Below are 122,851 nucleotides of genomic sequence, written 5' to 3'. Positions count from 1 at the left end.
TGGTTAGAGCATCGGCCCATACACGGAAGGGTCGAGGGTTCGATTTCCAGTCCAGGGCAAGTGGCTGGGTAGCAGGTTCGCTCCCCAGCCCAGTAGGGGCATATGTGGGAGGTAACCAACCGATGTGCCTCTTTCGCATTGATGTCTCTCTCTCTCTCTCTCTCAATCTGTCTCTTTTTCCTCCCTCTCCCTCCCTCCCTTCCACTCTCTAAAAATCAATGGAAAAAATATATCCTCGAGTAAAGATTAACAAACAAACAAAAATATCAGAAATAAAGTTAAGTCTGAGATCCATTCAATGTTCACTGTGGAACGTAAAGTGTAAGTCACTTTAAGAGGCGCTGTGGCCCTGGCCTGTGTTGTAGCTGTCAGTTGTACCGTCATCCCATATACCAAGTGGTGGCGGGTTCAATTCCCGGTCGGGGCACATATCCCGGTTGCAGGTTTGATCCCTGGTTGTGGTGTGTACCAGAGGTAACCAATTGATGTTCTCTCTCTCCCGTCTTCTTTCTAAAAAAATCAATAAAAAGTTTAAAAAGAAAAAAAAAAACCCACAAATTTAAAAAAGAAGCTTTAAGAGATGCTGTGAAGATACTCTATTTTAGGCAGATAGAATCTTGGAAAGTTTATTGCAGAGAATATACAGAACTGAAAATTTCAGGTGAACAGGGCATGATAAGCCATCAGTATGGTAGTTTGAAAATATTTCTGATGAAATTTAGGTTTGCTACTCAGAACAATGAAAACTCACTCTTATTTGACTTTAATTTAAAAAATGTTTTTGGCCCTAGCAGGTTTTGCTCAGGGGTTAGAGCGTCAGCCTGTGGACTGAAGGGTCCCAGGTTCGATTCCGGTCAAGGGCACATGCCCAGGTTATGGGCTCGATCCCCAGTAGGGAGCGTGCAGGAGGCAGCTGATCAATGATTCTCTCTCATCATTGATGTTTATCTCTCTCTCTCTCTCTCTCCTCTCTCTTCCTCTCTGACATCAATTTTTTAAAAAAATGTTTTTGGAAGTTGGCCCTTGTGGGAGAAGTTCCCCTGAATTCTTATATTTGGCTCTCACATGTCCCCTCAGCAAATGGAAACCTAAGCCCTTCATTGTCGGGGTTTTTTTTTTTACCTTGGCAGTTTCCTGTATAACATTACAGCTCTCTGTGACAGCTCTCACATTTATCTTCAGAAGGAAGCGGCCACCTCCACCATCATCCTGTAGTTCCACCCAGCATCAGGCTCTGAAGGAACTTCAGAGGAAAGGCACAGAATCAGTAAAAGTAACATTTATGCTCACTACATGTCAGTGTCTCATACACCATATTGCCCTTTTTTTTTTTTTTTTTTTTTTTTTTTTTTTTTTTTAATATTTTTATTGAGGTATTATATGTGTACATATCTTACTATTACCCCCCACCCCACTCCCACACATGCCCTCCCCCCCCAGAGTTTTGCGTCCATTGTTTATGCTTATATGCATGCATACAAGTCCTTCGTTTGATTTCATAACTCCCCCACCTTTCCCAAACTTTCCCCCTGTACTTTGAAAGTCTGTTTGATGCTTTACTGTCTCTGTATCTATCTTTTTGTTCACCACTTTATAATGTTCTTTACTATCCCTAAATGAGTGAGATCATGTGGTATTTTTCTTTCATTGACTGGCTTATTTCACTTAGCATAATGTTCTCCAATTCCATCCAGGTTGCTGCAAATGATGAGAATTCCTTCTTTTTTATGGCAGCATAGTATTCCATTGTGTAGATGTACCACAGTTTTCCGATCCACTCATCTGCTGACGGGCACCTAGGCTGTTTCCAAATCTTAGCTATTGTAAATTGTGCTGCTATGAACATAGTGGTGCATATATCCTTTCTGATTGGTGTTTCTAGTTTCTTCGGATATATTCCCAGGAGTGGGATTACTGGATCAAATGGGAGTTCCATTTTCAGTTTTTTGAGGAAACTCCATACTGTTCTCCACAGTGGCTGCACCAGTCTGCATTCCCACCAGCAGTGCACGAGGGTTCCTTTTTCTCCGCATCCTCGCCAACACTTGTTGTTTGTTGATTTGTTGATGATAGCCATTCTGACAGGTGTGAGATGGTACCTCATTGTTGTTTTGATTTGCATCTCTCGGATAATAAGTGACTTTGAACATGTTTTCATGTGTCTCTTGGCCTTCCTTCTGTCTTCTTTTGAAAATATTCTGTTTAGGTCTGTTGCCCATTTTTTTATTGGATCATTTATCTTCCTCTTATTAAGTTGCATAAGCTGCCTGTAGATGTTGGAGATTAAACCTTTATCAGTGATAGCATTTGCAAATATGTTTTCCCATGCGGTGGGCTTTCTTGTTGTTTTGTTGATGGTTTCTTTTGCTGTAAAAAAGCTTTTTATTTTGATGTAGTCCCATTTGTTAATTTTCTCTTTAGCTTCCATTGCCCTAGGGGCAGTGTCAGTGAAGAAGTTCTTTTGGCATATGTCTGAGATTTTGTTGCCTGTGGAGTCCTCTAGTATTTTTATGGTTTCCCGTCTTATGTTTAAGTCCTGTATCCATTTTGAGTTTATTTTTGTGTATGGTGTAAGTTGGTGATCTAGTTTCATTTTTTTGCATGTATCTGTCCAGTTTACCCAACACCATTTATTGAAGAGACTGTCTTGACTCCATTGTATGTTCATGCCTCCTTTGTCAAATATTAATTGAGCATAGTGGTTTGGGTCGATATCTGGGTTCTCTATTCTGTTCCATTGATCAATATGTCTGTTCTTGTGCCAGTACCAGGCTGTTTTGAGAACAGTGGCTTTGTAATACAGCTTGAAATCTGGTATTGAGATCCCACCTACTTTATTCTTCTTTCTGAGGATTGCTGAGGCTAGTCGGGGTCTTTTTTTATTCCAGATGAATTTTTGGAGAGTTCTTTCTAGGTCTGTGAAATATGCTGTTGGTATTTTGATGGGGAGTGCATTGAATCTGTAGATTGCTTTGGGTAGTATGGACATTTTAATGATGTTGATTCTACCAATCCAGGAACATGGTATGTTCTTCCATCTGTTTACGTCTTCCTCTATCTCTTTTTTCAGTGTCCTGTAGTTTTCTGCGTATAGGTCTTTTACCTCCTTAGTTAAGTTTATTCCTAGGTATCTTAATTTTTTTGGTGCGATGGTAAATGGGATTGCTTTTTTAGTCTCTCTTTCTGTAAGTTCATTATTGGTGTATAGAAAAGCCATAGATTTCCTGGCGTTAATTTTATATCCCGCTACATTGCCGAATTCATTTATTAAGTCTATTAGTTTTTTGATGGAATCTTTTGGGTTTTTTATGTACAGTATCATGTCATCTGCAAATAAGGACAGCTTCACTTCTTCTTTTCCAATTTGGATGCCTCTTATTTCTTCTTCTTGCCTAATTGCGATAGCTAATACTTCCAGTACTATGTCAAACAGGAGTGGTGAGAGTGGGCATCCCTGTCTTGTTCCTGTTCTTAGGGGAAATGGTTTTAGTTTTTGCCCATTGAGTATGATGTTTGCTGTGGGTTTATCATAAATAGCTTTTATTATGTTGAGGTACGAGCCTTCTATTCCCACCTTGTTGAGAGTTTTTATCAAGAAAGGGTGTTGGATTTTGTCAAATGCTTTTTCTGCATCTATTGATATGACTATGTGATTTTTATCTCTCAATTTGTTTATGTGATGTATCACGTTTATTGATTTGCGGATATTGTACCATCCTTGCATTCCTGGAATAAATCCTACTTGGTCATGGTGTATGATCTTTCTGATGTATTGCTGGAGCCGATTTGCTAGAATTTTGTTGAGGATTTTGGCATCAATGTTCATGAGGGATATTGGCCTGTAATTCTCTTTCATTGAGTTGTCTTTATCTGGTTTTGGTATTAGGGTGATGCTGGCTTCATAGAAGGAGCCTGGAAGTGTTCCTTCCTCTTGAATTTTTTGGAATAGTCTGAGGAGGATAGGTTTTAGTTCTTCCTTGAAAGTTTGATAAAACTCTCCTGTGAAGCCATCTGGCCCCGGGCTTTTGTTTGCCGGAAGCTTTTTGATGACTGCTTCAATTTCTTCCATAGTTACTGGCATGTTGAGCTGTTTAGAATCTTCCTGATTAAGTTTTGGAAGGTTGTATTTTTCTAGGAATATGTCGATTTCCTCTAGGTTGTCCAGTTTGTTGGAATAGAGTTGTTCGTAGTATTTTGTAACAATCCTTTGTATTTCGTCGGGATCTGTTGTTATTTCACCTCTTTCATTTCTGATTTTGTTTATTTGGGTCCTCTCTCTTTGCTTCTTGGTGAGCCTGGCTAGAGGTCCATCAATCTTGTTTATCCTTTCAAAGAACCAGCTCTTGGTTTTGTTGATCTTTTGTATTGTTTCTTTGGTCTCTATGTCGTTTATCTCCGCTCTGATCTTTATTATTTCTTTCCTTCTGCTTACACTAGGCTTATCTTGTTGCTCTCTCTCTAACTCTTTGAGTTGTTGGGTTAGGTAATTTATTACCATTGTTTCTTGTTTTTTGAAGTAGGCTTGTAGAGCTATGAACTTCCCTCTCAGGACTGCTTTCATTGTGTCCCATAGATTTTGGATTGTTGTGTTTTCATTGTCGTTTGTTGCCATGATGTTTTTTATTTCTTCCTTGATGTCTTTGGTAACCCAGTCATGGTTTAATAACATGCTGTTTAGTCTCCAAGTATTTGATTTCTTTGGGTTGTTTTTATTGTAGTTGATTTCCAGTTTTATGCCACTGTGATCTGAGAAGATACTTGATATGATTTCTATCTTCTTGAATTTGTAGAGACTTTGCCTATGTCCTAACATATGGTCTATCTTTGAAAATGACCCATGTGCACTTGAGAAGAATGTATATTCTGTGGCTTTGGGGTGAAATGTTCTGAAGATGTCGATTAATTCCATCTGTTCTAGTGAGTCATTTAGGTTTGATGTTTCTTTGCTGATTTTTTGTTTAGAGGATTTGTCCAATGGTGATAGTGGGGTATTGAAGTCTCCTACTATGATTGTATTACTGTCAATCTCTCCTTTGATATCTTCCAGGAGTTTTTTAATGTATCTTGGTGCTCCTGTATTGGGTGCATATATGTTTACCAGAGTTATTTCTTCTTGTTGGATTTCTCCCTTTAGTATTATGAAGTGGCCTTCATTATCTCTTGTTATATCCTTCACTTTGAGATCTAATTTGTCAGATATAAGTATTGCAACCCCAGCTTTTTTTTCATTTCCATTTGCCTGGAAAACCTTTTTCCATCCCTTTACTCTCAGTCTGTATGCATCCTTTTTTTTGAGGTGGGTTTCCTGTAGACAGCAGATATCTGGGTTTTGTTTTCTTATCCAGTCTGTTACCCTGTGTCTTTTGATTGGGGCATTCAATCCATTTACATTTAAAGTTATTATTGATAGGTACTTATTTGACGCCATTTTTATTCTATACCCCTGTGTACCTTCTTTGCTTCCTATTTCTTTCTTTTTTTTTTTTTTTTTTTACAGCAGACCCTTTAGCATTTCTTTCATTGCTGGTTTGGTGGTGATAAACTCCCTTAGTCCTTTTTTGTCTGTGAAGCTCCTGATTTCACCTTCAATTTTGATTGATAGCCTTGCTGGGTACAGTATTCTTGGATTTAGACCCTTCCTTTGCATGACTTGGTATATTTCATTCCATTCCCTTCTGGCCTGATGAGTTTCTGTTGAGAAATCAGTTGCTAGTCTGATGGGGGTTCCTTTGTATGTAACTGTCTGTCTCTCTCTGGCCGCTTGTAAGATTCTTACTTTGTCGTTGGTGTTTGCCAACTTAACTATAATGTGCCTTGGCGTCGGTCTTTTGGGGTTCATTTTGCTTGGAACTCTGTGAGCTTCTTGGATTTGTGTGGGTTTTTTCTTCCCTATATCAGGGAAGTTTTCTGTTATTATTTCTTCAAACAGGTTTTCTATTCCTTGCTCAGTTTCCTTTCCTTCTGGCACCCCTATTATCCTGATGTTGTTTTGTTTTGTATTGTCCCGAAGTTCCCTTACGCTCTCCTCAATCTTTCTAATTTTTGTTTCTAGAAGCTGTTGTAATTGGGTATTTTTTTCCATCTTGTCTTCTAGCTCACTTATGCGGTCCTCTGCTTCATCTAGTCTACTCTTGATGCTTTCTATTGAGTTCTTTACAGCAGCGATGTCATTTTTCATTTCTTCTTGGTTCTTCTTCATTTCTTCTTGGTTCTTACTCATATTGTCGAATTTGTCTTCCATCCTTTTCAGCCACCCTATGACCATTTCTCTGAATTCTTTCTCTGATAGGTTGTTTGCCTCTAAATCGTTTACTTCCTTTTCTGGTGATGCCTGTTTCTCTTTCCTGTGGGGGCTGTTTCTTTGTCTCCCCATGGTCTCTCTTCTCCGGATGTCTGGTTATATAGATTTCTCTCTCTGGCATTGATTTAAAGGTATAAAATACAACACAACCAGGCACAACAGACAAGGCACTGAACAGAATTGTATTCACGATATTAATAACCTCCAATAAAGGTAACCACCAGAGAAAGACAAATTAGGGAATAGGAGTGGAAGAGGGAGAGTAAAAAGAAAGAACAACAACGAAAAAAAACAAAACAAAACAAAACAAAAAAAACAACGAGTGTGAATCTGAACTTGGGAAAAGAGCAGAAAGAAAGAAAAGAAAAAGAAATAACAGAAAAGAAAAATAAAAGAAAAAAAAAGTAAGAGAGACAAGAATGATACTAAGAGAGAAAAGGGGAACAAACTATATATATGGGGAGTAAATTCCACTAGAACAACCACTGTTCCCAGCAAATTCCAGCAACACGAGCCTGGAGATTAATACAAACTGCAACAGCAGATAATATCAAGTGAGGCAAGGGAAAACAAAAGTAAAAAACAAACAAAAACAAAGCAAACAAAAGAACCAACCAAACCAACAAAAAGAATAATCAAAACTATCTCATAAAGAATCATAAAAATTCAATCTAATCAACATTCAAGCAAACAACAACAAAAGGCCCGAGAGAAAAATAATTTTTTTAAGGTAGCGTAGAGAGAGGTTTGTATGGATTTGGAGCAGGGGGTTGGGAATTAGATATATAAGTAGGGTGAAGTTTTAGCAGGGAGTAAACTGAAAAAGTAGGGAAAATCTAAAGCCAGAAAGGGTTAAGATAAACTGGGGATCAAAATGGGAAAGGTTAGGAGGAGAGTGATGGCATAATGTTAGCTTTGAGATAGGGTAAAGCGATTGTAAGGGAAAGATGCAAATCGAATGTAGGACACTAATCCACAAAAAAAAGAAAGAGAAAATCAAATGACATTAAAAAAAAAAAAAAAAAAAAAGTAAAATAATAGTAATAATAGTGTTGATTGAAAATAAAAATGTAATAATTAAAAAGGTGAAAATCGAGTGAGGAAAAAGAAAAAAAATTAGTTTCTTAAGTAAAAGATGCAAAAAATGAAAATAAAAAAATATGAGAATAAAAAATTTTAAAAATTGAAAAAAGAATTGAAAATTAAAAAATAGGAAGACTAAAATGTGCAGTAGCGGCTGTCATTCACTTCCTCTATTATTCTGTTTGGTACGCCTTTTTCCCAGTCTGGGCGGTATTTCAGTTCAGCTTCATTCCAGGGCTCCTCAGTGTTGGAAGCCAGTCCTGCTTTTTAAGCCAGCCGTGTCTTAATTTCTCGTATTTATTTTTAATTACACCAGAGACAATTAGCGTTTCAGCCCCTGGGTGGCAGTGTTTCTGAATTGACTTCCGGGCCTCTCTAGCTCTTTTTTCTTTTTTTTTTTTTTCCCCTCTATGGCACTCACTACCGGTTTGTGGAGGTATGCGCCTCAGAGCTGCCTCTCTGATGGTCACACGCAGCTCTGGTCCCCAGGTTCCGAAAAAACACCTTCCCCCTGCAGTCTTTCAGGGTTTCCACCTGGGTTTTTCTATGTGTTGGGCTTAGCAATCAGAGTCGGAAAGAGCCCAGGTGTGCGGACCGTGGGTCTGTGCCCCAGACTAAGGAGCCTGCACTCCTTTGAAAATTCTTAGTCTGACCCTCCTCGTCAGATTAAAATGAGTTGCTTTCAAGAGGTCACTTCTGTTAGCAGCTCAGAAGACCCCCCTCCTCATTCACGGATCAGGGCAGTTCCAACTGCCGCAGATTTTTCTAGGCACAGACCTCCCGGCTCCTGCCGGTCCTGCGGTCCTGCGGCTGCCGCGCTTCCCTCACCCAGCGCCTCCCTCACCCACCGCGGGGATTAGAAACCACCCCTCATTTCAGGCGAAATCTGACCTTTCCGTGGTGCAGTGAAGAGTTTCTTTGAGTCCGACTGTTTGCGCTGATAGGGGACCGGTGGTCTGGTGCTCCCCGCAGCTCAGTGTTTGCAGTTGTCGCGGAAAGTCAGGTTTCCATTAAAATCCTCCTTTCCTTGCAAGATGGCGAGGCGCCCGGCGAGCCCGCAGCTCCAGGAGGGGACCCAGCCCCTGTGGGTGCTGCGCGGTCAGAGGAACACTGCCCAGCACTCCCCCGCCTTCTCCTGGAGTTTAGCTGTCCCTTGGCTTGCCCACATACACTCCCTCTGCGAGCCTCTGCTGCTCCGACTCTCCGCCCCAGGAACAGACTCCAAACCCGACTCTATTCCGTCGCCATTTTTCAGGGAATCCCATATTGCCCTTTTTACTGCGTTCACCGCACAGGTTCATCAACTTGCCCAACACCAATGGCAGGCAGACCTAGGAAGGGGCAGCTCTGGGCCATTGGTCCCCTGCAGTCCACCCGAGAGCCAGTGACCACAGCCATAGTGGAGGGAAGGGAGGACAAAGGCCCAGAGCCCCTGCTTATGTTCCTAGCATGGGTGCGATACAGTCCCGTCCAGAAAAGACGGCATGGGGCAGAATAAGCAAAACACAAGACCGAGAGCTTGCTCTCTCTCTTTTTTCCTGAGGACACCCCCCCCCCATTCCCCTCCCTTTCATCCCTCAAGGCACATGCTGCTCTCCCTCTTTCTCCGAAGTTTTAAGGGCCCTTCTGCTACCTCTGTAACTTTCTATAAACTTTCCCTTACTAAAAATAAAAAAAAATAAAAAATGGCTCAGTTGAAAAACTCCCCAGGTTAATTTAAACTTACCACTTGGGCCGGGATCGGTTAGGCTCAGTGGATAGAGCGTCGGTCTGCGGACTGAGGGGTCCCGGGTTCGATTCCGGTCAAGGGCATGTACATTGGTTGCGGGCACATTCCCCGGTGGGGGGTGTGCAGGAGGCGGCTGGTCGATGTTTCTCTCTCATCGATGTTTCTGGCTCTCTGTCCCTCTTCCTTCCTCTCTGTGGAAAATCAATAAAATATATTTAGAAGAAAAATATTTAAACTTACCACTTGGGTCAAAATATTCCAAGTTACGAAAAGAAACTCATGATATATTGTAATGGCTTTAAGCAGCATATACAGCATATTCCCAATTTTGTGTCTTTAAAGAAATATAAATAAGAAGTACTAAAAACATATACACACTAAAGGCTAAAAGAAATGGACAAAAATGTTAGCAGTGACTATCTCCTGTTGAAGGAATAATGATTTTCATTTGAGCCTGTTTATCAAAATGCTCAAAATTTACCACAGTGGACATATTTTAAATTTATAATAAAGTATAATTTTTTTAACATTAGTCCTTAAACCAAAAAACCAAAAACAAGAGGCAAGCAGAGCAGTTTGTTTAGCATTAGATGATTGAAACAAAGCAAGCAACAAATAATTATAAAGTATTTTTTAAATATTTTTATTGATTTCAGAGAGGAAGAGAGAAACATCAAAGATGAGAGAGAATCATTGGTTGCCTCCTGCACGCCCCCTACTGGGGATCAAGCCCAAAACCCAGGCATGTGCCCTTGACCGGAACCGAACCTGGGACCCTTCAGTCCACAGGCAGACGCTCTATCCACTGAGCTAAACCAGCCTGGGCATAAAGTATGTTTTAATGACAGCAAAAAGCATGGAAACTGGGCGGGAAAAGATCACTTCTTTCCACTTCCTCATTTTCATAGGAAAACCGTGAGACCCAGAAATCTTCGGTGAAGACTTAAGGACTTCAGGCCAATGGTGATGTCCCTGCCCCGCCAGCACCGGCCTCGAGTGTGTGTGTGTGTGTGTGTGTGTGTGTTTTCGGGGAATGCGGCAGGGGGGGGGGTGCCTTTTCATTTCTTTCTTTTTTTATTTTATTTTAGGAGAGAAACGCTTTTAAAAACTGTTGATTAAAGTAAAGCTGAGCTGGGTGAAGTCAGGTTGGGGGGGTAACAGGCCCAGCAATCACGTCACCCTTCCCGCGGGACCGCACTGGGGATCAGCCCTCACACATCCACTCTCTCTGTGGCCCTGGAGGCCCAGCCCTTCCTTCCACCGGACCGGACCGGACCGGACCGGGCCGGGCTCCCAGCCCAGCTCCTCCAGGGATGCCACGTGCGGGAGGCGCCGGTTGAACAAATCCGCCTGCGAGTCCAGGGGGAAAGGGGGTGAAGCCCCGGGAGAAAGGGCCCTTCTCCCCGCACGCGGAGCCCCGTCCGGACACCTCCGAGAGCCCGCTACCTGTGCGCGCAGGCCGGACCTGACCCCGTCCGGCCAGGCCCCTCGGCTCCGGCGGCACCCCACCTGACACCCCGGACTCAGCGCCGGCAGAAGCGCCACGCCTACCAGCCAAGAAGTCTGCAGCCCAGCGACCCCCAGATCTCCCACCCGGGGCTCCCCGACCCCGGAAGCCCACACGCCCGAGCCGCCAACCCAAGGTCCGAACCCGCAACAACGCCAACACCGCCTCCACTCCCCAAGTCTCTGACCTCGGACGCGCCGGCCCCGGAACCACGTGACCCGATCGCCGCCCCCAGGCTCGCCGCCCCCGCCCCCCCCACACACACCCGCGCCCCGGGCCAGCACAGCGCCTGCGGCCCGTGGGCCTCGGTGCGCCCCGGCGCGTCCGCGGGATCGGGACCGGCTGCAGCGGAGACGGTGTTCGCGCGCACTCGCCTCTCACGCGGCGCCGCAGGACAAAGAAAAGGGGCGCTACCTGCAAGCGTCGGTGGCCATGGGAACGCGCGTGCTCGTACCCGAGAAGAAGGCACCTTCGGACTACATTTCCCAGAAGGCCCGGCGGCCCGGCGTCCTAGGAGCGCTGGTTGCCTGGAGACGCGGGAGGGCGGCGGGCCCTGCAGCGAGCTCCGTGAGGACGCTTTCGGGAGAGACGGAAAGGCTAGGATTTTATTTTATTTATTTTTATTTTTATTTATTTTTTTTTTTAAGGCTAGGATTTTAAAAGATTAGGAGTTGAAACCCGAAAGTAGGTTTCTTAAAAAAGACAATTGGCTTAAGCCTTCCATTGAGGGAAACGGAAATTTTTGAAAATACTTTTATGGAAAGCAGATAGGAGTTAATCAGTGGGAAAAGGTAAAGCTGGTCCGTAATTCCAATGCTGTGCGGGAAAGTTATAAATATATTAGCAACTATTCTCATAAAGAAAGGGTAGGAGGAAAAAAGGATAAATAACCAGACACAGCACACTGAATGGGAATCTTCTCAGTGCTAATAAATTTGAAGAATTTTAATGCCACAAATAGATATATCAAATTTGACCCAATAAATGAGAAAACCTAATCATGGATGAAAACGAAGACAATTTCAGAGATTCTCTGTCGAATTGCATCCGTCATGGAACCCTGGCGAGTTGCTCAGTTGGCTAGAGCGTGGGCCTTATTCCCCAAGGTTTCTCTCTCTCTTTTTCCCTTTCTCTCTCTAAAAATCAATAGATTTTAAAAGTAAATAAAAATACAGAGAAAAGAAGGAAAAGCATCCGTCATTGAGTTTCTGGTGAATTCTTTCAGACATCCAGCAGAGAATTATTAGGTTTAAATAGTTCCTGAGGAATTAGGAGGAACCTTTTATATTTATTAAATAGCATTAGGACACCAAAATCAACAAATGTAATGATTTAAAAAGGAAGCGCAGACAAAACTTAATTACTACTATCCATGCAAAAATACTGGGAAGTTATTAACAAAAGAAGCTGGCAATACCTTACAAAAATATGCTATAACCAAGTGGATTCTATTCTAGAAATGCAAAGATGATCTGGCTATTCATTAATATTACCTTATCAATAAGTCAAAGGAAAAATATAATCACCTCAATAAGATGAAAAGAAAATTTTTAATTTAAATGTGCATTCCAGCCCGGCCGACGTTGCTCATAGATGAGCATCTGAACATATCTTTCAATTTTTCTTTTCAGTTCCTTTATGAACTTTAATAGCATTTTAACATTTTATTAATAAATTCTCAGTTTATATAAATTTTTAAAAGATTTATTCCTGGGTCTGATTTTAAATTCAACATTACGTAAGATGTATTATTCCTAAGTGGTTTATCATGCCTGCTGATATTATGGCCAGTTTTTTCCCCTTGTGTATTTTCTTATTGGCTATTGTGCTATGAACTGAATGTGTACCTCCAAAATTCATATATTGAAATCCTAACCACCAGTGTGCCTCTATTTGAAAATGGGGCATTTAAGAAAATTAAGGTTAAATGTGGTCATAAAGTTGGGGCCCTGATCCTGTAAGATTAGTGTCCTTATAAGAGAGAAACCAGGGAGGGAGCTCACTCTCTCTAGACACACACCCAAGGAAAGGCCATGTGAAGACAGTGAGAAGGTGGCTGTCTGCAAGCCGGGAAGAGAGTTCTCACCAGAAACTGACCCTGCTGACATCTTGATCTTGGACTTCTAGCCTCCAGAACTGTGAGAAAATAAACTAATTTCTGTGTTTAAGGCAAGCAGTGAGTGGTATTTTATTACATAGGCCAGAGCAGACTAAGACAGATGGCATATAGGTGTACCTAACAACATTGCTAAAATCACTTTTCAGATCTTGCTCTAATGACAATAATTCTTGGCCTAGCTCAGTGGTCGGCAAACCGCGGCTCACGAGCCACATGCCGCTCTTTGGCCCCTTGAGTGTGGCTCTTCCACAAAATACCACGGCCTGGGCGAGTCTATTTTGAAGAAGTGGCGTTAGAAGAAGTTTAAGTTTAAAAATTTGGCTCTCAAAATAAATTTCAATCGTTATACTGCTGATATTTGGCTCTGTGGACGAATGAGTTTGCCGACCACTGCCTAGCTGCTTTGGCTCAGTGGATAGAGCATTGGCCTGCGGACTGAAGGGTCCCGGGCTCGATCCCCAGTAGGGGCTGTGCAGGAGGCAGCCAATCAATAATTCTCTCTCATCATTGGTGTTTCTGTCTTGCTCTCCCTCTCCCTTCCTCTCTGAAATAAAGATATTCTTTAAAAAATAAAATGAAGTAACAATAATTCTTTTTTCTTTCTAGTCCATATAATTGTTCATCTTTTTTTGTCCTATTGCATTGAATAGGATGCCAGTTCAATGCTTAATAGTATGAGAAATAGAATCAGTAGGTCCTGACTTAATTTATGTTTCTATTTATAAAGTTTTACTTTAATTATGATGTTTGCTGTGGGGTTGGCAGTTGTCTTTTATTATCTTAAAATGAAGTTACCTTTCATTCTGAGTTTGTTAAGAATTTTATCAAGAAGAATTGCTGAAATGTATTGAATATTTTCCTTAAGCTATCTGGGTACTAATTTTTTTATATTAACCTATTTCTACATTAACTGGTTAATATGATTATTGGCCTTAAAAATAAAAGTCAGTTACGTTGCCAGCAAAAATGGGTTAATTCAGGACAAACACGCTATAGCAAAAGCCATAGGCAAGTTCAACAGACAAAAGAAAGGAATGTTATTTTATGGAGGAAAAGGAAGAAGTTGGGAGGAAGAGTTTTGAACAGAAGTTCTTTGGGAGAAGCAAGAGTGCAGGGGGAGGGTGGTCTCATTGGCTGAGTGCAGGGGTGTTCGGTTTCTCGACTTCTTGTAAGAGACGCAATATATATCTTTTCTGTTGGGATCTGTAATTGGCAATTCTTCCTGTAAATGACATCAAGTAGTACTGTGTGAGAGCTCCCCCTCTGGCCTCCTGACTCGATTTTATTGAATATTCCCTTTACTAATTTTCACAAGATGAATATATTAATAAACTCTAATATTGAGTTATCTTGGACATATTATATATTTATAAGGTTGAACAATATAAAGTTGTCCTTTGGGTTTGAGTCAAGTTGAAGAAAGTAACATAAATGCAGTACTATTTATCTAATACATAGAACTTATACAATTTCCATCAATTGTCCTGATAATGTCTCAGAAACAAAATCTGGGGTTGGTATCCAATGTCAAATATCTTTAGTTACATTACACTGGAGCAGACTTTGTCTCATGACCTCAACATTTTTTTAAAAAGTGTATCCCATTTTCATGCCGAATGGATCTGAACTTGTGTTTGCTAGCTATTTCCTCACAATTTAGGTTCAGATTATGCATTTTTGGCAGGAATTCTACAGAAGTGATGTTGTACTCTCAGAGAATCATATCAGGAATTTCATAATATTATGTTGGTACCAGTAATGACAAGATTAATTCTGATAGCTTAAGGTGCTAAGTGCCATATTTGTCTTTTGTAAGGTTACTATTTTTCCAATTATAATTAATAAATATTCTGTGGGAGATGTGTTGAGACTAATGAAATATTCTCTCATAAACTTTCACCCACCTAGTATTAGCATTCATGATTCTTGCCTTTCCTTTGGTATTTATAAAGTGAAATGCCACTGTAAGGAAGAGCTTTCCCTTCTTCCCTACTTGTTTATACATTTATATCAATATAAATATACTAGAGGCCCAGTGCACGAAAATTCGTGCGCTGCGGGGGGTCGGGGAGAGGAGAGAGTCTCTCAGCCCGGCCTGTGCCCTCTCTCCTTACCGCTTGGTTTGCTGATCCTTAGTGCTGCCTCGGAGTCAGGAGAGGCTCCTGCCACCGCTGCTGCACTAGCCTGGCTTCTGGCTGGCAATGCTCCCCCGGTGGGAGCACACTGATCACCAGGGGTCAGCTTTTGCATTGAGCATCTGCCCCCTGGTGGTCAGTGTGCATCATAGCGATCGGTTGTTCCACTGTTCAGTCGATTTGCATATTACCCTTTTATTATATAGGATGGGTTCTTATTCTTTGGGTTATAACCTGTTATGATTTATTTGGATGCTCTAACTATCCCAGATTTGGCTCATTTTCTGGCTGGTTGCAGTTTCCTTTTCATAAGACCCCAGTATTAAATTTTAAGGCTTGTTCTATGGCCTAGCCCAGGGGTCCTCAAACTTTTTAAACAGGGGGCCAGTTCACTGTCCCTCAGACCGTTGGAGGGCCGGACTATAGTTTAAAAAAAAACTATGAACAAATTCCTATGCACACTGCACATATCTTATTCTGAAGTAAAAAAACAAAACGGCAAAAACACCCGCATGTGGCCCGCAGGCCGTAGTTTGAGGACACCTGGCCTAGCCTTTGGTCTATACCAGTGGTTGGCAAACCACGGCTCGCGAGCCACATGCGGCTCTTTGGCCCCTTGAGTGTGGCTCTTCCACAAAATACCACAGCCTGGGCAAGCCCATTTTGAAGAAGTGGTGTTAGAAGAAGTTTAAGTTTAAAAAATTTGACTCTCAAAAGAAATTTCAATCGTTGTCCTGTTGATATTTGGCTCTGTTGACTAATGAGTTTGCCAACCACTGGTTTATACTGTGTAACATTCCACGTGCACTTGAGAATGTCCATTCTGGTGTGGTTGGGTAGAGTGCTCATGCATGTCCGTCAGGTCTAGTTGGTTTATAGTGTTCAAGTTGTCTATTCCCTTTGATTGTTATGGGTTGAGTTGTATCCCCCAAAAGACAGGGTAGAGTCCTAACCCCTACACCTCAGAATGTGACCCTATGTATACACAGGATCTTTACAGAGATTATCATGTTAAAATGAGGTCATTAGGAGAGCCCTAAGCCAATATGACTGGTAACCTTATAAAAAGGAGGAATTTGGATTAAAAATATATACACCTAAGGAGAAAATGATGTAAAGAGACAAAGGGAGAAGATGGGTATCTACAAGCCAAAGAGAGGTCTGGAACTGACTCTTCCCTCACAAGCCTCAGAAGGAATCAAACCCGCTGGCACCTTGATTTCAGGCTTCCAGCCTCCAGAGACGAGACTCGAAGCAAACACTCATTTTGTGGCACTTTGGGTTACAGAAGCCCTAGCAAATGAACAAAGATTTTGGGACTAGAAAATAGGGTGCTGCTATAGCAAATGCCTAAAAATGTGGAAATGGCTTGGAATTGGTATCAGATGGTAGAGTTTTGAGGCATTTGATAGAGAAAGCCCAGATTGCCTTGAGACAACTTGGTAGAAATACTAATGTTAAAGGTGTACAAATGTTACTTTTGGTAAGGTGTTGGGATAAAAATGAGTAACATTATTGGAGATTGGAGAAAAAGGAGATCTTTGTACTAAAGTGAGAGAGAACTTGGTTAAATTGTGTTCTATTTTGTAAAAAGTAGAACTTACAGGGAACTGGGATATTTAGCTGAAGAGATTCCCAAGCGCTCTTTGGCTAAATGCTGTCCTCTAAGCCCACTCGGGTGGTGGCCCTGCTCTCTCCTCCCTGCAGGGTAGACCAGTTGTCTGGGATTTAAATAGCTGTCACCTTCTAGAACCGAGGTGGTGGTGCTGCGTTGAGGTCATTCCCCTTCCCCCTTTTTAAGATTAACTCATGTTTACAGCTAGATAGCTCTATCAGCTTGTTTCCTGCCTGTAGAATTTCAGTCCCACGGCATTCCTTCATTTCAACCCGTCTCTGTCCCCTTCGGTCCAAGTTGGTAGTATTTCTGCTGAGATAACTAATTGGATTTACAAGTCACACACCTAACATCTTTAACAAACAGTTGTTGTCCAGCCACATCCTAGGTGTTCTCTCCACAGTATGCTTTCTCATGGAATCTTTATAATTCCTTCCTGCGTACCAATCCATTATTCAATTTATCTCTGTACTCTTGCTATTAGCAGCAAACTGCAGCTGGCCCGTGGGCTGTAGTTTGCCAACATGTAGTCTTTGTTATCAGAGCTTGCTCGGCTGTTCTGATTCCTAAGATATCTCTACTTGAATTATCAGACTTTTTCTAGACCAATACATGTTTACATAAGAGATTAATGAGCATTTGAAATTGTTTTTAAATCCAGCAAGCCAAATATACATATATTTGCCTTCCACTATCTGAACCCTACAGCTATGAGTAAGCAATTATTTCATTAATGTCACAAGAGTTGCTTTGAGGTGAAATTTCAGGGCTTCAAGTCTGTCACTGTTGAATTTAAGAGCTGATATGACCAGAAGTATCCATCTCATCTCCTGTCCCATATTTCCTCATAAATTTAAAGTTCTTCTATGGAAATAGCTCCTCAGAGTTCCCAGAATCATATCAGGGGCCACAAACTTTTTGGTGTACACAAACAATACCACCATTTCATATTATGGGATAAAAATTTTCTCTAACATTTTGTTATATAAACACTACTCTGGAGCAACAATTTATCAATTAAAGCCCTGCAGTTATAAGAAAGATAAACTCATTCTCCTTAATTTTAACTGAAAAATATATTTTTTATTAAAAAGATACGAAGAAGCACCCATAACGCCAGAAAACCAGGTTCAAAAAGGGACAGTATTCAGAGTTAGTCTAGGACAGTGGTCGGCAAACTCATGAGTCAGCAGAGCCAAATATCAACAGGACAACGATTGAAATTTCTTTTGAGAGCCAAATTTTTTAAACTTAAACTTCTTCTAACGCCACTTCTTTAAAATAGACTCGCCCAGGCTGTGGTATTTTGTGGAAGAGCCACACTCAAGGGGCCAAAGAGCCGCATGTGGCTTGCGAGCCACAGTTTGCCGACCACGGGTCTAGGATATCAGTACAGCAGGAATCGATTACTTGAATAGAATTCTGGGAGAAGAACATAGGAGTTCCCACATTTCCTTTATGGTTCATGTGAGACTGAATTAAATTAAAATTCCTGGAAAAGAGGCTACTATTACCCAACAATGGGAATAATGCCTCCCTGTTGCTAGTGGAAAAGACACCACAGGATGCACACACAGAGGTACTTCTGCAGAGAAAACTAGAGTGCTCTTATCAGTCAAGGGGAATGGACACTGAACTGCTAAACTATACGCAATGTTCATTACAATGAATTCTCTTCAGCAGCCCTGTAATCATTGCCAGACCCACTTACGTAGACTCCTGAACAAGTGAACTCATTTGGAGTGAGAACCGTACCTTTTCACTTATTAAAAGCCACATTATATTAGCTATATTCCTAGAAAGAGAGATAATACTGATAGTTATCATTTAACAGGAAGAATACTGGGGGATCTTATTCCACAAACTACTGAGTATAATAAGTTACATTGAAAAATAAAAGAACAACATTTTAAAAAGTGCTGTTGAGGACCTGCCAGCATGGCTGTTGGCTGGGCGTTGTCTTGTGCACTGAAAGGCTGCTGGCACACGCCTGGGTCGTGGGCTCAGTCCCTGCTAAGGAACATGCCGGAGGCGGCTGATCAACGTCTTTCTCTCTCCCTCTTTCTAAAAGTCAATAAAAATAGTTTTAGAAACGCTATTCAGTGTTCATGAAAGTCACCTTAAATATTCCTTAACCTACAGAATATGTCCCTTATCTTGACATTTTATTTACATATCAAAATAAAAACTTTCATACTCCACCATGTAAAAGTCTACCATTTATAATTATTTTCTTCACTCTAAAACATAGCTTCAAATTTGGAATGTGACTCTCCATTTAACACATTTTCTATGAGAAAATGCTTTCCCAGTTTAATAAATTTATTAAATGTTCTCAATATGAATTCTCAAAATTACATCTTCATAATGATGCCAGCACATTTGATATAGTTCCTGCTCAATTTCTTCAGTTATTCTCATCTATCAAGTTTGTATGTGACTTATTTCTAAAATCTTTTGCAGTCATTACAAATATGACTGTTTTCTCTCCTACATGACTTATTTGATATGAGTGAATTTTGGGGACTGCCTGCTTCTGTATCCTGTCTATATTATCATCTGAAGTCTCCAAAGGACCAAGTTTTATTAGAATATTTCTACCCTCTCCTTCATTCTAATTTCACTTGTGAGTTTTTCTATGTATACGGAGCCCTGAATTCCAACAGAAGGATTTCCCGCATTCAGAACATTTCCATGGTTTCTCTCCCGTGTGAACTCGTTGATGTTCACTGAGAGATGACTTCTGAGTGAAGGCTTTCCCACACTCACTGCATTTGAAAGGTTTCTCTCCTGAGTGAGTTTTCTGGTGTATCTGGAGTGATGCCTTCCTAGGATAGGCTTTCTCACACTCACTGCATTCGTAGGGCTTCTCTGTTGAGTGAGTTCTTTGATGTATAATTAGCTGTGACTTCCCACAAAAGGCTCTCTCACAGAAACTGCATCCATAGGGCCTCTCTCCTGTGTGTGTTCTCCTGTGAATGACGAGGTACGACTTGCTGCTGAAAGCCTTCCCACACTCACTGCATCCATAGGGCTTCTCTCCTGCGTGAGCTCTCAGGTGTGCAGTGAGCTGTTCCTTCCTCCCGAAGGCCTTCCCACACTCACTGCATTGGTAAGGATTATTTCCTGTGTGAACTCCCTGATGGACAATGAGCTGTGTCTTCATATTGAAGGCTTTCCCACAATCACTGCATTGGTAAGGTTTCTCTCCTGTATGCATTCTGATGTGAACGAGGAGGTATGACTTACTCCTAAAGGCTTTCCCACATTCGTTGCATTTATGGGGTTTCACTCCTGTGTGAGTTCTCTGGTGTACAACAAATGGTGACTTCAAACTAAAGGCTTTCCCACACTCACTGCATTCATAGGGTTTCACTCCTGTATGACTTCTCTGGTGTAAAATAAGCTGTGACTTCCAGCTATAGGCTTTTCCACATTCACTGCAACCATAAGGTTTCCCTCCTGTGTGAATTTCCTGATGGACGATGAGCTGTGACCTGAAAGAGAAGACTTTACCACATTCACTACATGAGTAGGGTTTTTCTCCTGTATGAACTCTCTGATGAGCATTAAGGTTTGACTTGGCACTGAAGGCTCTTTCACACTTAGTGCATTCATAAGGTCTCTCCCCTGTGTGAATTCTGAGATGAACAATGAGCTGTGATTTACAACGAAAAGCTTTCCCACATTCACCACATACACAGTTTTTTTCTGTACTGTGAGCTCTTTGATGCTTAAGAAAATATGATTGTTCATATCCATGAAACTTATCAGGACTCTTTCTTAGATAGCTTCTGGTTAAACCTGAATTTTGTGTCAAACTTTTCCCAAGTGTGTTACACGTATGGAGTCTTTGTCTTGAAGAAGCCTGGGTTTTGCTCAGATGAAGTTTTCCAAATGTGTTATAAGCATAGTTTCTCTCAAGACTTTCAAGTTCATCTTGATTCTTCTGGTACCACTCCTTCCAATCTTCTAGAAAGAAAAATATTTTTAAATCATAACATGAACTTAATATAGAATGTAAGTTTTAGAACTGCCATGTAGTGAGTTTCTTCCTCTGGGTAACAGGCCTCTGACACTGGTTCAAAGAAATATTGGCCAAATGCACCCGCGCCAGAGATCTAAGCATGGGGGTGAAGGAAACTGAATCAAACAAAACCAAACCCCATTGTGGAAATGGAGAGCAAATTAGCAGTGACAAAGGGGAGATAGTTGGAACATTGATCCCTGACATCATCAAGCTTCTGAATTAAGCCACTGTGGAGCTATTGCCCTATGGCAGACAACTTGTCATTTGAGACTATAAATTCTTATTGTTTACTTTGGTTGAACCAGAGTTTTAAGATACTTGTTTAAATTCTCAGACTAGTGATAGGATGCTTATGAAAATAAATCTAGCAGCAACAGCTAAGGGGAATATTCAAGTTCTCAAATACAGCTAAGATGTTGAGTTATCCAAGTATGAGAGAATACAGATCTAAGCAGCTGAGGAGGCTCAGTGGTTGTGCGTCGACATATGAACCAGTCGGTCACAGTTGGATTCCCAGTCAGGGTATATGCCCAGGTGGCAAGCTCGATCCCCGATCAGGCAGAAGGTAGCTGATCAATGATTCTTTCTCATCATCAATGTTTCTATCTCTCTCTCCCACTCCATTCCTCTAAGGATTAAATGCCAGCAGAAATAAAAGCAGTACCTAGATTAGCAAAGGAGACCAGGATTCCCAAGGTGAGCCCCAGAGCAAGGATACCAGACTAGAAGTGCAAGAACAATAATCATAACAACAGGAAAACTAAGGGAGAACAGTGATTTCAGAAGAAATTATTTCCCACTTCCGACACTGAGAATGAAGAGTGGAAAGTACAGGGGAACTCTCTTGTAAGCATGTCAGACCTGGGACTAGACTACAGAAGAAAAAGAGGATGAAAAGGTCAATTTTGATGTTATAACACTGAGAGAGAAAAAAGCTTAAAATTTCAGAATGGAAGAGCCTTTCAATAGTTATAGCAGTAAACAGCCAAATTTGGGAAATAAACCCCTTTGGATAACTCAAAAGGGAAAAGGGGCCATGGAATTATTATTATGGTGAAAAAATCACTTAAAAATACAGTGGAGACCAGGTTAGGCTTCAGAATTCTAAGAAAAGTGCCTGCCAGGCCGGAGTGGCTCAGATGGTTGAGTGTCGTCATGTGCACAGAAAGGTTGCTGGTTCAATTCCCAGTCAAGGGCATGTGTGGAAGGCAATTGATCAATGTTTTTCTCTCACATTGATGTTTCTCTCTCTCTCTTTCTCTCCCTTACTCTAAGTGTGTCCTTGAGTGAGAATTTAAAAAGAAAAGAAAAGTGCCCAAGAAAGAAACAGTTATAATTTCAAAGTGATCAGTGAAAAGAGAGAAGAAGGCAATAAAATCTCCGAAGACAGTCAAGGCAAGAGAAGGAAGTAAAAGACTGTGGGGAAAGTCTAAGGCAGTGGTCGGCAAACTCATTAGTCAACAGAGCCATATACCAACAGAACAACGATTGAAATTTCTTTTGAGAGCCAAATTTTTCAAACTTAAACTTCTTCTAATGCCACTTCTTCAAAATAGACTCGCCCAGGCCATGGTATTTTGTGGAAGAGCCACACTCAAGGTGCCAAAGAGCCGCATGTGGCTCGCGAGCCACAGTTTGCTGACCACGGGTCTAAGGGATTCAACTGTGACCACAAAGGAGAAAAGAGATGTTAGGGAAGTGGAGGCATGAGTAACACCAAGTGAGAGGCCTGGAAGCATGAGACGGTCCATGACCATGAGAAGGCAGGCTGAGAAAGAAGGTGCCAGAAGGAAGAAAACGAACACAGAAAACGGTATTTGAGCAGAGTGTACAAAAGGAGGGCACGCCTTCCTCACAGAGCCAGGGGTCTAAAGCCCCAACATGGGTAGAACGGCAACCATTTTCTCACCTGAGGAACTAGCAGGATCCCCCCGACCCGCTGCCCCATGGTTCAGGGACTTTAGACAAAAGTGTCTGCACCCAGTGCTGCCTGAGTGGCACCCTGTGTTCTCCCACACCTCCTGTCTTCCTGGTTCCCACTCACCCACCTGGACAGCTCTGATGAGAAATTTTGGCATTTCTTATCCATGGCTCTTCTCCTTGCTCCAACTTGAAGATTAGATCAGGTTTGGTACCATGATACCCTGTTAATGGAAAATCACAGAGGATGTGAGCTAAACTGATAGGGGTCGAGACATCAGGAGCCACAACGTGACACTGCTCATGTGTACTTGGGAGGTGATAGCCAAACAGGGATGAACACGAGACCTCTAAAGTTCATGGCCATAATCATCAGGTACTTCAGAGGTCCCAGGGTAAATCAACAAAAGAAAAGGGATGGCAGCTTATGACCCAGAGTCTGAGTTAACAGAGAAGCTGTACTCACCTACAGACACCAGGTTGCGATAGTTTTCCAGTATCACATCCCTGTACAGGTACTTCTGCGCAGAATCCAGTAATTGCCATTCTTCCCGGGTGAAGTCCATAGATATATCCTTGAATGACAATAATTCCTGTAATAACACATACCCCATTCAATCTGATGCAGTTACCCTAGGTCAGTGGTCGGCAAACTCATTAGTCAACAGAGCCAAATATCAACAGTACAATGATTGAAATTTCTTTTGAGAGCCAAATTTTTTAAACTTAAACTTCTTCTAACGCCACTTCTTGAAAATAGACCTGCGCAGGCTGTGGTATTTTGTGGAAGAGCCACACTCAAGGGGCCAAAGAGCCACAGTTTGCCAACCACGGCCCTAGGTGACGTAGGAGTAGCAGTTTTACACATATTTCATAGTTAAGTACATAAATGCTACGATAAATATGGCACTTTACCTTGAAAAAGACCTGATGTCCGGGCGTCAGAGGGGCTGCAGCTTATTGTAAAGTGGTGGAAAGAAGTTGTCTAAAATCAGAAAGCTCCCACTGTTCGCTAAGATACCAACTATGTCGAAACAAATTCACATTTTAAAATCAAACATGAGCCCTAGCCAGTGTTGCTGAGTTGATTGAGCGTCATCCTGTGACCAAAAGGTGACCAGTTTGATTCCCAGTCAGGGTTTCCGTGCAGCAGGCAGCCGATCCATGTATGTATATCTATATCTATATCTATATCTATATCTATATCTATATCTATATATCTCCAATTAAAAAATAAATAAATAAAAAATAAAGGTAACATGATGGCAGAACCGACTGTATTTACGAATTTATTCCCATGAATTTGAAAACTTAGAAGGAATGGAAAAGTTTCCAGGAAAATAAAACTAACCAAAATTGGCCCAGAAATAATTAGGAAAGCCAGACCAACTAGTCAATGATCATACAACACACTGAAATAGTACCAAAGGTATAGCAACTCCAAAAGGTAATGGTCTCAGACTATATTTACAAGTCAGGCCTATCCCTGACCCAAGGAACAGCAAATTCCCATCACATCTGACATGATGCAGAGCCAGGAAGTGATGGGTACAGAGCATCATACAAATGTGCACAATCCCACAGACAATGCCAGGCAAGAAGAGCACAAACTGTAATCTAATCTCATTTATTATGAACTCTGGTCAGTATTCCTAGAGAAAAATACTAGGAAAGTAAGAGGAATCCTATACATACACACATAGTAAACTGAGACAAGGAAGTTTATCCAAAAAAAAATTATAGGGCAGTCCACTGTATTAAGTACTCTTTTCTCGAATTACAGGGAGAGAAACACAAACACATTCTCCAAGCTTTCACGTCTGCTGCGCTCACTCCAGTCCTTCATAGCCATCCTGTCCCGGTCACTGCTCTGAGTCCTCTGCCGGATCCCTTCCAGGGCCCTGTTCAGTCATATCCTGAGCTACCGCGATCATAGGTGCCTTTCATCTGTTTATTTCCAGTTGAGAATTCCCACTGAGCTACAGACCGAACGACAGGCAGTGCATATTAAATACCACAAAACCACACCGGTGCCTGGATGCGTCTCCTCACAGGGCTCCCCGGGCTGGAACACACCTCGGTGCTGTCCTGGCCTGGTTCTTGTCTGTGGGGTTAGGCGAGTTTGTAAGCATCATTTCCTGGCTCTGTGTCAGTTCAGCAATGGCGGGAGTCGCCCCTCTTGCTCACTCCGTCAGTCCAGGTGGTCCACCCCCGCTCCCCTCCTCCAAACCTGCTTCGTTCTGCTTGGCACCCCAAACTCCTGTCCCTACCCATGAACCTGCCTCTATGCCCAGTGTTCCCTTGATGACCCTCCCCGCCCCGCGCCAGACCACAGCTCCTCTAAAACAAGAACCCTGCAGAACTCATCTTGGCACCGCCAGCCCCGGCCCCAGGGACCCTCATTTCCCTCGGAGTTCAGGGTCCGCAACTGGCAATCAAGTGCAACCGCTGAAGGAGAGGGCCCCGGACACAAAATGCCAGAAGACAATGTTTCCGGAGATCCAGAGCCGGGGCAGCCCGTGAGTCCAGGCCCTGGATGTGACCGTGCAGGGATGACCGTGTCCGCGCCCGGCGCCGTCAGCTCTGAAAAGGAGAAAGTCCCTACTTACCCAACACGCAGCTGCCCGCATCTGGGTGGCCATCCCGTGCGGTTCCGTGCAGGCTGCGGGGGAGAGCACCGGACCGTGAAGGGCTCGCTGCTGCTTCCACCCGCGCCCCCCGAGGAGGGACCTCGCGCCCCCACAGAGCGAGGTTTCGGGGCTGAGTCCCTCCCGGGGAGGCGACCTCCGAGCCTGGATAGAGGAACCGGAGAGAGGAGTTCGTACCGTCCCGCGGCCCTCATGCGTGAGGACCGAGGCCGGGCTGGATCCGTCCACGATGGGACCGACCGTGGAGGGCTCCGCTGGACAAGAGCCGGGTCAGCGATGGCCGAATCCGCGGCCACAGACGCTCAGAACGCCCCCCGCCCGCTGGTGCACACTGACAACAAGCCAGCAACAGCACCGCAGGCGCGTACCGGTCACGGCCGCGGGGCGGCGCACGCGGAAGTACGTCATGCGTCCAAGAGCCGGGCGGGACAGGCCGGGATGAAAACTACATCTCCCAGAATCCTCTGCGGAGCGTCCAACTAACTGGACCGGCTACCAGGAGGCAGGAAGGGACAGAGATTTGGAACCTAACGGGAAAGGCAGACCACGGGCGGGCCTCCGCGAGAGTCCGGGCCCGTCAGTCCAGGGCACCCTTACGTCCCAGCTTCCGCACAGCCCACGCAGCCCCGGGAGAAGGCTGGCACCGCTGGAGCCGCAGGCGTGCTCAGGTCTTGATGTCAAAACAAGATAGAGGTAGACCCCAAGGCAAAGCAGAGAGGGGCACTGTGAGGCTGCAAGCTGCAGTTCCCGGGGTTATAAAACAGTTTGATTATCAGTGCACCAAGTAATACAGTTACCAACCTCATAAAGGGGGAAGTACAGTAGGCGAAGAGAGAGATAAATAGAAGTGCCCCCATAATAGGAGACATTAACATACTTCTCTTGGTCCGACACAGATCAAGCGACCCACTCTCATAACAATGCAATGAAACTATAATAGCATAATTTTAACAGACCTTTCTGTCCGAAAATATTTTTTAAAAAGCTATCTACTCAACAAACAGTGAATGGAAATGCAGACAAAATGTAAACAACACTATGTAAAAATTTATGGGAGAAACTTAAAGCAGTGTTGACAAATTTCATAATGCTGAGTAATTATAACAGTAAAAAAAAATTAAATGTATTTAATTCTCAAAAAGTCATTAAAGAACAACAGAGTAAGCCAAAGCAAAGGAAATTTAAAAATAAAAGCAGACAACTAAGCAAAATTAGCAAGAACAAAAAAGATTCAAATAATAGTATAAATCCACTCAAAGCAATTGACAGAGAACACTACTAAAAGACTTAAAAATGCATAATTTTTATGTATACATGGAACATTCTCCAGGATAAATTCTATGGTGGACCACAGTAAATTTAAAAGGATTGAAATCATACCTTTTCTTACAACAGTGACATAAGAAACCAACCCCAGAAAAAATGGAGTAAGTTTCCAGATTTTTGGAAATTAAAAAACACACTTTTAAGTAAGCCCCTAAACTCAAAGAAGAAATCACAAGGGAAATTAGAAAATACTTTGAATTGAATTAAAATGAAAATGCATATATAAGAGATCATACACTATTTGTCTTTCTCTGCCTGACTCATTTCACTTAGCATAATGTCTCATTCTCCCTTTTTTGGATAAAAATTTATAGTATTTTAAATTTTATTTTTAAAAGCTGAATTTATCAAGGTAAGCTTTTCCTATTTTAATTCCTTAATTCCTGCTTTTATAATCATTGTTTTCTCTTTCCATAATTGCATTTAATTTTTCCCTAAATTCCTCATTTTATTTATTTTCATTCCTTTTATTAGTACTGTTGGATTAGGTAAATTCTCTTCTGGGGACACATCTGTGTTGGCTCATACACTTTTTTAAAATATCTTTTTTATTTTTAAAAAACATATATTTTTATTGATTTCAGAGAGGAAGGGAGAGGGAGAGATAGAAACACCAATGATGAGAAAGAATCATTGGTTGGCTGCCTCCTGCACACCTAACACTGGGGATAGAGCCTGGAACCTGGGCTTGTGCCCTCACGGGGAATCCAACAGTGACCTCCTGCTTCATAGGTTGACGCTTAACCACTGAGCCACACTGACCAGACAGTATGGTTATTTTTAACTTAATTTTTTTTTTCTTTTACAGAGAGGGTAAGGAATAGAGAGGGAGAGAAAGATCCATCGGTTGCCTCTCGTTACCTCCCCTATGCACTCCGACTACGGGCAGAACCCACAACAAGGACCGGGAAGAGTTCTCGGGCGAACGCTCAGCCAACTGAACCAAACTGACTAGGGCCGCTCACACGTTTCAATCCGCAGCACCGGCTCCACCCAGCTCTGAACCACGCACCCGGGCAGCTACCAAGGGGCTTCAAACCCCGAACCTGTCAATCCTGCAAGCAGGTCGCAGAGCCCTCTGGGAAGTGTAGTTCTGAAGCGAGCGGAATTCCGGGAAATGTAGTTCTGCGCAGACACTTCCGCCTTCGGGAGGTGTCAGTGGGGTGCTGAGGCCTCAAGGGGCGAGGCTTTGTGAGGCGGCGACGGGACCGGGAGGTTGTGGCCTGGGGCGGCCTCCGTGACCGCCCCGTCCCTCGGCGACCCTGGCCCGCGCACGAACGGCCCCGGAGCCGGTGCTGGGCAGGCCCGGAGAACGGCCCTGCGGCGCGGCGGTTCCCATCCAGGTGGGTGGGGACCGCGGGGCTGCGGGAAGGGAGGGAGCGGGGTGCGGCGCGTTAGGGGACCGGGTCTGTAGGAGTGGGTTCGGGGCGGCGAGAGTGTGCGGCCGGACGGAGACGTGGGGCTCAACGGGGCCCGCCTGCGGCGGCGGGTGCTGAGGGACTGGGAGGAGACCGGGGAGTGGTTAACCGGGGACATTTGAGGATTAAATCCGTGAATGTCAGTAACTTGAGCTTGGCCGGGGTGCGTGGTTGTGAGGCCACCGCAGGGAATTAACTGGCTGACGGTGCCTCTGGGGTGAATCTCTGGGAGCGGCTCTGTGGGAGTCCTTAGACGGGGTGGCAGTTGTCGGGGCTCCGAGGCAGCAGGGGGTGAGGGAGGGGGACGGAGGGGGAGGGGCCCTCCCTGTACCGAGCAGCTTGGAGGGTCTCCCTGGGCATCTTGGGAAGAGGTGCTTTTGCATGTTGCTGTCAGCTCTCCCAGGACTTTTGTCCAGGAGAGACCCGCCTTCCAGCCCCACACCCTTCACACTGGACTGAAAAGAGCCCAGCTTCCGCCCTAAACGGTTTGGCTCAGTGGATGGAGCGTCAGCCTGCGGACTGAAAGGTCCCGTGTTCGATTCCGGTCAAGGACATGTACATTGGTTGCAGGCACATCCCCAGTAGGAGGTGTGCCGGAGGCAACTAATCAATGTTTCTCTCTCATCGATGTTTCCAACTCTTTATCCCTCTCTCTTCCTCTCTGTAAAAAGTCAATAATTTTTTTTTTAAAGAGTCCAGCTTCCCTGGGCGAAGCCTGGGCTTCCGCAGGTGTAACAGTCTCCTTGCTCCCTTTATTTGCTGGAAAGAGGCCCACTGGCCTGCCCACTGTTTTCAGTCTGCCTGTGGCAGGTTTGCTAGGAAAGGTGGAAATTGTCCCCCCTGTATCCGAGTTTACCAGGCCCTGAATTTACTGGACATTTCCCTCCAGGTGTATTCTTAGGAAGGACATAGCCCTGTGCCACCCGTGCCATGCAGTCCTTCTCTGATCCCAGATCTGGCTGGATGGAAGTGACTTGGTCCAGACAGTGAAGAAAGTTACAGTGTAAGTGTTTTGATGCATCAAAATGTATATTTTTGTTTATCATGCTTTTTTAAAGTCTTGGTTTGTCCCAATAATTCCCTCTAAGGTGATATATGTTATGTAGTTTGTGATCTTTCAAAAGTGTTAAAAATAGTGGTTGCATCCAGTTATCTGGTTGGCATGTTAGGGAAATAATTAAAATCATCACCTGCCAACCCAGAAAAGTCTCCAAAAAAGTAGAAGAGAAAGAAAAGTTTTATTATTGAATAACAGTTAAACCAGAATGCAATGAGCATTGCAAGCAGTCTGCTGAAGAGATCGTAGAGAAGGGGAGAGAGCTCACCCTTTTTTGTACAACCCATCACACACACACACACACACACACACACACACACACACGTTCTCTAGAAAAAGATCATTTGTCACACACAGTCCATCCTAGATTTACCTGGCGACTGGAATGGCCATCATTGGTAGCTAGCTGCCTTTATCCAAAGAAAAAACTAAACTTTTCATATCTTTATGACATTCCCCTTGGAGCCCGGTGTGGAAGTCCGCCATTTAGGCTCCTGCCCTCCCCAGAGACTGGGAGATGGCCACCCTTCCTGGAGGGTTTCAAAGAGATGGCCTTCCAGGTCCTTACGAAACACATTCTTGGGTTGTTAAACTGGGCAAAGCTTATTTAGCTTTAGAAAGATTAACATACATCTCACAGGGGCAGAGAAAGAATCTACAATGACAGGTTTTCTAAAGTAAATGCTCTCTGAAGAGGGGTTGGGAAGTCTCCCTTTTTTACATGCGGGAGAATTAGTTTTTCATTTTTAACTTAAATTTGCTCTTACAGATGTTTAAGCCCATATTCCCCTAGAGGTGTTAGCTACTCTCCGTACAAGCTCTGGTAATTTGCAGCAGGGGAGAGCTGAGGCCAGGCCTTTGCAGAGAGGGGAGGGACCCTGTAGAACCACTGGTCATCTGAGTCCCATCAACTCTCCAAGCAGCTCCTCGGGTCAGGGTCAGGGGCCCTTAGAAAGAAGCCCTGGGGAACTGAGAGGAGGTCAGAGATGAGTAAACCCCCAAGGGCAGCTGAGCAGCCCTTGCCATTTGCATGGTTTTTTGTTCACCTGGAGTTTGATCTGCCTCGATGACGCCTAGAAACCTGTCGGGCTGTTCCTGAGGGAACAGGTGGGCCGTATCTGCCCCAGTGTGCGCCCAGAAAGAAGCAACATTACAGGTTTCCTTCGGCCTCTTGCTGCCTTCTGCTCTAGGCGGTCACACATACTGTGTGCCGTCAGCTTCACCTCCGCCTGTCTCCCCCGTGGTCTCTCTTCCTGTTGCTGTTTCTGTTGGTTCCTCTGATCTATGCATTCCTCTTGTTCCATGGCTGAATTTGGAGTAGAGAGCCAGCACCCCAGGCTGCTTCACCATCTTGATCTAAAAGCCAGTTCTGTTTAACAACCTGCCCAGAAATGAGTTGCATTTTACACTGTGGCACCTGTGCAAGTAATTTGATTTAAGTGCCCCTAGGAAATGTTGCAGAAGGAGGAGCCAAGATTGTATGTTCAGGCTTTGCTGAGGTCTCTGCAGAGAGTTCTGGGGTGTATGTGTGTGATGGGGAAGGGGAAGTGGGGGGGGGGTGTCCAGGTGTGTATGGTTGAACCAGGCGAGTGGCTTCCATCTGGCATTTCCAGGTGGGAGCCAGGGCTGCAAAGGGCAGTGCCAGGCTCAGCTGAGACCTGCCAGTGGCTCACATTCCGTCCTGCTTCTGATTCGAGTGCAGCAAACACTTGTCTGAGATCCCAGTGAGAGAGAACCGAGATTCAGGTTCCCAAATTAATTACACCATTTAAAATAAAATTCCCACTGCAGCTCCAGGCCATGGCTCTCAGGAACAAGATGACTCGGGTGAGGTAAGGAAGGAGAGGCCTCGGGACTGCAGGTGCCGTTTTCAGCTCTTGACCAGAGGCTGTTTCCAGAGCGTCAGGACAGAGAGAAGGCCCAGAACAGCAGAATTCCCCAAAGCAGCAGAAAATGATCATGTCACAGGTGAGTTATGTGTTTATTCTCCAGAAGTGTTTTCTGTGGGTGTGATGGGCTTAGAGGAATCTTTACAAGCAATAGGACAGGTATACATACATTTAGATCCTAACCATAGAAAACAGTATAAACTTGGGAAGGATGTTGTTATGCAAAGAGCTGAGGTTCAAGAAGGCCTCAGTGTATTGCTTGCTGGTTCCAAAGAAATAACCCAGAGGACTGGCTGTGAAAGACACGAGTTTATTAGGACGTATGAGCGCCCCGGTGAAGTCCCTCAGCACAGGCTTTTTCAGTACAGGGTTCTGCACGGTACAGAAAACAAAGCAAACAGGGTAACAAGTCCTGCAGGCAGGATGGACGTGCTTGCGTGCTCGCATGCAAGCGGTGTGAGATCAAAACGCCAGCTGTTAAAATCCAGGCTCACATCCGAGAAGCTTCTTTCTGGTCGTTCCTTGACTGCGGAGCTGGCCAGGCTCTCCCAGGGTCCTACAATGCACTTACAAACGGCCCTCGTTGCATTTCCACGGCGGGTAGGAGCCTGCATACCACACAGATGTCAAAGAAGCACAAGTGGGTGTAGAATCATACAAAAGTCTTCAAGTTGGAACAAGATGTACAAGAAATAGGTCCCTCACGGTTAGAGATGAGCTGCAAGCTTTCCTCAGCCGTTCCCAGAAGCCGGGCAGACAGGGCAGCAGGAACAGTTACAAAAGGCAAAGCACTTACTGGGTAGGAGCAAGCGTTCCCTGAGGATTACATGTGGAGGAAACGCGTCGACAGCTGTTTATGTCGCTGATATGAGTCCCTAGTTGCGAGCGAAGGTGCAGAACACAGGCATTTAGAGGACGGCAGCAGCGGGCCTGGAGGACAGGCTGCCTGCCTGTCTTCTACGTTTAGCACAGAACCTGAACCACGGGCAGAAGTGGCCCTTCATTAGGAAACCTTCAGGTGGCCCCACAATAATCGCTCATCGGAAACGTTTTTGCTTCTGTTGGCGAAAGCTGGGCACGAGGGTGTCCGCCTTCAGCCCTGTTTCCTCAGTTTCTTGACTCGAGAAGCAGACTGTCATGTCCCTTCGCTTTTCAAAGCCACTCCTACCCACTGAGCAAACTTCCCTCTTTCTCTTTCCCTCCTTTCATTCCTTTCTTTTAAAAATTCTGTTGTTTAAACTAATGTACAGTTACACTGACTTTTCTCCTTTTTTTTTTTTCATACATGTTTGTTGATTTCAGAGAGGGAGAGAGAGAGAAACATCGTGAGAGAGAATCATTGATTGACTCCTCCTGCACGCCCCTCCTGGGGATCAAGCCCACAACCTAGGCATGTGCCCCGACTGGGAATCGAACTATGACCTCCTGGTTCATAGGTTGACTCTCCACATCTGAGCCACACCAGTCAGGCTCCCCTTTCTTGATGTAGTTATGTCAGGAGCTCAGCTGAGCTGAGGGAGCCCAGCTGCCAGGCATCAGAGTAGCCAGTTAAAGCAACTGCCAAGCCTTAGCCTGTATTACTCAGTGGTTAGAGCATCAGCCCTCGGTTAGATTCTGGTCAAGGGCATGTACTTTGGTTGCAGGCTTGATCCCCAGCCCTGGTTGGGATGTGTGCGAAGGTAACCAATCAATGTGTTTCACATCGATGTTTCTCTCTCTCTCTCTCTCTCTCTCTCTCTCTCTCTCTCTCGTCTCTCCCCCTCCCTCTCACTCTCTCTAAAAATCAATAAAAGAGCCCTAACCAGTTTGGCTCAGTGGATAGAACGCTGGCCTGTGGACTGAAGGGTCCCAGGTTTGATTCCGGTCAAGGGCATGTACCTTGGTTGCGGGCACATCCCCAGTGGGGGGTGTGCAGGAGGCGGCTGATCAATGTTTCTCTCTCATCGGTGTTTCTAACTCTCTATCCTCGGTGAGGATAAACAAACCAACAAATAAATGAATAAAAATAAAGTAACGGCCAAAATGAAAGTAACTGAGCCTCTAGTCATATACTGCGATGGTGCAGCCAGAATCACCGAGAAGACACCTGCCCCCCATCCATTCCTACAGCACACAGGTGAGTCAGCACAAACCTGGGGTTGTCCCTCTTCTCCCGGAGCCTAGAACAAGCTCCAGCAGTTTTGTGGTCTGGGGTCAGGAGGAGAGGGAAGTGAAAGGGCTGGGAGTAAGACAGTACTGGGTACTGAACCTCCTAGTTCAGCGGTCGGCAAACTGCGGCTCACGAGCCACATGCGGCTCTTTGGCCCCTTGAGTGTGGCTCTTCCACAAAATACCACGGCCTGGCGAGTCTATTTTGAAGAAGTGGCGTTAGAAGAAGTTTTAAGTTTAAAAAATTTGGCTCTCAAAAGAAATTTCAATCATTGTACTGTTGATATTTGGCTCTGTTGACTAATGAGTTTGCCCACCACTGGTCTAGTTCATAGGTCGACACTCAAACCATTGAGCCACGCCAGCTGGGTGAGGAGGTCATGGTTTGATTCCCAGGTTTCGGGCTCAATCCCTAGTGGGGGCCATGCAGGAGGCAGATGCTTTCTCAGATAAGTGATTTGCAAATATTTTCTCCCTGTTTTTGCTGCGTTTTTCTTTTTCTTTTTTTTTTTTTTACCAGTCTTTCACAGAGAAAAAGTAATTTAAATTTTGAAAAAAACAACAATTTAGTAAATTTTTTCTTAAATTGATTGTGTGTTTGGTGTGTACATAAAAACTCCTTGCCAAACCCAAGTCACACAGGTTTTCTCCTGTGTTATCCCTAGAAGCTTTATGGTTTTAGGTTTTACCTTTAGGTCTGTGATCCATGTTGAGTTAATTTTTAAATACAGCATGAGGTATGTGTTGAGGTTTATTCTTTTGCTTACAGGTATACAGTTGTTCTAGCTCCGTTTATTGAAAAGACTTCTTTCTCTGTGGAAATGCTTTAGGACCTTTTCCAAAAATCTATTGAAAATAATTAGGTGTATGCTCCACAAGTTAAGTACAAGGATGATCATCCCAGCATTATTAATAATAGCAAAAAACAAACAAACCCAGAAATAAACTAAATATCCAACAAAAAAATCAATTGAGCATATTTGTCGGTGTCCATCTCACGGCTCTCTATTCTGTTCCATTCATCCACGCATGTACTCTTTCACGGTACTACCTTGTTCTAGCTACTGTGGCTTTAAGAGGAAGTCTTAAAATCAGGTCATGTGAGTCCTGCACCATTTTCTTTTTCCAATTCCTTTTTGCTGCACTAGTTCCTTTGCCTTTTGTCCGAATGCCCTGTATATCCTTGTTTCATGGCCTCTGTAACACCTTACTACCTGTGACCCAAAAAGACAAAATATCTGAGAATATGATTTTTTTTCTTACTCATCTTTATGTTTCTGACACCTGTTACAGTTCTGGGAACCTTAAGTGCTCAATATCTGTGTTCTAGACGATATCTAAAGAGCTAGCTAGGTGTTCCTACTGGGGAGCAGAATCACCCCAGGGGAAGGAGAGTATTTCAGATACGCAGATGGGATTTGTGTTTGAGTGACTGAGAAATGGTCCTGTCATTTAGCAGATAGCGGCCAGGCTTGCTGAAGGGCTCCCACTGTGTGGGGCATTTGCACTCAGCTAAGAATTGTTCCCAAGTACCAGTGGCACCTTCTTTGAGAAACATAGCACTTATTTAAATACAACCTATTTCAGTTTCTTATTCAGTGGATAGATGAATGCGTTCATAATGATAGATATTTTAATAACATTTTTATCTCTCTCTCAGGGTATAATGCAAGATTAGGGTATTATATTAGTTGACCATTGCTCTGTAACAAATTACCCCCAAACCTTATTGGCTGAAAACACAAGATTTTAACTCACAGTTTCTGTGGGTTAGGAATCTACCAGCTGCTGACCCATTGGATTCTGTAATCAAGATGTTGAGAAGGGCTGTGGTCCTCTCCAGGTGCAATAGGGGGATGATCCCCTTTCACACTCACTCACGTGGGTGTGAGCAGGCCTCAGCCTCATGGGCTTCTGCACAGGAATGCCTCTCAGCATGGCAGCTGCATTCTGCCCAAGAGAGCCAGAGAGGGTTTCCAAGATGGAAGTGCATTCTTCTATAAGCTGATCTTGGAGGTGACATCCTGTCACTTCTGCCCTGTTCTATTCAGTGGCAGTGCGTCAGTAAGCCCAGCCCGTGTTCAAGAGGAGAGGACTACCCAGATGCATGAATACCAGGAGTTAGAGGTCAGTGGGGCCCACTGAGAGGCTGCCTACCTCTATAGAGAAGCCTGTATTCTATATGAGAATCAGTTCAGCTTTAACAGGGATTATGCTTTTCTAGGTATCATTTGAGGATGTGGCTGTGGATTTCACGTTGGAGGAGTGGCAGCTACTAAATCATATCCAAAAGAACTTGTACAGAGACGTGATGTTGGAGAACTACAGCAATCTAGTGTTCTTGGGTAAGAACATTCTTATGTAATACAGTGTGTGCCCAATAACGGTAGGGCCTCTAACATTTTACTGATTTTGGGTTTAAGTTCCAGACGTCAATGATTCTTTGATTTCTATACCCAACTGGAATATTTTTATTCACTTGCTTTTTTATTTTTTTGTAGCCTTTGTAGTAAAATATTCTTCACATTTAAGAGTCCCTTAGCTCAAGCAACTGTGTCCAAGTCCTCTGTGTTTCCAACTAATAGGTCATGAAATTATCAAACCTGATGCAGTTTTGAAGCTGGAGCAAGAAGAGCCCTGGAAAATAAATGAAGAAATTCTAAATCACAACTTCTCAGGTGAGAGATAATCCAGTGTATGGCATATGGTGAAGGTTACATCTCAGGTTTTTGAAGAAAGTTTGCTACTCTTGAAATGTTATGTATAAAACTGTTTAAAGTCCTTAGGTCTTTAGAGTTGACTCAGAACTGTTGACATAGTTCTGCATGACTTTTAACGTGCCCTAGATTCTGGTCTCCACGTCAGGATGTGTCCTCTTTGGGTGGAGTTGATGATGAAATACACCTATCTTACCCACATTCGTAGCCAGTCATTTCGGCCCTTGCTTCCATGGATAAGGCTCTTCCAGCCTCCTCGTTCTCCATTTCCTTCTCTCCTGCACCAGAGGCAGGTTTCTCTCTTCCTCTTTAGGAATTTGTAGGTTTTCCTCATTTTAGGTGACATTGATTACATTTGAGTTTCCTTTATTATTTTTCTTTTCTTGCACGGAAGGGTTGCAGGTTCCAATTCCTGGTAAAGGGCATGTACTTGGGTTGCAGGTTTGATCCCTGACCCTAGTCACGGGGTGTATGGGAGGCAACCACATCAATCTCTCTCTCTCTCTCTCTCTCTCTCTCTCTCTCTCTCTCTCTCCCTTTTGACCCCCCACCCCCTCATTCCCTCCCTTTCACTATCTCTAAAAATAAAATGGGAAAAATATCCTCAGGTAAGGATTAACAAAACAAAAAAAAATTTTTTAACCACTCCAGTATTTGATTAGAAGTTGCTTGTCTTTTTTATCTCATGATCACTGTTCCTTGAGTATATGTCATCTTTTCTTATTTAAAAGTTTGTGTTTATATAAAGGTAGTTTTTAAAGTCTGTTTTCATTTTTGTTAAAAATTTTAATGCCTAATAAGTAGACAATGTATTTGGGAAATTTTTTTTTTTTTTACTAGGATCCTAGGCTCCATTTCAGAAGTTTTAATTAATAAACATAATCATTGGGGGATTTACACAGTATGGTTCACTTTTTCATTTTTAGAAGAACTCTGGTTAGATAATAATCTCAAAATGTGGCACCACAATAATCAAGACAAGCTTAAAAATATGGAGAAAGGCCATCAATATGTTTTGGGGAAAATATTTCATTCAAACATTAACTTTGTTCATTTAGGAATGAGACTCCATAAATGTGGCACAAGTGAAAAAAGTTTGAATCATCCTTTTGATTTTCTTATTCAAAAAAATAACTGTGGAAGAAAGAAACTTGAGCTTAATAAGAAATTGTTATTCTATATCAAAACTGACAGAACCTTTGGTGGAATAAAATACTGTGACTGCAATAAATGTAGAAAGGCCTGCAACCAAGAGTCATGGTTCATTACAAACCAGACAACACACAGAGGAGTCTATTTATGCATGGAATGTGGTAAAGTTTTTAACAAGAAGTCACAGCTTATTATACATCAAAGAACTCACACGGGAGAGAAGCCCTATGGATGCAGTGAATGTGGGAAAGCCTTCTCTCAAAAGTCACTGCTCACTATTCATCAAAGGACTCATTCAGGAGAAAAACCATATGGATGTGGTGAATGTCCAAAAGCTTTCAGTAGGAAGTCACTGCTCATTTTACATCAAAGAACTCATACAGGAGAGAAGCCCTATGGATGCAGCGAGTGTGGAAAAGCCTTCAGCAGGAAGTCACAGCTTAAAAGACATCAAGTAACCCATACAATAGAGAAACCCTACAGCTGTAGTGACTGCGGGAAATCTTTCTCCCAGAAATTAAAGCTCATTACACATCAGAGAACACACACGGGAGAGAAACCCTATAAATGTGGCGACTGTGGCAAAGCCTTCTTTTGGAAGTCACAGCTCATTACTCATCAAAGGACTCACACAGGGAAGAAACCTTATGCGTGTAGTGAGTGTAAAAAAGCATTCAGCAGGAACTCACTCCTGATCAGGCATCAGAGGATTCACACAGGAGAGAAGCCCTATGAATGCAGTGAATGTGGTGAAGCCTTCATCAGAAAACCACAGCTTATCAGACACCAAATAACTCACACAGGAGAGAAGAACTGTCCGTGTAGCCACTGTGGAGAAGCCTTCTTTAAGAAGTCAGAGTTACTAAGACATCAAAAGCTCCATTTGGGAGAGAAACCCTATGGGTGTGTTGAATGTGGGAAAACCTTCTTCGGGAAGTCACAGCTTCTCACACATCAGCGGACTCACACTGGAGAGAAACCTTTTGAATGCAGTGAATGTGGGAAAGCCTTCACCCAGAAGTCAAGCCTGATATCCCATCAGAGAACTCATACAGGCGAGAAACCCTATGAATGCAGTGAATGTGGGAAAACCTTCAGTGAGAAATCAAGTCTCATTCATCATCAGAGAACCCATACTGGGGAAAAGCCCTTTGAATGTAGTGAATGTAGGAAAGCCTTTGCCTGGAAGCCACAGCTTCTTCGGCATCAAAGAATCCATACAGGGGAGAAACCCTATGCATGCAATGAATGTGGGAAAGCCTTTGTTCAGAAAGTACAACTCATTAAACATCAGAGAAATCATACAGGAGAGAAAACGTATGTATGCAGTGATTGTGCAAAAGCTTTCTTTGAGAAGGCACAGCTAATTATACATCAGAGAATTCATACAGGAGAGAGGCCCTATAAATGTGGTGAATGTGGAAAGTCTTTCACTAGAAAGTCACACCTTATGAGGCATCAGAGAATTCACACAGGTGATAAATACTATGGGTGCAACGAATGTGAGACTACCTTCAAGAGGAAGTCACAGCTCATGATCCATCAGAGGAATCATGTAATATAGAAACCACGTGAGAGCAGTGAGTGTGTAAAGGCTGCTAGCAGGTGTCATGCCTCTTAATACTTCTGAGGATACACACAGGAAAGAAACCCTGTCATTGCAGTGACTGTTGGGAAAAAAATTTTATTGTGAAGGCATGTGTCACGAAGAAGAATTCAGAAAGAGATTTTTTAAAAAGTAGACAACGTAAGAAAGTCTTCTCCCAGAATACACAACTTATTACACATTGATATCTCATCTATCAATAACAGAAACTTTTGGTCAAAAGTGAAAGCTTGTTAAATATTTAGAAGTCCTAAATAGGTCATAACGAGTGAGAGGAAGATTTCATTCAGGGTAACATACGTACTAGAGAATGTGTACATAAGGGAAATACTGAGTATTAGAGATTTCATAGGCAGAAGTAGTCCTAATAGTTTGAAGAATTTTATAAGCATCATACTATTGAAATAATTCAGTAATGAAGTAGAACTCAGTGCAGAGCTGACAACAGTTCCCACCGGCCAGAGTGGAAACAACTTTTAACACATGGGCTTCAGGTCGAATTCCTGGAAGACTGTTGCCTTAGTAGTGGTGGTAATTAACCTAGATTAAAAGCTACTTTGGACCCACAATGTCTGGCATGCAGAAAGGCAGGAAACTGTGACTTGTAACCAATAGAAAAATAATCAGTAGAGACATAGAAAAGACTGTGGTTAGAAGTGGTTAGAATCAGTAGACATGGATGTTTATATAGCTATTATAAAGCAGAGGAAAACACGAATTTGATGAAACTTGAAGTGGAAGATATATTTTTAAAAGCCGGATGGTGCTTCGCAGGGTGAGGATTTCTTAAAAATATATATATATGTGGGTGGAATTAAGAACAGATTAGACATAGAAGAAGAAAATAATGAACTTGAATAGTAAGAATAAAAACTACCCAAATGATGCACACAGAGAAAAAAGAGAGAAGGGAATGGGGGGTCCATTACAGTGGTATGAAATACATATAATTGGAGTTTCAGAAGGAAAGAGAGAAGAGGCAAAAGAGTATTTGAATAAGTAATGGCTGAAAAATTTCCACATATGCTGAAAAGTGTAACTCCACATATTCAAGAAGCTCAAAGAACACAAAACAGAAGAAACAAAGAAAATCATGCCAATGGACATCATGTCACCTTGATGAAAACCAGTGAGAACAACAGTAAAGCAAGTGAAGAAAAAAAGCCAAAGAATGACAGCACACTTCCGACTAAAGACAGTGGAGAACCATTTGTAAATTACTGAGAGGGGATAAAAATCCTGCAACCTAGAGTTTACCTATTAAAAGCATCTTTCAAAAATGAAAGCAAAAAGCTTTTTCAGGAAAGCAAAAAGAGAATTCATCACCAGCACACCTGCCTTCAGGAAACATTAAAGTTATTTTGGGGCAGCAGGAAAATAACAGTACGTGGAAATTTGGATCTCCAGGATGAGAGGAGGAGTTCTAGAAATGGCAAATATATAGGTAAATATAAAAGATATTTTTCTCATTTAAAAAATAATAATAGCCCTGCTTACAGCAAAGCAATGACAATGTGTTTTGCGTTGTGATCTACTTAGAAGTAAAGTGTATGGACAGACTGCATCGTCTGAGTCAGAAACCCGTTTCCTCCAGGCCCAGGACGGTTGTGTTTGTTGCAGCTGCACAGAAGATGCATGGTGACGTTCCGGTGATGGTTTCTCTGTCGCAGTGCTGTGTGATCTATGTATGATAATAAAGTGATTTCCACCGTCAGGATTCTCTCTGCCCCCTTACTTGCCATAGAGCGGAGGGAAAGGCCATGTTTGGGCATGAGCGAGTTCCATACATTTATCCTCTTGTGCACTGTGTGTGTGTGAAGCAGACTGTGTCAAGCGGTGTCTGAGATCTGGGACCAGCCGTGCTCTCCGTGTGAGAATGGGGTAAACAGCTGAAATGGGGTCAGGCTGCTGTTCCCTGCAGCAGAGGCACAGTCTCTGCTCCCACTGACAGCGCACCTGGGGGCGGGGCTACACCGGCTCAGACCTGTTGCTGACACTTGTCTCCGTGCTGTATTTGAAGAGAAAACCTCTGTGCCCATATGTTTACTGAGTACACTGTTTGGTAAGTCGATACCAGTGCGATCAATAGGAACAATAAAGTCTGCCTTCCATTCCAGCTCGATTTCCCAAACCTAATCTGAACTCCCACCAGTTCCCAAAACATTATGATCAGCTACACCTAAAACATCAAGTGAAAAGCACATCTCAATTCAGGTGTTGTTGGCTGTGTTGAGTTAATGAGCCACCTAGTCCTTTGCTCACCTGGTTGGGGTCTGATGTCTGCACAGAGGGAAAAAGGCTGCTTTTCTGCAAACTAAACATCACGGGGGGTGGGGGGGGCCTAATCCTCTGAGGCTTAACAGAGTAAAAAACTCAGCTTAGCCATTCCAAGAACATAGTTTCCAAAAAAAGTAGAGCGGAGACACAGTGTGTTAAGGTTTACCCACATCTACCCTGTGCTTCTGCAGAAGAGGGTCTGGTAGGACTGTGGACAGTTGCAAGTTGGAAATGCCAACGATGTCACCAAACCAAATCCTTGTTACACAGACTGGCAATGTCTTGCCAAAGATCACATAGTGGCAGTGCCAGGCCTGATTCCACGTCGGCGTATCCAGTGCTCTGCCCAAGGGACACACCGGTACCCTTGGCTTCCTTTCCCATCTCACTGCCTCCCAGCCCACTACCTACCGCAAGCACAGCGAGGCTCCTGCTTTCATTAGTGCCTGAGTGAGGGTGTTCAATGGCACGCTTTTGCATTGTTGAGGGTTTCCCATGGAAGGAACGAGAAATCACTAACTCTGCCATTCGATATGCAGTGGCACCTCTGGGAGGGGAGGGGCGCTTGTGCTACGTGAGCTCTGTGCTTCGTGCTTTTTTGTGTGTTTAGCTCATCACTAACTACAAGGTATTTTGATATACCAAGGTCACTCAGCTCCCAGGTGGCGGAGTTGGCTTGGAACCCCTCTATCTCCCTAGAAATGAAGACAGATATTTACGATACTATTCATTATTCTGTGTTCATCCCTGTTTAAAACAGCCCAGGTAGCCCAAAATCCCTACATTTACGTTATTTCACCGACTAAAGTCAACAATGGCTGAGGGTTTGAAAACGTCAGGAGCACAAGAGGTATACCTCACGTGCACTCCTAGCTATCCTACTGCTGTGTAGTTTTTGACACAGTAAGCTTTTCGGGGCTCCCATTTCCCGATAAAACTGAAGTGGGACTGTGGTGGTCCTAAGGTGTCCGATCCATCCGTGCTGTGAGGAGGGCTGGGCCGTGATCCCCAGGCCCTGGTGATGTCATCTGAGATATGATCCATCTGTCCATTTTTCAGGATTGTCCACTGACTAGGGAAGGTATTTATTCCAGTAGCTGTTTTCTGATTTTCATAAAATATCAGATACAGAACAAGACTTCCTGTCCATTAAACAAATAGATTATATTTTAGACAAATTTGGTTGCACGTGAAATACAGCCTGAATAACACCAAGGAAAAGAATGTAGCACATTTGCTGCACTGCTGTGAGGTCGTATTTCTACTCCCCCTGCATCTCCCTTCCTTTGTGGCTGCAGTTTCAATAGTCGTTTGAGCCATTTGCCTCTCGGCAATGGGATTTTATTTTTGCTTACATTTAACAAAAATATGTTCCCTTAGCTCAGCTGGCATGAGACAAAATGAGACTCATGTAAATATATATTCAAGATTAGTTATTTTTTAAATATACATTTTTATTGTTGATAGTATTACAGGTGTCTCCCATCCCCCTCTTGACCCCCCTCGATTAATTATTAAGTGCAGACGGCTTGGTTATGGTAACATAAATGAAACAAACCTATATTTTATTTAAAGGTGGTGGTGTGTTAACTTAAGTGGATGTATCTGTGGGCTCATAAATGAAGTTTTCCCCTAAAGCTCTTCTAAAATCGTTCATTACATTTAAGACAATTCACCACGGGGAGTATTTTTTTCTCCTTATTATAGAAATCACAAACCCAACAGCATGCAGAATAACATCATCAGTGCTCAGTTACCCACTAATTATGGCTGTAACAACAGTCTCTAGTTCACCTTGTCTGGTCATTTTATTCTTTTGCTAAAGCATTTTAAAGAAAATTATAACGATGACACTTCATCCCCAAATACTTTAGTACTGTTATCTAAAAATGGCATTTTCCAACATAACCAAGATCTTGTAACAACCACATCCAAGACAATCAACAATGACCTCATACTGTCCAATAACCCCAGAGAAAGCATTTCTCAAGAAGAACTTCCTCTTGTAAAGGGGGAATCACTGTACCTGGGACACAAGCTGGGTGTGTGTTACATTTAAGTACCTCGGTCATCTAACATAGTTTCCTTGTGAGATACAGCAAAAGGAAGGGCTCGTTTCCCTGTGAAAGTAAGACGTTTTTGTCCCCATTACACCGTGAGAGTAGATAATACCGGCCTGAAATAACAGCAATGGGGTAGAAACGTTCCTCACGTCTTAACGCGACTCTTCCTCCCGGGCATCGGACCTGCAGAATCTCGCGGGCATCCCTGCGCTTCCTACTCGGCTCGGAGAATTCCTGTAGGTGCTCCAGGGGCAAGTCACTCCGCCCTTCTGCCCTGACTTAACATGGCGCGGGCGGCTGCTACAGCCGAGATCCGCGAAGGCGCAGACCTCCCGGCCAGCACCAAAGATGGCGTCCAGGCCCGCAGCCTCCCAGGTGCGCATGCGCCGCCGGCCCCCCGCGTCCACTCTAGCCGTCGCGCTCTGTGGTGGGGTCGGCCAGCCAATGGCAGCCGCGGGCCCCGCCCAGCGGATCAGCTGAGGAATCCGCGATGTCTGTTGACAGCGGCGGCGGCGGCGGCGGCGGCGCGGCCGGTTCCGGGTTCGGCGCGGGGCGGGGGCTAAGCCGGGCGGGTGGCTCGCGGGAGGCGGCGCGGCGGAGGCGCTGAGGCCCGGAGGCCACGGGGCGGAGCCGCGGGCAGCCGCCCGTCCCGACGTTTCCGGGTCCGAGTCTCGACAGATGTGAATCCGATGGAGCAGCCCGGGGACGGCGAGCAGCCGCCTCCGCAGCAGCCGTGGGGGCGGCTCCTCCGCCTGGGCGCCGAGGAGGGCGAGCCGCCCGTTCTCCTGCGGAAACGGGAGTGGACCTTCGGGCGGAAGAGAGGTGCTGGCCGGGGCCGGGCACCGGGGTGGGGACGGGAGACCGGGGTGGGGACGGGAGACCGGGGTGGGGACCGGGGGCCGGGGGCTGTGGTGGGGACCGGGGTGGGGTCGGAGGGCGGGGATGGGAGCCGGGGTTGGGGCGAGGGGCCGGGGTGCGGTCGGGAACGGGGACCCGGGTCCGGTCCGGCGTGGGGCCGGGGGCCGGGATCGGGAGCCGGGAGGCCCTGGGCGGGGCGCCGTGCGGACCGGTTTTTCCCGTGAGAGCGGCCATTTATTTACTCAGTGGGGTGCGCCCAGCCACTTCCGAGTGCCTCCCGCAGATTGCTTAACCCTGGGGACGGCTTGGAGGAGGCGCATGGATTGGTCCCCAGCGTGCGGTTGCTCGGCTCCATTCCTGCACGGGGCACCTCTGACCTCAGGGCGATGAGGAGGAAGGGGGCTGGGAATGCGCAGCTCTGTGGGCATTTAAATGGCGCGCTCTTCACCATCCCGGGGTCACGGAAGTCACAGGGAAGTTGGGAGAGCCCCGGTGAGGAAAGTGAAAACGTGCCGAGACGGACGAGATGCGGCGACAGCAGTGCCTACGGGGCAGTGTACAGCTGCGGGCCTCCTCTTTAAGGACATCTCGAGCCCCGGCTCCCGTAGCCATTGAAGGATGTGTTGGTCTGGGGACCTGGGGAGCCGAGGGCCCGCAGCTGCCGAGAGAAGGTGCCCGGTCCTGGGCACTTCCTGCCTTGCAGGCCTCAGCCACCATCCATCGCCTCATGGACTCCCTTGCAGCTTTCCTGCAGGGGGAGAAGTGCACTGATCAGGCAAAAAACAAAACACCAAAACCCAGTTTGTCTGAAAATAAATGATCACTCTGTATACTTTTAAAAAGAGAGAATGAGGAAGATTACTGTTTAAAAACATATGTTTTTGGTTTCATTTTCTCCCTTATGATGGACGTGCAGCTGTTTTTGTTTTGGGTCGTTTTGTGGGTTTGTTTGTGGTTTTTTTTAGTCGTCTTAAATCCCAGTATCAAGTTAATTTTTTTGACAACTTTGGAAGTGCATACATATCATTAGAAACTTCTGAAAAACAAACTAATTGTCTTTAATTGATGTTATTGGAAGTTTGGGGAAGACCAGAGAGCCCTGGAGAGAAACGGCTGAGGTTCGAACACCTGGCGTCACCGCCTAATTTGCTTTGCCCTAACGCACCTTTCTGTGCCTTCCTGCCTACTTCACAGTCACCGCAGAGGTTAGATGAGACCGCCAGCATGAAGCGCTTTGGAGAGGCCTGGCTTCAAGTTAGCACTTAATGTTAGCCATTGTTATTATAACACAGTATCCCAGTGTCATTTCACATGGTAATGCAAGGAGCAGAAACGTGTTGTTGAGTTAATCTGCTTCCTAATAGGAGTCCTTCTAGTGACTGTATTAACCTTTCCGGCAAAACCTAAAGTTGCTGTACTGGAAGCTTTTATTCTTTAGATTTAAGGACAGAACAAAGCATTTGAGGATTTTTCTCCTTGCATTTAATGAGGAGAGAGGGGTTGTGTTTAGCTATAGCTGCATCTCCCTTCTGTTTTTAATTTCCTTTTTTTAATATATATTTTTTTATTTCAGAAAGGAAGGGAGAAGGAGAGTGTTAGAATCATTGGTCGGCTGCCTCCTGCATGCCCCCTAGTGGGCATGAGTCTGCAACCCGGGCATGTGCCCTTGACTGGAATCGAACTCGGAACCCTTCAGTTTGCAGGCTCTATCCACTGAGCAACACTAGCTAGGGCTGTTTTTAATTTCCTTAAACATGTATGTGTGCCTATGGTCATTTTCTCAGTCATATTTTATGTGACTCTTTTCCATTGCTTCACTTTTGTATGGTTTGTGAAACTTAGGTTACGCGGAGGAGAAATTAAAGACTGAGTTAGAATACTGAAGAATTACATAACCCCCTTGGTATCTTTTAATATTTATCAGGCCAGCTGCATATGTGTGCGTGTTGTAAAACTCTCACCCAGAAGCTGTTGCTGTTTTGCGGGAGGTGTTGATAGGGTGTCCTACCCCCTAATGGGCAATCGGTCCCTGACCCTCTGCATTGGGGAATTAACACTTCAATCCTTTGGAACTTTTTCTTTGCAACTTCTTGATTAGGCGTTGTCTCCTGAAGTGCGCAGCACACCGTGGGCCCTGATTTCCACTCACATGCAAACCTGCTCTCTGTGGTTCAGCAAAGCGCAGGATTGCATGGTACCCACAGTCATATTGAGGGGGGCCCCCTTCTGTGTTTTAGGTTGCGACCTTTCGTTTCCGGGCAATAAGCTGGTCTCTGGAGATCACTGTAAAATCATTTGGGATGAGAAATCTGGGCAGGTGCTGCTGGAAGATACCAGGTAAGCTCTTCCTGAGCTGCTCTTCCTTTTCCTGGCGTAGCTTCCGGGACCTGACGAAGCCAGTGACCGGAGAGGCAGCGAGGGTTGGTGTTCTTCACCGGGGTGGTTGGCCAGGCCTCAGGGTCTCGGGAAGTGCGCGCTCTGCTCTCCGGGGTGGGATGCTCGGTGACACGCGGGTGTCTGTGATCCTTCTTGGATGTACTCCAATTATAGCAAAAATATCCCAGAAATAAGACTTAAAAGTCAGGGACAAATTTTGGGTTCTCACAAACCTACGTAAGTTAGACTTCTTCCCCCGAAATTTAAGAAGATAAAAATTGTTATTTTATGAATTCTTATACAACGTAAATAGCACGTAAAAGAGCTCCCCCACGGAAAGCATGTAAGTACTTCGCACTGATGAAGTCTGTGGCCTTTGCTCTGAGTCCATCCACGTTGTTGCAAATGGCAATGCTTCATTCCATTTTACAGCCAAGTCACCTTCCATTGTCTATGACAGCCCGTCGTCTGTCCATGGGCACTTAGGGTACTTGCACACCTTGGCTGTTGTGAATGCTGCTGCCGTGTGCATGGCGGTGCACGTATCCGAGGCGTAGGATGGACCTGCTTCCTGATGGTGGTGGAACAAGACGTGTTTAGGTAGGGTAAGGTGCGATGTTCGGTAGGGTAAGGTGCCCCTTCGTTGTCTCCGCAGCACCAACGGCACGGTGATTAACATGCTGAAGGTTGTGAAGAAGCAGACTTGTCCTTTGCGGACGGGCGATGTCATCTACGTGGTGTACAGGAAGAACGAGCCAGAGCACAGTAAGAGGGGGCCCGCTGGGTGGACACCTGCGTGCTGTGCGGTGGGGACGTCCTGCCGTAGCCGGGGTGCTTCGTGGAAAGAGTCTGTTGAAGCAGCCTCTTCCTGTAGGAACGTTCGTGTTAGCTCTTTACTGTTTATGGAGGTTCTTGGTGAGGGTAGTGTCTGTTCAAGATTGGGGGAGTTGACCTTGCCCTCTGAGCCTCAGGCCTTCTTCCATACAGACCACCGGGGTCGTGACCGTGAACCTCCGTGGCAGCCACGGAGAAGGGAACGGGGCTGGGTTGGGTGCAGAATAAAGGAAATCTGCGTTGGGGGAGTAAGACCAAGAGCAGGGGTGGAGGCCCCGAGACTGGACAGGAGAGAGCAGCACGCCGACGGGGCTCCGCTAGGCCTTTTCAGCCCGGAGTGTCTGCGTCTGCGGAAGAAGCAGGATATTGGGCAAGGAGAGCGGAGGAATCTTTCGAAGGTTCCTCCCGAAACAGAAAGAAGGGGCGGGCGTCCCCTCCGTTTCTGCACCTGAATCCCAGCCGGGCCTGGCCACACAGAAGGGACAGGAAGCGAAGGCTCTTTGCTCGGCAGGTGCCGTGCCTCCCTTTGTCGGCCTCCTGACTCCAGACATGTTCTCTTGAGGCTTAACGTTGGTTCAGATGTTTTGGGCCATTTGTTCTATAATCCCTGTAACTGGTGAACGTTGTTAGTGGCTGAATAGACAAGGTAGTCAGCAGGACAAACTGGCTGGAGGGAAGAGAAGAGGAAAATGAGTTTGGCTTGGTGCACAGGCCGACACTGCTCTGACCGCGTTAATTCCTTTTAGACGTGGCGTACCGCTACGAGGCGTTAAGTGAAAAGCCAGGCGTGGCACAGGACTCCTTTGGTAAGTGCGATCACAGCAGGGACTGTCGTGTGAGGAGCCGCTCCACCTGCTGGCGTGCACAGCCCTGACGGCTCCTGCTGCTGCTCTTGTGCTCACAGAAGCCACAAAGGAAAACGTGTTCCATGCGACCAAAGATACCTCAGGTGCAGGGCGAGGGGACCAGCCCCAGGGCCTGCCGTCGTCGCCCACCACTCAGGCGTGCTTTGAGGAACCACAGCCATCGACGTCCACGTCGGACCTCTTCCCCACGGCCTTTGCCTCTTCCATGGACCCCCCCGCAGGGCGAGTGCCACCCTCCGGCTCTGGTGAGAGGGGGGTTTGGGGAGGTGGCTCCGATCGTTTCTGTTTACCCATCGTGGCTGATGTTGTTCTGAGACAGATGCAGCCACGGAGGAGCTCTGAGGGGCCAGCGGGCACCAGGCTCTCGGTAGTAAGATTTCTGGGCAAGAAGTATTCTTGTTCCCGCCCCAGGAGAAATGCTGAAGGTCAGAGACGGTGGTGCCGTGGTGCTTTGTGCAGTTCTGTCGGGATAGGATCCACATCACCTGGCAACTACTCGTCTGCAGCGGTCTCTGGGTTTGCCCCTGGACATTTCACGTAAACGGGATCCTACATTATGTGCCTTTGTGTCTGGTTCCTTTCAGTGAGCATCATGCTTTAAGACTCATCTAGAGCAGCGTGTTATTTCAAACCAGTTTTACTTATTTTGGTCCTAACACATGAATTCTTTACCTCCCTGGTTTCTAGAGAAAATGCAGACTATCTAGCTGCAGTGTGATGTGTTATTACAACGTACAGTGCTTCTGAGCACTTACTTCCTACATTGCATCACACTGTACGTACTAATATCTGCAGCGATTCTTCCGTGTTTTTCTTCCACATTATCTTTAGAATTAGCTTTTCTGTAAGCAAATTGTTCAGATGGAATTGTGAAAACTTGGGGAAATTTTCCTGCTTGTGTGCCTAAGCATTGTATCAGCAAAACAACTGCAGTGACTACCTCCAAGGCTCATGCTCAATGTGGGGCAGGTGCCAAGCACTTCTGTTAATTCTCACCATGAGCAGCATCGTGGTCTTCGTCCTTGAGGGAGAAGCCCGACGGAACATAGAGGCCCGACTGAGAGTCGGAGCCAGGACCCGGCCCAGGGAGCTGCCCCTTTCCTTCTCTTGGTTTACGGGATAATTGGTTCCCAAAACAATTCTAACTTTTTTCTTTCAGCTGCAGTAGGCCAATTTCCCCCCCAAAATAACCACACTTAATCATTTGAATGTTACAGACTAGATATGTATTATAATATAATGCCATAAACGAGGTCTTGACTAGATAAAGGTTGTTGGAAAGGTTTTTCGCCGTTCTGTCAAATTCATTTCAGTGTATGACTCTGCTTCTGCTTTTGAAGACGGTGCTTTCCCCAGGAGGTAGCTTTCTCCCTGTTTTCTTTGTCGCCTTGGGAAACAGTTCGCACTCTCCATCCCTACTTTTTTTTTTTTTTAATATGTTTTTATTGATTTCAGAGAGGAAGGGAGAGGGAGAGAGATAGAAACATAAATTATGGGAGAGAAATCATTGATTGGCTGCCTCCTGCATGCCCCCTACTGGGGATCGAGCCTGCAACATGGGCATGTGCCCTTGACCGGAATTGAACCTGGGACCCAGGACCCTTCAGTCCACAGGCCCTTCAGACCATTGAGCCAAACCGGCGAGGCCTCTCCATCCCTGCTTGTCTGTCTTCCTACTACACCTCTTCCGAAAGGTCTCTGTGTGAACTTCTGGGTCCACGGTGTGGGTGACACGGCGACAAGCGGGAGGAGTGGCCTCGGGGAGACGAAACGCCCGACTGATCCCCGTCACAGATGTCTGCGTTTCTCCCTGCGGATGTGCTGTGCGCCCAGCTCCACGAGCGCAGTGACGGGCACAAGGCACACAGCCCGTGCCGAGGGCGTGGAGCAGAACTCCTCCTGCTTGTCTCTCCACAGCTGCCGGAGGTGCCAGCGTCTCCCCGGAAGGGTGCGGTGCACCCGTGACCAGTGATGAGCCCTCCAGCATCCCGTCAGCTGTCCCCAGAGAAGGAGCATCCCCTCCTCCATCGGAACCGCAGGATCAGGAGGGCCTGGAGCCCATTACGAAGAGAATGAGAGGAGGTCAGAGTCTCACGGTTTCTTTACATAGAAATGTTACTGGACACAGCTGCTGCCGGACAGCTGGGCCTTCGCTCTCAGCCATGTCTCCTGAACATCTTTCTCACGTCTTGAACTTCTTCTGAAACAAAACTTGAGCGTCCTGCAACGTGAAACATCAGGGCCTTGTTAAAAAGGCCCTTCAAACGCCGGCGAGGACGGTTCTGTCTGCAGCTTAAAACTCGTCAAACAAAAAGAGCACGCCTCTGTTCCCTCCGTGGCTGTGATGGTCACACTGTGTCCCTTTCTCTTGCAGATGAGGAGCCCAACCTGAAACTGCCTTTGCTGGTCGCAGACCAGGGTCGGGACACCCATGGCACCCTCGAGGAGGTCAGAGCTGCCGCCGAGAAGCCTGACAAGATGGAGGAGACGCTCACGTGCATCATCTGCCAGGACCTGCTGCACGACTGCGTGAGGTGCGCGCTCGCGGGGGCCGGGCCGAGGAGGAAGCCAGCTCCGGGTGGCGTTTGGGGTCGGGTCCACTGACGTAACCGTTGAGTGGCCAACAAGCCGAAAACCTGGCCCCAGTGGCCAAGGCTGTTGTGGCGGTGGCCTTGGCTGACACGGTCGTGGTTACCGAAGTGGTTGGTCCACTTCAGATGGAGACCAGGTGAACTGTCCCTGGCGAAGGAAACGTAGTAGCTCACACAGAATGAAGGTCCCAGGAGCGGCTTCCGGAGAGCCTCGCTCCTTGCTTTGCTTAGGGGAAGAGTTAGCTTGTCCGTTTCCGCTTGAACGCAGACCTTGGTGCCTGGTGTCTCCGAGCCTCCGGTTCATGAAGTCACAGTGTGCTCTCGGAACCTTCTGGACCAGAATGCCACACGGCCTCTCGTTTCTTTTCGTTAACAAGGACCCAGTGAGAGTAGCTTAGGTTGCACACTATGTTTTCACGTGGGGGCCGTTTCCCAGGTGGTGTGTGGGAGTCGGGCGCAGTCCCGGTCACTAACAGAGGATGCAGACCTGCCAGCTGTGGGCAGCACACAGCACAGGCTCCAGGCCCTGCTGAGGCGAGAGCTCGGGAGCCGGGGGTGTGCTCGCTCTTCTGTCCTGTTACGGACCCTCAGCCTGAGCAAGGCCCCCTCCTCCTCTGGCGAAAGAGGCAGCGTGCGTGACCGGGCACCCGAGCTTCTGATGCTCCAGGCAGGCCGTGCCCTGGGGACGGGGCCGCTGTGGCGGGTGGGCAGGCGCTCCACCTGCAAGTGCTCTGCAGGGGCGTCTGAAGGCCTGTCCTCGTGCTCAGCCTGCAGCCCTGCATGCACACCTTCTGCGCGGCCTGCTACTCGGGCTGGATGGAGCGCTCCACGCTGTGCCCCACGTGCCGCTGCCCCGTCGAGCGGATCTGTAAAAACCACATCCTCAACAACCTGGTGGAGGCGTACCTGCTCCAGCACCCAGGCAAGTGGGGCGGCCGCCGGCTCCCGGAGACCAGGGTGTGTGTCCCCAGGGCCGCCCGCCAGCAGAGCTGTGTCCTTTGAATTCCAGACAAGAGTCGCAGCGAGGAAGACGTGCGGAGCATGGCCACCAGGAACAAGATCACTCAGGACATGCTGCAGCCCAAAGTCAGGAGGTCTTTCTCGGACGAGGAGGGCAGTTCGGAGGACCTGCTGGACCTGTCCGATGTGGACAGCGAGTCCTCGGATGTTAGGTGAGCCTGCGCCTGGCAGGGAGCGGGGCGGGCTCTGCCCCGAGCGGCCATCTCCCTGCTGTGCCTGTGACTGGACAGTGATTCCCCGGCTGGAGGGAGAGCAGTTCCCGGCTCCGAGACGGGGAGGGCCGTTGGCTTGTTTACCCATCCGGCCATCCATATATGTGTCATGAACACTTCTCTCTTAGCAAAGTAGGATGGCTGCACTTAGACGTGACTTGACCGTGCACACGGCTCTGGTCTCCCGATGATCTGACTCGGGAGCAGCGCTGCAGTGGTTCCTGCCCTTGCAGCTTCGAGCTCGTGTCCAGTCATTTCCCGGCGAGGAGCAGGTGGAAGGGGGCCGGTTAGGCTAGAGTCTGAGCGGGAGGGGCCTCGCTGGCCTCTGACACGGGCGTCCTCGGTGCCCCGCAGAGGGGTCCTGGGGGTGGTGCGCCCGGTGAGCGGGGCTGAGCCTCTTCTCAGGGCTTGTGTTTCTTCTGGTCAGGCCTGACCCATTCTTCCCTCACGGGTTCCCGCCCCTGGTGCAGGCCCAGGGAGGCGTTTTCAGGCTGCGATCAGGGTCCCTGTGCGTCATCCGTGGGTGGTTCTCACTGCCCGCCGTGGGAAAGCTCAGCTGCACTGCATCGTCAGGTGGTGCAGGGCTCCTGATGGCCACTGGGAAGGCTCCTGAGGACACAGTGCTCGCCCAGAGTGCCTCTGCTCTGACTGTAACGCTGTGCAGACATTTCCTGGGTGGCCAGGGTGACAGTCCTACGTACCCTGGGGGCCTGAGAGCGCTTCTGAATGCGGTACCCAGCTCGCCCAGCATCGAACCTTGGAGAGCGCGTCCTGTACCCTGTGGGGACCGAGTGGCCGTGCCCCTGAGACATCGTGCAAAGCGAGGGGTGGGCAAAAGATGCCTCAGAACCCCAGGAGCAGCCGAGGGGCAAGGGCTCTGGAAACCGAACAGGAAAGGGAGCTGGGAGGTGGCAGAGAGCAGAGCCTTCTGATTCCTGCTGCCGCCTCGGGGTGAGCAAGGACAGTGGGGTGCCCACCCTAGAGCACTCGCTGGGCCACAGCAGGTGCTACAGGGCTGAGCCGGAGGTGGTGACGCGGTCCACGAGCAGGGAGGGCACTGCCAGGCTCGGGGATCGGCCCTGTCCCTCACCACCTCCCACACCCCTGAGAGCGGCTGTCCCCGAGCCCAGGTTCAGGTCTGTGTGCTCCCCTTGCAGCCAGCCGTACATCGTGTGCAGACAGTGCCCTGAGTACCGAAGGCAGGTGGGGCCGCCCCTGCTCTGCTCGGGGCCAGGCAGCGAGCAGGGGCCACCGCAGGCCTCTGGCGACACACCGTCGACATCTGCCAGCACCACGACAGGTGAGACAGCCGTGCCCTCTGTGCTGTGGCTCTGCTACGACCACTCGGGCTGCGGCCGGCGTTTCTGCTGATCCCTCTCTGCTCTCCTGTCCTCTGCCTCTAGTGGTCCCACCCCCTCATAGCTTGCTGCTTCTCATATCTGTTTTGGGCCTCTGCTCCTGGACACTCCTGGGGATTCAGTCCTAATTCTCACCCTCGGCCCCCATAGCCCACTGCTCGGGCAGCTGGTGTTCCCAGTGTTGTCTGCCAAAGCCAAATGGCCGTCACACATGGGCCCCTCCACTGCCTGTTTCCAGGGGGCCCCAGGGCGTCCAGAAAGGGATCGTGGACACAAGGAATCTGGGTTGTCTCCCCACAAGGACCCAGCCTCGTGGCCACTGTCCACCTAAGCCCATCATGAGGTCACTGACCAAAGCCACTTTCCTTTTTGTTATTGTTGGTCCTCACTCGATATTTTTCCATTGATTTTCAGAGTGGAAGGAAGGGGAAGGAGGGGCGAGAGAAACATCAATGTGAGAGAGACACCGATTGGTTGCCTCCCACACGCACCCTGACCAGGGCCAGGGATTGAACCTGCAACCCAGGTACATGCCCCTGATCAGGAATTGAACCTGCAACCCTCTGGTGAGCAGGCTGACGCTCTAACAACTGAACAACACCAGCCAGGGCCAGAGCCACATTTTTTTTTTTTTAAAGTATATTTTACTGATTTTTTTACAGAGAGGAAGGGAGAGGGATAGAGAATTAGAAACATCGATGAGAGAGAAACATCAATCAGCTGCCTCCTGCGCACCTCCTACTGGGGATGTGCCCGCAGCCAAGGTGCATGCCCTTGACCAGAATCGAACCTGGGACCCTTCAGTCCGCAGGCCGACGCTCTATCCACTGAGCCAAACCAGTTAGGGCCAGAGCCACATTCTTAACCAGATGCCACAATGCCATGCCGTGGCTCTCGGTGACTTCCTGTAGGCCACGTGCACAGGGATGGACAGTGCAGTGCTCGGTCACCTGCTGACTGCCACTCAGCAGGTGACAAAATGAAGATGGCAGTCCCCATCGGGACAGGGCCTGGAGCAAGTGTGCGTGCTCAGCGCCCAAGGGTGCTGCGTCACCGCGGGGGCACGTGCACACAGTGTCTGGTGCGGGTCCACAGTCTTGCTGCCAGGCCTGTTGTTTGTTTATTTGGAGGATGCTGAGATTAAATATAAAACCCACTTTATTGTTTCGTGGTGTGTGCTCTGTAGGTTGGCCTATCTTTATAGGAAGTGGCAGAAAACCTTCATGATCGTTGAAATCTTGGTTGTTTTTAATCTGTTCAGACTCCTTCGTTTCAATGGTAGACTGTCAGTTGCCCTTGAGAATAGGTCTGACTTCTCCCTGGGTGTTCGTGTAGGTCTGTCTGTCCTCTGTGCACTTTGTAGCCACCCCAATAGACGTTGTCTGATCGGCTCCCTCTGCCTGTGTCCCGACACCCCGCTTTGAGCATCCTGTCTGTTCTGCAGCCCAGGATTACGTGTGCACCCTGCAAGGAAGCCACGCCATATGCACCTGCTGCTTCCAGCCCATGCCCGACCGGAGGGCAGAGCGTGAGCAGGACCCCCGCATCGCCCCCCAGCAGTGTGAGTACGGGGGGCGGGGGGCGTGTTTGCCTGGGTGACCTCCCACCGCAAAGCCTCGCCTGTGTGTCCTTCAGGCTCAGGATTCCAAGCACGGTTGACGCTTGTGTGTGGTGGGAAGTGAGCACGCAGTTCTGTGTTCCATCGCAAAGTCCTGTCCCCGTGTGGCCTCTCCCACACGGTGAGGCTGTTCCCACCACACACGTGTTTCCGTGTTTGGTTCTCTTTCTGGAGTCTGCGTCATACCTCTGTCCCCACATCGGGGCCACAGTCGTTCTGTCAGGTCACTTGCATCTGGTAGATGAATGCGATGCTTTGATGCAGAGTTTGGGGGTCGCTGTGCCATCGAGTTTGTCGTTTACTTGATGGCCCTTTGCCTCGTTCCTCCCTGAGGTGTCCCGCCTGGTGACCGTGCTGTCCCCACAGGTGCCGTCTGCCTGCAGCCCTTCTGTCACCTGTACTGGGGCTGCGCCCGGACCGGCTGCCTCGGCTGCCTGGCCCCCTTCTGTGGTAACGCTGCTCTCAGCTGGTCGCTTGAGCCCCGCATGTTCTCTTGGTGCACTTGAGGGCGGGACAGGGTGGCGTGGCCTACTGTGTGCCAGAGGGGGAGAAAGCCACTGTAGGTCAACACAAATCAATTGCCTTTTCCTGAACACTGCGTGGGTTTGCCATTAAAAAGTGTTAGCGTAGCACCAAGCAATGACAGGAGGATTCGAAGGACCCTGAGTTCAGAGCCAGGAAGCTTGTGTACACACAAGGATCCCCACCCCTGAAGAGGCACAGCCTGGCTGCAGCCTTCAGACCTGGGACGGCAGCCCGGCGCTGAGGGACGTGGAGAGTGGGCATGTCCGGAGGGAGGGAACGGAAGTCATTGCACGTGTTCCCGGCGTAAAGTGGTATTTTGTTGTGAAGCTTTTTGTTCCCTGTAGACTCTGTGGTGAAGGAAATGTGGTTATCTTAGCTGTCGGGTGAGACATCTATAAAAGGGGTAACATTGCTTCCCTCCACTTGACAGAACTCCACCTGGGCGACAGGTGTCTGGACGGGGTGCTGAACAACAACAACTACGAGTCCGACATCCTGAAGGTGCGTGGGTCAGGCCAGGGCCGAGGAGGCCTCCCCAGAACTTTCTCAATTACCCCAATGACTGCGTTTTCTGACTCACACCATCACTGCCTGTCAGCACCCTGTTGGTCTATGTCTGTTTTCCCCGTATTCCAAACACCACGTGTGTCCGTATTCCAAACACCATGCAGAGGGTCTGTGGGCTGGGCCCGCACCGCCGGACCTGGTGGAGCTGGGCCTTCTTTCTGGCTCTCTTCCTTTCCGACCGCTCCTTCCCCGTGTCAGGAGGCGAGCCCGGCTCTTAGAATTTCAGTGTGCACGTCAGTCCCTCGCCAAGGACTTAGCTTCACCCCATTCCGTGCAGCGTCACCCATAGGACTGCGACCTTCTCACCTGCACGCACGCCCCTGAGCACCTCTGTCCTGGGTGGATGAGCACATGGCCCTTCCTGTGGGTTTGCATGGCAGGAGCCAAGAAGCTCCGTGTGTGAAGGGCAGAGTGCAGACCCAGACCCTCAGCTTCCTGGTCCCATGCTCACGGGCCGGTTGCTACACTGTGGTGGCTCCGGCCAAGGTCGGTGGCTCACACTGCTGTGCTGGGCACGCCCTGCAGAGGTGTTGAGTATGCGTGACTGCACTGGCGGGTTGGAAGCCAGCTGCCTGCTGACGCTTTGAAGGGGCATCTGGACACGCATCCTGTGCACTGGTTTGTGTACGTGATGCCCTGTTGGGCCGTGGCCTGGTGCCCGGCTCTCCTGGCTGGTCTAAGCCATGGTCATGGGAGCAGGCCCCATAAAGGCGGCAGCTGCCCTCTGCAAACACCTGCCACGGTTTCGGGCCTTTTACAACCATTTACCCTCTTGTCCACGCTCGTGTTTTCCCCGTTCCCCTCGTTTCCCCATCACAGAACTACCTGGCGGCCAGGGGTTTGACGTGGAAGAACGTGCTGACTGAGAGCCTGGTGGCTCTGCAGAGGGGAGTGTTCCTACTGTCTGGTAAGCTCCTCTCGAGAACCTTGGCGCTGTCCATGGTCCCTGGCTCTCACCTTCCTTGCCCGGTTTCCTTTGTGTGACGTTTGCTGTGGGCACTCAAAATTACAGGCCCTTTCTTATATGCGTTTGGTTTTTGCGACATACTTGGAAGTAGCTCAAGAGAAAAATTATGTTTATTCTTCTAGGTACTTTGTTGGATTTTAAAAAATATTTAAGTTTTTAATCCCGGTGGACTTGTTCTGCAGTAAGGAAATAAATTGGCGTCTGGACTGGTTTTGTTCTTATTTCCCAAACGTCTAGCTCACTGTCTCCCCTTTTATGGGTCAGCGTGGTAGTTCCCCACTGGTTTGCATGGCCACGTATGTCCCGCTGTTCTGGACACTGATGCTCCTGACGTCTGGCCGTGCCCGCATGAGGCTGTGTTCTTCCAGATGACAGAGTCACGGGCGGCACCGTGCTGTGCTACTGCTGCGGCCTGCGAAGCTTCCGGGAGCTGGCCTACCAGTATCGGCAGAACATTCCGGCCTCTGAGTTGCCAGGTGAGGGACCCCCTCCCCACCCATCTCACTTCTGTTTTCTGTGGCTTCTATGCTCCGGCATAATAGGTAGGAACTCGCCCTGGCTTTGTTGGTGTTCTTGGCAGAGGCTGCCTGAGTGCCGTGCTGTGTCAGGGCCCTCGCCCGCCTGGTGTCAGTCAGGCCCCGGGTGTTGGCTGTGGCGTGGGTTTCTAACACAAGATGCACGAAACACCCTCAGAGACAGCTGGAGCCACCTCCTTTCCTGAGTGGGTGTTCAGTGAGCTTTTTGCCCTTTCCTGGAACGGGGAGACGGAATGTGCAACACAGTGCTGCCTCTCAGCCACAGCGTCTCTTTGGGGCTCCAGGTGAGCTCCCCGAGCGGCGTGTGATGTGGGGTGTACCTGTGATACCTTGTGGGCTCTTTCTCTCCTAGTGGCTGTGACTTCCCGTCCCGACTGCTATTGGGGTCGCAACTGCCGCACTCAGGTGAAGGCCCACCATGCGATGTGAGTGCCGCTGTGCTGCTGGGCGGGGCCTCACGGCTGGAGGGGGCTGACTTTGTTCTCCTAACTGAAGTTTTCAAGTGTTTGGACAAGTTGATATCTCAGCTTTTAGGGATGTTTGTGAACTAGCCAACTAGTATTCTATGTAATAAAAGGCTAATATGCAAATTATCCCCTTAACCGGGAGTTCGACCGGGAATTCAACCAGGGGTTGGGGCCAGCCGGACACCGCAGCCCCACCCCCCGGCTTGCCTGGCCTGATTGGCCCCAGTCAGCCCCGATCAGGGCAGGCTGGACCCCACCCATGCACGAATTGGTGCACCAGGCCTCTAGTCTCCTTATAAACATACTGCTTTAGTCACGTAGTATATATACAAAGTAGGGTCAGCGGGAACTGTCATGGGGAACTGTGCTCTCCTGTTACCTCTTATTTAGTGAAACTTTTCTTATTTAGTGAAACACTTTGTTTGCATCGGAATGTTCTCCACATTGCACCCCCGTAAGCACAGCCTCATTCCCAGCCGACTCATTTCCAGATCAGTGGCCATGGTCACTGGGACCATCCTTCCCAAGCCCCAGGCTCATGTGCGTACCATTGCACACTGGGTCTGTTGCTGGTGCTGTGAACGGGTGACTATGTTTGCACTAAATTTGCATCGGAATGTTCACTAGATGTCACTCACTAGATGTTTCCTACAAAGCTCTTAAAGGAGTAAGCTCACCTCCGCTTTTTTCTTTTTTAATATATATATTTTTTAATTTCAGAGAGGAAGGGAGAGGAGAGAAAGATAGAAACATCAACGATGAGAGAGACTCACTGATCAGCTGCCTCTCGCATGCCCCACACTGGGGATTGAGCCTGGGATCCTTCAGTCCGCTAGCCAACGCTCTCCACTGAGCCAAACCAGCTAGGGCTAAGCTCACCTCCACTTTTAAACCGGAGGTGTGTCCATCAGTGTCATGGGGATGCTGAGGACACGCAGCTTTGAGTCTCTTCTCCAAGAAAATTACCTAAAATTTGCCATTTCTATTTTGAAGTTTAAAAAGGAGAAAAGAAAGCTTCCTCTGGTTGTTTCTGTGATAGTGTTAAACGTATGCTGCTGTGAGCCCCCATGCACACCATTTCTCGTGTGGTCGTCCAGTGGGCAGTTTCGGAATTGGCTTACTTGAACGATTCTCTGGTGCTCTGGTGTGTAATTGACTGCTTTCCCTCCACAGGAAATTCAATCATATCTGTGAACAGACGAGGTTCAAGAACTAAGCGCTTGAGGATGCACCAAGATGGCTTGGAAGTGCAGGGGTCAATGACAGCGTGTTTCAGGAAATACTAAATATGAACATTTTAAGGGCATTTTACACTTCCCTCAGGGCATGCTGGGGGTCTGTGCATCCAGCACTCGGGTGTGACTTTTTCTGTGGAGGAGACCCTCTCAGTGAGGCGCAGCAGCCGCCTGGGGCACACAACTGTCCGCTGAGCTTGGGGCCGCCCGAAGTGCTTCAGCCAGAATAGCCACCAGCCGCCCCCCTCCTGAGATGGTGGTGAGCAGGTTTGCTCTGTACCTTCCCCACACTATGGTTAAAACGCACATCTCTCTTCAGGAAAAGTTCCATGGCAGAGAGAGGACAGTTGGTCAGAAACATTCTGTTGTTTAAGGAAAAGGTTTACAGGCTGTGCAGTGCCCCATGGGAAACCAGTAGTTTCTTATATGCTTTTTGTTTTAATAGGGTTGATGCTTATCTTCTAGTAAGATTTAAAATGCCACAAACTATAGCACAAGTAATATAATTTATATAATTTACAAGTTGACAAAAATTGGGGTAGTATGGTATTGAAAGCATAAACGTGTTTCTCTGTATTAATAAAAACGTCGCCAGGTGTCCAGAACTGCTAACCCTGGACCCTGACAGTGCACGGCCCCTCCCAGGCGTGGGCGAGCTGGGTTGCCACCACGCTGAGCCCACAAGGAAGCAAAGTGCTGGCCCTGCTGCTCCTCCCTCAGCATAGCTGCGGGCCCCACCCAGTGTCCCCATGTTCCTCATTCCTTCCTGTGGGGCCGTGGCCATGGGCGGCCAAAGTGCCAGTTGCAGGTCAGCCCTGGTGGCACCACGACCTCCCTGGAGCAGTCTCTTCCTTCCCACCAGGAGCACGAGGGGCCTTTTTTCCCACTGGTCCTTGCCCTGTCCTCCAGCGTTGGGTTTGCTGTCATCTGGAATAATACTTGAAGTTTTGTTATTTGTAAAAGAAAAAATGTTTTTTATTTTTTGTTAAGATCACCTGTTATGTTTGTTTGCAAAATTGTAACCTTCTTGCTTCTCAGGAATACAACGGTTGTCTTGCTCTTGATACAGACTGAGAAGCAGCAGTGTGTGTGAGAGAAGGCTGCCTTCCCACATCCAATAAACAAGCCGCATCTGTTTCTCTCTCCGCATGTTTGTTCTCTGGTGTTAGTCAGGACGTGCCTCTTACCATCACGGGGGCAGGTGGCTGTAGACTCACTAGTTACTACTTTCTAGTAAGGAGATTCCACCAAGCTGGCTCTCAGGCCCAGGTCTGAACACCCCAAAGGCACAGGGTTTCTTAGGTCCCTCAACCTGAAGGAGCCACAGGCTGGTGATTCACATTGAAGCCACAGGCTACGTTATGTCTTTGTTGCAGGTGTGCGCCCTTTGCAGCAGAGGTAAGTGCTTTTGGTATCATCCCTAAAACAAAGAAGACCTAATATGGAGAGGCATACCATGTTCATGGACTGAAAGACTCAGCATAGTAAAGCTAACAATTCTTACCAAGTTGTTCTATAGTTTTGTTCTAATGCCTATCAAAATCCCAGGAAGGATTTTTATAGGCAAGTTCATTCTAAAATTTATATGATGGGCATGAGTCCCAGAATAGCTAGAACAATGAGGAAAAATGACAGAATATACTTCGGGTATTTCAGCTCTCTGCAAAGCTCCTGGGATAGGCTCGGAGATCCCGGAACAGGGCAGAGACCCCGGAAACACCCACACAAGCAGCCAGCCGGTTTTTGACAAATGTGTCAAAGCAAGTGAGTGGAGGAAGGATAGATTCGAGAGTGCAGGGACAATTGATATCCATAGGCAAAGAAAAGACCTAACCTGCCATCTGACAACAATGGTGTGTTTAAAACGTTGCTAGGCTCTGAAGCAGGATTCATTTTCTTGGCGCGCTGGGAGGTTTGGGGAACCTAGGAGCCCGCGGTCTCGCCGCCGCCCTTGCTAGCCACGCCCCCAGCGGGCCCCGCCGCGGGAGGGTGACCGCGCCCACAGTCTGACAGGTTGGGCGGGGCCAAAGCTTTGGACACGCCACTTCCACCGGAAGCTCAGCTACCATGCTTCCGGTCGGAGTTGGTCCTGCAAATCGGAACGCTGCGTTTCTATGCGGGGAAGAGCCGCAAACTCATATTCTGAAATCCGCTTCGGGCCCCTGGTGACTGGGCTCGATGCCGGCCCTGCAGCCGGGGGAGCGGCTGCCGACGAGAAGAGGTGGTTCTCTCTTCCGGAACGAAGGCAGCGCGCACAGGCTGTTTCCGGGGGGGCCGAAGCCGTCGCCGCGCCCGACCCCGCCTCTGGCGCGGCCACGTCTCCGCTAGAGCAGCCGGGCTGGGCTGCTGCCGCGGTTCCTCAGCTCTGGGGTGAGGGTCGCGGAAAACTTCCAGGCCGGGACTCCGCCGGGGAGGGCGCGGGGCTTCCGTGCGTCACGGCGTGGTCGGAACGGAGGACGGGCGAGGGGTGGCGGGGCCTGGGCGGACCCCCGAGGGCGGGCCGCGTCTCCTCTGGAGGTGGCGACGCCCCGCGCCAGCCCCGCTCGCACCGTTGGTAGCCCGGGGGCACGGAAGCTTCTTGTGCAGGTGCCGGGGCAGCTGGCCTCGTGAATGGCCCTTCGTCCAGGCCCTCGGAACGCTGTCTGCGCGTGACGGGGCGTGATTTGGGGCAAAGGTGTCCGCAGTTGCTGTGGGCGCTGCCCAGGAACCTCGGGCAGCGCTTGGGCCCTTGTGCAGACAGACGTGCTGTCAGGGTGACAGGCGTCACGTGGTGTCGCGCGGTGAGTGTGAGGCCGGGTGTCCAGAATCCGCGTGTCTCTCTGCCTCTCCCTCCACCTGGATGCCATCTCGTTCCCCGGGGCGGTGAAACTTTGCAGAGCCAGTGGGCCAGGCATTGTCACTCGTATGGAGCAGGTGGACAGCTCAGACCTCCGCCGCAGGTGTTTGGTGAGTGTCAGTCGTGCGCCGGGCGCTGTTCCCCGCCCTCACCGAGCTCACGTTGTCTTGGAGGGATAGGGACAGTCAGTGAGGTGATTGCGGGGAGTATCGGCTGGTGCTTGGGTGGGTCTGGGAGGCCTGGGTGGGGAGGTGACTTTGGAGCCAACGTCTCTGTGACGGGAAACTAGCCTTGCAAAGCTGTGGAATAAGAGCGTTTCGGGCAGAGTGAACAGCAAGTGGGAGGACCGAGGGAGGAGTCAGTTTGGTGTCCTGAGGTGGAGAAGGGGGCAAAGGCGTCATGAGAAAGGAGGAAAAAGATGACTTGGGAGGAGAGGCCAGAGAGGGTGCAGCTCCGGCGTTTATGGTGGGAGGCCTGGATTTTATGGTCAGTGTGATTTATGGGACATAGTAAGCCATATGCAGGTGACTCATGGATTTTTTTAAAAATTCTGACTTGTCGCCTTGTCCAGGTGGCTAAGTTGGTTGGAGTGTCGTCTCGTACACTGGAAGTTGCGGGTTTGATTCCAGGACAGGGCACATCCCTGGATTGTATTTTTTTTTTCCTAAAAACTATTTTTATTGATTTCAGAGAGGAAGGGAGAGAAAAAGAGAGATAGAAACATCAGTGATGAGAGAATCATCATTGGGCTGCCTCCTGTTCACCCCACACTGCAGACTGACCCGCATTCACTGAGCCACGGATTGGATTGCATGTGAGATCCCCAGTCCTGGTGTGTGCAGGAGGCAACCGATCAGTGTTTCTCTCTCTCTCTCTCTCTCTCTCTCTCTGCATAAAAGTTTTTTTTTTAATTATTCCTTTAATATTACAAACATAACCCTTTACAGGAACGAGAGCTCTTTCTATCTTGAATAGTGAGAAAACGAAATAAAAATCATGACGTCACTTAGATTCAAAGTGGCCCCGCTTTTTTGGCTGGTTGCCTTAAGTAGCAATATGCTTTAGGTGAGAATATATTCCGTTGGTTTGTACCTATCAGTTTTGACAAGCAACAATTGAAAGGAAATAACACTAATGATAATAGCCATTTTTGAGGGCATGGGACAGACCCTGTGCCTTATTGCATTTAATCCTGGCAAAATGTTGTGTTATTTCTCTCTCCCTCTTCCTGGTGAGAGTGGTTAAGCAATGTGCCCATGCTCTCTCTGCTGAGGTGGTGGGGTCGTGCCTGAGCCTGTGCATTCTGCCGGAGCCTGTCCAGGAGGCTTCCCGGGACTCAGTCTGTGTATTGTCTCTGTACTCCCATCACTAGCCATTCTGCATGGGTAGAGCAGGCGATGCCAGCCCCCGTGGGCGCCTGTTCACAGGACAGGGTAAGGAGATGTTCAGAGTACATGGCCCTGGAGAAGCAGGCACACCTGTGTCCGCTTTCCTTGTGAGGACCACAGCTGACTCATCCCAATGTCTGTGGGATTTGTAAGCTGGAGAGAAATCGAGCCCACACCCCAGGCATGTGCCCTTGACCAGAATCGAACCCGGGACCCTTCAGTCCACAGGCCAACCCTCTGTCCACTGAGCCAAACCAGCCAGGGCTGAAACATATTCTAAAGGAAGTAAATGCCAACGTTCTCACGGAATGCGGAACAACTAACACCGTATCTGTTGACGAGGAAAGTCGGCAGTCATATCCTCAGCCGTGTCCTAGCTGGCATCGTTCAGTGGTTGGAGCATCAGCCCTCATACCAAAGGGTTTTGGGTTCGATTCCCGGCCCCTGTAGGGCATCTGTGGGAGGGGGCCAGTCAGTGTTTTTCTCTCTCAGTCTCCTTCCTCCCTTCCTTCCATTCTCTCTAGAAATAAATGGCAAAAAACATCCTCAGGTGAGGATTCACAAAGAACATCCTCGGCCACTTTACAAGCGACAACCAGTTGCCAAACTGGGCAAAGTTTGTTCTCTTAAACTTAGTCTCACAGGATGGGCTAAAGCAGGTCGGCAAACTGCGGCTCGCGAGCCACATGCGGCTCTTTGGCCCCTCGAGTGTGGCTCTTCCACAAAATACCACGTGCGGGCACGCACATACAGTGCGATTGAAACTTCGTGGCCCATGTGCAGAAGTCGGTTTTCGGCTCTCAAAAGAAATTTCAGTCGTTGTACTGTTGGTATTTGGCTCTGTTGACTAATGAGCTAAAGGATGCTGGTCTCCTGTGAGATGCTCTCTGTCCCCATTCCACAGTGGCTGCCTCTCCTTGTCCTTGACCCCTGTGCTTCCCCACACAGAGGACAGTGACCGCGTTCCCACAGCCGGCTCTCGGCACGGCCTTGGCACCGTCACGCCAGGTCTGGGGGGGGAAGTCCTCTGAGCGCTTAGGCTTGTGTTCTGCACAGAAGTACTTGTCCACATGTGGCTGCTTACACCGAATTAGTTAAATTTATAGGTAATAAGTAGTAAGTAAAATTAATAAGTGAAAACTCAGTTCCTCACCCCCCCCCCACCACCCACCCCCAGCTCAGTGGCCACCTGTGGTAGTTATAGAGCCATTATGACTCTTCTCTGTCCCAGCAGACGGTCTGGGGCCAGCACCAGTAATGACAGTAAGCGCCTTCAGGAGCAGGCCCGGTGTGGCTGGTTCCGCGTTGTGTTCTCAAAACCTAGGATATTGTAGGCACTCGGGATTTTTGGTGAATGAATGAATTTGTCTTTGTTTCTTATACATATGCAAATTGGGAAGCAAATCTTAATCTTGGAATTGTTACTTCAAATCTGACAACGAAGTTTCATAATATGTTGTTCCTATTTCCCCTCTTAGGTATCATATTACTTGGTTTGATTTCAAGTCATTTATAAGACTTTAAATCTCTTGAAAATGGAAAACCTAGTGCCGTCCTTCCCGGGGGATCCTGATGGTTGGTGATGGCAGAACCAAGCCTGCCAGCAGCTCCCGTGCAGCTCCCGAGTGTCAGCCCAGTGTGAGTCGTCCTGACCATGGATGGAGGGTCGGCCGTGCAGGGTGGCCTCTTGGAAGATGGATCCTGCAGTGGCACCTCAGCCTGTCCTGACGGTCTCCCGCAGCCCCTGGGCCCTCCGGCACCACCCGACCAGTGGGATGAAGCCCAGCGTAAGTTCCCCGTGTGCTGCCGACCCTGCCTTTACACAGAAGATGTGGATCAGCTTGCGTTGTAGAGGAAGACTGTGGTGTTTAAGACGATAGTGAACTTTTCATTTAAAATGTGTTTTTAGTATCCGATGAGTGTCTTTTCTTAGTTGATGCTATCTTTTTTTAAAATATATTTTATTGATTTTTTACAGAGAGGAAGAGAGAGGGATAGAGAGTTAGAAACATCGAAGAGAGAGAAACATCGATCAGCTGCCTCCTGCACACCCCCTACTGGGGATGTGCCCACAACCAAGGTACATGCCCTTGACCAGAATCGAACCTGGGACCCTTGAGTCCACAGGCCGACGCTCTATCCACTGAGCCAAACCGGTTTCGGCAGTTGATGCCATCCTTAAATCAAGTACCATGCTTGTAAAACAGAACAGAAACTGCCCCGCATTCTGCCCCAGCGAGGAGGGGCTGCAGTGGCTTCTGTTAAAGTTTCTGTGGGTCTTTCTCACACATCGTTATTCCCAACCTAGTATTCTGCCTTTTTGTTTGGTTGGCTGCCAGAATTTTACTACAGATCCAGAGCAGTCCAGTAGTGATCTAAGGATTATGGCACCACATTTGCATGTTAGCTGGTGGGTTATTTGTTCCTCAGAAGTACAGGGGTGAATTATTCACTGAGTCTTCATACCCCATTCGGGTCCGGATGCTCAGTGCAGTGTGTGCTTGAAAAATTATAGAGTACTGATTTAGTAGCAGCAGAAATTGCACTATGGTTCTGGAAAACCATGTTCGAGCCCTAAAGTGGCTTTGCTGGTTACTGCTCCTAAGTGCTGAGTGAGGCTGGTGACAGCGTGGGCCCAAGACCGAGGATCCCACGGGGGGCAACGGGGGAACCAGCCCTTGGATCCGCCACGAGGTGCAGCAAGCCCTCCAGAGGGTCCATAATTTATCTCGGCCTCGTGTCCTCTCATGTGAAAGGGAAGATGAGTGGAAGCAACCTCTCAGGGTCGTCGTGGGGCGGGAGGAAGTGGCCCACGTAAAACAGGCATAAGCAGGTGGGACAGTGACGTCGCCATTGCTGTTTGTCCAGTGAGGCCTGTGTTTGGGCCTTCTCACTGCTAGATATTTCCAGAAGTACAGTATGATGCTCAAGGGTTACTTTTTTTCTCTCAATTCTGCGAACTCATCGGAAAGTGGCATTAACCCGCTTGACTTGTACCTGAAATGCAGGACCCCCACCCCCACATACACACAGGGAAGCCGACGGGGTCTTTGAGGAAGCAGACACCGGTTCGTTGGTGTCAGGGCTGTGGATGGGTCCCCTCGCTCTGCTTTGTGTTTGAGGCACCGTTTGTGTTCTGATTTTACTTTTAGGGAGCATGACTGTAAGTAGCTGTATTGTTGGGACTCACATTTTAAGTGACAGAAACCCATTTTAAATTCACTTGGACCAAAGGGATGCCATAGGCCCCTCCCTCCCTCCACACACCACATTGGTTCTTGAACCTCCCGCTGGCTGGCCCACCAGGATAAGGGGCAGGGAAAAGAAAGACTAACAGTCATTTAATTGTAAGAAGTTTCTTCCTCTTTTCCTTCGACTAAGGAAATAGGTGTAAGTGAATGTGTAAACAAGTGTATGTGTGATACTGTCTGTGGGAGAAACAGTTGGATACGTGGGTGAATCGTCATCTTTGGATAAACTCGGGCTCCCGCCTTCACAGGTGCTCGTTGAGCAGAAGCACAGATTTGGGACTCAACTTTGCCGAAGTCATTCCGATCAGCTAATCCACCTCTTGCTTTAGATTTCTCATTTTGGTGGGTGAACTTGTACTTTGAAGTGACTGTGAGGCTGTGGCTCTGATTAGCACTGCGGTTCCTGAGCCTTAGTAGAAGAAACATGGTCAGCGATGTTTTAAGCATTTGTTTTCATTGCTGTCTTGTGAACACAGACTCACAAGATTTCTCATTGGTCTTGTTTAAATGAAAAGGAAATGATACTTATGTTCTTCAAAGTGTGAGGGTGAGGGCATTCCACAGGTGAGGGTGGTGGGCTCTGAGTGGTGGGGCGACCGATCCCACATCCCCGCCCATGCAGGCAGCCAGGGCCTGCTTTCCTCCCACAGTGAACGGATGCAGGGTGTTGAGGTTACTCATGCCCATGCCGCTAGGTTCTCCTTCGTCTTTTTAGCTGCGTATCTGCAGAATGACCTGGTTGTGTTGTTGTCATCGGATGGCCCAGCATGCCTTCTCTTCCAGGTGCCAGCGTCGAGGCGGACAGAGCTATGGATGAAGGAGAAAGCCCAGATGGGCCCAGCGAGGGGGACGCCTGTCAGAATGGGCCGATGCCACAGCTCCCAGGCCCGCCGTCGGCTCTCAGTCCCACCAAGAGCGCAGTGGGTCCTGATGCGCCTCCAGGTGTGGCTGGTTTCCATGACAACCTAAGGAAGTCTCAGGGGACTAGTGCTGAGGGCAGTGTTAGAAAAGAAGCTTTGCAGTCTCTCAGACGCAGTCTTCCTATGCAAGAAACGCAACTGTGTAAGCATCCGACCCGCCTCCTCCCCCTCTCCCCCCTCCCCAGCGCCCGTCAGTCACCACCTCCAGAGGCGTTCTGTTTTGTCACAATGGACTGTGCGTTTATTGCATGGCTCCATTTCAGAGAGAGAGGACACATCTTCATGGTCCGATATTCGTGGTGGGACTCCAGGTCCAGATTTAAAGGGCCTGTGTGTGCCTTTTGTCATCTGGGTGGTGGGCAGGCAGCCTGTGGGGAATTAGTCTCAACAGTTAACACTTTGAAAGCTTTCTTTGATGCCTTATTTTAGTCAACATTGGTTTTGTGCTGATCCCTGGGGGTTTTGGGGTGAACAAGTCACAAACTGGCAGCCTGTGAGGCCAAGAAACCTCCAGGCCGTTGTCTAACACTTCTTTCTCATACCCAGACATGTAATTTCACACTGTGGGTCATATACCCCTGTGCTCACATGACCCTACATAGGTCTCTGTAAACAGCCAGGGTTGGGATCATTACTTTTTTTTTTTTTTAACAAATGAATAATTTTTAAAAAAATATATTTTATTGATTTTTTACAGAGAGGAAGAGAGAGGGATAGAGAGCTAGAAACATAGATGAGAGAGAAACATCGATCAGCTGCCTCTTGCACACCCCCTACTAGGGATGTGCCTGCAACCAAGGTATATGCCCTTGACCGGAATCAAACCTGGGACCTTTCAGTCTGCAGACCAACGCTCTATCCACTGAGCCAAACCGGTTTCGGCTGGGATCATTGCTTTTTTAAACATGACTGTGTAGCTCACTCAGCACTGCCACGTGGCTTACCCGGGTCGTCTGTGCAGTGCGTGTCTTGTGTTCACTTCTAGGGCTGTATCCCAAGAGCAGGCTTCTTGGTCCAAAGCAACGGGCGTTTTTACGTATTCCCATCACGAGTGGTCTTATAGCTGCGCCACTAACGACCGTGAGAGCTCACTGTCCCCCACCCTCTTGCGCCCAGACACGTTCTCCGTTTCCACTGGTCTGATGGGTGCGCTCTGGTGACTTGATTGTGAGCCTTGCACTTGCCTGATTACGGGAGGGTCTGTTGGCCATTTGGTCATTCCTTCCTGTGAACTGTCAGTTGATGTGTTCAGCCCACTTTTATTTTGGGTTGTTTGCCTTTTTCTTCACAGGCCTTATTTTATTAAGGCTGTAGTATATTCTTAACATTTCTGGAAACTCATTGGCAACATTTAAACCAAGAGACATGTAAAAGCCTGGATTCCTGCTCGAAGGGATGTGTGAGCTCCGGTGCCCACGTGGCAGCGACCTGCGGCACCCGCTTCCCTTCCTGGGGAGTGTTCACTCATGACCTGCCTTTCAGGCTGTGTCCCTGGTGCTGAGTTTCAGGTTTGGGTTCCCTGCCTGCAGCCATAGGCCTCCGGGTTTCTGCCATCCGGACCACTTAGCCTTGAAAAGTACCAGACGTCTGATAAACGCACAAATCAGTAACGACGGTGGTGAATCCGAAGTGGAGTCATTGGAATTCCATTGCCCAGCTCTTTGGGGTTATTTAAAACGAGAGCTGCTTATCTTCTGCATCTGAAGGTGGTGTTGTCTATGAAGGGGTTAAGCTAGGACATTTATCTGCTCTCATCAGTGTATTCCCCTCCGTGTCCAACATACCTGTCTGCTGTATGTGGCAGAAACCTGTGACTTGTACCATTGCACTCGCTCTTTACCCTTTATTACCAAGTAAGACATTTAGGTTTAGAGAGTTTAAATCTTGTTATTGGCCAAAAATATAACATGATTCGTTATTGCAGGGATTTAGGAAAGCTGTGGGTAAAGTTCTATCTCCAGATGTAACTGCATGAAGAAAGCGCATTTGGTGTGACACGCTCACGTGACTGGGTGTCACTCCATCACGACTGCTCTTCACTGGTTCCTCTAACCTCAGAGGTCAGAGTTACAGCTCCATGAGGGCCACCATGGGCACCGACTTTTGAGTTCAGTTCTTCTGTTACTAAGGGGCAAGTTTGCCCGTGTCCTGTTGTACCCTCTGGATGCTGTAGGGACCCCAGCCCTGGGCATAGCCAGAGCATCTTTTATCAGACAGGTCCTGTTGGCCACCAGTGTCCAGGGCTCACTTTTTTTTTTTCATCTGGAAGTAGGCTTTCAAACTAGACGGTGTGCATTGTTTAGAAGCTAAATCCTGTTGTTAATTAAAATGACAGCCACGCTGCCATTCTGTCCTTTGTGCCCTGTGCTTTCTGAGTTTCTGAGCGGCTGTTTCCCCACCCAGGCTCAGCAGAGGCCCCGCTGCCGCTGGAGAAGGAGGAGCAGGTCCGGCTTCAGGCTCGGCGGCGGCTGGAGGAGCAGCTCACGCAGTACAGGGCGAAGCGCCAGCAGGAGCGCGTGAGTCCTGCTCTCGAGCAAACGAATGGGGAACTTGTGTGTAACAGGCCATGATCAGTCAGACCGAGTTCCAGGACCTGCCTTTACTTCTCTGTGCTTCTCGGGAAGGTCTTTCTCTCATTGGTTCCCACCCTGGGGGAATTTCCAGCAGCGCCCTGGCTCCCGCCCCGCTGGTTCTTCTTCCCTTGAAACAAGCACATTTCCGCCTTCAGTCTGCCGTTTGGAGAGACAGCCCTTGGGTGGGCAGCATTGCTGTCTGTGCTTGAACAGCCAGCCAGTCCTGGGCCTCCAGGAGAAATGGTGTTTACACTGCTGGGGATGCCTCGGGGAACTCTAGAGCAGGGGTGGGAACTTCTCTCTGCCCGGGGCCATGTGGGTATTTATAACATCGTTCCTGGGCCATACAACATTATCACCTTAAACATGAGCCTGCTGTCTTTGGTCAGCCATTTAATTACGTAACTCACCCCTAATGCCTGGGCAGGGCCAGAACAAACGATTTCACGGCAGACATTCCCCACCCGTGCTCTAGAGGATGAGCTAAAAATAATAAATTTATAAAAATATGTAATTATTAAAGCAATTAGGGTTCAGGAATTTGGTTTAAAAGTATGAGTATTAAAAATCAAGCCCTAGCCAGATTTAGTCAGTGGATAGAGCATCAGCCTGTGGACTGAAGGGTCCCGGGTTTGATTCCGGTCAAAGGCACATGCCCAGGTTGTGGCTTGATTTCCAGTAGGGGGGCGTGCAGGAGGCAGCCGATCAGTGAGTCTCTCTCATCATTGATGTTTCTATCTCTCCCACTCCTGTCCTCTCTGAAAGCAATAAAAATATATATATTTTTAAAAAATCAGTAATTATCCTAATAAAACCAATTATAATATTAGTGGGAAAAGATAATATTTATAACGGAAAAGATAAAGTATCTAAGCATTAGATTAAAATGGCAGAAAAGTGGTTTAGAATCTAGATGAACACTACGTAACTTCCTTTGAAAGCAGTTACGAATAAGTGGAGGGAAATAGCTCATTATCCTCAAAGTAATTATACTTGTAAGGTAGTTCTCATTCAACAGGACTGCTTTTTATAACTCGAAGAAAGTGTAAGGCTTATCTCAAAGTACAAGCATGGGAGTGTAGCCAGGGAAGTGCTGTAAGGAGGAGTGAGGAGGAAGGACTTGCTGATAGCTGTTTTTAATTGTAAAGAAGTCACAGTCGTTGAAGGCATGTGCTTGGGCGGTCGCTGGTGACGCGGGACAGTGAGGCTGCAGAGCACAGCGGGCTGGGGTGGAGGGGGCACACGCGGGGTGCTTGTTTGTCCAGGGGGAAACGTCGTCCTTGCATCCTTTCTGGGTGGCACATCTTGAATGCCGTTGTCAATTTCAAACATAATCATCGTGCCTTCCTTTCCTTCTCAGTCCAGCCAGCCTGCAACTAAAACGAGACCTTTCAGCACACTTGATCCTGAGCTTATGTTGAACCCAGACACCTTACCAAGGGCCAGCACCGTGGCGATGACGAAGGAGTACTCCTTCTTGCGCACCAGTGTGCCTCGGGGCCCGAAGGTGGGCAGCCTAAGGCACCTAGCACATTCTAAGGAGAAGAAAAGTTCCAAATCAAGCAAAATTCGGTCCCTGGCTGATTACAGAACTGAAGACTCAGATGCTGGGAATTCGGGTGGGAATGTTCTGGCCACAGACTCCGCTGGGGGCTCCCTGAAGCAGAACCGAAGCAGCGTGACGTCAGTGGTGTCGGAGGTCAGCCTGTGCCCTGAAGCCGATGACCTGGAGAACTCATCCCTTCCCGGAGACATGTCTGAGGCTGATGGGAATGAGAGCGACAGCTCTTCCTATAGTGGCGTCTCCACCCGGGGAGTGCGCGGCCTTCTGGTGAACAGCGCGGGCACGCGTGAAGCATCCTATGTGATCAACGGCCAGGAGATTGCCTCCAGTTCTCTGGGCCAGTTCCCGTCCATCACGGATGTCCTCCAGGCCGCTGCAGCTGAGCACCGAGACCGGGGCCCAGAGGTCAATGGGGAGACACGGAGCCGGACGGACAGCATCTGCAGCAGGTGGGCGCTGTGCACACAGGGCCCGCTCACCAGTGCAGTGGCCACACCTAACTCATCCTTAGTCCTTCACATGTTAAGTCTGTCTTTGTAAAAACGGAATTAGAGCTGCTCTGCCATCGTCTGCAATGCTAGGACATCCTGTCTTCCAGCGTTTATTTACTTAGACCTGCCTCTAGACGGGCTCAGGTGCTTGGCTCACCTCTCCACACGGAGCTCCAGCGATGTGGGGCTGAACATGCCCGACTGCGGGCGAGTGTTTCCTGGCAGCTCTCCACTGGGATCCTTGTACTTGTTTATTTTAACCCTTCGGGGAGAATAGCAAGGGTGTGTGAGGTTTGGAGAGTATGGACACATGTAAAGGTAGTGGTCACTCGTGTCCCCACCACCTGATCAGAGTTTGTGCTTTTTCCTCCAGCGTGTCCATGGAAGGGTCTGTGGCTGAAACGCATGATGAGATGCTGCAGGTTCTTAAAGAAAAAATGAGACTTGAAGGACAGCTGGAAGCCTTAACCCAAGAGGCTAGTCAGGTAAGGGGGGGTTTGGTGAACACGTGGTGTGCCGTGTGCTTCCTGATCGTGGGTGGAGTTCACTCATCTTTATGAATAAGTTGCAGTTCCGCCTTCTCTGGGGTGATTGTCATGTCAGACCCCTGGATAGTTGGGGAAACGTGGCACTGTCGTGGAGAGCTCACCTGTCGACACCTGCCTTTGCCTCACTAGTTGGTGTGGCCGCCTTCTGAATGCACAGGGTGGAAGGGACTTAATTTCCTGACAGTCAGTATGGCTGTTTGACGATCTTTCCAGGCACTTAAGGAAAAGGCGGAGCTGCAGGCGCAGCTGGCCGCCCTGAACACGCGGCTGCAGGCGCAGGAGGAGCACAGCCACAGCAGCCAGCGGAAGCAGGACGCGCTCAGTTCGGAGGTGGACACCTTGAAGCAGTCCTGCTGGGACCTGGAGCAGGCAATGAGCGACCTGCAGAACACGCTGGAGGCCAAGAACGCCAGCCTTTCGTCCTCCCACCACGACCTGCAGGTGGCAGAGGAGCAGTACCAGCGCCTCCTGGCCAAGGTGGAGGAGATGCGGAGCAGCATGCTCAGCAAGGACAGCACAGGTGCGTGTGGGGCCCGGGGCTGCGGGGCTGGCCGGCGGCGGGTGCACCTCGGAAACCTGCCCTGAGGACCGACCTGCTGTCATGTGAACGTGCTGTGGGTTGTGTTCCCTTCTGATTTGCACACAAGGTGCCCACTTTTCTGCATGCGCATGGGGGTGCCGAGGTCTTAGGGGTTGGCCTTTCCACTCACGCTGCCTGTAGAGTCCATCGTGGTGGGGCTGGAGCCGCCTGCTTGTTCCACAGAATTGCGGGTCTGATTTAAAATACGTAAAAACCTACCTTACGTTCAGCGGTGGTTCGGCCTGGATCCCTGTGGGGATCGATCACCGTGGAACGAGATGTGGAATAGTGGATCCAGGGAACCTGGGTGGCAGGCCATACACATAGCACCTGGGGGTGCTTCACAGGACACCCAGTTCCCAGACGCCCACTCAGGGCGCCTCGGCCTCGGCCGGATGTCAGACCCTCCCGTGCAGGCTGCTAGATGAGCTTCTGCTGGCAGAGCAGCCGCCTGGGAACTGGGAGCGGCCGGTGGGGCTGCTGGAAGGGCCATGTCTCAGCGTGTGATACTAGGTGTTAGGGCTGATGGCATCAAAGGAAAAGGGACAGACCGCTGTCACAAGGGCTCTGTCCTGATGCTGAAACGCACCAGCTGAGAAACAGCACAGTAGACTTTTCTAGTTTCAGGCATTCTGTGATACTCAGTCCCTCAAGAAATTTACAAAATCCAGAAAGTTCTGGAAACAAAAATAATCTTATAATTCTGGGTTGCAAGGCTTAACCTGACTAGAGCTCATTGGGCAGCGAACAGACCTACACTCACATGAGGCTCAATGACATGTTTTTGCATTTTTTGCTTTTTTGTGTGATTTGCTATTTTAAAAGAACCTGACACGCTGTGGTGTTCCTAAGTGTGAGGGGGCTGCGATGTGTTCAGTGGAGAAAAGGTGTGTGAGGGGAGCTTCGTTCCACCATGAGTCGTGGTGCTCATGGGTCATGTAGGCGACAGACACGCACGACAAGGACCAGTTGACGAAATGTCATGGCCAGAGCCTAGCCCTGTACCCCCAGGAGCCGTAGCTTAGCACCCAGGCTGGGATGGGCTGGGTCCCTGCTCTTCAGCGAAGCCGAACGGACCTGGACGTCCGCGCGGAGCTGCAGGCTCCTGCTGTGGGTGCTCTGAGCACGGTGCTTTCTTGCTTCCAGTGCACGACCTGCGGCAGCAGATGACAGCCTTGCAGAGCCAGCTGCGGCAAGTGCAGCTGGAGCGCACGACGCTCACCAGCAGGCTGAAGACGTCCCAGGCGGAAATCGCATCTCTGCAGAGCGTCCGACAGTGGTACCAGCAGCAGCTCGCCCTGGCCCAGGAGGCCCGGGTCAGACTGCAGGGCGAGATGGCCCACATTCAGGTATGGCCCACGAGCACCAGGCAGCTCACCTTCAAGTCCCATGTGAAGCCACTGCTTTTCACTAAATTAAAAAGACGGGCTTTTAGAGTTCACAGATGCATGTTTTAAAAATCTGCTAACCACTCACATATCCCACACCCACTCTACACAGTAAGCATCTTTGTGACCAGGGGGTTTCAGCCCCTAGAAATGCCCCTCTCTGGGACATCCTGTGTTCCTCGCTCTGACTGCTGACGCGTTGCCCTGTGAGGGCGCCTTCCGTCCTGTGACCCCGTCTCACATCCACGTCCGCCTGGTCTCTGCCCTCCCTCCTGTGACGTTGTTTCTGACATGCACCGAGCGCGCGTGGCTTCCCGTAGCAGCTGGGGAAGGACCAGGTGCTCCTCCCTGTGCTTTGGTGAGGAGCCAGCACAGGTGCACGCTCACGTGGCCGCGCCCTCTGGGCCGAGCTCTGCTCTGGAGGACTCGGAACAGCCAGGAAGTGGCGGAAATGCACTTGGCTGCGAACCTCAGTGCTTTGGACGAATCAGGTTGATCATGAGGATGCCGAGTGGCGCCTCCTTCAGCCTCAGGCCTCTTTTTTCTCTTTTAATTTTGCTGTATTTCTCAAATAGAGGATGTGACGTTCTAATTCTGCCCAATGCTCCCTTTTAAAAAAACTGGAGTCTACACATGTACAAAATAGAAGTTTTCTTAAATTTCCATTACACGTTTAAGCTGAAGGACCACACAGACAAGCATTGGTTCTGCTTACAATATATTTAGAAATAACTCATTTTACAAGTTAATAAAGAAGCTAGATTTATGCAAATGACCAAAGTCAGAAATGGAGTTGGAAGATAAAAACTGGAACAGTCCAGGGAGTGGCAGTTTGAGAAATGTAACGGCTTTTTTTTTAAATCCCCCTGGGGCCCAGGCTCAGTGTTTCTTAATTAGGGTGTTCACTGCCTTGCCCCCTTGTCCCAGGAACATAGACGTGTTTTCGGGTCTGTCCAGCAGGGAGGAGAGTCAGGGTGGTCTTTATTCTGTCGTTCCCTCGAGACACGGTCCCAGCACATGGCGTCTCCCTTGCTCCGGCACTCCCACGGAGACCCTGTCCTCAAGGGGTGTTCCTATTGGATCTGGAAGTGACGTGCTCCAAGGTCCCGGTGCAGACATGTGTCCTCTAGACTCCTTTCCCGACCCCTCCTCTGGGCTCCATTTTCTCCAGGAGACAGTGGTCAGAGGAGGCCTGACTGATGGCCGGGGTCAGACCCTAGACTGGACTGCCAGTGTTATTTCTCGGGAATGGCTGGGTCAGCCTGGTGTGTCAGGACAGTCAGACACTGACATGTGTCTGGTCACAGCTGGTCAGTTCACCTGAGGGGCAGACCTCCCGCGCCAGCTGCACCTGCCGTCCAGCTGAAGGCCCCTTACTTTAGGGCTTACAGATGCACCTTCAGTGGGAACTTCTCTGTAGATCTCACCACAAACTACACATTCTCGGGAGAATGACCACTGGCTTCCGGGCTGCCGGCCTGCCCCTCTGAGGCACACAGAAACCCCTGGCCCTGGCCCTGGCGTCAAGGTGGCTGGCAGGAGGGTGGACAGGGAGGCCTGTGTGGTGGGCTCCAGAGAGCCGCCCCTCGGGGCCACCGCTGGGCAGAGACCCTCACACTGGTTGTCTCGGGGACAGGCTGGTCTGCACTTGTACTTGAATTCCAGCAACTTCCCACCTTACTTTTTCTTTGCAGGTTGGACAGATGACCCAGACGGGCCTCCTGGAGCACCTGAAACTTGAGAATGTGTCCCTGTCGCAGCAGCTGACGGAAACCCAGCACAGATCCATCAAGGAGAAGGAGCGCATCGCCCTGCAGCTCCAGGGCATCGAGGTGAGGCCGCACGGCCCGCAGCCACGGCCTGTAGGGGCTCTGTTTTTGGTGGTGTGTGTTTTTGGGTTGGGCTTTTTTTTTTTTTTCGGCCACTGGTCAAGAATAAGAAAATATACAAATACATATGTACATGTAAACACGAATATTACACATACATTTGTATGTCTTCTGAAATATGAACAACCTGCCATGGTGCGATGTGCGGACTCAGTCCCTCGCATTCTCACTGAATGGTCAGTGGTATCTCCTCTCCTCTGACCCTCAGTGGCCTGGGTCCTAGTGCTCAGCCCGGTGGAGGGGGGTGCTGGGCAGAGCGTGGGCAGGGAAGAAGGCTTAGTACAGTGCGTGTGTGAGAGCATTGGAGAGTCTAGCAGTGGTAAGTGCTCTCGTCTTGGAGCACGCAGCCTGCGCCACTGTTCAGCCCTCCGGCACTGAGGTGCGGCAGTGAGGGAGAGGGCAGCTGCCTTCCACCCCGGTGGCCCTTGGCTCCTCTGTGTGCAGGTCGTGGACAGACGGTGATGTGGATGGGCCTGGGCCTCTCACCACGTAGTCGGTTTTCGTGCTCAGTCTGTTGTGGCTGTCAGGTTATCCTGCTTTTTAAAACGTACTCTCTTCTGGGCCCAGGCTGACATGTTGGACCAAGAAGCTGCCTTTGTGCAGATCCAAGAGGCAAAGACGATGGTGGAGGAGGACCTGCAGAGGAGGCTAGAGGAGTTTGAGGAGGAGAAGGAGCAGCTGCAGAAGATGGCGGCCTCAGCAACAGCCCTGGAGCAGCAGCTAGAGCAGGCAAGCACCTGCCACAGCCTCGCCCGAGGGCCCGGGCCGCACGCTGGCCTCCTGTGGCTGTCCTCACCGTGAGCATTAGTGCTGGTCTGTGTATCGAATTCATTTTAATGTCGCATCGTCAGAGCTGGTGCTTCTGTGAGTGTTCTTGTCTGCCAGACCTTTACGTTCAGATGGCTGCCTGCACAGTGCCCATGCAGATATTCTAAAACCCGAACAGGGAAGCAGTGTCAGTTCTGGAGCGGACGTCATACTGAGTCTAGTCCCTTTTCCAGGTGAAGTTAACACTGCACCAGCGAGACCAGCAGCTCGCAGCCTTGCAGCAGGAGCACCTGGACCTGCTGAAGCAGTTCACCGCAACACAGGAGACGCTGCAGGGCCGAGAGCAGGCCCTCGGTGACCTGCAGGTGCGCTATGATGAGCTGCAGGCCCGACTGGAGGAGTTGCAGGGCGAGGCCACCTCCAAGGACGACACCATCCGCTTCCTGCAGAACGAGAAGATTGTCTTGGAGGTGGCTCTGCAGGCGGCCAAGAGCAGCGGGGAGGAACTCGACAGAGGAGTCAGAAGCTTGGAAGAAGGTGCTGAGGAAACGTCAGAAATCTTGGAGCAGTTGAGACAGGAATTAGCCGTCAAGTCCAGCCAGGTAACGAACGCCATTTGCCCTCATTTTGTACGCATCCCACCCACGCATGTGAGTGTCAGTGCTAATGGCTTGGTTCTTTCTCTGAACCCCTTGTTTTGTAAAAGGAACGTGTGTCCAGGGCTGGGCCCTGGGCTTAGCTGAGGAAGGACCCACTCCCGCTGGTGGTGGGCTTCGGGCCTGCTTTAGCCACTGGGTGCTATGAGCCAGGAAACAGTCGTTTGGATGTGGAAGTAACCGGCCAAGAACACAGTTTCTGCCCCCAGATGACAGGCAGCTCAGACGGGGAAAGCTGTGTGGAACTTCTGTCTTTTCCTTCCTGTGTGCCTGAGTGGTGGGACCCCCAGGACACAGTGGCAGGACAGTTGTGTCAGTGGGTGAAGTGGGCAGACAGCCTGAGTGTCTGGGTGTGTGAACCTGACCTAGCACCCACACCGGGGAGCCTTATGCCAACAGCTGGCATGACTGGATGCAGGCGAACGTTAAAAATACGGACAGAGCAAGGAAGCTGCAGGGTGCAGGAAGTAGGGTTGGTATCAGGGCATAATTTTGTCTTCTGATTCCACCCCATAAGCAACAGGACGAGAAAAAAATTAATGACATGTTCCTTTTGGGGAGTAAAATCAAGGGAGACTGTTTTCTCTGCAGACAGTGACCAAGCTAAGTTACTTTCTAGGACCGATGCGGAGGCAGTGCCTCAAACCAGCAGGGCCGTAGTTACAGGAATTGTGCGGATTCTTTTGATAAATTTGAGTTTGAGTTTACTGACTGTCAGTAAGAGGGACATCAGGTGACACTTGGAAAGCTCTGGAGGAGACATTTGTTGGTTCTAGGCATTATTGATCATGTCTGAGTTTCACCTATGTTGTTATTAACCAAGTCGCTGGTAGCTACACCTTGGATTAAGATGATCATTCTAAAAACAGTGCGTAGGCAGTGGTGGTGGCTTTCCTGTCTCACTGGAAGCCGCCTTTCCCACCCTGACTTGGGGACTAGCGCGCACGCCTGTCCCTCATGCACAGGGCCCTCCCGGAGCCCTCAGTGATGCTGTGCACGCCTGTCCCTCGTAGGTGGAGCACCTGCAGGAAGACGCCAGCTCTCTGAAAAAGCAGATGCAGAAAATAAAGGAACAGTTTCTTCAGCAGAAGGTAAAGTTGAGTTGTTGGTGTTCTTTATGTGAAATAAGGGTGTGAAAACAATCTTGTAAGTGGTTCAATCACTTCACTAGAAGAAGTTGATCAAGAGCAAGGTAATGTCTAGATGCCTTCAATTTTTTTTTTTTTATCCTCATCAGTGGATATGCTTATTGATTTTAGAGAGAGGGGAAGGGAGAAAGAGAGAGAGAGAAAGAAATATTGATCAGCCGCCTCCTTTCCACACCCCGACCAGGGGTTGAAGCCGCAACCTAGATATGTGTCCTGACCAGGAATCAAACCCACAACCTTCCGGTGTGTGGGACGACACTCGACCAGCTGAGCCACCTGGCCAGGGCTAGACTCCTTCAGCTTCTAAAGGCACTTGCTTGACTCTGAGGCATGCCCCTCCCCCTCCCATCTTAATGTCTCCAGAGTCAGGTGCATCCACAGTGCACCACACACAAGCTGAGTTTCTGTTGAACGTGCTTGAAACAATGCCACGTGACCCAGCGTTGACATAGGTCATGGTGCACGCGTGGTGTATGTGTGTGAAGCCCATCCGTGTGGGAGGGATGAGGGAGCGTCGCCAGCCCAGGGTCTGAGGAGGGATGGCCCCTGAGGGAGCGTGCAGAAGGGCGTAGGCTTTAGCACCAGGGACAGCCTGTCAGCCAGGAGTGCAGCTCGGAGAAGGAATTGCCAGAATCCCAGAGGAGACAGGTGGTTAAGGCGCCAGCAGCCGGCGTGACACCTCCACACTTTGCCCAGACTTGTTCAGGAGCGAAATAAAGGGGTGTCTCGGTTGATGGAGTCTTTGGTTTGGCAAAATAGGTTATCTTTAGCCCGAGGTAAGTGGTGAGCATGTCTGTGTAAGCCAAGTGTCCCCTGGGCGGCCCGCCCGCACTGGCTGCAGCTCCTGTCCTGCAGGTGATGGTGGAGGCCTACCGGCGGGACACCGCCTCCAAAGACCAGCTCATCAGCGAGCTCAAGGCCACCAAGAAGAGGCTGGACTCGGAGGTGAAGGAGCTGAGGCAGGAGCTGATGCAGCTTCAAGGGGACAAGAAGTCCGTGGAGGCGGAGCAGGCGCGCTTGCAGAAGGAGGTGTCCCGGGTGCAGCAGCAGATGGCGGCTCTCGAAGGGCAGCTGGAGTCAGTGCAGAGGGAGCGCGATGAGATGGAGACTCACCTGCAGGTATGGGGATGCGCCGACGGTGAAGGCTTTCCAGGCTGCAGCAGCTGTTTCCAGCTCTGGGCCGAGGGAGCTGGCGAGGGGTGTGGAGCGGTGCCGGGACTGGGGTTCATGTGCACAGGTCCCAGGGTTGAGGGGGGCCAGCGTGCAGGTGGGAGCTGGTGGAGCTGGCAGTGACGTGAGGCTGAAGTTGCCTGAGGGCAGGGAGAGCGAGTCCTGCTGGGTCTGAGGGGCGATTCCTGAGATGAGAAATGGGGGTCGTGTCAGATCAAGGCAGTTTGACGGGAGGTTTTTTAAAGTCCAGGAGAGGGCCAGGTGGGCAGATTGGCTGGAGGCTGGCAAGGTGAGAGATTTGAGAAGAGACTGTGTTGGAGCCAGGTGGGTGCAGGTTGAGCTGCAGGAGCCAGGGGCTGGGTATGGGACACCTGCAGCCGTGAGAACATGTGTCCTCATGGGTATGCTTAGGGCAGCGAGCGGGACCAGGAGGAGGCCAAGCCCCCTGAACCAGTTCACAGTCACTCCTCCGGGTGCTGGGGCCCCACGAGGAGGGAGTCCTTCCCAGTATTCCCGTCCTCGCTCTGACACAGCAGCTTGGGACACTGGGCCTCTCTGAAGCTGCCATTTGTAACAAGGCACAACTCTGTCAGGGCCTTCAAAGCCCACGTGCTCGAGGCAGCCCTGAAACGGCCTGTGGGCCTGGAGTGTGCCGGACGGGATGCGAGGAGACGGGGCTGTGCTCACCGGTCTCCCTCCTGTGCAGGCTCTGCAGTTCGACAGGCAGCAGGTGGCTGCACTGACGGAGGCCAACAAGGGGCTCCAGGCCCAAGTGGAAGAACTGCGGCAGGAAGCCGCCAGGTGAGCACGGGGCCTCTCCTTTCTGCTTGTCTCTTCATCTGAGTTTTGTGTCCTGCACTGTGCTTGTGTCAGCCGCGACTTACGTGTGAGCCCACGGTCGGGCTTAGTGCTCTGTCCTGTTGGGTTAGGAGCATGTGAACAGCGTTAGGAAGAGCTGGACGACAGCACGGGAATACGTGTGGGTGGAAGCATAGAAAACAGGTGGCTTGGGTTCGAGCTGGTGTGCTCGAGCACAGGCCCAGGGTCCCGGTTCAGGTGCTGGCAGGTGGCTGCTGGCAGGGTTTGAGTGCAATGCTGCAGAGGCTGCCAACACTAGCCTCGTCTGCTCACTTTATAAAATATTGGGAGGGTTCTTGAATCAGGGGTGCAGGAGTGGGGGAGGTGGAGCTGGAGGCAGTAAGGGAGACTTGAGACGGCCTATCCCCTCCGGCACGCCCCAGGGCCATTACCGAACAGAAGCAGAGGGTGACACGGCTGGGCTCGGACCTGAGCAGTGCTCAGAAGGAGATGAAGAGCAAGCACAAGGCCTACGAGAGCGCTGTGAGCATCTTGAGCCGCCGCCTGCAGGAGGCCCTCACCGCCAAGGAGGCAGCTGAGGCTGAGCTGAGCCAGCTGAGAGCCCAGGCGGCCGATGGTGCCAGCAACCTCACGCTGCACGTGCGTACCACGATTGCTCGGGTCCATCGCGGCTTCTCAGGGTGGGGACAAGGCAGGCTACGAGCATTTCCCCTGAAACCCTCGTAGAATCCTAGGAAAGGGGCAGAATGAGTGTGTGGGCAGCACTTCTCTGGGATTCATCGTGGTACAAACGTGACCAGGGATGTGATCTGCACACAGCCCTCTCACCAGGTCCCTGTGAACCTGTGAGGTGTGCGGGTCAGCTCTGGCGAGTGTGAAACAACCCAGAACAGCTCTTTGCGGGAGGTGGCATTTGACTGGCCTTGAATAAATGAGGCATTGGGGGGGACAGGTTGGGTGTCTCAGCAGAGGGTCCTGGGAAGGGCCTTGGCAAGCTGGGGTCAAGGTGTGTGTTGCACACTGACGGCTCAGGTGGGTGAGACCTTTGGCTCTCCTGTTGAAGGACAGTGAGGCCAGGAGAGGCTGCGATAGAAAGAACCAGAACACATGCAGGTGGCAGCATAGAAAACTGGGTTGCTCGGGTTCGAGCTGGTATGCTCAGCACGGGCCCAGCATCCAGGTTCAGGTGCTGGCAGGTGGCCTCATCCTGGAGGAATCGGGGAAGGAGGTCAGTGTCAAGAGCCCAAAGCCTTTTTAAAAACAATAGGTATGTTTTTATTGACTTGAGAGAGAGAGAAACATCAATCGGCTGCCTCCTGCATGCCCCCTACTGGGAATCGAACCACGACCTCCTGGTTCATGGATGAATGCTCATCCACTGAGACACACAGGCCAGGCCCAAAGCCTTTTGCTTGTAGATTATGTTTAAGATCAGGGGTCTTCAAACTTTTTAAACAGGGGGCCAGTTCACTGTCCCTCAGACCGTTGGAGGGCCGGACTGTAGTTTAAAAAAAACTATGAACAAATTCCTATGCACACTGCACATATCTTATTTTGAAGTAAAAAAACAAAACGGCAAAAACACCCGCATGTGGCCCGCGGACCATAGTTTGAGGACGCCCGTTTAAGATAATGGGAGGCTGTTGTCCCTGAGCAGCGTGGAGGATGGGAGGCAGGAAGGAGGGGGCTCCTGGCATGGGGCAAGGGTTGAATTCATGACATGAAGGCTTTCAGACTGGCTTAGGGCCCTGCCGGCTTGGGGTCTGATCGTTTTCTTTAATTTTTGCTACTTGGAGTGAAATTCTTCCTAAGTAAATTACTGTGCATTTCACCTATTGCTCTCCAACGCAAGCTGTTTCACTTTGTTTAGCAATTGTATCTTCCTCGTGAAGTTTATTTTCGTCTCCTGGACTTATCATAGCATGGTGTCTTTTTGCCAAATTGTTAAATACTCCTCTTCACCTGCTTACTTTATAAAATGTTGGGAGGGGAGAATTTATTCAATTATAATTTCCCTTCTGCTGTAAAATATTTGTTCTTTTAATTCTTGTGTTTACATGGTAGATGGGAGGGGTGAACCCTGTAGACTCTGCCTTCTGCTTGCTGCAGGAGCTCAGCCTGAGAGCCACCTGTGTTCAGTCTGCTCTCAGCAGGTGTAAGGTGGACCTTCCTGGTCCTCAGTAATAGGCCGAAGTGAGCCAAATAGTTAGACCCTTCTTTAGAGGCTCAATAGAGAGACAGCTGGGAAGTGCTCAGAACAGCAAGAGTGTATATGTGTTCTTGTGCATAGGTGCACATGTGCTGCTGTTTATATCATGCAACAGATCACTTGCCACATGTAGTAATTGAACTCTTACCTGCAAGTCAAACTCTCCTGTGTTTTCAAAGCATTTAACTGAAGGTCGTTTTGTTTGTGAGTCGCTGTGTGCATGCAGGTTAGTTAAGTCCTCTCAAGGGAAGGGAAGTGCTGTGAGAAGCATTCACCTGTCTGTGTGGTCAGCAGCCTCTCAGGGTCGGGCAACCCAGGGCTACACAGGAGGGAGGTTAGCCCCTGCCATGGCCATATTGAAGTCCATGACCCGGTTTACCTTTCTGTCCTGCTGTTAGGAGAGAATCCAGGCCCTGGAGTTGGAGTTGCAGACCGTGGGCCACAGCAAGGTGATGCTGGAGAAGGAGCTGCAGGAGGTCATCGCGCTGACTAGCCAGGAGCTGGAGGAGTACCGGGAGAAGGTGCTGGAGCTGGAGGATGAGGTGGGCAAGCTCATGATCACATGGCAAAGTGGACAGGCCACGCCACTCCCAGTGCAGCTGTGGAGCAGGGAAACGGGGCCCTGGAGCATCAGAGCCTGGCCTGTGTGCCTGACCTGCCAGCTCTCCCTCTGCACATTGTTTAGTGCTTCTTTGGATCTGTGACCACCCAGGTGCTGGACTCCCCTCATGCACGTAACACCTGCCTCCAGCAAGGACTCCCCCACATATGTAACACCTGCCTCCAGCAAGGACTCCCCCCACACATGTAACACCTGCCTCCAGCAAGGACTCCCCCATGCATGTAACACCTGCCTCCAGCAAGGACTCCCCCCACACATGTAACACCTGCCTCCAGCAAGGACTCCCCCACGCATGTAACACCTGCCTCCAGCAAGGACTCCCCCATGCATGTAACACTTGCCTCCAGCAAGGACTCCCCCCACACATGTAACACCTGCCTCCAGCAAGGACTCCCCCACGCATGTAACACCTGCCTCCAGCAAGGACTCCCCCCACACATGTAACACCTGCCTCCAGCAAGGACTCCCCCATGCATGTAACACCTGCCTCCAGCAAGGACTCCCCCACACATGTAACACCTGCCTCCAGCAAGGACTCCCCCACATATGTAACACCTGCCTCCAGCAAGGACTCCCCCACATATATAACACCTGCCTCCAGCAAGGACTCCCCCCACGCATGTAACACCTGCCTCCAGCAAGGACTCCCCCACGCATGTAACACCTGCCTCCAGCAAGGACTCCCCCATGCATGTAACACCTGCCTCCAGCAAGGACTCCCCCACGCATGTAACACCTGCCTCCAGCAAGGACTCCCCCCACATATGTAACACCTGCCTCCAGCAAGGACTCCCCCACGCATGTAACACCTGCCTCCAGCAAGGACTCCCCCACATATGTAACACCTGCCTCCAGCAAGGACTCCCCCACGCATGTAACACCTGCCTCCAGCAAGGACTTCCCCACATATGTAACACCTGCCTCCAGCAAGGACTCCCCCATGCATGTAACACCTGCCTTCAGCAAGGACTCCCCCACGCATGTAACACCTGCCTTCAGCAAGGACTCCCCCCACATATGTAACACCTGCCTTCAGCAAGGACTCCCCCACGCATGTAACACCTGCCTCCAGCAAGGACTCCCCCCACATATGTAACACCTGCCTCAGCAAGGACTCCCCCACGCATGTAACACCTGCCTCCAGCAAGGACTCCCCCATGCATGTAACACCTGCCTCCAGCAAGGACTCCCCCACGCATGTAACACCTGCCTCCAGCAAGGACTTCCCCACATATGTAACACCTGCCTCCAGCTAGGACTCCCCCACGCATGTAACACCTGCCTCCAGCAAGGATGAGTGACCACTGCCTCTGTGTGGTGGGCATCAGAGGGCTTGTGGCAGCTGTGCTCCTGACGAATACGCTCTTTTATTTTGTTGTTTGTTAATCCTCAACTGAGGGTATTTTTTCCATTGATTTTCAGAGAGAGCGGAAGGGAGGGAGAGGGGGACACTGAGCTCCCCGGCCAGGGCACTCTTATACTCTTGTTGCAAATACCCAGGAGCCTGGCTCAGACAGGCTGGACTTTTAAAGATCCACATGACCGTCAGGCCCCGAGACAGCGCTGCCCCACCCGGTGTGGTGCGCCGTGTCCTGTCGCTGCATTTCATGCCGGCTGTTCCCATTTCTGGTGACTATAGCTTCACTGCGGTTTGTTTCAGCTTCAGGAATCCAGAGGCTTTAGGAGGAAGATAAAGCGCCTTGAGGAGTTAAATAAGAAGTTGGCTCTGGAGTTGGAGCACGAGCGAGGGAAGCTCACCGGCCTTGGGCAGTCCAATGCGGCTTTGCGGGAGCACAACAGCGTGTTGGAGACAGCGCTAGCCAAGAGGGAGGCCGACCTCGTGCAGCTGAACCTTCAGGTACTGACTCACCACGGGGAGAGGCACACAGCCTTTGGGCTCCCCTTGTCTGTGTGTGGTTGTCACAGCTCCGCAGGGAACATGCACAGAGTCCGCCATAGCTGAGTCCCGGGAGAGCTTGGGGTGGGCGACTCCTGCTGGGCCAGATGGTCCTTCCCCAGCCAGGGCAGTTGCCCTGTAGGTAAGGGAGTAACCCAGTGGGGTCTCACTGCAGACCTTGTCCTTGCCTCAGGCTCCACAGCCTCTGGTGACTGGGGAAGCTGAGCGTTTCAGCAACGTCCGCCCTGGCCATCAGCCGCCTTGGATTTTTTGACCATCAGAGAGTTTATAGACTTATTTTATTTCATTTCATTTATTTCATTTCATTTTTTGTTAATCATCACTCAAGGATATTTTGTCCATTGATTTTTAGAATGAAAGGGAAGGAAGAGGGGTGGGTGGTGGGTGAGAGAGACAGAGAGAGAAACATCGATGTGAAAAAGACACATCGATTGGTGGCCTCCTGCACATGTCCCAACCTGACCAGGGATTGAACCTGCAACCCAGGAACATGTCCTTGACTGGGAATCAAACCCGTGACCCTTTGATGCATGGGCCGGCACTCTAACCCCTGAGCCGCGGCATCTAGGGCTCTTACAGGCTTCTGTGTGGCACTGCTGCCCACCACCTACCTGCTGCCTCACCACCTGCGTCACCCCCCTCACCAGGGAGGTGTTGGCTTACAGCCCTGATTCACGTGCCTCTTGTGGGCCGTAGGCTTGAGGGTGGTCATGTGGTCGTGCTTCTGCCACCTCAGGTGTGTGTGTGTGATCGTGTCTACAGAAATGGAATCTCCGTGCTTCCTGTTTCCCACGCTTGGTGGTAACACGTTGTGAGGCCTGTGCCACCCACTGCTGCGCCCCCTGTGTGGCGCCAATCACAGTACCCCTGCTCCGTCCTGGGCTCTGCAGGCCGTGGCACTGGTGTCCTTCCTGACTCCCCTCTCTGTGCTGTAGGTTCAGGCCATCATGCAGCGCAAGCAGGAGGAAGACCGCCAGATGAGGCAGCTCGTGCAGGCCTTGCAAGCCGCACTGGAGAGAGAGAAGCTGGAAGTGCACAGCCTCAGGGAACAGGTGTGTGGCCGCGTCCAACCGGGTCCACCGCATTGCCACGTGCAGCCTTTGCAGGGCACGTTTTCATTGTCTAAAACGGTGTAGGCCTCTGCCTCCCGGAACTTAACCGTACAAGTCCCGAGCGCAGAGGTGTCATAAGGGCATGGCGACGTGGGGGCTGGAGAGCCCTGGTGCCCATTAGGACAAGTGAGGGCCAAGGGGTACTGCTCCTGCCTTTGCCCTGCTGAAGCCGGTGTCCTCCTTCCAGGTGGCTGCAGCCAAAGCAGAAGCAAGACACAACCAGCGCCACTTCAAGGCCGCCACCTTGGAGCTGAGCGAGGTGAAAAAGGAGCTGCAGGCCAAGGAGCTCCTGGTGCAGACGCTGCAGGCGGCAGCCGAACGTCTCCAGTGAGTGTCCACGGGCCGAGGAGAGGCCGGCTGGCAAAGGGTCCCCACCAGGGCTTCCCCCCAGGTCTGGCTAGCACACTCAGGTCACCTTGAGCAGGTCTGGGAAGGAGAAACGTCTGACCCCGTCTCAAGAAACTTGTGCTTCACCTGCACGTTTCAGTCCTGACGCTGCCGTCCCCTCTCTCCCTTCGGTCCTACATAGAGAACAGAGTCCCCACTGTGAGGGATGTGCCCACCTCTGGGGCTCACTGTCGGCTCCGAGGAGGGCAGCTCTGTCGCACGTGTGCAGGGGTGCAGTGTCCCTGTGACACTGTCCCCCCGTCGTGGTCCTGGGGGTTTGTGAGGCTCAGGTGAGGCAGTGCATGCAGCGCTCCTAGACAGTCCTTCCAGGGTGCAGTAGGTGAGCACCCAGGGTGGGCTGGCACCGTTGGGCTGGCGGTGTCCGGTGGCACGCTCAGTGTCGGCCTTGTTCCTCCCCAGGCTGCAGGAGGGGGGACACGCCCAGGAAGTCGCCCAGTTCCAGGCAGAGCTTTCGGAGGCACGGACCCAGCTGCAGCTCCTGCAGCAGCAGTTGGACGAGCAGCTGAGCAAACAACCCGTGGGCAACCAAGAGGTGATGTTGGGGACGGCTTTGCATCCCGCTCACAGGACTGCAGGGCGGGGCTCTGTGCTTGGCACGCTGAGCCCCTTGGTTCCCTGTCCGCTTGCACAGGGACAGGGATTTGTTCTAACTGTGACATTATACGAGACACAGAGAGAGAGGGCATTTTTTGTGCAAGAAGCCACTGTGAAATTCTTTTGCTCCTGTGACTTCCCTCCTACAGATGGAAAACCTCAAGTGGGAGGTGGATCAGAAGGAGAGAGAAATACAGTCCCTGAGGCAGCAGCTGGACCTGAACGAGCAGCAGAGCAGGCGGGAGCTGGACGGGGCCGAGCGTGCTCTGCAGGTACTGGGCGCACGACAGGCGTGTTTCCCTTAGATGGTCGTGACGCGCCGTTACCGTGCCCGCCGCATCTGTGGTAACCGGGAACCGTGGGGCCATGTTACCCCATTTCACAAGGACATCTTGGTCACACAGCTGATGGAGGCCGAGGACACCAGAGCCTGGTGCCCTACTGGGCTGATCTGAAATGTAGCGTGATTGTCACAGCACATGTGAGAGGCCACCAGTCAGGACGCATGGCTACACGTGGCGTCTGGGGCAGTCCTGACTGCTGAGGGGGTGGTGAGGAGCGTGGCTTGTGTATGGTGGCTTGACTGACAACCAGAATCGACTTTCCTTCTTTCTCAGTAGCTGAGCCCGGGGTTCACAGGGGATCCCTGGGGTTCACTGTAGGTATGTGGTCAGGGCAGCGTCACTGGCTCCTGACAGGAGCCCTGGCGTTGGGGTAAGAACAGGGGGATGTGCCCTGGCCGGTTTAGCTCAGTGGATAGAGTGTGTCAGCCTGGGGACTGAAGGGTCCCAGGTTCAATTCCGGGCAAGGGCACATGCCCGGGTTGCGGGCTCGATCCCCAGTGGGGAGCGTGCAGGAGGCAGCCAGTCAATGATTCTCATCATTGATGTTTCTCTCCCTCTCCCTTCCTCTCTAAAGTCAATACAAATATTTAAAAAAAAAAAAAAGAACGGGGATGTGAGAGTAACTGTGAGCATCACAGTCTCAGCTGCTGGGAGGCGCTAGAGCCAGGAAGGGGCTCCTTCAGCAGCCCGGCTTTCCTGTCCCCCTAGACTTGCGGCACACGGAGCTCTCTGCTGTGCATTGAGATCTTGTAGCTTTGAAAACTCTGACCTGACTTCCCTTAGAATATCAAGTCTGAGCTGGAGGTGATGCGGGAAGATCTGTCCATGACCCAGAAGGACAAGTTCATGCTTCAGGCAAAAGTGTCAGAACTGAAGAACAACATGAAAACTCTGCTACAGCAGAACCAGCAGCTCAAGCTGGACCTGCGACGCGGCGCGGCCAAGACGGTGAGCAGCTGTGCCATCAGAGGAATGGGCCTGAGGGGGGCGGGCAGGTTCTCTGGCACAGTTATATGTGACCACATTCAGCAACTACCGTGTGGAAGTAAGTGGCGGGGAATTCTGCTTGGACAACAGGCCACGTCATTTTATTTTATTTTCTACTCGATTGTTTGCTTCTTTTCATGAGTTCAGGTGTCATTTTGTTGACTGGGCTTTGTAAACCCCAGTGAGGCCCTGGTATGCTGTGTTAGCAAGATCCCTGGCCCTCAGCGAGTTCGGCTGGGACACAGCTTGGGCCTGGGGATCCCAGAACCCCAAGGCTGCTGTCTCTGGCCCCACTCCAGTTGTCTGCATACAGTATGTCTCTCCTCAGTGTGTCTACATGTTTTCCTGGTCAGGAAAGTAGCTTAGATTCAGAGCTTTATTACCAACGTTGGTCTATCTGTGCAAAAGTTTGACGTCTTACAAAGGGAAGTTGTCTGAGTTGGAAAATTGACTTAATTTTTTAGGGACTCTCAGAGTCAGGTTGTGGTGCCTCCTGGAAAGGCCTACGTGGGAGCTCGCATTTAGGGCTCAACTCTGTCCTGTGCCATGACTGGGGTTGGCTCTCGTGTGTGCAGTAGAAAGGCTGTCTACTAGGCCAGCACTTCTCGAATCCCTGTGGCTGCCTGCTCCGCGGGCACAGATAAGCCGATGTGCCTTCTCAGGGTCATGTGGGGCTGGGAGGCAGGTCTGGAAGCACCTGGGATGGCAGACAGCTCACCATGCACTTTCATGAACAGAGAAAGGAACGGAGAGGCGAGGCCAGCCCTTCCAGCCCCGTAACGCCGGTGAAGGTCCCCGACTGCCCCGTCCCGGCCTCGCTGCTGGAGGAGCTGCTGAGGCCCCCGCCCGCCGTGAGCAAGGAGCCCCTGAGGAACCTCAACAGCTGTCTCCAGCAACTGAAGTATGGCGGGCTCTGTCTCATGTCCCTTAGTCTCTGAGTCACATGTTAACTTGGCAGAGTCTCTGTTGCAACACTGAATGCCCACCCATGGCTGAGCAGGTCTGTGTTAAGTGGGGTCACATTGTAAGGTGAGAGTTGCCCGCAGCTAAATGGCTCTGAGAAACCCTAAGTCACTGGGACCTGAGCCTCTAAATCCCTGTCGGCATGAGGCCGCTGTTTGGAAGGTGTGGCCATGTGGGGGCATCCTTTCTGACCCTGTGAGGGAAGCTACGTGAGCCCCTCAACTCTGTCTTCCTCATTGTCCCTGAGCAGAGCCGTGTGTGCAGAGCCTTGTGGCCTCTTGGCCTCTGCGTGGCGCTGAGAACAGCGTCAAGAGTCCCTGCGGTTCTGTGACCCGTCTGTGTAGCTGGTGCAAATAGGGAGGTTCTTTTGGTCCTTGAAGGCACCACTGATGTGTGAGCGAACGGCCACCCAGTTGAAGCTTGTCAGACTCGTGTCCATCTTGGGGAAGCGATGGCGTCTGACCAGCCTTCCTACCTTTGCCTCTTGTGTCCCCAGGCAGGAGATGGACAGCCTCCAGCGCCAGATGGAGGCACACACCGTCACTGTGCACGAGTCGCTGTCCTCATGGATTCAGGGGGACCCTGCCGCCAGCCCTGTTTCCCTGGGCGACCAGGCCCCCCCCGGAGGAGACACCGAGCCACCCGGTCCCAGCAGCACCTCCAGAGAGCGGCTGGGAACAGCCTCTGCCGAGCACCCCCATGCCGAGTGTGTGTGATTGCCCTCAAAGGTCACGTCTCTTCCCTCAGCAATGGAACTTAAGTTCCGCGTTTGCTGTACAAGGAGTAAAATAACAGGGGAGCCACCTGCCGATCACAACCAGCTTCCCCAAAGTGACCAAACCGTACCCTTAGCTGAGCTCTCAGTGACAGTGTTAGAAGGTGTCGGGGTCGTTGCAGGAGGCGCACCCTCACCAGTGATGTAGACGCTGCTCTGTGGCCACCGGTCCTGGGGAACCTGGTCGTGGGCCCACTTCCTCACTTCACCTCCCCGCAGGAGTGAAATTTTATTTGCACCTTTGGTTTTTATTGTTTTATTTTCACAGCCATCCCACCATAGGATGTGTATGTAAATACTGAGAATCGTAACCTAATCTTTAAAAAGTATGTCCCTGTATTATTTAAAAATGACCTGAATTGTCTGCTTTCGATTGCCTTTTGAAAATCTGCTGTCAGGAAATAATGTACATGTAGGATTAAGGGATGTCAGTAAGAAAATTATATTTTAAGAAATATAATTATTTTATTTACCTCCTAAAACCAAATACTCTTAGAGCATTCTTTCTTGTTTTTGTTTCACTTTATTTTTGAGTGTCTTTTCCTTGTCTAAGTGCACGATGCCCAGCTGTTTAACTGCCCTGCGTGGCCTCACCACCCCCAAGCAACACGGCTTGTCCAGGCCGCACCTTCTGAGCCCAAGTGGCAGTGTCCACCAGGACCCGTGGTCATCGGAGACGTGCTGGGCCCCGTGGTGATGGCTGTCAGGTCTGAGGTCCTGTCGTGACCAGGCACCAGGAGTGTGAGGTTCACCTGTACATGTCCCACCTGAACTCCTTACACCGGCAGGAACTGACGGACTGTGGGACTTGAGGGTTATAAGTTTGTCCCCAAGGTTGCTAAGAAAACCTAAAATAATATTTATTGTAATAAGTTAGAGGGAGGTGGGTGCATGTGCACCCTGTGTGGGTCTGCTGCTCTGAGGGGGGTGACATGTCCAGATCCGACATCCCGCCAGCCCGCGTGCTGTGTCTTGTGTCTCGTTTGTAGAGAAAACAATATATATTTTTACTGGTTTGAGAGAGGAAGGGAGAGAGAGAAATATCAGTAATGAGAGAGAGTCCTTGATCGGCCGCCTCCCGCACGCCCCCTATTGGGGACCAAGCCAAAATCCAGGCATGTGCCCTGACCTTGCCTGGTTCGTAGGTTGACGCTCAACCACGGAGTCACACGGGCCTAGAGAAAACTGGTGTTTTTAAGCTGTCTGTGTTCTCTCATAGTGTGCTGTCATAAGGTTCATTGATAAAGTAGCATTAACCAGAAAGACGTTTTAAAAAGGTTCCCTAGCAAGTAGTGGGACTTCTAAATACATCTCTCATTTGTACAGGGTCAATCTTGAAACAATACTTGAAAACTCATTATAAATATATCCTACTTTTCATAATAAGTTGGAAAGCATTTTTGACAAAATTGTTTTTGTACCATTGGACGAGAAACATGCTAATTTATGTTCTTAGTTACTTTGGCTGTATATCCTCGTTTTAATTTTCAAACGAAGACATGGCACCCAGCCCCATGCCTCAGTGGCTCTCCGACTCCCCAGGGAAGACTTGCCACTGCCACCGTGTCCTCATGGGAAAAGCTAACCCTGGATGCACCCATCAGGGGGAGGCCGTCTCTGTCCTTGCCCCCTTCCTTCCTCTGCCCGCCTCCATGTGCGTGTGCACACACCTGCTCTCTGGCTTCCTGTCGTCTCCTGTGCCACCGTCATCCTCGGTGCCCATTCTTCAGCTCAGCCAGCACCTGGCCGGCTTTGGCCCGGGCTTCGGGGGCGGCTCCTGCTTGCTTATCTCCACTGGACTCACTGCTCCCTCCCACGATGGGGAAGGCTCTTCTGTTCTGGGCACAAGTGGAATTGGGAATGACTCCTGAGAAACAGCAGTCGAGTCTGGAGTCCGTGTAACCAGCGTCGCCACCGCCTGTGTTTATGCCTCTTCACCCTGTGTGACGGGCGCTGTCCTGTCCTCGCTCAGGAAGTTGGCTCGGGTACCTGATATCCTTACTTGCTTTTGTTCTGTTTCAAAAACACGATTGCGATGTCATTATCATTGATCTCTCCACAATACACACCAGGTAGATGCCACGGGTCTGAGAGGCTTTGTTCTACAGGGCAGGCAAAAGTATGGAAAACATTTCATGTGGAAAAAATAACACAATAATAATAATACAAGAATTAACTGTTTTGTGTACTCACAACTGTAAACCTGCTTTTGCCCCGCTCTGTTTGGAGGGATCAGAGGCGTTTGGTTCGGGTGTGAAACAGGCTCTTGTCCCGGGTCCAGGTCGCAGCGTCCACTGGGCGGTCGGCCTGCGGCCAGGGCGTGGGGAAGTCTCCCCCGAGCCCCTTGCAGCTTAGGCCTCCCTTGGTCTAGGGTTACTGCAGGTCACCGTGACAGACATTTCTACTTCATGAGTATGTTTCTTGACAAAAGTTAAATGTGTGTAAAGATTCCTGGAGTGAGGGGCCAGCGTGCCCCTCCCTTCAGGGACCCACACGACGTGATCAGGCCTGTGACGCGTGAGACACTCAGCCTTATTCACGCAATGACCACGTCCCGGGCGAGTCCCAGGGTGGTGGTCTCAGGTTATAAGAGAGTCCTTGGGGTGAAGTTTCAGAGGGTCTAGAACACTTCATTTCTAGTAAGTTATTCATTTCTATTAATTTCCTCATAAAAGGGAGTCCTCAGGTTGGGACTGTTCAGGGGGAAGACGTCCTCGTGCACCACAAATTGTAACTTTAAAAAGCATGTTGATTTTTTATAAATTTAAGCGTGCTTGGGAATTCCTTAAATTTTGTGCAATAAACTATTTTTTGTTAAAGATTTTCATATTTCATTGGCGGGTGGGTTTCCACAATATTGGGAGTAACACTTACCTTACGTTGTTACTCGGTTCAAATACTTGTCTCCAAAGAATTTTACTCTTTTGCCAAGGTTTTATTTTTATTTATTTTTTTAAAAATATATTTTATTGATTTTTAACAGAGAGGAAGGGAGAGGGATAGAGAGTTAGAAACATCGATCAGCTGCCTCCTGCACACTCCCCACTGGGGATGTGCCCGCAACCAAGGTACATGCCCTTGACTGGAATCGAACCTGGGACCCTTGAGTCCACAGGCCGACACTCTATCCACTGAGCCAAACCAGTTTAGGGCTGTTTTGCCAAAGTTTTAGACGGGCTGTGAAAGCCTGCTTTGCGTGGTGGCTCGAGGTGCCCGTGTTGTTGCCCCTCTGTCTCCACATCATGTTCTGCCACATGCACGTTAGTCTCAGGAGGGGAGTGGACAGGAACGGGGGGAGCGGACACCAAAGGGTGTTGGCTGTTTGAGCTGCAGAGGGTCCACACGTGCATCCTGTTCTGAGGTGCTGGCCAGCCCTGTGCCCTGCTGGCGCTCCTGATGACAGCAGGACCGTAACTCTGACTCAGCCTTTTTTTTCTGTGTGTGTGTGTGTGTGTGTGTGTGTGAATCCTCACACGAGGATTGATTTTTAAGGAGAGGGGAAGAGAGAAGGAAAGACACAGAAGAGAAACACTGATGTGAGAGAAACACATCGATGGGTTGCCTCTTGCACGTGCCCCGACCAGGCCTGGGAGGAGCCTGCAACTGAGGGTCGTGCCCTTGACCGGAATCTAATCTGGGACACTTTGGTCTGTAGGCCAGTGCTCTATCCACAGCCAAACTGTCTAGGGCTGACTCAGCTTTTTTTTTTTTTTAGTGGATCTTTAGAGAGAAACATTGATTGTTGCCTCCTGCACACACACCCCGACTGGGGATGGAACCCGCAACCTGGATATGTGCCCTGACCGGGAATCGAGCCCGCCACCTTTTGGTTTACAGGACGATGCTCCAACCAGCCGAGCCACATGGGCCAGGGCTGAGTCTGTTCTGAGGCTCCCGGGTTTCACTTCTTTCATACTTTATTCTTGATCAAGACGAGTGACCCTGGTCCAGACACAGAGTCTTCGGTGGAATGTACACACGGGAACAGTGATCAGAGTGTGATTTTGGACAGGGCACCGGTTTTTTAAAATCCAGACTACCTTCCTTGACTCCTGCGCTGGCCACCAGCTGCCTTAGACATTCCCACGTTTGAGTATCTTATTCTACAATGCAGTATCATTCCTTTTATTTTTTTGTTGTTAATCCTCACCTAGGACATTTTTTTCCATTGATTTTTTAGAGAGAGTAGAAGGGAGAGAAGGAGAGAGAAACATCGATGTAAGAGAGGTACATCGACTGGTTGCTCCCACACGTGGCCTACTGGAGGCAGGGAGGGAACCTGCAGCCCAGGTACGTGTCCTTGACCGGAACCCATCCAGCAACCCTTCAGTGCACAGGACGATGCTCTAACCACTGAACCACAGGAGCCAGGGCTCCTATTACGTTTCTTACATTTTGATTAATTATGTGTCGTCTTAATCTAAATTGTGCTGATGTCATAAAATGTTTATGCACTCTTCTGAGACAGAAGGTGCTGTTCTGAGAAACACGGCAGTGGATTTGAACATGGCTCCTTGCTGCTCCCGAATGGGAATCAGTTAAGTGTTTAAAAGTCGTCACAGACAGTAAGACTCCAGTACAGCAGCCAGTAGCAGAGCATGTTCAAGGGGAGATCTGTCCCAATAGAATTACACCAAAGCATATTTTCAGGATGAGTGTCTCTCTTCTGCAATCTTTCGGAATAAATCATTCTGCACTCTGAAAAAAAAATGTTTTTAAAGGGCAGAAAACCACAGGCCCAAACTGGCATCACTCATGCTCAAACCCCGTGATACAGATGTTTCCGCTTCAAATTCACCCTTTTGCAAAGCAAAATCACTCTTTTGCAAATCAAACTCATCCTTCTGCAAAGCAAATTTTTCCACCAAAATAATTTCAAAAGCTTTCTAACAAAAACAAATCTTTTTTAAAAATATATATTTTATTGATTTTTTACAGAGAGGAAGGGAGAGAGAGTTAGAAAGATCGATGAGAAACATCGATCAGCTGCCTCCTGCACGCCCCCTACTGGGGATGTGCCCGCAACCAACATATGTGCCCTTGACAGGAATCGAACCTGGGATCTTTCAGTCAGCAGGCTGAGGCTCTATCCACTGAGCCAAACCGGTTTCGGCATAACAAAAATAAAACTTATGCAAAGCTGTTAAAATTAAATATTGCATGTACATAGTAATAAACATAAAATACTTTTTTAACGTCAAAAATACTTATTTACTTATAATTTCCCTTATTGTAGTTCTCCCACTACCGCTCCTGGCAATTTCATATACATATTCATAAAGTAATTGCGACAACCTTCAGGAGTAGTAGTCACTACAGAATGATTAATAGCATCTGTTAAACGTTCATGGTTTGAAGGATCTGTCAAAATCTATCTCGCGCAGAACTTAACTTTTGAAAAAACTTCTTCAATGGGATTCATCATGGAAAACATGGTGGCAGCAATAATGAGGTATGCCTCGCCTGACCAACAAGATGACATACCTCCTGGGTTTTGTGGAAGCTTACATTGTCCAAAACCAACCACACAGCCTCCAAACTATCTTCATCCAGTTTCTGCAGAACCTGCAAAGAAATTTTGCAAAAAAATATTCGAAGTAACAGGAATGCGCAATCACTTCATGCCACACCATCCCCTGAATGCTTATTGCTGCGATTAGGGAAACATTTCGTCCTCTAATCCTTGGCATGGTCACAGGGGCTGGTGTGTTAACTTTTAATGACGACTTTGTTCGCTGAAGATGGCATTTAAACCCGATTCATGAATGAATACTGTTTTCTGTCTTGCCTCAGGGATATTTCAAGAAAAATTTAACACATCCACTCTGTGCATCTCCATTGTTCTCTCCGAGTTTCAAGGATCAGCTTGAAAAGATGCACACTTTAATGTGATCCTTAACGGTTTCAGCACATTCTCAATAGAACTTGTGCTTAGTTCTAAATATTCATATTCGAGAATCTTCTCACGAATTCCTTTTAAAGTTACAAATGGATTTTCTTCAATTACTCGGTAGACTTTGTTTATTATTGAGGCGTTTAACTTGCTACTTCTCTTACCTCCATATTTTTTCTATCACACAACCATTCTTTTTTTTTATTTTATTTTATACTTGTGGAAAGAAATCCTTTTTTTTTCCTTTTTTTTTTCAACCATTCTTATACCAGTAAATAATTGACTTTGCTGTATTGTTATTTTTAAATATATTTTTATTGATTTCAGAGAGGAAGGAGATAGAAACATCAATGACGAAAGAAATTCATCGGTCAGCTGCCTCATACATGCCCCCCACTGGGAATCGAGCCCGAAACCTGGGCATGTGCCCTTGACCAGAAGCAAACCTGGGACCCTTCAGTCCACAGGCCGATGCTCTACCCAATGAGCCAAACCAGCTAAGGCATGCCGTATTGTTTTTAAGACCGGCGATTGCAGCTGATTCATTTACCATTCTACCATCTTCGGAACATTTTATAAAAACCCTTTCTTTATCGTGGCTGGTACGACCATATGTCAGTGGACTATTACGTCAGACAACGGGCTTCTAGATCTGGATCCCTCCATTTCCGATGATGTGTTTCGCATTCCTCAGCATACAAGTGTTGGCCATGAGCTTCCAGAGCTTGGCTCAGTGTTTGATGTTGTAATCCATTTTCAGGGTCTGAAGAAAATATTCAGGATTGATGTAAACATACCTAATGGAATCACAAAGTTGGGTTGGGAGAAAAATGAAAACATGTTGATGGCAACGCACTATCTTTTTTGCTAGGGAGAGGAAGCCGGTGTTGCTGTGTGACGTCATCACCCGGCGCCCACAGCCACCATTTGGGGGCTGGGCTGGGCTTGCTGTGGACCATGTTTTGCGCCACGGGGTCTCGGCAATGTGGGCTAGGGTTTGGTGGGCTGCCGCTCCGAGGTGGTGGCGGGGCCTGTGTCCCACTTTGTTGCTTTGTGGGCGCCAGGTTTGAGGTGCCGTTTCTCTGTAATTGGCCAGTGTGCGTCACAGCAGCTCCTGCGTTGAGCGTCTGCCCCCTGGTGGTCAGTGTGCATCATAGGGACCGGTTGGACACAGCATATTAGCCTTTTATATATATAGATTCTTGATTGTTGAAAGTTTTCCATATGTCTCCTTTTTCTCCCATTGGCCTCTCCCCGTCTGCTCCTGCCCCCCAGCTCCTGCCTTCCCCTTATTTTCTATGTCCATTGGTCCTGCTCATATGCATAGATACAAGCCCTTTGGTTGATCTCTCCCCTCTCCCCCTTCTCTCTGAGGTTTAAAGGTCTGTTCGATGCTTCTATGTCTCTGGATCTATTTTTGTTTACCAGTTTATGTTGTTCATTATATTCTGCAAATGAGTGAAGTCACGTGATATTTATCTTTCTCAGACTGGCGTGCTTAACTTCACATAATGCTCTCCTGGTCCATCCATGATGTTGCAAATGGTAAGAGTTCTTTTTTACAGCAGCGTAGTATTCTGTTGTGTAGATGTACCAGTTTTTTAATCCACTCATCTGCTGATGGGCACTTAGGCTATTTCCAAATCTTAGCTATGGTAAATTGTGCTGCTATGAACATAGGGGTGCATATATTCTTTCTGATTGGTGTTTCTGTATTATTATTATTATTTTACCATAAATGTCATTTCTTCTTCAGGTTTTTTTTTTTCTTCCTGCATTTAAAAAATTATTGTCCAGCCCTAGCTAGTTTGCCTAAGTGGATAGAGCATCAGACTGTGGACTGAAGGGCCCCAGGTTCGATTCCCGGTCAAGAGCACATGCCCGGTTGAGGGCTAGATCCCCAGTTGGGGGCGTGCAGGAGGCAAATGATCAATGATTCTCTCCCATTATTGATGTTTCTATCTCTCCTTCTCCGAAATCAATAAAACTATATATTTTAAAAAGTTACTGTAGGCAGCTCTCCTGCTTCCAGGGGGAACCGCCGCGCCCTAGACTTGGAGTCGCATGGACTCGGGCCCAGACGAGGGTCGGCCCCCCCAAGAGCCGGTTCTTGTTAACAGGAAATGCTCTCGCTCTCCTTCCGCTCGCAGAAGCCCTTCTACAGCCAAGACGCCAGAAACGGCGCTGTCCTGAGGCCTGTCAGTCAGCAGGGCCGTTTCCCGGGAAACCGGAGCCACCCGGCACGCCCTCCGGAGCCGCCCGGGACACGCCCCCCGCCGGGGACACGCCCCCGCCCCGGGACCCCGCTGCAGGCCCGCGCCCGCCTCAGCGCCCCGCGCCTCGGGCTGCTCGCGCTACTGCCTGACGCCACGCTCGGCCTCCTCACACCGTCAGAGGTCGGGGCCGCGGCCACGCTCCCTCGCTGAGTTACCGGACGCAGGTCCAAGCGCCGTGGCCCGCGCGGGTAGCCCCGGCACCGCGCCGGCAGAACCCGCGAGTCGCTCCGTCAGGCATTGTCACGGGCAGCCCGAGACGCGGGGTCCTTAGGGGCGCGCGTCTTCTCAGCGGCGACGGCGGCAGCGGCCGGGAGGGCGGTGGCGATGCTGTGGCCCCGGCTGGTGGCCGCCGAGTGGGCAGCGCTGGCCTGGGAGCTGCTGGGCGCCTCGGTGCTGCTGCTCGCGGTGCGCTGGCTGGTGCGGCGGCTGGAGAAGCGGCCGCGGGGCCAGGGCCGAAGCGCGCTCCCTGCCCCGCCGTCCCGCGCGGCCGTGGAGCCTGACTCGGACCCGGGTAAGGCCCCTCCGCTCCCCTCCGGCCTGGGCCCACCCCCGCCTGAGACTGCTGTTCCGGGGAGAGGCCGGGAGTAGCACTCCGGGGCCCTTAACGTGCAGACGACGGCGCGGCGCTGAGGCCGGACTGTCTTGTCTGTCTGTCCGTCCGTCCGTCCGTCCGTCCGAGCCTGGGTGACTGCGGAGCCAGCCCCCTCGCGTCTGGCTGTCCGCGCCCTTCCCGTCTCGCGCATCCGCATGGTTCCCGCGTCAGCCGCCCCCTTTGCCCGCACGTTGGGTTTCCAGGGGCTCCGATGGGAAGGCCAAGGTGTTTTTTTTTTTTTTAATGGAAAGCGAAATTGACGTCCCCGCCTGGGAACCTCGGGCTGACGGGCTCCGTGGGGGTGACCCAGGCCTGCCCTCCGCCCTGTCGCGTTGCTGGTGGTTCCACCCGATCTCCTTCCCTTGGACAAAGCCGTAGGTGGCACCTTTGGTGACAAGCTGATCCGTCCAGTGACGCGGTCAGGCCGGCCCGGAAACTCGGTGCAGCACAGACCCCGGACTACGGACCACCCAGAGACAGGCTGTATGGGGCCGGAATTACGCCGTCTTTTTTGCACTAAAGTTTCTTTTTTAAGTTTTTAGCTTTCCATGGTGGAATCAATGTACAGAGCATCCGAATGGGTGCTCTCCCCGGTGGGACCCTGTGCTCCGCCGGCCTCCCCCTTCAAGTTCTTTGGCAGCTTCCGGGGGGCGGCGGGGGGGGGGGGGGCTGTGCAATACAGTGCTTGTTTACAAGAGGAATTCTCCTCTGCAAATAAGTAACAGCCGTTTTTGAAATCTTGGAGTTGGGGTGAGGGGAGGCGGCATCCTAAAAGGTTTTTTGAAAAGAAGTGCACAAGAGTAGAGAGGAGAAATGGGTGAGCCCCTTTTGCCCAGCGTCCTACGACAGCAGGTATTAATGTTGTCTGAATGTGCTAATGGCTCCCAATCTCTTTTTTCCCCTCTGAACTTACTGTCTTCTAAATCTCAGACTTGAAAACTGAAGTGCCCACGTGGTGTGCTATAGGTGTTTCTGACGCTCAGGGCCTCAATCTCCATTGGCTCTATGTCTAATATTCTCTGCCTTGGGTGGACTCACTTCCTGGGCACTTGGACTGGAAATCGGGGAACTTACCCAGGCCGCCTACAGTCCCTCCAGGCCCTCGCATGGCATCTAATCCGTCCATCACTAAGACCTCCTGGTCTAGCCTGAGCCCTTGGCTCCAGCCCCATTAATCACAGTGGTCAGTTCCCTGTCGTTTTTACCTTCTCCCTGATTCTCGCTGTGCTCCGTAGACTTGGCTGCTCGTTCTTCAGATACTTGGGTTAAAGCTCCAGCTCCAATCTGATTGTTTGGTAGCTGTATAACTTGAACAAGTTACTTAGCTTCTCTGTGGTTTGGGTTTTTTATCTGTAAAGCGGGGGGTGATCAGTGATGATACCTACCAGACGGAGTTACTGTTACCGTTAAATAATTCTGAGTATGTAGAGTGCTCAAAATAGCACCAAGCACAGGGGAAGGCTCACACAAAAATTAAGCGTGAGCTACTTGTTAGTGTCCGCAGAAGGACTGCCAGAGCTATCTATGTGTCTCCTCTGTTGTAAGTCTTTGCATAACTTCTGTCACATACAGAATAAAGTGCAAGTCTGTCTGTGGGATACATTTCTGGAGTTGGAGCTTTGATGGTCTGTCCAGTTGCCGTCCTTGTTATTGGCTCCAAATTACACTCCAACTAGCAGCAAATGAGTGTGCCAGTTTCCCCAGCGATTACCGACTTGGAATGTTAGTGTGATCCTGCCCTGTGATTGTACTAGGTGATAAGATTCTTATCCAAATGACCCAGATACTGGGTATCTTAATTTTGTTTATGTTGTGATAGATTTGGAAACCAAAGACTTAATGAAAATTCTCATAGGGAGTTCATAGACTCCGGAGTGTGGACAAACACTGCATTGAAATGAAACTTGGAAGCCAGCTTTTTTTGCCACTATTTTTTTTTTATTGATTTGATATAGAGAAGAAATGATTGATTTGTTGTTCCACATATGCATTCAATGATTGATTCTTTTTTTAAAAAAATACTTTTGTTGATTTCAGAGAGGAAGAGAGAGAGGAAGAGAGAGAGAGAGAGAGAGAGAGAGAAACATCAGTGATGAGGAGAATCATGGATTGGCTGCCTCCTGCATGCCCCCCACTAGAGATTGAGCCTACAACCCAGGCATATGCCCTTGACTGGAATCGAACCCAGGACCCTTTAGTCCATAGGCTGACACTCTATCCAGTGAGCCAGACTGGTTAGGGCCAATGGTTGATTCTTATATGTGCCCTGACCAGGAATGGAGCCCAAAACCTTGTCATATCTGGACAATGAGTTTTCTAGCCAGGGCACCACTTCTTAAAGAAAAGATTTACTTAAACCATTGAATTGATTTGTGTTGTTTTGGGCCCAGGTGCAATGACAATGGATGACATCTTAGCTCGACTAAAACTCCTGAGTCCAGATGACCTCAGAGAAGAAATTGTCAAAGCCGGATTGAAATGTGGACCCATTACTGCAACCACAAGGTTCATTTTTGAGAAGAAATTGGCTCAGGCTTTATTAGAGCACAGAAGAACCCTGCCATCACACCCTCCCTACCAGGCCACCGTAGGAAGCCCAGCAGAGCAGATCAGCTTTTCTGAAGACAGAGATTTTGGTTATAGAGTGGGCTTGAACCCTCCGGAGGAAGAGACCCTGAAGTCTGAGACCTGCTCCCTGGCCTTCAGTGCTGGGGCCGGGGTTGACAGCCTCAAAACTGTGGAGAGGGCGTCTACTGAGCCGCCTCAGTACTATGGCGTGTACCCGGCCTACGAGGATTCCCCAGCGAGAAATGGTAAAGTGACAAGTATGATGTTTTTTACCTAGGGAGCGGGTGCCTGAACAGCAAGGGTAAGGTGATCTTAAAAATCCCAACAGCAGAGGAGAAGAGAGAGTAATCTAGTCACCATAATCGTTACCCCAAATTAACCACTGTTGGCATTTTTATGTAGGGCTCTCCTTAAAAATTTTTTTGATCTATATATGAATTTTTAAAAATCAAGAAAAATATTTATTAGCTGGCTACTATTTGTTAATTAATCATCTCCCTCCTTTTTAAAAAATATATTTTTATTGATTTCAGAGAGGAAGGGAAAGGAAGAGAGAGAGAGAGAAATATCAGTGATGAGGAGTCATTGATTGGCTGCCTTCTGCACAGCCCCCCCAATGGGGACCAAGCCCACAACCCAGGCATATGCCCTTGACCGGAATCGAACCCAGGACCCTTGAGTCCACAGGCCGACGCTCTATCCGCTGAGCCAAACTGGCCAGGGCCGTTTTTTATTTTTTCAACATAACCTGAACATCTATTATGTTAATGAATGCAAATGGGCACTAAATAATCAACATCAAAAAATTGCTGTTTGAAACAAGTGAAATAGTATTGGAAAGAATTAATGAAAACTTGTTGATTAGGATATAATGTATATATTATATATACAGTACATAAAGGAAATGTGAAATTTCTTTCCTCCTCCCCAGTACAATCCTATTCATTAGAAGTAACCACTTAATAATTGCTTTTGTGTATATAGGTGTATATAAATGTACATTGTTTCATTTTAGTTAAAAAGTGGTTAAGTAGCCCTGGCCAGTGTGGCTCACTTGGTTGAGCATCATCCCAAGCACCCAGAGGTCGCTGGTTCTGTTCCCTGTCAGGGCTCATGCCCAGGTTCCTGCTCAACCCCCATTAGGGGGCGTGCAGGAGGCAGTAGATCGATATTTCTCTCTCTTCCTCTCCCTTCCTCTTTCTCTAAAATCAATTTAAAAAATATATTTTTAATGGGTAAGTAAAACTGTCAGGTTAGAGGGATGCATTCTTAAACTTTGAAAGCTGCTGCCCTCCCAAAGGTGTTACCATTCAGTGTATCGAGAGTTGCTTTTCAGTCTCTACAGTACAATATTGAACTCACGTTTTTTTCTAAAAAGGGAAAAAACAGGTATCCATTCAATCATTTTGTATATTATTGAACTTTCTGTCACTTGCATGAGAGAAAGTTTTATTTTGTTTTAGGTCGATTGCCTTTTTTATATGATTATAGTCTTTGTATTTATTTGATGGATTGCTTGGTCATTTGGTCATACTTATTGAACATTTTTATTGAGCAATGGGCATTACCATTCTGTTATATCGTTTAAAATTTTTTTTCTCTCAATCTGTCATTTGTATTTTATGTATTTATGAGAATCTCATACAGAACTAGTTTGTGATAGTTCCCCTGCAAATCTTTAATATTTTTATATAGTCAGAACTTTCTTTTCCTTTATGTATTCTAGACATACTTAAAAAGGCATTCCCTGACAAAATTATCTCTGAAATTTTACACTGTTTTGCTGATATGTTCGTAGTTTAACCCATGTATTTCATTTCTTATGAATATATTCTTGGGTAGAAAATTACACACATGTATAAAATATCATGTTACTTATATCAGCACACACAGATAATCAAGCTTACTGTGCTCTTTCTGCTAGCTAAGTCCCTTTTTCTTCAGGATTAAGAGTACGAAACATTAAATAAGAGAAAAGTTAGGCAGCTGGGTAACAACTGTTTACTGTTAAACCCAGTGACTACGTCACAGTGGCTCCAGTTACCTCTCTGTTTTCCATCTGTTATTTTCCCCAGAAAGAATTCATGTTTATGAAGATAGAAAGGAAGCATTGCAAGCTGTCAAGATGATCAAAGGATCCCGATTTAAAGCTTTTTCAAGCAGAGAAGATGCTGAGAAATTTGCTAGAGGAATTTGTTGTTATTTTCCTTCTCCAAGCAAAACTTCACAACTTTCTCCTGTTAAAATAGCATCCCTCTCTAGCAATGGTGGGTTAAAAGGTAAATTATATAGCAGTTCACAAATTGGCATTACTATCAAATTTGCCCACAAGTATTCTGTGCTCTCTTTCCTTATATACAGGAATTAGTTTTTTCTGCCTTTGAGAGAAGTCCAGTTTGCCAGGAAGTGAAAGCCCAGTCCATGGAGCAGCTGGAAGAGAATGGGCTGGCCTGGGGGGAGCAGGGACCATGAGGGTCGAGTTGAGGGGGAGCTGAATGAGTCAGGCCGCTACTCTAGGCCCCAACGCTGACGGGCTGTGGGAGAAGCAGTGAAAGGATCACCATCAACCTTTTGTCCCGTTCCCTCTGTCTTCCTATCTCCCTGTTGCTGATTAGATTCAGAGCCTTTTTTTTATGCTAAGACCAATCTATTGCTCACCTGAAGCTACACCTGCTTCTAGGACTGTGGCCCCAGCTTTGACCCAGACAATCCATTCAGTCAGCAAGGTGACCACACCCCTTTTGGCTCTGAACCCAGTCTTGTGAAGGGGCCTTTGTTGTCAGCATTGTGCAAAGCCCTGGCCTCCGTCTCCTCTCTTCTTGGGGCTCGCAGTTGTCCTGCTTCCGAGGCTGGCTGGGGTCCAGAGGAAGGCCCTCTCCCTGCAGACATGGGCCATCCGTCGAGAGTCCCATCTGCTGCGTTTCCTCTCTTTCCTTGCTTGGCCGATGCTTCTTACAGGGAAACCAGAATGATTTCAAACAAGCTTTCCTCTGGCCAGTGTGTGAATTTCCCTCGAGAAGATCGCTTTCAGACTTCTCCCGGTGTTGTCATTGAACCGATAGACATCACTGTGGCTCACTGCCTTTGTGGGAGTGCGCCATGTGCTTTAAGATCTGGGGGCAGTGCCATGGCCAGGTATCCCAGTGCCCCTCCAGCTGCTGAGCTCGAGGCCTTTCCCAGAGCTTTCCCAGCTGGAGTCCAGGGAGGTTGGCTCTTCACTTACATGCAGCTCCCTGTGCTCGTGCCACTGCGGAGGCTAGCACATTGGCTGTCTGCTGAGGACTGTCATCGGTCCCTACCTGTCACTCCAACTAGTTCGCAGACTTAGCACCCTCAGTGTAGCACATGGGGGTGCTGAGAAAATGTTCATGAAATTAAATGTTCTTCTTTTAAAGAAATCATGTTTATCGGGGGATCATCTATTACTAGAGGCCCAGTGCACAAATTCGTGCACGAGTGCGGTCCCTCGGCCTGGCCGGAGATCAGGGCCAATTGGGCTGGCCGGCTGTGGGGAGGGACTGCAGGAAGTTGGCCGGCCGCATGAGGTTGGCTGTGGAAGCACACTGATCACCAGGGGGCAGTTCCTGCATTGAGTGTCTTCCCCCTGGTGGTCAGTGTGCATCATAGCGACCAGTCAACCAGTCTCATTCTGTTGTTTGGTCACTCGGTTACTTAGGCTTTTATATATAGATAGGTTTTTTCAACTAACTGGTTTTTGGGTTTCATTTAGCTGTTCTGTCATTTCTTGTTACTGTTATTGTTTATGTTCTGTTTAATCACTTTAACCTTTATGTTTATTAATTTCTTCTGTCTCTTTTTCTTTAGATTATTTTTAGTTCCTTTTCAAATCTGCATTGGTTGTATCTGTAATTTATTCAAATTAAATGTTCTTAAATCGTCTCTTAGCAACAGATGGCTTGTACTTTTCTGAGTCAGAAACCGTAAACAGAGAGCGAGCAAACAGCTATAAAAATCCCCGTACGCAGGACCTCACTTCTAAATTGCGAAAAGCTGTGGAGCAGGGAGACGAAGACACCTTTTCTGACCTTATCTGGAGTAATCCTCGGTATCTGATTGGTTCGGGGGACAACCCAACCATCGTGCAGGTAAGCCTGCATCCAGCATCCTTAGCTTCAAGGCTCTGGGTGGCAAACATGAAGCTCAAAATCTTGTTTCCTTCAGGAGGGATGTAGGTACAATGTCATGCATGTTGCTGCCAGAGAGAATCAGGCTTCCATCTGCCAGCTGACTCTCGAGACGCTGGAGGACCCTGAGTTTATGCGGCTCATGTACCCCGATGACGCCCCGGACATGCTGCAGAAACGAATTTGTTACATCCTCGATCTGTACCTGAACACGCCCGACAAGGGGGTGAGTGTGGCGCCTTCTCTTCCTTCAGTGACGTGACAGCCAGTCTCGGTTACACCAAGACTTGTGTTCCTGGCTTTGAGTATTTGCCTAATCCCTGCACTTTGTCAGTGCACGTGGAGGGCCAGGAAGGAGACGTGCATTCATTGAGCTTAGGAACCTCCTGACGGTTGGAAAACAGCCACTCACACACACGTCTGCCTCACCAAGCGGGGAGCTGTGACCATCAGGCCCCTGGGCTGCAGGCAGCGTGGGAGGTACAGCTATAGGGACCAAGTCAGGGAGTTGAGAAGCACCTGAGAAGCATCGTGGACTTGGGTGGAGTATTGTTTGTGGCTTTAACTTTCTAATATTTTTTCTTTTTTAAATACTTCTCTTTCTTTTTAAATTTTATTTTTCAATTACAATTCACTCACATTCAGTTATTTTGCATTAGTTTCAGGTGTACAGTATAGTGGTTAGATAATCATATACTAAGTGGTCCCCTAATATTACTAATTTTTTTATTTTTCAGTTACAGTAGACATACAATATTATATTAGTTTCAGGCGTACAGCATAGTGATTAGAATTTATTTAACTTACATAAAAGTGATCCCCCTGATAACTCTAGTGTCCATCTGACACATAGTATTGCAATATTACTGACTCTACTCCCTGTTATATCCCCATGACTGTTTTTATAACTGGCAATTTGTACCTTCATCTTTTTCATCCAGCCCTCAAACTTGCCCTTTCACTTGGCAATCATAACTTTGTTTTTTGTACCTGAGTCTGTCTCTTTTGCTTGTTTGTTTTGTTTTTAGATTCCACATAAAAATGAAATCATGGCATTTGTCATTCTCTGACTTATTTCACTCGACATAATACCCTCTCGATCCACCCATGTTGTCACAAATGGCAAGATTTTGGTTTTTGTTTTTTTATGGCTGAGTAATAGTCATTGTACATGCCTGGGTTGCGGGCTCAATACCCAGTGTGGGGGGTGCAGGAAGCAGCCAATCAATGATTCTCTCTCATCATTGAGATATTTATCTCTCTCCCTCCCTCTCTCGCCCTTCCTCTTTCTGACACAATTTTAAAAACATATTTAAAAACAAAAAGAAGAAATAACTGTTCTTTCTCTGCATCTCTCAGGGCTACGACACACCGTTGCATTTTGCTTGTAAGTTTGGGAATGTGGATGTGGTCAACGTGCTTTCTTCACACCCTTTGATTGTAACATGCCCACGGAATAAATGTGGTAAAACACCTGAGAATGTAAGTACCTGTACATGCTGTTACTGTGTAGTGTTAGAAATGAAAATCTAAAAAAAAAAAGAAATGAAAATCTGTAAACTTCCAGTCTGTGATCTCGGCCACTGTGAAGTGAGGAGTAACTCTGACTGTGAGTGTGTGTGCCCACAGGCACTCCTTAGAACATGTCTGCTGAGGAAGATGCATCTACAGAGCCGGGAGGGAATGAACAGCCCCAGGGTGCTGATTTTATTTTATTCTCAACAGCTCAGTCTTTTATCAAGTGTCCTTTGTACATACCTCAGTTGACCAGGGTCAGAGAACAGAAGAGGTGGTAGTGATGGTTGTAATGATGGTAGTGAGTGAGGGTGAGGGTGAGGGTGATGGTGATGGTGATGGTGATGGTGATGGTGATGGTGATGAGGGTGGTGGTGGTGATGGTGAGGGTAGTGGTGGTGATGGTGGTGGTGGAGGTGGTGGTGATGATGGTGAGGGTGATGGTGGTGGTGGTGATGATGGTGAGGGTAGTGGTGGTGATGGTGATAGTGATGATGTGTAAACAGCTGACATGTTCAGCTCAGGGGGCACCAGGGGCTGTCCTAAGCCCTGCCCACACATTCCTGCCTGACCCTTACAAGCCTTACAAAGCAGACCTTGTCATGATCTATACTCTGGCAATTGAGCACAATGTGCCTTAGAAAGGCCAGAGGGTGTCTGTGCCTGTGAAGTGGAGAAGGAGTGACCTGACCATGGATTAGAGCTGTTAGCTGGCCTGGACCCGCGCCCTTTAGAAATAGAACCTGGGAGGGCCCAGTTCAGAGAGCGATCGCCTTCTTTGTACTTGCTGTGGTTACACAGTGCCCACTTTCTGGGGAAAGTGTACAATATACATAAAAAGAAAACAATTTAGACAATCATACAATTGAGAAATTAGCATTATTTTGCATATATCTGATTTAACATTTTCTGTGCATATATATATATACACACTCACACACATATTTTTTGAATGTTTTTTTGAGAGAGAGGAAGGGAGAGGGATAGAGAGATAGAAACATTGATGAGAGAGAATCCTTGATTGGCTGCCTCCTGCATGCCCTTCACTAGGGATCCAGCCCACAATTTGTGCGTGTGCCTTGACTGGGAATTGAACTGGTGACGTCCTGGTTCGTGGCAACCCCTGAGCCACACTAGCCGGGCATATTTTTTCAATATAAATTGCTGTTTTGTAACACATCGCTCACCATTAGTTACAGACTTATAAACATAGTTGCTGGAGTCCCAGGGTCACTGCACAATTGTACTGTAGGTGAATTCTTATAGGTTGGCAGATGGTAATTATGTGGTTCCTTCCTTATTTGAAGGTTATTGGGTATTTTTTCTTCTAGCAAAAATGTTCTTGTCACTACAATTCTTCGAGGGCTGACAAAGTTCATTCCTGGAGTTGCAAAAAGCAAACATTTGTGTCCCTGCTATGTAGGTGTTCCGTGTCAGCCCTGCCAAGCCGCAGGCTCCAGGCAGCGGGACTCGGAGCATGGAAGGCTGTGAGCCTGGCTGTGCGCCTCTGCTCTGACTCAATCGCGCACTCTAAGACTTCCTTTTTGTGCAGAAACTTAGCAAGTGTAGAGCAGCATGCAAAAGGAAATGAAAGTGACCCATAATCTGAGTTTTTCTTCCTGTCCTGGCCCCTTAAGCTGTTACAGATGTTCTAGAAGTACACGGTTTTTGGTTGTGGACTTTGCGTAAGATACTATTCTTACTCTTTGAGTATAAGATACTATTCTTATTTTGTTGACTTAGGAACTTGGTTTTATAAAACTTGAATGATAAGAAAATGTGATAAATTAAGATTTAGAATGAACTTCACATAACTCTGTGTGTTTTTAAACAGGTTATTTGTGAGAGAAGCAAAAATAAATCTGTGGAACTGAAGGAACGAATTAGAGAATATCTAAAGGGTAAGGAGGGGCATCGGTGCTGGAGTGTGAGGTGTGAGGCCCATTGTTGGGCAGGACCGGACAGCGTCCAAGCCTGGCTGTGTTTGGGGAGTGAAGCAAGGGCTGTGGGTGAGCTCCACCTGGCAGCTCTCGTCATAGTGACTGTTTCCTGAACACCCAGCTCGAGTTCCAGATCTGTCTTCATATAATCCCTCCTTTGATGCCTGTTGTTCATAGCCTCACCCCTTACCCTCTGCAGGCCATTCACGTAGCAGGTGTATCTGACCTTTCTCAGGTGGAAGCAGGTCAGAGAGGCTGGGCCCGAGCTCCCTGGCTGCTCAGTTGTTCGTCAGGAGCTCCCTATCGTCCGTTTCTGTGCCAGGCCCTGCCCCCTTGGCAAGGCCAAGCTGCTCCTCCCTTGGCTCCCTGGGCAGTCCCCACTCCTGAGGCATGGCCGGCCCTGGGTCTCCTCACTCTGGGCCCAGAGTTGGATTGCCTGCTCGGCTTTTCAAGACGTGACCTGTTGGGTCTGTGGAGGTCCGCCTCTGGCTCGGGGCCTCGCCCCTCTGGTCCGGAGCTGGTGGGATGGCCTCTGTGCCTCCCAGCTGGCAGGCTCTTACACCCTGAGGTGAGGAGCCATCTAAGCAGGTGGGATCAGCCCTGGTGTCTTCCCAGGTCACTACTACGTGCCTCTCCTGAGGGCAGAGGACACGTCGTCCCCAGTGATCGGGGAGCTGTGGTCTCCAGACCAGACGGCCGAGACCGCGTACGTCAGTCATGGTGGAGGCAGCCCCAGAGACCCCGTTCTGACCCTGAGAGCCTTCGCAGGGCCCATGAGTCCAGCCAAGGTGAGCTGCTGTGGAAGCTTCTGGCACGAGCTCCTCACTGCCCCCTTCGCACAGCTTACACATTTTCTCCTCATAGGCAAAAGATTTTCGCAGACTCTGGAAAACCCCGCCTCGAGAGAAAGCAGGCTTCTTCCACAGTGTCAGGAAATCGGACCCAGAAAGAGGCATGGAGAGAATAGGAAGGTAGGAAAGGCGTCGCAGGCATGACCGCTGCATGGCAAAGTCGTGTGTCCTGCACTGTGTGCTTGTGCTGACGGGTGGGAGCTCGTGACATCTGCCTTGAGAGTCGGAATTCCCAGGAAACCTTGCTTCCTGGAGCTCTGGTTCCTGCAAACCTTGTGCATGCCGCAGTCCCTCCCCAAGGGAACACAGTCATGCCGCCCGTGTCAGGGGCGGTAGGGTTTGGAGTGAGGTGCCCTACAATGGGTGCTTCCTTGGCAATGAGGGAGAACATAGAACACAAGACTCAGGGTGGCTAGAAGCTGTAAGTCATAATCAGGAGCCAAATTACAGTGTAATCAAATAGAGCGTCATTGAACTGCTTTAGAACTTTTTCACAAAATCTGTGCCCAGTTTCAGGTGTACCGCTTGAACTTGAAAAGAACTTCTAAATTTTTAGGTACCTGGCCAAAACCAGAATCCTATCCAACTGTTATCACTGTTTTATTGAAACTAACCGTTTGTCTGTTTTTGCTGTTTTGCCTTTTATCTCTGTGGTGTGTTGTGAAGGTGTGTCTGGTTGCTGTGTTCTTCCTTAACTGGCTCTTGGCTGTGTGACAGCTGTGGGAGTTTTTCCTCTGGTTGCACAACTCTCCTGTGCTTTATTCCCACAGGCAGCTGGCTCACGAGCTGAGGTACCCCTGGGTCGAGTACTGGGACTTTCTGGGCTGTTTCGCTGACCTGTCTTCCCAGGAGGGCCTGCAGAAGCTGGAGGAATACCTCGCACAGCAGGAAGTGGGCAGGAAGGCCCAACAAGCCCTGGGAGAAAACGAGGCTTCTGCCTGTGGTGAGGACCTGTGGGCGTCCCTGTGCTCACAGGACGGGGACCCAGAGCACGTCCCTGCGGATGCATGAGCGCCTGCTGCTCCTCTGCCCCTCAGGCTCTCGGTGCCCGGGGTCCTCAGATCAGAGGGAGGCACCAGGCCGCCCGCCCCTCCCTTTGGCTGCCTTCTCCTTTTCCTGGAGGCTGTTTCAGTTTGCCTACCCTGCTGGTCCTTCCCGGGAGCAGGGTGGGTGGTTTGTCTTGTGTCTGAGGAGGAGGCTGTGATGAGATGGGTTGGTCATGGGGTCTGTGCCGTGCCGAGTGCATGCCGTACGGACTCTGTTACCTGCACCTGAGGAGCCCCTCTCTCCCTCACAGGCTGTCGTGGGAAGTGCAGCAATCCCATCGCTGTGAGGGCCTCTCTGGGTGAAGACCATGACCTGAGCTTGGAAGAGATTAAAAACCGGCAGAACACAGCTCGGAACCACAGCCAGCCCACAGCCAGGGCCTCCAGAGACTCGGGGTGTGACATCCTTCCCTTGGAGCAGAGGACCGACCTTATCGAAGACGAGGTGCGGTCCTGTCCTCACGGCAGCAGGAATGGCTTCTGCAGCCCCGTGAGCGGTGGCAAGACCCAGCGTGGGAAGAGGACAGAGGCCGCGAGCGGGGAAGAAGCCCTCTCGTCACCTGTCTCCGGCTTGACTGTTGAGTTCGATAAGCTCAAATTGCAGAATCTAGGAAGTGGGTTTTCTGAGACACCAAATGAAAGTATGAAAACGAGAGATGAGAATATCCTGACGTCGAGAACAGAAGCAGTGGACAGTGATGTGGTAGAGCCTCCTGCGGCCGACAGACTCGGAAGCAATCAAGCAAGGACAGAAAGCGAGATATCAGTGGGCATTGCGAACATGTGCCTGGGCCCCCACTGTCCCGGCCACGAGGCCCAGCACAGCTGCACCTCTGCGTCCTCGGAGCCCTTGGGGGTCGCCGCCAGGAAGGAGCCTGTCCGGAGGCTCTTCCTTCTGGGGTATGAGTGGGTATGAGCATGTGGGTGGCTGTGGGACGGGTCTGAGCGCAGTGATGTGGAGTAAGGGATGTGCGTGCGACACTGACTGGTTCTCTGAAAGCTTTGCTCTGCCATAGCCTGCCTGGCTCTTGGGCTGGTGGGACCCTGTCCTTTTTAGCTCATCCTTGTGCTGCTGTCCTTCCTGGGGAAATGGTCGCCCCCAGAATGACTGGAACGTTCTAAGAATGTAGCTTGTAGGAAGAAAGGCCTTCTGGGGTCAGTCTACGCCTCCCAGGTGGCCTGACCAGGTTGGTGGTTCTCAGCAGTGGAAATAGGACTGCGTTTTCACAGCAGGGGTGGGTCTTGGGGGCGGTGGAACACTGTAAGGTGTTCCCTACACCGTGCTGGGTCCCTGAGTTAAGATGGGTGTGAAGTCTGTCCTAGTCACACGTGTCTCTTCTCTATGATGCCGTTCAGGGAAGAGCCGTCCAAACTGGATCGCGATGTCTTGGCAGCTCTGGAGGGTGCAGACCTGGACCCTCAGCAGCACCCTGCTGTGCACAGGTGGAGGAGTGCTGTCCTGGGCTACCCACCCTCCGACAGGCAGAGGTACCACGGGCCCAGGGGTTGCTGGTACTAGTATTCGGAGCGACTGATTATGACCCACATACACCTGGTGGTTCCCCAGGGCACTGCCACGCTAGCGTGTAGCTCCTCATGTGCAGCCATGGCTGGGCACTGCGGAAGGGAGGTCTGTAGTGGGTGCAGGAACAGAAGGGTGCTGCTGACAGGGAGGCTCCAGGGAGGAGTGCCCGGGGTTCCTGGTCATGGTCACGTGGGGTTCACGTGGACAGTCACATGAGCTGTGAGTCTTCAGGGCCAGTGTTCTGAGCTTCTGAGGGCCTCTGGTTGGAGCCGCCATGGAGCCTTGGCTCAGGAGCAGGAGCCCAGGTCCTGTTGTGGCCTCCACGCTCCCCACACCCCCATATCCGTGCTGACAGACCTTTCTTGGTTTCCTCAGTTGGCCGAGCCCCTCGATAAAAGGGAAGTTGACGTCTCAGCTGCCGGATCTCGATTGCCCGACGAGCTGCAGCCCAGGGAGAAGTGGTCCCGCAGCGGGCAGCCCCAGGAAGCCCAGCTCTGCCCCCCAGTCCCCCCGTATGGGCAGCCCAGGGCGCTACAGCCCTGCCAACGGGAGCCGCCTCCGCAGGATGGTGCGCCTGGCCCCGCACGCCGCCTTGTAGGCTGGGTGCGTGCTGGGCTCACTTCATTCAAGAAGGGTGACGTGTGTGTTGCTGAAATTCACAAAAGGATATATTCTGATTTACTTACTAACCTTCATTTTGAGAGTAAGAGTTTTAGAAAATGCAGATGTTTCATGTAAAATTTAGGTTTCTGGCATTTTGAGAGAAGTTGATGAAAGCAAACGCGGATACATTTTCTGAAAACTCAGCGTGGTGATGCAGCCCACAATGACATTTTGGTGCGCGTGTGGCGGGAGCTAAGCTGCCTGCATTCCCACAAATCCCAGTGGGTGCTGGAGGTGGTGATGGCTGTGTGGGGCCAGCCCCCCCCCCCCTCCCCCCCCCCAGCCATGCTCACTTCAACTGTTCTGCAAACTAAGGTGATTTTGTTCACCTTCCTTTTCTGGGGGGAGGGTTTTTCACTTTTTGGTTCTCCTTGGTTAGATGAAGTTAAAGCTGTTCTTTCTCTTGGACGAAATCTGCAGCCATCGGGAGGCGAATGATAGTCAAGCAGGATTCGCACAGCCAGGAGGTGTTTGTTTCCGCCAGCTCTGAGCTGCGTGTGCGCTGTGCTGCCGGTGCAGGGCGGGTGGGATGATCTGTAAGTTGTTTTTTTTTTTCAATTTTTTTTATTAAGGTATTGTATGTGTACATATCTTACCATTGCGCCCCCCCCCGCCCACACACACACACTGTAAGTTGTTCTTGGTTTTGAAATTATCTCCTATTTTAGAATTCACTTCAGTAGGAGTTCCTTTATAACATGTCACCTTTTAGTACAGAAACTAGAGGTCCACTTTAGACTTTTGGCAGGTTTGAGCCTGGTTTAGTTACTCGAGTGTGGTTTACTGTAGGGGTCCTCCCTCCCGTCTGTGTGCACAGAGCGTGGGGTCACCACAGCTCCCGGCCCATACCGGATGCCCAAGGACAGAAAACTACCTGTGCTTTAACTGACTTCAGTGCCTTTTGTAAATCATTTTTCATTTTTTCTGAGCTTGTTTTTTGAGAATGTACAGTGATACTAAGTAGGTGTGAGATTCTTTTTCATTCATGAAAATTGTTATTTCACACAATAACAAGAGTCAGGTCAGGAATATTAGAATCAAGATTTAGATTTAAAAGTTCTAATGGTGGTTACACAAGGTGTTTTCACATCTAGATATAAGACAGAAAATAACGTTCTATTGTAAAAGCCAATGGCATTTTAAAAGGCATCTGTTCTCAACAGAAATCAGAATGCAGATGTTCACAGTGCTGACCTGTTCTTCCTAGAATCTTACCTGCTGTGCTGTATATTGCTGTAAATACTCAGATGAAATTAAAATAGGGTTTTTGCTGACTACTGGTCCTTGTCGTGTGAAGCTTTGGCCTTTATTCCCCAGGTGTTTCTGCCAGGTGCCGAGTCCCAGTGATCGCATCATCACGAGACCTACAGTGATGATCTTTGTAAAACCAGTTGATGAAATGAGTTTTTTTAAACCCAGGTTTTATGCTGACCTCTCACCTGTTACCAGGCCAAATGCCCTTAGTGTTCGGTGAGACTGTTCACCTCAGTCGTTTCCTGCTGGGTTTGGCCCTCTCATTCCTCACAGTGTGAACAACGTTCTGGCATCGGTTAAATCGCACAGGTTTCCCCCCCGCCTTTGTGACGCTCACAATCCGTGTCGTTTCTGTAGTTGGAAAGAGGTGACTTGGGAGCCGCTGTCCAGTGGGTTGTGGTGCTGGGCCCGGGAGGCTCCCTCTGTTGTGAAGTGAGTGTCCGTCCCATAGACAGATGGGACCACAGACAGATCCTCTGAATAACTGTTACATGTTTCCAGAAACTTCCACAGCTTCCAGAGGAAAGGTGGGTTGTGGGATACCTGCCCGTTGGGTGTAGTTTTGAACGTTCCCTGAGCCAGGCACACTCACTGAACTGCTGGAGGCACAGGCTTTCCCTGTGCCTGACACGGATGTTGGCATGTGCACAGACACCACGCGCGCTGGCTACAGACTGCACTACATTTCTGTCTTCAGGTGCCTCAACAGGAAATTCCTAGAACCAAACAGCAGCAGCACAGAACACTGCCTGCCTCCCTACCTGTGCCCGTCCGGTCCCCTCATGGCACATGCGTTGCTGATGTGCTGTTTTGGCCAATCTTCAGATGTGGTTCCCTTTCAGAAGCCCCTGGTCACCTGTCCCACCTCGAGAGTTTCCACCAGTCACTGTAACTGAATGCCCAACACCCTCCTCCCGCTCCTTAGCTGCACCCCCCTTGAGGGGGCTCATTTCCAGTTTCTGGAAGGCTGCCTTGCTCCTCACAGGTTGTGCAAAGGGCAGAAATGCCACCAAAAAGGTAGGTCTAAAGACAGGACAGGGAAGAGGGCCTGTAGCCCCCGGGGTCCAGGGCTCAGACGTGCTGGGCTCCCGGGCCTCACACAGGTCAGACGTGAGTGCACCTGTCACATTTGTGGTTTTAGAAGTTGGCACAGATCCTGGGTTAGCTGTCAAAACTATTCCTAGAAATGGTGCAGGTGGTTGCTACTTCTAAAATGCCATTTGTCAATGTCAAGACTCATGGTATTGGCTCAGGGCCTGTCACTGAGGCCTCTGGTGGCAGCTGCCCAGCAAAGCCGTCATTCCTGGGTGTGTCAGCCAGTGTGGGCTGCCTTTATCAAGCTGCACAGGCTTCTTGGTTTCTTTAAAACATTATAATTAGTACTTTGAAAACCAGTAAAATAAAGTTTTATTTTGCAGTTATTTCCAAAGTTGACAGAGACATGGATCAGACATCCCATTTAGTTGCACTGCAGAAAAAGTTCATAACCACTTCATAGAAATTGTAGTTTTTGTAAATATTTGGGATGGGCACATCATTGTTCAAATATTTTAATCCATAAGCCTAAAAGTTTAATAGCCAGAGGCAAACAGAATGAGCTGTTAGCTATTTTACTTAAACAGGACTCTCTTCTGGCTGTTCCCCACCTGGCCCCTCCCATGAAACCAGCAGGTGGCATCCCCTCACCTGCCCAGGTGCTCCTGTGTCCAGAGAGGCTCATAACAGGTGTGTTCACACCCAACAGCATCAGGGATGCAGGACTTTGGAGTGAGACAGTGGTTTTCCATGCAAGAACCAGATGGAAAATCTTTATTTGACAAAGTGACCAAAGGGTTTAAGAAATGTGAAGAATGTACGAAGCGAAATAAGTTATGGATGGAAATGCTGGGCTCTCCGAGTCCCTGGTGCCGACGGGCTTTGCCGAGTGCCTCAAGGGCTCGTGTGGCCACTGCGGGTGCTGTGATCTCCACAGTGACACCCGTGAGGAGGCTTTGGGGTGAGACTACGGCAGGAAACCTCGCCAAAGGACCAGAACGTTCCCCCTTTCCATCCTGGGCCAGAAGGACAAACGCGGCGATTTAGACACTTCACCTCCGCCTGGTCCTAGAGAAAAGAAGTGACCGCAGCGTAGTCTGTGGAGTGGATGGAGGCAAGGTCTCCGTGTTTTTGGAGGCTCCCATGCCAGAGCCGGGCACGGGTGAGGAGAGCGGGGCCTCAGGAGCGGGAGATCTTGTCCGGAGGCATGAACCCTGTGTCCCCGAGGGCCCTGAGTGCCACGCAGCCGTCAGGCCGGACCACCAGGTGGGTGATGCTGCCATTGTTGAGGGAGAGGCGGAGCCAGCCTTCTGGAGGGAACTGCAGCGCCCTGGGGGGAGAGGGAGAACGTGCTGCAGGGATCGGGTTGCCGAGCTCTAGCCCCCACCTGCAGACCAGGCGCTGGGCCGAGGGACAGCATCTGTGGGATTGCATCACACATGTCATGACCTGCACATGCGTCAGAACACAGTGGTGTCCTCTGAGTGCACACGATTTGTTTCCATTGTGACAGACGGGCAGGGACAGCCCAACAGCAACACGCCCAGAACGTGTCCCCAGGAGCCCAGGCCATGAGAGCCCACGGCCACCGTTAGTGTTTACTAAAAAGCCCAGGGTTACGGGGTCACCAGGCATCCTCTGTGCCCAAAGCTTGGGGACGAGTAGCATGGCCCCGCTTACCCTATACCGGCAGCCACCGTGCGTTTTGTCAACTTAAAGGAATAACCCTGTTCCATAGTCTCCTGTCCCTTCACTGTCCTCAGCGTCTGCCCTAAGTCAGACAGCAGAGCACCCTCAGTCACCACGGAGACGCTTTGGCTCTTTCTGGCCCTTCAGTTAACATAGGTCACCCTTACTCCAAGCCCCAAGCACCCCTGGTGCCGTTTCAGCACGGGGGTCACCCAGCAGGGACTGCTTAGGCCAACCTGTCCAAGGATGTGAACAACGCTCTGTCCACACAGCACAGCAGCCCCCAGACAGCTTGCCCTCAGGTGTCCAGAGCAGCAAACAGCACCCCCAGGGGACACAACGCTGAGGCTGGGCCCCCAGAGCACTAGAGTGAAGGGCGTGGAGCCCCGGCGCCCACCTCCCACCTGATACAAGCAAAGGGAGGCAAAGATTGGTGACTCGGTCGGTGTGAACCCGAGGAAACAGGATGTGAGCACGTCACCACCGAGGGGAGACACGACTGTGCAGGGACAGGGGCACACATACGGAACGGTGCCTTCACCCAGGGCCACGCTCACACCACCCGGGACAGGACCTCGGCAACTGCTGCCCAAACACACGATCATGAGAAACTCCACGTGAAAGACGTTCCGCCCGACACGCGGCCTCCAGGACAGTGTGCAGGCCAGAGGCAGCCGGGCCGAGGGCGCCGAGGGCCCCTCACCTGCACACGATGTAGCGGATGACATTGGCGTGGCATATGAAGATCTCGTAACTGTCCTCCTGCTGCTTGACATCCGCCCGGTGGATGTAGTTCCGGAAGGCGGCCTCGATCCTGGCTCCGTCTTCGTAATACTGCTGGGGGCAGAGAGAGGCACCTAAGCCTGGAGGCGGCCAGCCCAATGGAGGGAGGAGGGGAGTGCCAGGGGCAGCAAGGGAAGGGAGACCACTGTCCTCGGGCGTTTTACCACAGCTTCCGGCTTCCAGTGAGACACCGGCGGGTCGGGCTCGATGGGGGCGCCTTCCCTCAGCAGGTCGGTGCTGACGGTGGAGACACCTGCGGAGGGAGCGGCAGGGATCAGCGGAGACCCCCGGGGTCTCTTCAAGCTGCTGGGGGAGCGGGACGGCCACACGCACCTGGCAGGTGTTTGCTGATGATGTCGGTGGTCTCTACTGCGCGGGTCATGGAGGAATGGACGATTTTATTAAACTTCAGCCCCAAGCTTGCAAGTCGGAGGCCAGTGAGCTCAGCCTGTTCACGACCTTGAAGGTGAAACGTGAGAATTACATGCTGCTGGAGTCCCTCCTGTGTACCCCACAAACACTTCAGTCCTTACCAAGAAACAATGAGACGATCTAGTGACCTTCAGTCCCAGGCAGAAGAAAACGTTAAAAACAATGACGAAGGCAGAGGACCGCTAACATCTGGGTGGGCCCTGCCTACCACCCCTGAGTCCCTCACACCAAGCTCACTCAACTCCGTCCAAAGGCTGAGGCTCCAAGGCTGTGACCCCGCGGGCTGTGTGAGCCCCACAGACGTGAACATGGGTGTCGCTGCCTGCGCCAACTCCCACGGCCCGGGCAACCTCGTTTTCTGGTGCTGCACAGACCTTGCTTTTTTTACAAATTGAAGGCAAGACCCTCCACCAGCAAAAAAATGACAACCGGCTTTACTGCCGTGGCCCGGACCCACACCCACGGCATCTTCGTGATGTTTTCAGTTGAGGGCGTTTCCAAAGCCTGTCTCGTGTCAGAGGCTGAGAATCACCGAGAAGGACAACGCTCCAACCTGGGCCGAGGGTCCCCGACACAGGGAGGCTCAGGGAGGCCGGCCGCAGGGGCCAGTCGGGGCGGAGCCCCGCCACGTACCCAGGGGTGTCAGGGTGCGGTCCTTCTCCCGGGGGGCATCCGTGTGGTACTGCGAGTGCCTGATGAGGAAGATGTGCCGCGTGGCCTTGGCTTTGTAGTTGTCTATCCTGGACGCCACGTCCTCGTCTCCAGAGCCCAAGTTCCTCTTCCGAAGGTTGACCAGGGAGAGCGGTTCTCGCCTATTGTTGGAACAGGAGACCGTTTGTCCTTGTGACCCCTCCTCACATGTCACCCGTGAGAACGTCTGACAAGGTAGTCTCGCTGTCCGGGGAAAGCACAGGGAGGAGCCAATGCCCTCATCCCCCCAGAGCCGGGTGCCAGGCCTACTGTGGGCGACCAGGTGGGGAGCAGACAGACACGCAAAGCCCTCCTGCAACTTGTTCTGTAGGGACAGACTGATAACAGCAGGTGACCAATGACTGAGAAAGGAAGCAGGTAATGGGAAGGAGTGGCTGTGGGAGGGCGGCCATAGCCCGGGAAGGGGAGGCTGAGTCTGTTAATGTGCTGTCCAACAGTAGCCACTAGCCCTGTGGCTACTTGATTCAAAACAAAGAAAATGAAATAAAATTGAAACTCCACTTCCCCAGTCACGATAAACACATCTTAAATGCCCAGCAGCACATGGGACGATGAGGAGGACATGTTCCCATGATCATGGCACAGATGGGATGGCATCCCGAATGTTGGGAACTGGTGGAAGGGGCAGGGACACAGCAAAGCCACAGAGAAGTGACAGGTGACGGCAGGTGTGGCTGGTGGCTTGCAGAACTGGAGCCGATAGAAACTGAACATCAGTGACACGGGCAAGGCCAGGACAAGCACACACTGGGCTGGAGTGAGTTCTGGGGCAGCAGTGGTGATTCCGGAGCTCTGCCTGGGGGGAGGGAACCCTCGGTGCCCATAGCAACCAAGTTGCCATGGCAGGTGAGTGGGAACCCCGCTGAGCCAGAGAAGACACCCGGGAGCTGCAGGCAGACAGGGAGCCCCACTGTCCCAGGAAGAGGCTGCAGACGTAGAACTTTCCAGCACGGACGGTCCCCCCTCCCATGAATCTAGGCTTCAACCTCAGAGTGAACCTGCTTCCTTCCAAAGGCCTAAGACGTCTGGGAGACCATACTGATGTCCAGAAAAGAGAAGAGAAAATGAGGCGTGGAGCACACAGGAACTGTCATCTCTGCCGACTTCCTGAAAACCTAAAACTACTCAAAAATTAGTTTTACCTTTTAAACGTTAAAGGTTACAACAAAGAATCCCCACCGAGTTCCTGGTAGGACCAGGCTAAGAGCAAAGGGTAGTTCTGTGCCCCTCGCCCAGCCAAGTGCCGTCGGGACCTGGGAACGTCTGTCCAGAGAAACACAACACCCGCAACGTGGGCCATTTTAAACTTCCGAGCAGGCAGGTGCGGGAAGCAGGAAGAGACGGAGGGGATTTCATTCAGGAACTCACTTTATTTATCCAATGTGTCACCGGTACTACCGGTAACTAAGTACCTACGCATCTGCACTGCTTTGGTTTTAAAATTTAAGTTAACATTAAATGAGACTAAGAATTGTTTCCAGGTCACAGGAGTCACCTTTCAAGTGCTGATAAGGGCACGTGTCTGGGGCCAGGGACCGACCCAAGGTCCCGGGAGGCGCCTGCGAGTCCCGCCCCGGCGCGTCCTCCCTCCTCAGCATCCACACCCTCCTCTCGGCGCGGTCAGGAGGGACCGACAGCCACCTCCAACCGGAGCGCGTGCAGGGATGGACCACGGAGACAGCCCCGCCGCGAGGTCCTCTCCCCAGAACTGAAGTCGACTCCTTGGGTCAAAATGACCACTGTCCCCGCTTCCTGCGCTCGCCCCTCCGAAGGACCCTCTGGGCAGACGAGGGGCTGCGGCTGGGGTGGCGGGGGTGGGGTCGCCCCACGTCACACCAGAGACCCCGCACGGAGCACGCCGCCCTCTGTCGAACCGGCTTGCCAGACCGAGGGGAGCGGCTAGGGGCCGGGGGGACCCACCCCCGCCACCCTCCTGCGCCCCCGGCCACCCTCCTGCACCCCCGGCCACCCTCCTGCACCCCGGCCACCCTCCTGCGCCCCCGGCCACCCTCCTGCACCCCGGCCCCGCACCTGTCCCAGTTGGGGTTCCAGACACCGGGCCCAGGATGCGGGGCTCCCGCCCACGCCGGCGGCTCGACCACGCGCGGCTCCGCGTCCCCACCCGCACGGGGCTTTCCCACCGCCACGGCCGAGAAGAGCACGGCGGCCGAGCCGCCCGCCAGGCCACAGGCCGCCAGCTGCAGCGCCTGCCGGAACGCCATGCCTGCCTGTCCCTCCCGCTTCGCGCACGCGCTTAAGAGCGCGGACGGCGCGCGGCGCAGCTCACGCTTCCGCCGACGTCAGGTCCCGGCGAGCGGGCCGACGCTGCGGGGCGGAAGTCCCGCCTCCCAGGGCTCACGGGCCGCGGGGGCAGCCGGGAACACCGACTTCCGGAACAAGGTGCAGCCTTGAGGTGAGTGACTGTTCTGTGGTTCCCGCCCCCCCCCCAATTTCTGCAGAAAGTCGGGGTGCAGGTCACTGTAGCCTTCGAGAGCGCGCGTTTCCGCGGCCCGGACAGCGCGGGGCCCCGGGTGACTGCAGGCGCGGAGAGGAGGCGGGCGAGGCGGCCTCGGAGATGAGAACTTGGGGTTCCGTTTAGTGAACTGTGGGACCGCCGTGGGGCTTGGTTTGTCGTTACTGGAGTAAAGTGGGCACCACACGGGGCTTCCTGTCTTAACCACGTTCAAGTGCACAGCTCAGGGGCGGCAGGCACTTTCGCACTGTGCAGCCGACACCACCCTTGTCCCCACTACGTCCTCCCGGACTCCCCTGTCCACGTTACTCACTCACTCCGCGTTTCCCCGCGCGGGCCCCGGCTCCCGCCATCTGTTTCTATGCGGTTGACTCGAGGGACCGCGTATAAGTGGGATCGTCTAGTACTTGTCCTTTGGGGACCAGCTTCTTTCACCTCCGTGACGTAGCGGGAGCCTGACTTCCCTTCCTTTTTAAGACTGAATGAGGTTCCACTGTGTGGAGAGCCCACATCTTGCTTTCCATTCATCCGCTGGTGGACACTTGGGTTGTAATGCTGCTGTGGACATGCGTGGGCAAGTCTCTCTTCCAGTCCCTGCTCTCAGTTCTTTGGGGTTGAGTGCCCACAAGTGAAGTTCCCGGGTCATCTCTGGAGGTGTTCAGGTTGGGAAGTGACATGATCTGAGTTACATTTTAAAAAAAATCACTCTGGCCCAGCTGGCGTGGCTCAGTGGTTAAGCATAAATCTATGAACCAGGAGGTCATGATTC

At 49.7% G+C, this 122,851-nt stretch overlaps 6 protein-coding genes across 12 annotated transcripts; 4 read left to right on the top strand and 2 right to left on the bottom strand.

Annotated features, from left to right (window-relative positions):
- Positions 1 to 17,556: 17,556 nt before the first annotated feature.
- Positions 17,557 to 25,452, bottom strand: ZNF26 (zinc finger protein 26). Of its 4 annotated transcripts, XM_054712340.1 has the most exons (5): positions 25,328 to 25,452; positions 25,049 to 25,231; positions 22,906 to 23,032; positions 22,568 to 22,663; positions 17,557 to 20,461 (listed from the first exon to the last, which is right to left on the bottom strand). In XM_054712340.1, exons 2-5 carry the CDS (start codon positions 25,079 to 25,081, stop codon positions 19,110 to 19,112), a joined length of 1,608 nt encoding a protein of 535 aa, XP_054568315.1. In that variant the 5' UTR covers positions 25,082 to 25,231; positions 25,328 to 25,452; the 3' UTR covers positions 17,557 to 19,109. The 4 variants fall into 4 exon arrangements, 3 of the variants coding, with proteins under 3 accessions (XP_054568315.1, XP_054568314.1, XP_027989438.2); XM_054712339.1 differs by having other exon boundaries at positions 25,049 to 25,452; XM_028133637.2 differs by having other exon boundaries at positions 17,557 to 20,458; positions 25,049 to 25,452.
- A 2,098-nt stretch (positions 25,453 to 27,550) lies between these two features.
- ZNF605 (zinc finger protein 605) lies at positions 27,551 to 40,110 on the top strand. The gene is made up of 7 exons (XM_028133631.2): positions 27,551 to 27,756; positions 28,721 to 28,834; positions 30,680 to 30,856; positions 35,150 to 35,270; positions 35,511 to 35,603; positions 36,701 to 39,844; positions 39,940 to 40,110. The coding sequence occupies exons 3-6, from the start codon at positions 30,842 to 30,844 to the stop codon at positions 38,356 to 38,358; spliced, it is 1,887 nt and encodes a 628-aa protein (XP_027989432.2). The 5' UTR covers positions 27,551 to 27,756; positions 28,721 to 28,834; positions 30,680 to 30,841; the 3' UTR covers positions 38,359 to 39,844; positions 39,940 to 40,110.
- Positions 40,111 to 43,245: 3,135 nt separating this feature from the next.
- On the top strand, positions 43,246 to 59,915 carry CHFR (checkpoint with forkhead and ring finger domains). Of its 2 annotated transcripts, XM_008157241.3 has the most exons (17): positions 43,249 to 43,562; positions 45,836 to 45,935; positions 46,630 to 46,739; positions 47,555 to 47,614; positions 47,713 to 47,919; positions 49,592 to 49,756; positions 50,049 to 50,208; positions 51,033 to 51,187; positions 51,275 to 51,437; positions 52,655 to 52,797; positions 54,300 to 54,416; positions 54,840 to 54,923; positions 55,429 to 55,499; positions 56,385 to 56,472; positions 56,901 to 57,008; positions 57,421 to 57,493; positions 58,709 to 59,915. In XM_008157241.3, the coding sequence occupies exons 1-17, from the start codon at positions 43,430 to 43,432 to the stop codon at positions 58,749 to 58,751; spliced, it is 1,980 nt and encodes a 659-aa protein (XP_008155463.2). In that variant the 5' UTR covers positions 43,249 to 43,429; the 3' UTR covers positions 58,752 to 59,915. The 2 variants fall into 2 exon arrangements, with proteins under 2 accessions (XP_054568785.1, XP_008155463.2); XM_054712810.1 differs by lacking the exons at positions 56,901 to 57,008; positions 57,421 to 57,493; positions 58,709 to 59,915 and adding an exon at positions 56,770 to 56,894 and having other exon boundaries at positions 43,246 to 43,562.
- Positions 59,916 to 60,856: 941 nt separating this feature from the next.
- Positions 60,857 to 93,504, top strand: GOLGA3 (golgin A3). The gene is made up of 24 exons (XM_028133627.2): positions 60,857 to 61,140; positions 64,473 to 64,781; positions 67,029 to 67,187; positions 69,569 to 69,681; positions 71,099 to 71,751; positions 72,167 to 72,278; positions 72,555 to 72,861; positions 74,068 to 74,270; positions 76,004 to 76,141; positions 76,766 to 76,927; positions 77,200 to 77,568; positions 78,636 to 78,713; positions 79,626 to 79,889; positions 80,647 to 80,741; positions 81,182 to 81,398; positions 83,367 to 83,510; positions 85,251 to 85,448; positions 86,444 to 86,560; positions 86,808 to 86,947; positions 87,428 to 87,560; positions 87,772 to 87,894; positions 88,750 to 88,914; positions 89,691 to 89,854; positions 90,413 to 93,504. The coding sequence occupies exons 2-24, from the start codon at positions 64,649 to 64,651 to the stop codon at positions 90,630 to 90,632; spliced, it is 4,407 nt and encodes a 1,468-aa protein (XP_027989428.1). The 5' UTR covers positions 60,857 to 61,140; positions 64,473 to 64,648; the 3' UTR covers positions 90,633 to 93,504.
- A 5,655-nt stretch (positions 93,505 to 99,159) lies between these two features.
- Positions 99,160 to 114,979, top strand: ANKLE2 (ankyrin repeat and LEM domain containing 2). 2 transcript variants are annotated; one of them, XM_028133661.2, is made up of 13 exons: positions 99,160 to 99,371; positions 101,843 to 102,265; positions 104,096 to 104,287; positions 105,927 to 106,126; positions 106,203 to 106,391; positions 107,525 to 107,647; positions 109,515 to 109,581; positions 110,236 to 110,408; positions 110,485 to 110,591; positions 111,242 to 111,414; positions 111,769 to 112,417; positions 112,874 to 113,005; positions 113,418 to 114,979. In XM_028133661.2, exons 1-13 carry the CDS (start codon positions 99,185 to 99,187, stop codon positions 113,638 to 113,640), a joined length of 2,838 nt encoding a protein of 945 aa, XP_027989462.2. In that variant the 5' UTR covers positions 99,160 to 99,184; the 3' UTR covers positions 113,641 to 114,979. The 2 variants fall into 2 exon arrangements, with proteins under 2 accessions (XP_027989462.2, XP_027989460.2); XM_028133659.2 differs by having other exon boundaries at positions 104,096 to 104,299.
- A 1,370-nt stretch (positions 114,980 to 116,349) lies between these two features.
- PGAM5 (PGAM family member 5, mitochondrial serine/threonine protein phosphatase) lies at positions 116,350 to 121,864 on the bottom strand. 2 transcript variants are annotated; one of them, XM_008157237.3, is made up of 6 exons: positions 121,641 to 121,864; positions 119,532 to 119,710; positions 118,800 to 118,925; positions 118,631 to 118,719; positions 118,387 to 118,520; positions 116,350 to 117,324 (listed from the first exon to the last, which is right to left on the bottom strand). In XM_008157237.3, the coding sequence occupies exons 1-6, from the start codon at positions 121,829 to 121,831 to the stop codon at positions 117,174 to 117,176; spliced, it is 870 nt and encodes a 289-aa protein (XP_008155459.2). In that variant the 5' UTR covers positions 121,832 to 121,864; the 3' UTR covers positions 116,350 to 117,173. The 2 variants fall into 2 exon arrangements, with proteins under 2 accessions (XP_008155459.2, XP_008155460.2); XM_008157238.3 differs by having other exon boundaries at positions 118,387 to 118,517.
- Positions 121,865 to 122,851: the final 987 nt, after the last annotated feature.

The sequence above is a fragment of the Eptesicus fuscus genome, chromosome 23 (genome assembly GCF_027574615.1).
Source record: "Eptesicus fuscus isolate TK198812 chromosome 23, DD_ASM_mEF_20220401, whole genome shotgun sequence".
In the NCBI taxonomy this organism is placed as follows: domain Eukaryota; kingdom Metazoa; phylum Chordata; class Mammalia; order Chiroptera; family Vespertilionidae; genus Eptesicus; species Eptesicus fuscus.
Note: the sequence above shows the minus strand (reverse complement) of the source record. Positions and strands in the feature narration are given on the sequence as shown.

Bases quoted from the DNA above. Each gene is read 5' to 3' on its own strand.
- ZNF605 (XM_028133631.2), top strand. The intron at 35,271-35,510 runs GTAAGAACATTC...TCCAACTAATAG, and splicing joins CAGCAATCTAGTGTTCTTGG to GTCATGAAATTATCAAACCT. The intron at 35,604-36,700 runs GTGAGAGATAAT...TTGTTCATTTAG, and splicing joins TCTAAATCACAACTTCTCAG to GAATGAGACTCCATAAATGT.
- ANKLE2 (XM_028133659.2), top strand. From the start codon at position 99,185: ATGCTGTGGCCCCGGCTGGTGGCCGCCGAGTGGGCAGCGCTGGCCTGG. The intron at 106,392-107,524 runs GTGAGTGTGGCG...TGCATCTCTCAG, and splicing joins TGAACACGCCCGACAAGGGG to GGCTACGACACACCGTTGCA. The intron at 107,648-109,514 runs GTAAGTACCTGT...GTTTTTAAACAG, and splicing joins GTGGTAAAACACCTGAGAAT to GTTATTTGTGAGAGAAGCAA.
- ZNF26 (XM_054712339.1), bottom strand. From the start codon at position 25,081: ATGGCCACCCAGATGCGGGCAGCTGCGTGTTGG. The intron at 23,033-25,048 runs GTAAGTAGGGAC...GTGTTATTACAG, and splicing joins TGCGGGCAGCTGCGTGTTGG to GAATTATTGTCATTCAAGGA. The intron at 22,664-22,905 runs GTGAGTACAGCT...TTCCATTAACAG, and splicing joins TCGCAACCTGGTGTCTGTAG to GGTATCATGGTACCAAACCT.
- PGAM5 (XM_008157237.3), bottom strand. From the start codon at position 121,831: ATGGCGTTCCGGCAGGCGCTGCAGCTGGCGGCCTGTGGCCTGGCGGGC. The intron at 118,926-119,531 runs GTACGTGGCGGG...TTCACCTTCAAG, and splicing joins CCGCACCCTGACACCCCTGG to GTCGTGAACAGGCTGAGCTC. The intron at 118,720-118,799 runs GTGCGTGTGGCC...CTCCCTCCGCAG, and splicing joins CATCAGCAAACACCTGCCAG to GTGTCTCCACCGTCAGCACC.
- CHFR (XM_008157241.3), top strand. From the start codon at position 43,430: ATGGAGCAGCCCGGGGACGGCGAGCAGCCGCCTCCGCAGCAGCCGTGG. The intron at 47,615-47,712 runs GTAAGTGCGATC...TTGTGCTCACAG, and splicing joins CGTGGCACAGGACTCCTTTG to AAGCCACAAAGGAAAACGTG. The intron at 52,798-54,299 runs GTGAGACAGCCG...TCTGTTCTGCAG, and splicing joins ATCTGCCAGCACCACGACAG to CCCAGGATTACGTGTGCACC.
- GOLGA3 (XM_028133627.2), top strand. From the start codon at position 64,649: ATGGATGGAGGGTCGGCCGTGCAGGGTGGCCTCTTGGAAGATGGATCC. The intron at 85,449-86,443 runs GTACTGACTCAC...TCTGTGCTGTAG, and splicing joins TCGTGCAGCTGAACCTTCAG to GTTCAGGCCATCATGCAGCG. The intron at 87,561-87,771 runs GTGATGTTGGGG...TCCCTCCTACAG, and splicing joins AACCCGTGGGCAACCAAGAG to ATGGAAAACCTCAAGTGGGA.